The sequence below is a fragment of the Candoia aspera genome, chromosome 5, assembly GCF_035149785.1.
Source record: "Candoia aspera isolate rCanAsp1 chromosome 5, rCanAsp1.hap2, whole genome shotgun sequence".
NCBI classification, from domain to species: Eukaryota; Metazoa; Chordata; class Lepidosauria; order Squamata; family Boidae; genus Candoia; species Candoia aspera.
Window position 1 is genome coordinate 76,022,268 of NC_086157.1, and position 144,179 is coordinate 76,166,446.

Sequence of the window (144,179 nt, forward strand, 5' to 3'; positions counted from 1 at the left end):
TTATCAGATGCTTATCTATTTTTTTTATAAATCCAGACTGAGATGAATTATCAGTGGTAATTTGATGTGTGGACAGTCTACATATATTGTAAAGCAATACAGTAAAGTATGATAAATTCATAGTTTTTAGCATGGCACAACAGTACCCGTTGAAATGTCAGATAAATATATTTCCAAGGAAGTACCTCAGTCTCCCAGTCTCTTAGATAAAGAGCCAGAAGACAGTGGTGATTCCAAATAAATACTTAATTTCTATCGACATCCTACTGCCTCATTGTGATAAGTTGGAGTTGGGCAGTGCCACTGGAAAAAAAGCAAATTTAATTTTAATTTGTATATTAATTGAGATTAAATAAACATGCCTCCTGGTCCCAGCACTGTGTGAATCTGTAAATTTAGAATTTATAGAGCAGGTTGAAAAATATATTTAAAAATAATTACACATAATTATTTTATTTGTAGTTCAGGTTATGTGAGAAAATTAGAAGCACTAATGAGAGAAAAAACAGAATGCTTAAATGCTTACACAGATTTGTAGAAGAAAAAATTCTGGCAGATTTTAGTTGTTTTGCAAGATTAAACTACCCACACATGCTGAGTTTCCTCTCTCAACACTGCTAAAGAGAAAGGAGCTCTGTTTTGTTTTTCTCATCTGGACACTTCAGCAGGATATAATTAGACCAGCCAGATCTAGAATGCAAAACCTAAGTAACTCCTAGATGGCAGCAAAGAGATGGAGAGAAATCTCATTCTTTTCTGCCATCTTATGGCCATCTCAGTTTTTGTTGCCCATATCTGATAGCCCTAGAAATAAGAAATAGAACAGTAATTGAGCAGCCATACAAAACTGTGGCACATCGTTAAATAATCTGTCAAAAGTATTATGTGGCTTAATATTGCTTATTTGAGCTCTAGTTAAAAAAAAAAAAGAGCAAAGCACAAACAAACAATACACACAACTACAGTAGTGCTAAATAACCAGCATTACTCTAGCACCCTCTAGGGGTATAAGAATTTATTCTTAACACCAGACTGTTCGTTCAAAACAAATCATGAAACCTTTCAATACAACAACTGGTTAAATTTGAGAATTTTAAAATGAGAGGAATCATATAAAAATATTGGGAAATGCTGCTTGCACCTGAGAAGCAGCATGAAACGCTGGGGGCTGTACACATTTAGAGGCACCTCTGTCTTTTCCAAAAAGAAATGTTCAGCTCTTTTGCATAGGTTATACATAGTTTTGGTTATAATGTAAACCTTATTAGAGATGAGTCTGCTAATGGGGCAAAGTATAGACTGGTAGCTGCACTACTAATATCTGCAATTTTCCCCAAGTGGACGCTCTGCAGACTGTAACCCCAGAGTTCTCAGATGAAAGCTAGGCAGTCTGGAAATTTTGAGATTGTCATCTCAGAACATTTGGAGGATACCAAATGCAGAAAAGAGAAAAAAGAGGTAGGCCTTATATATTCTAAGAGCATCTTAACTTCGTTTGTAAGGGGTTATCCTACCATACTGTTTTAAGAGTATATGGTGCTGCTTTTCACACCAAATCTGTATGTTCTGTATGTTCTCTTCTGCCATGTGGAAAGACTCAACACCCATATGATTATGGAAAGAACATAAATATACTTGGCTGAATTTAACTCCGTTTTTATTATAAACCGCCCAGAGCCTCTCCTTTGCCGGGGAGATGGTGGTGAAAAAAAAAAGACAGACAAATAAATAAATAATCTTCTGCTTTGTCATGAACTTGCTCGGTGCCTTTGGGCAAACAACTCGCTCTCAGACTTAATCCCTACAACTGCACTAGGAGAATAATAATGCTGAGTGTAATTAAACAATGCGCTTGAAAACCCTATATAAACACTGAACACTAGTATCGCAGCTTTGGCTGCAGCAGTTGCAGCAGAATATTACATGTTCAAGAATCACTGACTTACAGTAAACTGCTACTTGGCTTGCTATAAATCACTGTGGGATGTACACCCTTTATTTTCTAGATGGTGACACTTCTATATTTGCATACATTTGCCTGTTTTCGCAGGCAAAACAGCTGTTGATATGCTTGAGAAAGTGTATCAACAGCTGGCTTCTCTGGGCAATGACTCAAGATCTTCAAGTTCTTGAACAAGAAGCTCAGGGTTATCCCTTCCTCTATTTTCTGGAAATGTCTTCTCAGTCTTAAGAGGAACCAGGAAAAGGTGATAGGAAGGTTTAGTGCTGTAAGTGCAGACTTTGGGTGGAGACACCAAGACTCTACCTAGCAGGAAGACATGTAGAAAGAATTGGATTGCATTTATAATTACCTTTTAAAATTAATTATATTACATACATATATTACTTTTAAAAGAGGGGAAACACCAAAAGACGATTGGTCCAACTTTTCACAAGTGAAATCAACTATGCCATTGGTGTGAAAAGCATGACCAAAAACATAGTACCACCAAATATTACTTCCATGTGGTTTTGCCATTATTCTGCATGGATGTTCTCAATTGCCATGTTACTTGGTGATTCACTTCATGGCACTAACCAGATCTTGGAACTCCATAGAATTTGATGAATTCCAAAATATTGTTGATTTTTTTAAAAAATTAAAACTGTAGTAATGAATTCCTAGTCTTACTGTGGAATAGTGGGATGAGATAGCTATAATAGCTTCTGGATACCCACAGGCTGGATAGCAAGTGGCTCATAACTGGCATAGAATTTGATATGAGGCTGGGCTGACCATACATTAGAGCACATAATCATGCCACAGTGTGGTTGTGAAGACAGGAAAGGAGGCATGCTGTGTTGATTTCATAATATCCTTGAGTATCCATCCAATGGAACTCTCCCCTGCCTTTTATTTTTACAGGATTATCTAGTACCTTGTAAAAACATTATCTTCCAGCATTCAGAAGCCCGTTAGGAAGCAACAGGATAAAAGGCACTTCAGGGATAAAATTGCTTGTCTCTCTCTTAACCCGTTGCTACAGACCCTAACAAGATTGGCCAGTTTTGTAGGATCAAGTTTCAGCTTCAGTGACATAAGAATGGGAAAAGAAGCTTGTGGCAATTTGTTCCACTAATTCTTCTCTTCACCTTTTCCCGTAATGATTTGCTTTGGCCACCACTAATAGGCTCATTAAGGCCAAGGCACAGTGAATGCATCACTATATGAATAGATGGTGGTTGTTTCCCTGAAGAAAGAAGTGATGTCATCACTCTTCAAAAAACTTAAAGGACTCAGAGAATTATAACAACTAATAACTTGCTTATTTGCCAAGATGATCAAGACACTGGCATCAGTCCAGCCATAAGCTTTCTCACAAGATACTAATTATATTGATCCATTTCAATCTGGATTACCACCCAGATTGGTCACTCTTGCCAGGTTATCTGTACTGGGAAACTGACAGAGAATGAATCACTTTCTTAGGTTTTCTTGATCTCACTACTGTCTCTTTAATATTCCTCTTTCTAAAGATTCTGTATTCTGGAAAACTGTTCTGATAACGATTGTAACCTTATTAGCATTGTTATAAAGATAAGTGTCACGCAAATATTTAAAATAAACAAATGCATGAATTTGTATGATAGACAGACCTTATCAACAAATTATGCATTCTTTTTCATGAGATAACAGAAAACACATATGGAACTAGCTAAAATTATTGAGAAGCAGAGCTGTGCACTGCATTGGATTCAATCTCCAAAACATTGAATCCAAAGGTTTTCAGACTGCATTGGTGTGCTAATGTAGCAACATCTTAGACCAGCTGCATCTTTTCCTGTGACTGTGCAGCTCATGACTTGAGATCCTAGAAGTGATGTGGGTGCTTTAAAATATTGTAGAGAGATGATGATCTCACCTGCTGACAATATCTACTCTCAGAAGTTTCAGCCCTATTAGGTCCCTCAGTTGACAATCATAATTGCCCCTTCCCCAGTTTTATGTTCTTCTGCTGACTTTCCTTTCTTTGAACCTTAATAGTCCACCCTTCAGGCAACTCCTAGCCCATTCAAGTTTATTCCAGAAAAACGTAATTTATTTGAAGGGACAAGATAGGTATGATTCATTTAGTCTCATTTTTAATAATCTTCTTTGACCTAGCCTTGAAATGGTAGGAAAAGGGTCATAGACAGTAACAACAACAACAACAGCAAAGTGCTGCTGATTATTCATGGAACCAAGCAGTTAAGCTGCTCTCTCTCTTTTTTTTTTACCCAGACTAAATTTGGCACTGTTTGGTAAAGAACTTTCTTTGTAGCTATGTAATTTATTCCAGGCCTTCAAGGCCTGTTTTAAGAGCTGAACTGTCAAGTGTACACAGTCAGAGCTAAATTGAAGAAATCTGTTTTTCATCTTGTGTTAAAGTCCAAACCTATAAAACAATCCAGGACAGATCAGTTATTGAACAAACACTGAATAATTGTTTGAATCCAGCTGCAGAATACTCTATATTGACCTCCTCTCTATGAGATCCATGGAAGCAACTCAACAGGATTAAAGATATGAGAAAGAACACATTGCTTACCTGCCACTGAAGTTCTATGAATTTTCACACATGTCACAGTACCATTTGAAAGCTTCAGAACGGTTTGATGGGTGTCAACAACCAGGCATGGCTCCAGCCAAAACCCTTAACTTTCTAAGCTTGACAGAGCAGATCTAAAGGAACAAGAAGATGTGACAATAGATTATAGAATAGAAAAAAAAAAAGACTGTGGCCTTTATATGAGCATTGGAAAGCTAGGAATAATCAACTGTCCCATCAATAAATAGTCCCAGTACTGCAAAAATGAGGTAAAACCAAAAGCATACCAGATACTCAAAAGAATTTATCAATGTTTTTAATTATGCTGATCGCTGTGGAAAAAAGTTAGGAAGTATAATGTCTTAGTTCAAATGGAAAGCTGAGACTGACTTTGGGAGATGAGTGGAGGAACCACAGGGCAATTTGGCATCAAGGTTAACATACTGAATCTGAGCCAAGATTCAGTATGGTAATGTTGTGAAATAGTTGTTTGTTGTGGAAGCCAACTTAATTTGAAAATGAACAAGATAAACTCCAAATGGTTTGTGTGGAGTAACATCTAACTCAGAAATGCTACTTGGAGTTTTGGGTTGGTATCTACAATTCTGTGGGGTGTATATAGCTAGTGCTGATGTTTAGTGAGAGCCCTGGACATCAGAATGGCAACTTTTTTAAAGAAAAAAGATTGCTGGTCTTTAGTTGAGACATGCCCAGGGCAATGGATTATTTATCTATTTAATCATCAATGTATAGGCCAACTGAATCACAATCAGTACATGTTGCTGCATCAGAAAAAAATATCAAGAAGATAGATGACAGAAAGATGGATGGATGGATGGATGGATGGATGGATGGATGATAGATAGATGCAGTTTATTTTTGCATGACTACATGGTTTTCCTCCTTCAGCAAAGGATCGTTACCTTGTTGTGGCGCTGGAGCTTGAGCAACTCAATGATGCCATGAGCTAAACCGTGAAGGGCCACCCAAGACAGGAAGGTCATGAGAGGTCAGACTAAATGCGATCCCTGAGGAAGGTAATGGCAACCCACCCCAGTATTCTTGCCATGAAAACTAAATGGATCAGTACAACCAGAGATATGTCGGTATACCATTGGAGGATGAGACCCCCAGGTCGGAAGATGGTCAAAATGCTACTGGGGAGGAACAGAGGATGAGCTCAACTAGCCCCAGACGTGATGACGCAGCTAGCTCAAAGCCGAAAGGGCGGCTAGCAGCTGGCGGTGCTGGTGGTGAACGGCGAATCCGATGTTCTAAGGATCAACACACCATTGGAACCTGGAATGTAAGATCTATGAGCCAGGGCAAATTGGATGTGGTTATTGGTGAGATGTCAAGATTAAAGATAGACATTTTGGGCATCAGTGAACTGAAATGGACTGGAATGGGCCACTTCACATCAAATGACCACCAGATCTACTACTGTGGACAAGAGGACCACAGAAGAAATGGAGTAGCCTTCATAATTAATAGTAAAGTGGCTAAAGCAGTGCTTGGATACAACCCAAAAAATGATAGAATGATCTCAATTCGAATTCAGGGCAAGCCATCTAACATCACAGCGATCCAAATATACGCCCCAACCACAGATGCTGAAGAAGCAGACGTAGAGCAGTTCTATGAGGATCTGCAGCACCTACTGGACAACATGCCTAAAAGAGATGTTATTTTCATCACAGGAGACTGGAATGCTAAGGTGGGCAGTCAAATGACACCTGGAAATACAGGTAAGCCTGGCCTGGGAGAACAAAACGAAGCAGGACATAATCTGATAGAATTTTGCCAAGACAACTCACTCTGCATAACAAACACTCTCTTCCAACAACCTAAGAGATGGCTTTATACATGGACTTCCCCAGATGGACAACAGAGAAATCAGATTGACTACATCCTTTGCAGCCAAAGGTGGCGGACATCTATACAGTCGGTAAAAACAAGACCTGGAGCTGACTGTAGTTCAGATCGCGAACTTCTTATTGCACAATTTAGGATCAGACTAAAGAGATTAGGGAAGACCCACAGATCAACTAGATATGAGCTCACTAATATCCTTAAGGAATATGCAGTGGAGGTGAAGAATCGATTTAAGGGACTGGAATTAGTGGATAGGGTCCCGGAAGAACTCTGGACAGAAGTTCGCAACATTGTCCAGGAGGTGGCAACAAAATACATCCCAAAGAAAGAGAAAACCAAGAAGGCAAAATGGCTGTCTGCTGAGACACTAGAAGTAGCCCAAGAAAGAAGGAAAGCAAAAGGCAACAGTGATAGGGGGAGATATGCCCAATTAAATGCAAAATTCCAGAGGTTAGCCAGAAGAGATAAGGAATTATTTTTAAACAAGCAATGCACGGAAGTGGAAGAAGACAAGAGAATAGGAAGGGCAAGAGACCTCTTCCAGAAAATTAGAAACATTGGTGGTAAATTCCAGGCAAAAATGGGCATGATTAAAAACAAAGATGGCAAGGACCTAACAGAAGAAGAAGAGATCAAGAAAAGGTGGCAAGAATATACGGAAGACCTGTATAGGAAGGATAACAACATCGGGGATAGCTTTGATGGTGTGGTCAGTGAGCTAGAGCCAGACATCCTGGAGAGTGAGGTTGAATGGGCCTTAAGAAGCATTGCTAATAATAAGGCAGCAGGAGACGACGGCATCCCAGCTGAACTGTTCAAAATCTTTCAAGATGATGCTGTCAAGGTAATGCATGCTATATGCCAGCAAATTTGGAAAACACAAGAATGGCCATCAGATTGGAAAAAATCAACTTATATCCCCATACCAAAAAAGGGAAACACTAAAGAATGCTCAAACTATCGAACAGTGGCACTCATTTCACATTCCAGTAAGGTAATGCTCGAGATCCTTTAAGGTAGACTTCAGCAATTCATGGAAAATATGCGAGAATTGCCAGATGTACAAGCTGGGTTTAGAAAAGGCAGAGGAACTAGGGACCAAATTGCCAATATCTGCTGGATAATGGAAAAAGCCAGGGAGTTTCAGAAAAACATCTATTTCTGTTTTATTGACTATTCTAAAGCCTTTGACTGTGTGAACCATAACAAATTGTGGCAAGTTCTTAGTGGTATGGGGATACCAAGTCATCTTGTATGCGTCCTGAAGAATCTGTATAACGACCAAGTAGCAACAGTAAGAACAGACCACGGAACAACAGACTGGTTTAAGATTGGGAAAGGAGTACGGCAGGGCTGTATACTCTCACCCTACCTATTCAACTTGTACACAGAACACATCATGCGACATGCTGGGCTTGAGGAATCCAGGGCTGGAGTTTAAATCGCTGGAGGAAACATTAACAATCTCAGATATGCAGATGATACCACTTTGATGGCTGAAAGTGAAGAGGAACTGAGGAGCCTTATGATGAAGGTGAAAGAAGAAAGTGCAAAAGCTGGCTTGCAGCTAAACCTCAAAAAAACCAAGATTATGGTAACCAGCTTGATTGATAACTGGCAAATAGAGGGAGAAAACGTAGAGGCAGTGAAAGACTTTGTATTCCTAGGTGCAACGATTACTGCAGATGCTGACTTCAGTCAGGAAATCAGAAGACGCTTAATCCTTGGGAGAAGAGCAATGACAAATCCCGATAAAACAGTGAAGAGTAGAGACATCACACTGACAACAAAGGTCCGCATAGTTAAAGCAATGGTGTTCCCCATAGTAACATATGACTGCGAGAGCTGGACCATAAGGAAGGCTGAGAGAAGGAAGATCGATGCTTTTGAACTGTGGTGTTGGAGGAAAATTCTGAGAGTGCCTTGGACTGCAAGAAGATCAAACCAGTCCATCCTCCAGGAAATAAAGCCAGACTGCTCACTTGAGGGAATGATATTAAAGGCAAAACTGAAATACTTTGGCCACATAATGAGAAGACAGGACACCCTGGAGAAGATGCTGATGCTAGGGAGAGTGGAGGGCAAAAGGAAGAGGGGCCAACCAAGGGCAAGATGGATGGATGATATTCTAGAGGTGATGGACTCATCCCTGGGGGAGCTGGGGGTGTTGACGACCGACAGGAAGCTCTGGCGTGGGCTGGTCCATGAGGTCATGAAGAGTTGGAAGTGACTAAACAAATAAACAACAAAGACATGGTTTTCCTAGGGCTGCACTGGTTGCTGGCAGCTAATCTAAGGCCATCACTGGCAGCTATTATGTTAACCAAAATTAAATAAAGACAAAACACATAGAAGGGATCGCAAACATAAAAACCACTTTTTGAGATGTTTTGAAAAAGAGAAAAAGCTTTTGCCTTCATTGGGTTCTTCTTGGTTAGCATTTTGCTTGATGGATGTAGTGGAATATTCTACAAATATTCCACTACAGTATTGCTGTACATTACACTACAGTGAAATATAGTATTGCTACTGTTATGAAGATTTAAATTCATCCCTATGAACATGGAACATTATTAGTATTATAAAGCCAACACATTTCATTTCACATCAACCCATTAATATATAAATATTAATATATTACCAATTCTACCCTAACCTAAAGCAAAACTTTTTCTTTGAAGCAGGAATGTGCAACTTTCAACAGTTCATGGGCTGAATCAAGGCCAGTGTGGCATTTTGTAGACCACACTTCAGAAGAGGGGTGCATTAACTGCAAGGCTTGAGCAACCACTTTGGCCCTACCCACTCTGGAAACCTCCACAAGAGATTCAGAGGGATCATTTCTGCACTTCTTTTTATCTTGCTTTAGAGGTGTCTAGGACCAAATGACTGATTTTAAACTAGGAGTATTGAGTGAAAGGACTACTCATTAAGTTTTCTCAGTTTTATCTGCTGTTGTGCATTAGTATGATATTAGTTAAATATTGTCAGTACTGGGATTTAAAACAGCATTAGCATTAAGAAACAACTTTTAAAAATCCAGTTTCCTTGTGGCCTGGATGCTGAAAAAAGTCACAGGTAATTGCTCACCATTTGTCAACCTTTTGATATCATTATGCCTATTTTTCCCCTTTCATTTGATACAAAGGGAAGAAGAATAAACATCCTGTAAATACTATGTAAGAATAATTCTAGTTTTGCTACAGGAAATATTAAATGTTATGGAAAGAAGATGGCTTTTAGTATTAAGTTGGTCTAACTTCGTGAATTTATGCAAGTACTGTATTTAAAACCTAAATAAACAGAAGCTTGGATTTTTATACGAGATTTCTAGAAGCAGATTCAAGGGGAGGACTAATTATTGTTATAGGGGACAAAAGTAATATGTACATTTATCAGTTATTAAACTGTTATTAAGAACCGCAACCTCTGCCTCTTACAAATTGATTGGGTGTATTTTGAAAAGTTGTAAGTTTCCCCAAATAACTCCCCATAAACATACATGTGTGCAGATGTTTGTCCATGCATGCATGTGCATGCACATGCACACACACACAGGATTTTTAGGAATCCAAGGGTATTTTCCATACCTTTGAAGCCAAGGAAGAAATGTTCCCTTTCGTTTATTCTGCTTGGACAAGAGAACGATGTTTCATTAATCCGAGAGATTTCAGTTTCAAACCTTGACTCTTTTTCTCTCATTCATGAGTTTGTAACAGAATGGCTAGTTGAAAGTTTCAGGTGTTACAGACTCATGCAGCCAATCTACATGCAAAGTCTATTTCTGTAGGGACAGTCAGAAGTTGTGTTTAGATTGCAAAATTAGTGTGTGAGATTTCATGAACATAAATTACTTTTGGCATCCTAACAATTAAAGTGAATGAAGAGTAGTCTATACATAAGATTTACCTTCCAAAGTCTGACAGCAACATCTGGAGAGATGTTGGTCTCAGGCTAGGTTTTTGTATGCAACTTATTCATGCAACATACAGTACAACCTGGTTACACATTAACCCATTCTCTGCACCACAATTTGCACAATATATTGAACTTAAACAGGTAGCGGGGGGGGGGGTGACTTAACAAATGTTAGCCCCCTGCCCCCACAAATTAACCAAAGTGAACATTATTAAGCATAAAATATTAGCTGCTAGATTAGTTACTGAACTGATTGTGTTGTGTGAATGCAGCAATAATTCATGTGATTATGCCTAAATATTCAGTATTTGTTCTAATGTAACCTTCCCCAACTTCATGCCTTTCAGATATAGTGAGTAGAAATTCCAGTCCATTTAGTACAACACATCCAGGAGAACCTTCTCCAAGCTTAGGCTGGTGTGCCAGTTGGACTACCTGGGTTGTGATACTTTCGTGATAGTAAGTCACATCCTCTTTATCATGGGTCTTTACTGTAATGTGACCTCTATAGGACTGCTTTTGAAGATCCACAAACTGCAGATGGTACAGAATGCAGCAGTCATGATGTTGATGGGTAAAAGCTATTACTGTCACATAATTTCAATTCTCTGGTTGCTATACTGGCTACCCATTACTTTCTATGGCCAGTTCAAAGTTCTGGTTATTCCCTATAAACCACTACATGCCCAATTCATGTATTAAGGGTTAGAATTAGTGATTGCTCAGGATTCTAACCCCTTGAGAGAGTAACAGAGCATGCTGCTCTGTAGTGGCTCTTCTGTTTTGTAACATTTTATCCATGGAGATGAGCCACATGCCGATTGTTGAAATAGTCCTGTTTTGGTGGGCGTTTGACAACTATTATTGCTGTTGGGAACCTTGGTTGTTGGGTAACCACATAGATACCTCTGGAAGTAAACAAGAAAAATATGGTAATGTGCTGCAGTTTTATGGCAAAGCATTTAATTTCAAAAGCTGAACAGAGATGGGTCAGCTACTACTGATTCTTACTATAGTGATCTGATTTACACCCAGATAGGTGTTGTTTAGTGTGATACACTTATTTAATATTTATTTGATACACAGCTAGTTTACATAGCTGAAAAGTGTTGTGTACAAGGTTAAGTAGGTAGGAATCTACAGTGTGTGGTAGGATGTCTACAATGGCTTATTTACATATATGTAAACTGTTACTTTTAAAGTTACAATAATCATGTTAGGAATTTGCATATACAAAAAAGTCCTGATCTTTTAAAAATACTCTTTCTGTCAATATTACGATACTGTTTTGAGCAATTTGTTTTACTTTTTAATATTACATTATTATTTGATTAAATTTATATTTTGCCATTTCTCTTGCATTAAGTTTGTGTTCATAGAAATTTCTCCCCATTTTATTCCAGAACATCACCAGCGGCCAGAGTTATTCAGTAAACTTGAATGTGTATCTCCTCACATCAGGTCTAATATCTGAACCACTACACCACAGAGCTCTCATTTGCGCTGTTAATAAAGAAACTTTATTTTTTGCTACTGCTCTGTATTTTTAAATGTAGTTTAGTTAGACAAGACTTTCAGAGGACTGTTTTCATTAGAATAGCTTTGTTGAAAACTCTGGATGTTTTTCTTCTGAAAAATGATACCATTGATTGCATTAACTCATGGCTGCAGTCTCTGAAAGAAGACTGAATTTGGGAGGGGGAGGATGAACAGGGGAAAAGACAGATTTCAGTTGCAAAATCAGACATTTAATAGTATAGAGTTTAAACCTCTTCTGTGATAATGCTTCGTACAACGTTCAAACAATGTCCGAAGCAGGGTTTTCAATATATATCATAGCTTCTTCATAGTACAGCTAAATTTCACCGAAGATTATTTCAGACCCTCCCAAAGTTGAGAATGACTTAAGAGTCAAAAGTTTAGTGGAACAGAATTTCCTTTGTTCCTCTTCTGCTCCAACCCTGCATGGCATCTGACTATACTCAGCCATATTTTCAATAGCGTCAATGTCTCATACTGAAAGGGGATTCTGAAAAGCTCAGAACTCTGAAGAAATCCTATACTGCAAATATCTAAAAAATTATTAGCAGCATGTGATCAGGCATAAATATTGGGCTCCAAATAACCTTAAACTGCACATTCAGCTGCAATAAGCATTTGTATTGTAAGGTCTAGGGAACACCTTAATAACATATGGTGGAGGAACAGAACAGACTCCCACCCAATTCTCTATCAAACACAACAGTTTTACAGGTTTAGCTTCCTTATCCATGAGAGAAGCCAAAGTCTACAACTGGGCTTCAGGGTCATTCCATCTAAGGAACTCATAATTTGCCATTTCCCTACAAAGAGAATATATTACAATTCATATGGCTGCCCAAACTTAGAAAACAGGCTTCTATATCAGCTTATCGGTGCCAGGATCTATTTATAACACTTAATGGCATAATAATTTTCTCTGCACAGACATTATCAGTAAGGAAGGGAGGGAGGGAGGCAGTTAGTTCTAGACTACACACATAGGGATTATTCCTTCTTTCTAAGGAAATACCATTGCAGTGTTATCAACAGAATTAATAAAGGATGAGGACTGTCAATACATTTTCAGCACAATACTAAGTACTGCACAGGAGGGAACACACCTCACTGGCAAGAACACTTCTTTTCAATCCATCATTTTGAAATTCTTTTTCATTTGAACAATTCTTTTTCTTCTCTAAATATCATACAAATGTTGGGATATAAATGCAACATACAATAGAATCCATCCATTGGAAAACATATCTAAATGCTGTATCTAAAGCAAAAATAATCTGTTATTCAACACAATAACTTCAGAAGATAGATTTATAAAAAGAGTATTTATTTTTCATATAAAAACACACATTACACAGCATCATTATAACTGTCCAATTCTTATCCTCCAAAGCTGTTCTGAAAACATTTTAAAAATCATCCAGAACTGTGCTTGAACCTTCCCTCTTAAGATGAACAAAAGATATTCCATTTCCTTTATGCAAGATACTTCTGAAAACAAGTCCATTTCACATTCCAAGTGTCCTTAGTTTCCAACTGTGAATTGAAACACCAAAAATGACAAACCAGATCAACAGAAGCCCTTAGGATGCTTGAACTCTTGAACCCACGACTTGCAGCTTTGACAAATATATTGAACATCTAATTGAGTCCCAAACAATTCTTTATCCATCAAGAAACAGAGTGAGTGATCATAACATAGGAGCAAAAAAATTATTTTGGAGATAAAAATATACTTCAGGAATAATATAAAACTGGCACAGTTGGAAAAAGACTGTACTACTTCAAGGTGTAGTTAAAAACAGGGCATGAAGCATCACCTCAAGTCCAAAGGGAGCAACTATGTCCTATTGGCCAATTTATGTTTGGAAGGAATTGCCTTCTCTTTCTGGTCCAGAAGAATGGGCAAAACTAGAGAGACAGGGAATCTGCAATGAATGACAAGAAATCCCTGAACCAAAACAACCCTGAGTTTTTTTCCACAGATAGACAATGTTAATGTGCAACAAGTGCTTGAATAAATTCAAGCACTTTCCTGGGCTCAACTATTCCATAATTATTGCATTTAAATGTGTTTTTGTTTCTTCCTCAAAATGTGAGAACAAAAAGACACAGGAAATAAAAACATGCATGAAAGTATCATTTGTGCTTTACATAATAGTTTCCTTACCACAATTTTTATTCTAGAAATAAGATGTATCAATGTGGAGGTGGAAAACAATCTCAAAAATTGATTCATAATATGAAATGTTAAAGACACAGAGGTTTGTCGACTGGTGTGGTTTGTCAATTTAATTAATATCTAGGGTCATGTCCTAAATGTCAAGTGTGAAACAGTTTGTTATGAAGAAGCCTCTCCAAAAGGAAGATTGGTCAGCCAGCCAAATAATTTGCTAAGCCTCCTAAATAGCTTCAAACTCCAACCACATTGACTCTATATACTCTCCAAGTCACAGACTTGCAGAGAGATTCTGAAACTCTCAAGGTGTAAATCCTTCCAGGAGCATCCATTTGGATATCCCAAAATTACAGGTGCAATCTTATGCTTACTTGATTAGGACTGGGCAGTGCAAATCAGGACCATAACACAACAAAGGGGAAACCAAATCAGTCTCCAGCTGATATTGTGTAGCTAAAATGAAACAGTTCTCTAATAATACTGCTTGAAGCTCCCACGAGAGATGTTCCCAATGAGACTTATTCTGAAGTTTAAAACTGGAAGTGGATTTTCAAAAAATTATAAATACACACCGAAGTCAATGCAAGCTGAATGGGTATTTATGCACAATGAGTGATCTGTACACATTCTTCCATGTTCTTAGATGAATATACAGAAAGGTCAGCAGTAATCATTGTTCAAACTATATGCATGTCTTCAACATGTGTACAATGTCCATTCAACTCACATTACACCAGTATATTTGAAAGATCAGCTAACACTTGCTATTCAACTTGAAGCATTTTTTTAAAAAAATGGTTCATATGTCTTTACTTCAGTATAATCACTTAGCTTGATTCAAATCATATTATGTTTAAAGCATAATGTTTTCATTATACTTTTCTTCCAACTTCTTATTGCTTAAAAATACTAGCTGTGCTTGAAGATGGACTGCCCTAAATCACAGGACAACTTCATGAAACTAGGATAACAGTGTGTGGAAGACAAAACCTAGGTCTCTCTGTATTACAGCACCAAAGAAAAGCTCTGCAGGAAAAAAAAGTATCACCATCCAAGTGAGTACACAAAGGATACACTGAAGGGCACAGCGTATGTCCCTTGGCACTGTGTCATGCACAAAGAAACATCTGGGAAATAGGCATTTTCCCTTACACCTATCCTATCCTTTTCATCCATCCTTTCCACCCATACCCCGATTCAAGTTGCAATGTCAGAGTCTGGCTGAAGTGTGCAAGCAGGGAATCTGATCGTTTGTTTGCTGACCAAAAAGGATCCATGGCAGGGTGCACTTGACTTTTCTACAGTTCATTCCACATGACTGTTTGGATCAGGTTTTTTGCCTCAAATTAGCCATGCTTGGATAAAGAGATTTCTAGATATTTGGGCCACTGAATTAGAGAGCAATGTCATATTCATAAGAACATTTAGCAGTCTCCATCCAGTTTCTGAGGTGTAAGTATTCATTACGTAAAACCCACCAGCACAGTGAGAAGCAGCAGGAAATCTGACAATACTCTCTCTAGAAACTTAAGATGCAGGGCACCAAGTCTGAAGCATATCTACCTAAAAGAGAACTATTGTGCTATAAACCAGAACGGGGTGGACACTGTAAGAGCAGGCTTGTACAACAGTACATTTTCTAAGAAATCACTTTGTAAGGCTGCTAAAGCAGCGACATTTTTAAAAAAATAAAAAAACTGAATTCCAATCTCACCTGTAAGACACAAGAGGGATTTTCCGTTAGATATATCTAAAGCACAGAAACCTTTCCTTCCTTCTCTAGAGATGTTTGCTAGAGGTCACTTAGTTATAAGGCAGACTTTTTAATCTTATGCAAACGATTTCAATTCCACCCTCCTATTAAACAAGCAAAGGTTTTTGCTTTAAATCACAACTCTTGGTAGTGAATCTTGTTTAAATATCTGCTGGAAAAGAATCTGTGCAACAGGGTTTTTTTTGAAATAGCTATCCCCATAAAAAGTGCCATTGGAAAAAGAGCTAAATGCTGACAAACACATCATGTGTTCTCAGTGTGAAACATTGGTAGAAAAGGCAGCTCCAGATCCAGAACAAGATCAGATGGTTGTCAGGGCATTTTGGTTCACCACACTCAAGTCTGGGCCTTCCAAAATCCCTCCCTCCCCAAAATAAGGCCATCCATCTCTCCTGTTCGTTCAGTCCATTTCCATAGACATAAGGCGGCGGCGCTCTCGCCTCGTTTCTTGAACTTCCTTCTTGCAACACCAACGGGAACTGCAATATCCAATTAGACAGGATAAAAGTCCAATAACTGTAGATAGGCCAATGCCAATCAATAGTGGAAGCTTGAAAGCATTCAGCACTGAGAGTGAGAGAAGGATAAAAAAGTAATGTTATAGACAAATCACATGGACCAACATTTTTTTTTTTTGGTATGAAAATAGAAGAAAGATATTTCTAATCTAATAAGAATGGGATTTCTTTGTGTTATTTGTTGAAAGGATCTCTCTTTAGTCCTTCTTTTCTTCTTATTTGAATTTGACCTGGACTAAGGCTGCGAGGAACATTCATAAGGGTATTAATAGAGTTTAGCTTTTAGCTAAAAGAGTTTAGCTTTTAGCTAAAAATGCTGACAGTTATCCTTACTTAAAGCCTGTAACAAAACTTTAAAGCAAGATTCAAAGAAACTTTCTTCCAACTGAGCCCTTGGACAGTTCCATCTGCCATGAAAAAAAAGCATCAACAGGTCATTTAAAGTTAACAGGCTATAATGTCTCTAACGAAAATTTATTTGGAAAATGGAATATGCACTGCTCTAGATATTTCATATCCAATATGATTGAAACGTTGTTTACTGCAGACTAATTATGAAATTGAATTGTCATTCCTAGTCATGCAAGAGATTTACAATGACAGTATTTGTAAGATAGGCCATCTACCACTAAGAATGAAAACTGTATATGACCGTTCAACCAGCTCTGTCTAAAACTGTGGAAATCTCTATTCCATTTGTTTCCTTTTCCTGTAAAGGAAGCTTCTGTTTTTCTATGTAATTTGGGGAAGTTTTTGAATTAATTTTGTAGTATTTTTGAGGTTATTTTATTATTACAAGATACTGTGGAGGATACTGAAATTGCTGTTATTGTTTTACTTTTCTTACACATCTGTCCAACATTCTTTATCACACCTCCCACTCATATTTACTGATCTGAAAAGTCTTATGGTAGAAATTGTATATTGCCTTGGAATTTTACTGAGTTATGGGAAATCAGGGAGGATGGATACTTATTAGTAGAGAGAAGTTTGTACAAGGAGAGGCACATAGAGCTTGTCTACCTTGCAACTGAAGGTTGAGGGTAGGGAATTCTTAGTAAAAAGGTAAGATTTCTGCCTCTCATCTAATCACACTCAACCCTTTTTCTTAGAAAAAACGGCAAGCATTTTTTTCCTTATCAGACTGCAAAATATAGTAAACATAGAGGAAAGATTTCACATATCATCTTTTCTACTAGACCATATTTGTTGCTGCTACATGAAAGAGAAAATCCTGGCAGAAAGTTAATACATTTTCAATGAGTACCCTTACCATCCATCTTCACAGTTACAAGAATTGGTTTAGATTTGATTTCCTTCTCCTGTTGCCAAACACCTGCAGCTGACCGCACCCAAGGAGTTACCAAGCAGAAGTGGTTGCCAAAATCATGATCTTCACAGCCATGAACTCTAAGCCGGAACTCCAGAGGGGAAATTTTTTCTAAGCTGAGATCACTGCTCCCATTTCTTCTTGCCTGTGTCACTATCCCTTTCCGATCTAATGAAGCTAGGAAAACAGGTTCTTTGTCCATTGCAAAAGAGCGCATGGCAAACCAGGAGACATCAAATGACATGTCATCTGGAAGTGGAAATACAAAAACAAACCCCAAAATAAGAGCAGGTATAGTAACCACAGTTCTTAATTGAATTCTTAAATAATTTTAGGAAGGCACAGAAATTCCTTTTTGTCCTTCAAAGAGCTAACTCTACTGAATTGCACAAACTTAGTTGCATTCAGTGTATGATCGATAATTTGTAGGGTCTTTTAAGCAATAACTTCAATTCTAAACTTCCTATATGTAGAATACAGGATTAAGAGGATTTGTATAAAGAACTCTTCCTGGATCAATGTTTTCAGGCAAAGCGTCATGGAGAATAGCAGCTGAGCCATTATTTCATAAATAACTCCACTGCACTTATTGCTCCACCAAGCAAAGGTCAACTTGAAGTCACCACCCCTACAATTACTTTGTTCCTGCCCCTTCACTTGAAAGGTTAGGCCTTTCCCTCAATATTCCAGTAGACTGTGTAGACTGTATTATGTTTTTCCTTACTGTCATTACCCTTTTTTTCTTGTAGGATAAAAATATTAGGAGATCACAGAGCAATCTGTGAGTAGTTAAAGATAGCATTTCCACACCATGAGCAAGAATTTAACTCAAGCTGGTTCATCAGAAGCTACACACTGAATTATGGGTATGTTGTTGTTGTTGTTCAGTCATTAAGTTGTGTCTGACTCTTTGTGACCCCATGGACCGTAGCATGCCAGGGTACTTTTGTAAGACCTTAACATTTGTATAGCACTTCCAAATATTCAGAATGTTTCATATGCACTATCTAGCTAGAATCCTTACAGCCAATCTGTAACATAAATAAGTTTCATTATCCACCTGACTGCAGATGTGTCAGGAATGGGACTAACGGAGTTGGCTTATCAAAGGCTACCAAATAAATTGATGATATTTGAATTGGGAATGTCAAAGACCAACACTTCAATATATTCAGGGTAAAATATATTACTTCTTTCAATATAAGAAGTCAGGTTCCACATCCAATTTATGTTGTTGTTTATCCTCCAAATCCATTGGTTTAAGTTACCTGTAAGAACATCTTCTTTCACATGTACCTGTCCAAACTTCTTCAAGCTTTGCCAAGAATGATGTGAATGTGGCTTTGGAAAAATCTTTACAGAGATACACCTGGAATCTTCTTTGTAATTTGTTCAGCATCAAGTAAAAATCTTTTGTTAGGGGAGTGGTTTTAAATTACTATGTTTGAAATCTCAATTAGAGTTTTTTTAATGTATCTTTACAACTTCTGTTTTTATATTTCTTCTGCTCCTGACTTTATGTTTGTTTTTATTTTTAAAATGTGTTGTGCATACTTTTTTATAAGAACCCATGCAAAACATATGTAACTCAGAGGCATACAAATGTCATAAATACATCGTATTAGTTATATAGCATTTTCTCCATACATTAATGCTTTAGTTACTTGTTTGCTCATCAAACACAGACAGCAGCCTTCCCCTTAAATGAAGGTTGATTCAGAGTTAGCATGTCCCATTATGCACTAATAGCTTGCTGTACCATTGACCCAATTCAGATAACCTTTTACTTTCATATGTACATAAGGTATGTGTCACCATATATGCCAATTTTACTAGAGAATAAGCTCCCAAGACCCTAGACTGACTTCTACCTCAAACATAGGATGACAACTAGTCAGAACCCATCAGTTTCTTGTATTTTCAATATGAGCTATTTTAATAAATCCTTGAGCAGATCTATAGTTTTAACCTCATTAGGCTGGTAGCTGTTGTTGGAAGTTTAATTGTTGCACTCAATGTAGAATCTCTTGGTGCATCCCAGTGTAAGGTGGAAATCAAATGTGAGGGCTACTCTGAATAGATTTGCTACACTACAGCATTTGTAACACTAACCTAGAGCTTAGAGGTCATTATTACAATCTGTGAATACAAATATGTGGTCCTTGACAGCAGAATGGCTTCAACTGCATTTGCTCCATTGTGTGTATGACAGCCTTATGAGGAATATACTGAACTTGCATGTTATTCAAATACTTTAAAGGATACTCAACTGATGAAAGGTGCTTAATTCTTATTTTATTTTTGTTAAATTCCCTACTTTTCCATCCTTCAAGTGGCTAACTAGAAATTATATAGTATACTATTAAAATCAAATTTAAAATGTAATATAACAATTAGGACTATGCAATATTTTGGTTTTGACAGGGAAAGGGTCTTTTGCAATGTGCAGCACTGTAAATGCAGTATCTGCCTACAGCTCATTAAAGCAGCCAAGGCTGTTTCCAGCATTGTATGTTTTAATGAGTCACAAGCAAAGGCTGCGCTCCCACCGCTGTGTGTTCCAAAGCAGCACTTCCAACTGAATTTGGAGGACTGCACAGGCTAATAGAAATCAAATAAGAGCAGTTACAACAAGATATTAATTCAATTTGTACAGTATTAAATAAAGTGAAGGGGAGTAGGTTTACTGAAAATATGAAACTTCCTCTATCCTAACAAAATGCTTTCAGAAGTGCTCTTACTCTAGAAGACTGTACTGAAAGATCCCCAAATTAGAAATCCCTCCATTCACTTGGGGAGCCAGGAATTATTTAGTTATCTATTTAATTATCAAGTTGCAACTACAGCATATTTGTTTACAAAGAATGACAAAGACCACAGACCAAGCTTTTTATGAACTGCATAAAGATTATAGAGACAGACAGATATCATAGAAGAAACTTGGACCTAAGATATTCATAGAATTCACACTGCTCTATTTCAACCCCCCACCCCACCACAATACTCCCACAAACAAACAAACAAACAAACAAACACATATTTTATGTTTAGCACAAATTGCCTTTGATGGTCTTTGATGCTTTGAAACACTGTAATGGTCCCAAGTCATATATCAACCATAGTTCTTGTAATTATGCTGATAAAAAAAAACTTACTATAAAGATTCCCAATGCTTCTTTTCCAATCAGACTATAGGCCCAGTTATTTGAGTGCCACTTGTCTCCAGTTTTTTCTGGAGCAATCAGGCAGAGTAGGTATGTTCCAGGTCCCTTTGCTTAAGCAGTGTCATCTTGTGGGGCCCAGGAAGCATGCCTTCTTTGTCAGATTGCCTGCTGTCTAGAATAATATCCCCCCAGAGATCTGGATGGTTCCCACCCAGACATTATTCAGGGAGCTATTAAACATCTAGTTATTCTTTGCTTCAGCTCGTGTAGGATGGACTTTCTTTGGTTTTATGTTGTTTATGGGGCTGTTCATGATTCTTTTTTGGTTTTTGCTTTACTTTTTTATTTTGAATTCTAAGCTGTCCAGAGTGATTGGGTTTCAAGTAGCCTATATTATATGAATGAATAAATATTGTAGTACATGAAAGCTGAGTTAATGAATGAGTTACTTCATTATTGTACAATGCAGTCTTATGCATAACTGCTTGTGAATAAGGTTTTTGACTAGGATTTAATTCTAAGTAAACATGAATATCATTGTGTTGCAAGAATTTATGCTGGCATAGTATCTTCAAAGTGTGATGTGAGAGTATAATCAGGCTAAGATTTAAATGTATCTGTAACTGTATGTTTTTGGCAAACCACTAAGATATTTATTTATACCACTTTAATCATAACTAAGTGGTAGATAGTCAACAAGATACATAATTAATACAGTAACAATAAAACGATTGATTGTAATAATCTCAGCCAACAACAGACATCATTCATAGTGTTGCATCTCACTCAGATGAACACATCTGTTTACATAAGGCCTTCTGGAATAATTCATTTTCTACATTTTCTAAAAGACTGTGAGGGAAGGAGCCATCTCTGGGAATGAGCTATTCCATAGGAAAAGAGACTCTCCAAATAACAAGTGCCCTTCTCCTGCTGGATAGTCCAATAAGGGGAGACCCTTAGTAGGCATTCTCTTTACTGTGCACTGGACAGCAAATTGTACCCAGAACAGGTGGCCTCTAGATACCCAAACCACAAGCCATATTGGGCTTTCTGGGTGATAACCAACATTTGAATTTAACTCAGAAAAGAACTGATGGCCAGTTCTGCTCCTGTAATAGTGATATAATATAGCAATAGTGGGCCTGTCCTGTTACTATTTTGAAGCTGAAGTTTCCGGTGCTTTTCCAGACAGCTCCATTTAAAGCAAATGATACCGCAGTCCAGTTTAGGGGTGACAAGGCATGAGTGACTGTATTCAGCACCTCCTTTTCCTGTACTGGTCCACCAGCTGAAGCTGGGTAAAGGCTTTCCTGGCCAAGGCATCCACCTGGTCTTTCAGACTCAGCCTGATCATTTAAGGGGAATGCAACCCCTCCAGAGCCCAAGTTGTAAAGTCCAAGAATTAGTGAAAAATAGAAGTACAAGGAGCTTTCACAAATAATGGGCAAGCGGAAGAAAATATCTTCCAGCACGAATGCAGCAGGTACTTTAAAAGTAGCCCTCAGAATACCTGTCTTTATCAGAATTATCTCAATAGGCATCTGAATTTACCATTTTCAGTTGTAGAATAAAACAGAGCTTATCAGAGAAGACTCTAAGCCACACTCTCCACTAATCTCATCTTTGATTTAACAATAATGTGTTAACCCAAGCACCCCCACCACCACCACCTTTAAGAAGAGAGAATTAGATATGGCAGCTTTTTTTTAGGTTAAATATCCTTCAAATATTATTATATAAACATATAGTTTTTATGACATTTTCATACATTTTATAGGCATCTGGAAATGTAGACAAAATAAAAACAGGTGCAGCAATGAAAACACAAATCAAAACAAGATGTAATGAGTATTCAAGAAAGAACCTGCTGGATTTGATATAATTCTTATACTAATGGACTTTGAAAGAGATGGCTAGAGCAGTTTCTATTTTAAGAGTTATGGTGTGTAATATTCTGGAACAACTCTTGCTAATATGTTGCTAAAGAGGAAGGAAAGGTGCCATATGCAACCATTTAAATCTCAAAATCATATGTATAGGACAAACTATGGTCCAACAAAACTCTTTATGTAAGGGACACTAGAGTGATCAATTGAAAACATGTATTTATTTGACATGCAAATTTAAGCCTACTAGTCAATCAGCCTTCATAATTCTGAGGTCCATTTCCAGCTCACCTGTTTAGCACCTTGCACATTCTAGGTGTCACTGCTGAATCATAATATGGAGATCATTTACATTTTAACAATGTTTAAGGATGTATCAACATTTTTATATAAGCCTTTGACAGAAAGCAAATGGGAAAACAAAAGAGTTGATTCTCTTGTACAAATTGCTCCTCCAGTGGATTAAATTCTTTAATCTAAACACGAATTAAACTTCTGCAATTGATGAAAACAGCTATTTGAAGGCCAAGTATAAAATGTTGGTATAAAAATGTTTTATAATGAGTATAGGCCCAGAACACATAACTCTAGTCTCCAAATAGTATTTTAAAAATTCAGATGAAAAATCAGTCATACTTTTTCAGGAGATCAATTCTCAGAATAAAAGGACAGATTAATAGTGGATATTTATGGACTACAAAGTCTAAAGCTGCAGTCAAACCCTGCTATCTGTGAACTCATTTGTTGGGGTCACACATCTACATATCCCAGAACAGATTCCCAACCTGGTTCTCTTTAGGTATGATGGAAATACAACACACAGGAATTGTAATCCCAGCACAGGAACTGTCCCAACACATCAAAGGGAAATTCAGTTTAAGGACAGTGGCTCAGACCAAAGTGTGGATTCAAATTTAGTTAACTACCATTTTTGTGCCTTTTGTCAACTCTGCATGTGTATGGGTGGCTGTACGCACGCGTGCGCACACACACACACGAATATATTGTTTTGAAAGAAAATTCTGTATATTATGCTGTTCTGCTGCCTTTATTTTTATTTAAAAAGATAAAATCCAAGAATGGAAAAATTCTACTAAGCCATTAATACTCTCAAATGAATCAAGAAAATTAGACATTAATGAATACCATGTTTAACATTATTATTAATATGTGGATTTTATGTAGATTATTAAAAATACAGATACAATGGTGCTTAAAAGTTTGTGAACCCTACTGAATTTTTAACATTTCTGCATAAATATGACCTAAAATGTGATCTGTTCTCTGCACAAGTCCTGAAACTAGATAAATAAAACCCAAAACACATACTTGTCAAAAACATTATACTTGTTCATGTATTTATTCAAAAGGGTTCACAAACTTTTAGCACCACTGTAGATATGGGAAGACGGAGTGGATATATGGGAAAACATGTGAACGTGATATGAACTACTGACCTTGGCTGATCTCACAGAAGCTAAGCAGGGGCAGACTTGTCTAGTACTTGGATGGGAGATCACCAGGAAATCCTAGGGCTGTGGGCTTGACTGAGAAGTTGGAAGAACAAACTAGAAGGTGGCAATAGCAAACCCCTTCTGTACTGTTGCCAAGAAATCAACATGGATATGTCCATGTAGTCACTAGAAGTCAAGCTTGATTCAAGAGAGACTTTAAATAGGTAAAGGCAATAACACTCAGTGTAGAGCTTTAAATTTTAAATTGTAGATTTTTTGTACTTTGTTAATTACACTAATATTACTTTTATTGAACATTAACAGTGCAATTAATTTTGCCTGCAAACAGACACTGAACTAGGCTTATCACTTGTATGTACTGACCTCAACATTTAAGGAATGGCTCACATACAAAAGAGCATTTCAATTCTCTTAGTGCAGCAAGATTTTTGAAAATTATCTGTTAAGCAGTTTGAATACATCAGCCCAAATATAAAGGAAGAATAATGGATTGTCCAAGATGTGTCCTCAACATATTGCCACTTCTTGTGAGATGGGCAGCGATATAAATTTGATAGATTGATAGATTGATAGATTGATAGATAGACAGATAGATAGAATATTGCAAAAAAAAAAATTGTAGAGCTAGCAATACAGCTTATATTAAAATAGTTAACCCCGTATGTGTGTGCTGAACACCTATTAGAACTAGACAGTTTATTCAAAGAAGCATCCCCAAAGTATACTGAATTTTGCATGATCACAAGTAACCCTTAAGGTTTAAACCCTTTAGACCCTTATAATATAAAAATGTAATTTTTTTATATTAGACGAGTTTTCCTGAATACTTGGCCACTTCCAGATGCACTGTTCAACTAGATTAAATATTCAAAACTCACTGAACAGTTACACTGAGAAGTCCCATAGTAAGAGAAAAAAATATTACTTCAATTGGTACTTTCACAGAAAAGTAAAATCCAGATTTCTGATTTAGCTGTAAAACTGGTACTCCACCCACCACTACCAGAGTTTGCACAGACAGCTTCTGATTACAGTCTGGTGTGAACCACGAGACATTTGGCTATGGGGATATAAGCTAGAAAATATTTCACAAAATTTCCCTGATAATCAACCACTGAAAAATGCAAAACAGATTCAAATCATACCTGGATCAAGTACTGTTGTTTCAATGGTGATGATGCAAAGCAAATTTACCAGGTCACCTTGATAAATGGTTGGACTATCTGAATGCACTGAAACATTAAAAACAGGTCCTAGGAAGAAAAAAAAAAACAACCCAAGTAATTACCACATTTTGCTATAGAATTTTTAATGTGCTGTATATCAATGCAAACTTGTACAAATTCTTTCAAATCAAATATGCACATAAAAGTTATGTCTGATCAAAATTTCACAGTTCTTCATGCTTAATAAAAAAGTATATTTTATGCTGGTGATAAACAAGCGCTGCCTAGAAGATTTCTGAGGCTTCAAACAGAAATAGCTGCAGGTTTTCCAGACATTAACAAATGAAGGTATCTATTTCTGTTACAGAGACTTCAGGCTGGCTGCAGTGGGCCATGGAAACAAAGGAGGGAAAAAAAGCGTGCAGAAAAAGATGCTCCAGAGAACATACCTTCAAGAAAGGAGAAAGATGTAGCAAAGAGCCATTAGCCCAGGAACAAGAGGCAGTGGGTCTGGAGAGGGAGGCAGGACCAACTAATGAATTAGGCATAATAGGCATAGTGCCTTGGCCTACAAAAACGTTTTGTTTTGTTTTTTTAATCAGAAAGAATAAAAATGAAGACGTTACTTATTTTCATGCCTTTTAATAAAAAAAAATGGAAGAAATGCACAAAATTTGAAAATCAAATCAATGAACTTCTCTGCAAAGAGATAAATAACATATTGAAAATCATACAGAATGTAATTTTTAACTACTCTTTTTATGGCTGAAGGGGCCTATGAAGGCAAAAGTGCTCAGGGCTCACAAAAGTTATACTGCAACTCCTGGGAGGAGGGGAAAGGAGGGAGAGAGGTGGAAATATTTGGGGGAACATGTAACTTTCAAACTGCTGCTTGTGATGAAGTAAATGTCATGGATGGAGATATATAGTATCAGTATATAAGTGACTGAGTTAAGGATGCAAGTTTCTGAAGGACTGAGCCAAATCTGGGACTGGATAGGAAACTAATACTAGGATTTAACAGTACATATCAGGAAGTCAAAGAGAATAAATAACATTGACTCCAGAGTTCTGGACATGTTGTAAGGCCAATTGTAAGACAGTGAAAAATCAGTGAGGAGAATGTAACGGTAATTAAAGGTTTCTAATCAGTATTTTTGCTGAGGAGAAAGAAGAGACATCTATAATTGAAGTTCTGTATACAGAAATGTGAAAATCATCTTGTGATAAACCAAAATTGGAAGGGGAGAAGAATAAGGCAAAGGAAAACTAAGAATATCATGCCTGTGCAATAGGGCAGAAGGTATTTTCAACTGCTAAAAAGTGCACAGGGAAAATAAAACTTGATAGGGAAAGTAAGATGTGTGGCCTTAGTAAGGTAACTGATATGGCCTTTGGCAAGCAATGAAACATCATAAAGTTAAGATTTTTTGCAAATTCTCAGATAAGTGTGCCAAACACTGATCACCTTGATTCAGTCATTTTTCATTATAGAAATTACTATGAATAGAATGTATAGAAATCATTACTATGTTTGCCATAAAAGGATGATATCACTCAGACTTAGTTCATCTTCTTCAAGAAACCTCTGTTCCATTAATTAACATTTTAAGAGGAATGCATAGAGGACAGGATTAAAAATTATGTATAATTTCCCACATGGAGCAGGAAACAAATATGGGACATGGTTTGAAAACTAGAGAATTTGAATGAAAAAGTGTTTGAAAATATGAAGAAGTCTAATCCACTTGAAACTACATCAGTCTTACAATTCATAGCCTCCTAAGTGGCTATTGGTTGAAGAAGGAAAAAATGAACACAAGAACTTTGCTTTTTATTTTCAAACAATACCCTTAATTTTGGTGATCTCTTTATGCTAACCTTTCCCTACCTGGCTTTGTCCAGATATGACTGGCTACAACTCAGTACTCTCTGGAGAATTACAGAAATTGCAGTCTAAAATATTGGGAGGGCAACTGCTGCTCTAAGCTTATTCATGCTAGACTGGTTGGGTTTCTGTTATAGCCGAGTCAAGTCAGTATTCTCAGAGGACTCATTCAGGAACACAGCAAGTTTCTATTAAGAACGTTATTGGTTTGCAAACTACATTACTTTTTTTTGGTCAATGCTGAATCAGCTGCAGGAATCAAATCTATGTATTGCAAAGTGAAGTGTAGTTGTGTTTTTTTTAGAAAAAGAAAATTTAATGAACGTTTTCCTGTCACCTGCAAAGACATTGTAGAGTCCTGTGACTAAATTTTATTATAATGGAAACAATTACTGCCATGCCAAATAATTCCTATTAACGTTTAATTTCTTTTCTGTCAATTGCATATTTAATAAGGTAGAGCATGAGACTTTCTAAGCAACTAGGGTGAGAGAGATAAGGAGGATATAAAACAAAAGATCCAGGATGTTTTTTGTTCTTTGCTTTTAGAAAATGAAGTCACAGAATGAACCAAGGATGCTGCAACTATGGATGATCAAAATTATTTCATTCATTCACATATCAACATAAGAGATAGACATTTTTCTCCTTTAGTGCAGATAAAGCAACTCCTACACAAGCAGTGTCACAATAAATATTTATATATATTAAAACTGTTCTTTCCAGTTCACTCAAAAATAGTTCTATTTAAATTAATCCTGTATCAAATTCAGAGGGAATTACTGCATTTTCCAATGCCTTACTAACCTATAAATGGAGATGAAGAAAACCAAATGTAAGGCCCTGATAAGAGTATTTTCCCAGAGGTTACTGGCAATATTTAAAGCAAGACTGAAGGAATATGTCTCTCCTATTCAGTATCACTTGTACTTAGAATCTCTTACACATAAACCTCTTAGTTCTGCAAATGTACAAACAGGAGAAAGTGGAAAGTGTAATGAATGAGAACTATTACAAAACTATTTTTAAAAGGGAAGAGAATAACCACAACACTCTCAATGTAATGGGCATTTGCTGCTAATATCTGGTTTTTAACTACAGACCAGCTGTTACTTTCCAAAGTGACAGGCATATTTGTCAATTTAATTTTTAATTTTTATTTATTTTATTATTAAATTTATACACCACCCATCTCACTATAAAAGTGACTCTGGGCAGCTTGCAAATAAAAATTATAAAACAATTATAAAAATAGAAAGTACAAAAAATAGAAGATAAAAGATCGATTAGATAAATTTTAGAGAGATCTTTTGGACAGATCACCTTGGGGCTGGTGGCCATGTTTCCTTAAGGAAAAATAATGGACCACAAGTCAGTGATGGCTGGTTCAAATCCCAAAGTGGGTAGTTTCTTTCCCTTCACTATCAAACCCTTCCCACAGCAATTTTTCTAACATCTTAAAAAGGTATATTCTCCATCAGTATTCTTCCTTTCCTGCCTTGCTCTATATAATCTCTTTCTTCCTCTCATCTTTGAGGTGATTAACTTGTTGAGCAATGGGAGTGAGAAGATGAAGTTGTCTTGTCCTAGCCTAACAGGGAAGGACAAGTGGAGGGAAAGCTGTGAAGTTCAGTAGTGGGAAGTGAGCTTTAATGGTCAGGTGGTTTAGGCTTCACAGGAAACCTCTATTCCAGGTCGGCTTAGACATCCCTAACCTTTCAAAGCAGAAGTACAATTATTAACCTTTGGTAAATTATCAGTTTCCGAAGAACATTTTATCTTTCAGTCAAATCCTTACCTTGGCCCAGTAGGGATGGGAAACTTTTATTTCCCCACTTTCTCCACATTATTCTCTTTTTCTGCCTTTCCCAAGAAGCTAGCAGCAGGGAAGACATAAGCATCTTACCTGAGCTCTGATAACTATTTTTAAAGAAGTCTGGGGACCAAATGAAGTTAAGACCACAAGTTGGCCACCCTGAAACTGGCTCAGTTTATTAGGATAGTAGATAATATAAAACAATAAAGGGGTTCAAAGAACTGGAAAGTTTGAAATTTTGGCAGTTTGGTTTGCCACCTTATTATAGTATATGTTTTAAATATATTTTGTTTTAGTTTATAAAAAAAACTTTCTGGCTTATAAAGGAGGGCAAAACTCTTTTAAGAGGAACAATTTTTTTTTAATGGAAAACCTAAAAGCATGTAACAGCTTACTCATTTGGCTCAGGAAATACACTTTACCCTAAGAAAAAAGAGTTTCACTGAAGGTAAAGCACTGTAACTACTATCACTCTTTGGTGCTAGATTGGATTAGATAGCCTAAAAGACTTCCCCCAGCTCTAATTTTAATAAATCTGTTCTAAACTTTGTCAATAACGATTTTATCTTTTTTAAAACATAAAAATGAAAGTTCAAGGAATGTGTGGTAATGTTTCACTCTACAAATCTCCCTACAAATCAAAAATCAAAAATAAATTACGTCCATATTCAAAAACTTGTCACAGTGAATGATGTACAATGCATTATTGCTTATAGCCAAAGTCTAACATAGTCCTCAGTCTGAGTTCAGGGACAGTGAACTCTCAAATAACTCCTCTTGTAAGACTTACTGAAAAGAAGGAAATGCTGCAAGGGAAACATCTTGTCACATAGAGTAAATCAAATGAAAGAAGGACATACAGATATGACCCATCCAACTATTTCCTCAGAGGAAGAAAATAATGAAAGCCCAGGGTAAATAAAAATAGGTTATATTTTTAATGTCTTGCCTTAAAGACATTGCAAATATATTATTAAAGAATAATGTGATTAATCTGAATATAAGCAGGTAGCCCTACAATGAACCACTAAACTGAATCAGTGTCCTCTATTAGACATTCTGAACCACTGTAGAGCTTATTCTGTATATAAAAATGAATGTAATCACTTATCAATTGTGAATAGTTACTCTCTATCAAACATAAAGGCAGTTCATTTTCACAAAAATAAACTGCTGTATATATGTCTAGTAACAAGTCATAATGAAAGTAACAGAAAAGCAATCCTAGAAAAAAAGGAGACAAAATTACAGTCGTTGGGAGTTGGACATGATATATTTTTAAAAAGTTATTATTTTTATTAAAGCTCTTTGCTGTACAAGTTCTGATATCACTCCAAAACTACAAGTGTTTGTTAAGAATCACCATATACTGAAACATTTTAAAGATTTTTTTTTCACTAAAGAAATGAGACAGAGCTAGAGAAAGAAAGAAGTTTGTGTGTTGGGGGGGGCTATACAAACGATGTGCAGTGTCACAGAGGGAGGCCTAGTTAGAAGAAATAAACAGTATAAATGAAACGTCTGCAAGAGAAGCCAATAGACAAAACAAGCCATTCCTTTAGCTATGCTAAATTACTGAAGTACTTTTCTATACAAAGGATAGAAAGTAGAGATAGTTTTCTAATATTTTGCCTCAAGATAAGTAGGAAAACAGCAGAAGAATAGAGCCTTGTGAACATATTACCAAGGGCACCATGTTCAGGCAAGGCTTGCCTATGTAGTTCAGCAACTTCTACTTTGCCAGATGGTGGAGGACCAAAACATGTAACTTCTCTCTCAGCAACTACTACTTACTACTTGTTGCTCTGCAACTACTACTTACTACTTGTTGCTCTGAACCATGGAGCTGCATATAACCATAATAAGATTTTCTTATAAAAATAAACTCACTTTATACAACTGGCTTACCTAGTGACCATCACCTCATCTTATGGGTAAAAGCATGTTTACTACATAGCATATGTTGAAATACTTTCCTTGTTACTGCAGGGGTGCGCAACTTGGGGGAAAGGCACATTTGGAATATTAAAAGTAAGTTCCAGGAGCTTTGGCCAAATGTGTAATGTGGCGCCTGCATGTTCATAAAAGAGTTGCCATGGAGACATAACCAATTACAAATTGATGATTTGTACCAGCCCTCCCTAGCCATCTGTGGACCTTTCTCCTATTCTGCAAAGTTAAAATGTGAGAAACCTGCCCTTACCATGGCTTTGGTGATTTGCCATTACCATGGCTGACCATGTATACCCACATCTGTGCAGACTCTGAAGGGACCACTGGAAGAAAGGAGGGTAGCCCAAATTGTAGTCTGCTTTCCTAATAAAATGCTGGGAACAGAAGTAGTTAAAACTTCTCATAGGACATAGTTCTTATAGGAGAAGGAAGGGCAGATATGGAATGGGCAAAAAAAGAAAAAGTAAAGTCTTAAACACTGTTAAGATTGGAAAGGATTCTGGGAAGAAATAGCTAAGTAATGGAAAATCTGGCTGGCAGTTAAAACTGCTACAGCAGATGATATGGATTAGATAGTTTCAGTGGGGGTTGAAGGCGGACTGTTGGTTTCTGTTCAGAGTAAGGTTAGCTTATAAACTATGCTAAGCCATAAGCTACGGTTTATAAACTGCTGTGCTTAGATATACGCAGCAAGGCAACCTGAAACTACATCATGCTTAATACAATGTCTGAACACAAAAAGTTTCATGTATCATCTTACCTTTTATTTAGAGTACTAAAAAGCCAAATCTTTTAATAAAAATTATCAAGTTCAACAAAAAATGTCAGTTTGAAATCAAATTTGTTCTCTTTACTCATCTTCATTTACACCTTCATGGTGGCATAATTGGCTAAGCAGCTTGCTTTTAGAGAACCCAGAAAGTTCACTAGGACAGGCTATACAACCATTTCCGTATTTATAATCTTTCTGTCCAAAGATTTCCCCGTATAGTGGTTTCCAGAAGCCACCTTCAATGCTGAAGCCAGAAGGTTCTTGCTGGTATTTGCCTGACCATCAACTGTCTATATTCTTGCCCTTTATGGATTTTGAAGATAAGCCAGAGTAACAGGATGAGTCAAGAGAATGGTGATTGCCCCATTAATGTAGAGAGTAATACGAACAGACTTCAAATGTCAGTAATTTGAATCTTCTTGAAGAGGATCTCTGTGAACCAAGAGATATACTACAACTTTCCATTCTCCATATCTATCATGTTGCCAAGTTCCACAGAGTTCAATATTGTTTGTAAAACTGTTCGCAACCTGTATGAAGATGCAAGGAGATGTCATCCAGAGGCTTGGAATGAGATATCATCAATATGCAGATGACACACAATTTTACTGTTTCTTTTCATCTAAACCAAGAAAGAGTAGAATTGTTGAATTGATGCCTGTCTCCACCTTTGAAGCTGTAAGGGTGGCAGGGCCTATCTAAGCAACTGCACCATGATGCCTGATATCCCCAAAGTTGTGAAGAAGACTCGAGATTGCCAGCTCTGTAGAGAATCTTTAAAAAAATTGTAATAGTGAAAGCAAACTGGCCACTTTTCAGTCCATTCATTTTTCCTTTTGTGGGCCATGAATGTTGGATGGTATGAAGTGATGGATGATTTTGCATTAGAGTTTTCTGTGTTCTTTTACTCAGAAGAGTAATAACTCAGCTGAGATTTTGCCTCATAACTGGCTCTAGCACATTCCTGTGATTGAGAAGCCAGTCTTTCTGATGCTGGAAAAAGTAATTTCATATACATGTAGGCCTTAGTACTATTTTTTTTTTTTAGTTTTTCACTGTAATTTTTGTTGTGGATGCCAAGGCAGTTAATCAGTTAGGGTGTAGTCCTTTTCTCTCCATTTGTCCTCCTTTCCAACTGTCTGTCTCTAACCTTTGCCCTGGTAATCCTAGACCAGATATTTGCAATAATGCAGGAGATAGTCTAAAATAATTTTGGAAAGGGAACTTTTTATTGCCAGCAAGATCTGACCTGGAGGACATATACCTGGAATATAAGATTGATATAACAGATTCAATACATTTAGATCACACAAAAGATAACCCTGAAGAGCTGCCAGAGCTGTTTCTCTTGGGTTTGATGGACCAATAGTTTGAGAAGCAACATGGAACTCTGTTCTTATATATGGTAACAGCAGCAAGACTCTTATATGCTCAAAGATGGAAGGATGCACAAATTCCCTCAATGGAGGACTGGATGATTAAGTTAATGGAACTGGTGCAATGGCTAAACTGACAGCATTGATAAAAGAAAATACTGTAACTTGATTTGTTTCTATTTTGAAGCCGCTTTTGGACTATTTGCTTGTAATGCAAAAAAATGAAGTTTTGGGAAATGTTGGGTTTTGATGATTAAATAGTTTGATTTTAGAGAAATAATGTTACTAAATGTTTAATTAATAGCAAGAGATTAAATTAAATATTTTATCTACTTTTATATATGCGTTGGTCAGAAGCCAGCTGTCTTATATGTTTTTCTGTCTATTCTTGCACTGTTTTAGTTTCTCTTCTTTTTTAGACTTGTATTCTATCTGTCCTATATTCTGTATTTTGTGTTTTAATTATATCTTGAAAATTAATAAAGCTTTATGGGAAAAAAAGATAACCTGAAGAACTGTAGGAAGAGATAAATGCAAATGACACCGTTAAAACTGAAGTAGTTAAAACAACCCCCAACATTTCTAACTGATCCAAATGGCTTTCAGAACAAGCAAAAGCCATGATAGCCAAGCAAAAGCGAAGCACGTAAAGCCTTAAGCAGCAACAAGGATGCATAATCGAACACAGACTTTAAATGTCAAGGAAGAAAGGACAAGATATTGCAGCCAAGACATCAATGAATTCAGGAAAACAAGAAGAAATTGAAAATGAGAGATATTTTTAAAAGATCAGAGAAATCGCAGGAAACTTCACAGCAAAGGTAGAACTATTCAAAAGTAATCATGAAACAGATCTAGTAGAGACAAATGAAGTTAAAGGAAGATGGAAAGACTGTACTTGAAATCTTTTACAATTGGGATTACAGAATGATAGAAACATCTGTAGATAGAGAATATATTCAGGAACCAACTTCATTAGAAATTGAGATTTAACAGGCAATAGACCAACTGTTAATTATAAAAGCAACAGATGTAAATGAAAAATTGAACAATTTAAAGCTGCAAGAGAAGAGCCAGTTAAAGTGCCAATAGTTCCATGTCAACAAATATGGAACAAGATTGTATATCTTAGAGACTGGAAAATATTTCTTTCTTTCTTTCTATCTATCTATCTCATATTTCAAGGAAGGCAGATGCAACACAGCATGCAACTTAATGAACTATTACACTAATATCTCATGCAAATAAGCTTCTGCTTAAAATATGACAAAGAGGAGGAGAATCATACATGGGGAAGAAATGACAGATGAATTGACATGTTTCAGAAAGGGCAAGATTAGACAGTTCTCATACAATGTTAGTTTTAAGAACATTTATTTTTGCTTTATTGACTAAGGTAAAGCAAAGATTGTCTGGAACATAATGGAACATACTACATCTAATGGGTGTGCCAGAACATCTGATTATTCTTATGAGTGATCTTTACAATGATCAAGAAACTATTGTAAGAACTGAATTGGGAGAAACAGAATTTCAGAATAAAGAAGAGAATGAGACAAATATGCAGGTTATCTCCATATTGTTTAACTTGAACATTAAACATGTTGCAAGAATCTCAGGGTTGGAATAGATTGGAGATCTAACCTTAGTATTAACAATCTGAAAATTACAGATGACACAATTTTGTAAGAATTGTAAAAAAAAAAATGTAAAAAATGGAGAGTAAAAAAATCATGAAGGTTCAGATCTAACCTGATTATATCTGACTAATTTTCACTGAAGTAGTACTACAAGCAATTTACAAAGAAAAGGAAAAAAGAAACCACATGCTGTTCATCTTGACAGCACATTTGTAAGGATGAAGAACTTTTCTTGAAACATAAAATCATTCAGGAAAACTGATGTTTTGAAACAACTTTGGAAGGAAACCAAATTAGTTATTTTTCCAGTGCCAAGTCCTTTCAACTTCAAATAAATATCAGTATAAAACACAAAGGTAAAGGTAAAGGTTTCCCTTGACATTAAGTCCAGTCGTGTCCGACTCTGGAGGGTGGTGCTCATCTCCATTTCAAAGCCGAAGAGCCGGCGTTTGTCCGTAGACACTTCCGTGGTCATGTGGCCGGCATGACCGAACGGAACGCCATTACCTGCCTGCCGAAGCAGTACCTATTAATCTACTCACATTTGCATGTTTTCGAACTGCTAGGTTGGCAGGAGCTGGGACTAGCAACGGGACCTCACCCCATCACGCGGATTCGAACCGCCGACCTTCTGATCGGCAAGCTCAGCAGCTCAGCGGTTTAACCCGCAGCGTCACCGCGTCCCTATAAAACACAAAACTTACTCAAAAACTATGAAAAGGTTTTATTTGAAATATTGGACTTCTTTTAACAATTCTTACACTTACTGTCATGAGTACTGATGGCGAGCAGAAGGGGCCTCTATCCAGGGGGGAAAACGCATGCGTAGTACTGAGGAATTAAGCAGCCATTCAAAGAGACACAGATCAGACCCGCCTTAACTTTTGGAGTTTCTCTGTCTGGGTTTTTCCCACGCTTCTTCAGTTTGTTAGGATTCTGTTTAATGTAGCAGTAATAAACACTAGAGACCTACTCCTCGTCTCAGCGTGATTTCTGACTGTTAGGACACTTACTCATTTCTAAATTGCAGGCTATTGCCTGACATGGGATCACTTCAGAATTAAACTTCAAGCTGAATTAATTAATTAATTATTCCAGTAAAAGTATTGCTTTAAATGACACTAAAACAAAATATAAATATATAGGGGGGGAAAAAAGAAAACAAAAGAGAAAACCAACTCAGTGCTGTGAAACAATATTCTAAGCCAAGAATGGGAAATGTGCTAGAGCTACTTCACAGTTTATTACAGGCACAGCAAACAGCATTTACTGACAGAAGACGAAAAGTTAAAGAAGCATCCATGGACCATAAGGATCTCCAGTTGGTTGTCAGTTCTTGATTTATGTATTTTCTTCATGCTTTCTATGTTTATTGCTACTAGAGTCTAAATACCATGGTGTTGCGTGTTACATTAGATAGCTTTTACTTGCCTCCAGGCCTACAGTGACCCACACATCTGCGAGAAGGTAAAACAGCAGGCAGGAAAGCTGCTTCATTAAACAAAAGGAGGATGTCATAGGCTGGAAGTAACAAAGTAAGGAGAAAATGGAGATATTTTTGTAGACCTATTTTCACAGCTGAAAGTTTATGGCTTTGAACGTCTAACGCTTGCTAAAATTCTGCTGCAGTTAAGATACTGCTTGCCATTTTGCTACTGCATGGGACACTGACATCTTTCTTCCCTTAAATATCTCACAGTACACCTTGTCCCAGTACAAATAATATTTTGAAGTCATGATCAATGCCTATTTTCCCATACACAGCATGGATAAACTCAGTTTGCATACAATTGCTCTTTCTTTCCATTGGTAAAATGCAATTTTTAAAGGTATCACCATTATCAGCTCTTCATACAAGAGTGAATTGTAGTTTGGAATGGGAAGTGATACAGGGGAGAGTGATAAGTAATGCTCAGAATCTCTAAATTGTGCCACTACTCACCAGAAAATCTATAGGTCTTTTCCAGATTCAAATGAATCTCTTGGAGTTTAGTAGAAAAGGAAGTTAACACCTGCAGTTAAATCAAAGCTATGCATAGTCACTTCATTCTGAATGACCTTATCAGCAGTTGCATAGGAGTACTTGCTGATAGCTACAGTTGAAATGAACATTGTAGATACTATTGAAAGAACATGGCATGTTGCTCCCTCAGGCAATTCTGATAGGACAGCAATTAAGAGTTTCACATCAAATAGGCTAAATTCATATGCCTGATATTTCTCCATATAGTTCCAGAATCTTTCAATAATATTCAAGTAACATTTGACAAAGTTCTGGGGCAGAACTATAGTATTGTCAAAGTTCTGAGTTAGAGCTCTCCTAAAACTCTCCATGCTATCATTAGGGGTATAAAAACAAAAACTGGGGACATTCTGGTGCTAACCTTATAAACACAGATACAGGCATGTTTTCCAAACTGTTCACATACTGGGCTTTGTACTGACCTGAGGTCTGGAAGTCTATCTGGATAGGATTGGAGAAACCATCAACTGCCTTTTGCCATCTGCCTCCACCCCCTGGTGACCATGCAGTCACCTCACAGCGATATAGTCCGGCATCAGAAATCTGAGTCTGGTACATCCTGTAGCGGAACTCATTTTCCTGGACCTTTTCCAAGACTACACCATCCACCCGGTCCTGGTCTGTCCAGTCTTCCCGCCTAACCACTGAGTCTTGATTGAGAGAAATGATACGAGTAGTCCCATTTGGTCTTGTCCGATCACTCAGAGGCTTCACTGCTGTAATGAGGACTGAGTAACGAGGAGTCTTTATATTCTGGGATGACACCTTGCATGTCATTTCAAATGTGTGCCCTGCCATGAAGAATGGTTTCAGCTTCACAGCCTCTACGGTCAGTGTATAATCTGAGAAGAGCAAAGAATCACAGACATTAGCAGCAAGGAAATGGTGAGCAAACATTATGCAGCAAGCAAGGCATTATAGTGTTAATATCCTACAGACTATTTCAAGATTTTAAAAAATGAAGGGCTGTATCAGTTAGTTACTTCAGCAAAGGATCGTTACCTTGTCGTGGTGCTGGAGCTTGAGCACCTCAATGATGCCATGAGCTAAACCGTGAGGGGCCACCCACGGTCATCAAATGACCACCAGATCTACTACTGTGGACAAGAGGACCACAGAAGAAATGGAGTAGCCTTCATAATTAATAGTAAAGTGGCTAAAGCAGTGCTTGGATACAATCCAAAAAGCTATAGAATGATCTCAATTCGAATTCAGGGCAAGCCATCTAACAACACAGTAATCCAAATATATGCCCCAAACACAGATGCTGAAGAAGCTGAAGTAGAGCAGTTCTATGAGGATCTGCAGCACCTACTGGACAACACGCCTAAAAGAGATGTTATTTTCATCACAGGAGACTGGAATGCTAAGGTGGGCAGTCAAATGACACCTGGAATTACAGGTAAGTATGGCTTGGGAGAACAAAACGAAGCAGGACATAGGCTGATAGAGTTTTGCCAAGACAATTCACTCTGCATAACAAACACTCTCTTCCAACAACCTAAGAGACGGCTTTATACATGGACTTCACCAGATGGACAACACCGAAATCAGATTGACTACATCCTTTGCAGACAAAGGTGGCGGACATCTATACAGTCGGTAAAAACAAGACCTGGAGCTGACTGTAGTTCAGATCACGAACTTTTTCTTGCACAATTTAGGATCAGACTAAAGAGATTAGGGAAGACCCACAGATCAGCGAGATATGAGCTCACTAATATTCCTAAGGAATATGCAGTGGAGGTGAAGAATAGATTTAAGGGACTGGACTTAGTAGATAGGGTCCCGGAAGAACTCTGGACAGAAGCTCGCAGCATTGTTCAGGAGGCGGCAACAAAATACATCCCAAAGAAAGAGAAAACCAAGAAGGCAAAGTGGCTGTCTGCTGAGACACTAGAAGTAGCCCAAGAAAGAAGGAAAGCAAAAGGCAACAGTGATAGGGGGAGATATGCCCAATTAAATGCAAAATTCCAGAGGTTAGCCAGAAGAGATAAGGAATTATTTTTAAACAAGCAATGCGCGGAAGTGGAAGAAGACAATAGAATAGGAAGGACAAGAGACCTCTTCCAGAAAATTAGAAACATTGGAGGTAAATTCCAGGCAAAAATGGGTATGATCAAAAACAAAGATGGCAAGGACCTAACAGAAGAAGAAGAGATCAAGAAAAGGTGGCAAGAATATACAGAAGACCTGTATAGGAAGGATAACAATATCAGCGATAGCTTTGACGGTGTGGTCAGTGAGCTAGAGCCAGACATCCTGAAGAGTGAGGTTGAATGGGCCTTAAGAAGCATTGCTAATAACAAGGCAGCAGGAGACGACGGCATCCCAGCTGAACTGTTCAAAATCTTGCAAGATGATGCTGTCAAGGTAATGCATGCTATATGCCAGCAAATTTGGAAAACACAAGAATGGCCATCAGACTGGAAAAAATCAACTTATATCCCCATACCAAAAAAGGCAAACACTAAAGAATGTTCAAACTATCGAACAGTGGCACTTATTTCACATGCCAGTAAGGTAATGCTCAAGATCCTGCAAGGTAGACTTCAGCAGTTCATGGAGCGAGAATTGCCAGATGTACAAGCTGGGTTTAGAAAAGGCAGAGGAACTAGAGACCAAATTGCCAATATCCGCTGGATAATGGAAAAAGCCAGGGAGTTTCAGAAAAACATCTATTTCTGTTTTATTGACTATTCTAAAGCCTTTGACTGTGTGGACCATAACAAATTGTGGCAAGTTCTTAGTGGTATGGGGATACCAAGTCATCTTGTATGCCTCCTGAAGAATCTGTATAACGACCAAGTAGCAACAGTAAGGACAGACCACGGAACATCGGACTGGTTTAAGATTGGGAAAGGAGTACGGCAGGGCTGTATATTCTCACCCTACCTATTCAACTTGTATGCAGAACACATCATGCGACATGCTGGGCTTGAGGAATCCAAGGCTGGAGTTAAAATTGCTGGAAGAAACATTAACAATCTCAGATATGCAGATGATACCACTTTGATGGCTGAAAGTGAAGAGGAACTGAGGAGCCTAATGATGAAGGTGAAAGAAGAAAGTGCAAAAGCTGGCTTGCAGCTAAACCTCAAAAAAACCAAGATTATGGCAACCAGCTTGATTGATAACTGGCAAATAGAGGGAGAAAATGTAGAAGCAGTGAAAGACTTTGTATTCCTAGGTGCAAAGATTACTGCAGATGCTGACTGCAGTCAGGAAATCAGAAGACGCTTAATCCTTGGGAGAAGAGCAATGACAAATCTCGATAAAATAGTTAAGAGCAGAGACATCACACTGACAACAAAGGTCCGCATAGTTAAAGCAATGGTGTTCCCTGTAGTAACATATGGCTGTGAGAGCTGGACCATAAAGAAGGCTGAAAGAAGGAAGATCGATGCTTTTGAACTGTGGTGTTGGAGGAAAATTCTGAGAGTGCCTTGGACTGCCAGAAGATCAAACCAGTCCATCCTCCAGGAAATCAAGCCAGACTGCTCACTTGAGGGAATGATATTAAAGGCAAAACTGAAATACTTTGGCCACATAATGAGAAGACAGGACAGCCTGGAGAAGGTGCTGATGGTAGGGAGAGTGGAAGGCAAAAGGAAGAGGGGCCGACCAAGGGCAAGATGGATGGATGATATTCTAGAGGTGACAGACTCGTCCCTGGGGGAGCTGGGGGTGTTGACGACCGACAGGAGGCTCTGGCGTGGGCTGGTCCATGAAGTCACAAAGAGTCGAAAGCGACTAAACGAATAAACAACAAAATCAGTTAGTTAGATGCAGACATACAAAGCATCACAGGACAGAGCGCACCTCTGCAGTTTCCCCTGTACTCAGTGGTGCTTATTACTGAGTAAGAATATACAAAGCTTTAGCACAAATTAACAGCATGTTTTGAGAATGCATGAAAACAAAAAACAGTAGGAAATGGAAAGCATGCAGAATAATTACATACTGACAATTTCAACACATTCTTGAGTGAAGTCCTAACTGAGTTTTAATAACTCAGTTATATAAATTGGAGCTTTGGTTGAAAAAACTGGACAAATTAGCACATGAATAGAGTCATAAAAATTAACTTTTCTGAGCTAATAATACTTCCTATTATAAATGCTTTAGGGAATAATTTGCCAAATCTGAGAGTAATTCATGACACGGTGGTTATTCATTTGTAAAACACATCTCAAAATAACAGAACACTGGAAGTTTAGAATTTCACACTCTTGCAATTTTTTTAAGTCTTTTATCTGAATGGCTTTTACATTACTAATAGTTATTCTATGCTACATCTACTGTACAACAGGATAGATTTTATTACATCTAGTCCTACTTTTCAGCAGTTACCAACCTGAAATCAATTTACTGACCAGTATAATGTCACCTCTTTATATAATTGCTTCGGCTTGAAAGGCAATTTGATTTATAAGACAGACTGGAAATGTCCCATGTGAACAGACAAAAATGGTACTAGTCATAGTGCATAATAGTTAATTTGTCACTATGTGGAGGATAAAATGATCGAGAAGATGCATTCAGCAATGTTGCCAATTGAACTCTACTTGACAAACTGAAGAACATTCTGGTAAAATGAAATAGTCATTACATTGTTGGTTGCATGGAAAGAGGCAAACGTCAAGAGCAGGTGGGGATACTTATCCTCTGCACTAACATTCCCTTGGCATCATCATATAACCCACATTGCAGACCGCTCAAACAAAAACAACAACAAAAACAATAGCAACAATAATATACTTTTAAGAAGCTGAAAGCATTTAATTGGATTGTTGTGGGACGTCTATTTAACAAATGAATAAGTATGTTACTAGTTAGTCTGAATAAGCCTTGGAGATGGCTATGTCGAAACTGAACTCATCTCCACTAGACCTAGCAGATATTGGAAGACATTAAAAACAGGACTGGTCATCTAACAAATGAGCACCTTTACATGGTTCAAAGTTGAGTAGCCATTTCAAGCTCACACAAGTATTAATCATGATTAAGTTCTATACTCAGTGTAAACAGACATGATTCTAGCTAGCAATAATAAAATGTAAAAAAAAAAAGCTCAGGACAATTTACTGCAGAGCATCAGTGCACACAAATTATCCTATAAATCATAATATTGTGGCCATATAAACACAATAGAATAAATAAAACCATTTGAACCAGTAATTCCAATTCTATGTGCTTCTGGTCCTTGACATATGATGTCACTGGTCATATGATGTGCAATGACAATACACAGTCAAGTTTCATCCTGAAGACTTTCAATTTCTCACATTTGAACAAGAGGAATATTTTTTCACAAAGGAAAAGTTAATCACAAGCAGAGTTAAGCCACATTCTGGTGGTTTATCTAGAAGTAACAGTAAAAGGAAGCTTAGTTTTTTCCCATAAACAGTGTATTTTTAAAATTGCAGGATCACCGTAGAATCACTAAAAATATAGCAATGTAGGCAGCTGATTTATTTATTTATTTGGCAATAATATTCCTTTAAGATTGATCATCTTAAATTCAGGGTTGCTTCCTGTTGAGAAATACTGTATAGCTACTTTCCCCATCACAGCATCTGACAAATTTCTTAATAGGTACGCACCACTGGGAAAATTTTTATAGTGTAAGAAGGAATTTATATTATAATAGACTTCTTTTAGAATATAAATGTATAAAAACTTTTTTTTATCAAATCAGTTGCATAGTTCTCATCCACAAATCAAGAAATCGATATAAATCCTCTCATGTATCATGATGCAGTAATCAGACTGAACTAAATATCTGCATTTGTAAGTAAATGGATTCAAGTGGATTTGCTTGTCTGAACTTACAAAAGGTTTTATCCAAATTTAATTACCTATTAACTAATAAAAAAACACTTTGCCAATACTGAGCATGCATAATACCAGAAAATAAGTTGCATATGTGAGTAGTTCAAATAATTATAGGACAGCATTTTTTATGCTTTCCTGAAGAAGTCAAATCAAGTACCTCCATCACTGGGGGACAGATATTTAGGTTGACTCAATAGCTATCTTAGTTTCTTCCAATTTCTGCAAGAGGCCATCAATCCAAAAATTCATAGCCTGTTGCTGCTACCTGTACAGAAATTGGAATTAAAGAAGTATATGTGCATTTCCAGTACTTGCCCACTGTTGCGTCTTTTTTCCCTTAATCCGTTCTCAGTTTCTACAATCGCACATCTTAGCTTTTCAGCACAAAAAGAAGGCAGGTCACGTACTGTGGAGGCAGAATTCTTATTACAGAAGTGAACTAGCTTGGCATTTAGAACTGTTTATACAACAATGCATTATCTTCTAATAAAAAAAAATACCCTGAATATCAAACACAAGGTGAACCTTTTACAAGGCAACAGGGAAATAAGTTATTCCAAGCTCACAACACACTTCACAAAATTAAAAACTACATACTACTCATACCCTCCCCCAAGAGATACACAAGATAGTTGCTATGATTACATTTTGCTGTGTTTGCCTTCAAGCAGCACTTTTCACAACAAGTAAACACTAGAAGATGAGAACGCTAAGGACGGCAACTGCATCAACACCAAACAAAGGAGGGAATGGTATAGTGCTATACAAAGGCAATAGTAAAAGAGAACCAATCAGTATACTAACAGAAGTAGGCTAAGCCCTCAATTCCAACTGTTAAACATGCTTTCAAGATTACAAAATTAATTTCTTAATGAAGCAAAAAAATATTTCTTATACGGACAGTTTCTTTACTATCCTTAATTCTTATAAAGTGTGCAACCCTAAGTTAATTAGTATGCCCTAGGTCATTAATGCCCCAAAAAGGATGTGGTTAACACTTAAGCATACTTTTAAAGCATCTTCTTTGCCTATTGAAAGGCAGTATTAAGCCAAATTGGGAAAGATGATACATCCATTGTCCAATGACTAAAGAAACAGCAGTGTACTTGAAAAGAACTCACAGGTACATACTTTACAAAGGACAAATTAAATGTGATGTGGAAGATCTATAAACACAAGCCCTTTCCCCCCTGCATACACATTTCAGAGAGTTCAGACATATATAGTCAGGAATAGCTACATTAATTTGTCAGTTCATTATAAATTTTGGGTATATTATTTCATAAACTCATTCCAACCTGACTGCATTTTTCTAGTTTTGTCCACGAAACACACAACTCCATATGATTATTTTAACCTACAAGAAGCATCCTGTATATATTTGATGAAATTTCTAAGCTCAGAACTACCGTATTTACTTGAAAGGAAGACAGTCTCCTACTCCCAAAGACACAGTAAGTATACATACACACACAGGCATGTGCAACCATATGCAGAGAGAAAAAACCTGTGCAATGCCCAGCTTCCCTATTTGCAAGCTCCAACTGAATGCAATCCTTTTCACCTCAGCAACAAGTATGACCCATCTGTACATCCATATATCCACCTATTAAATGTATCTTCCAGAAGCAATACTCCAAAGGAAGGAGCCATGATAAAATTAATACTTATAATTAATTGCCAATAAAGTAAGATACATTATTTATAAAATTAATCTCTATCTGCCGATATCAATCATTCTCCTTCAGACACGGAAAGCACATGTACCACTACTCCCCAGTTCCAGCAGAAACAACAATTAGAAGGGGGAGGAGGAGGAGAATGAGAGGAAAAAAGGAAGGAAGAACAGACATGATGGAAATGAGTGAAGGGAAGCAAATAGAAAGGGGGGAACACAACTGAATGCAGATGAATCAAGGAAGGAGATAACTGAATATGAAAGAAAAGAACAAAGAGTGAAATCTTATTTAGGTATTACAAAAATAATTAAAATTCATCAAGCCAGCAGCTCTTCAGAAGTGAAGACTTCCAATCTACACTGGATGTTTGCAGCTTATTGCAGCTCTTACCTATTTGCTTGTATTTGACAGCATATCCTCAGAGGACCCTCTAAATTCATGAGAAAGCTCTTGGAAGGGTATTTGACAGCATGGACTATATGTGTGTGATTATGTCATCAATGCAAGTGCCATGATTTAAAGCATTTGCATCATATGTCATTTGCATGTTGCATGTGTCATAATTTGGGTTTGCTATGGCTGCTACTAATTCACAGGTAATTGTTTGGGGAAAGAACCCTCATACTGCTATTGGGTAAACACGATCTATAGCAAATTTGCGGAAATGTGAAAACGTCCTATTCTACACAAATATGCTGCCCAGGGCCACTTGTTTTGTGAGATGGGCGGCTATATAAATTTGACAAATAAATAAATAAAATTGGGTCATGTTTCTTAAAATGTTGTCTGCACAAAATTCTTGTGGATCTTCTGTATCATACCTAGGTTGTCTGAAAGAATAAAGTACACTTCAAAGCCGACTCTCATTTCCAGAAATCTGATGAGAAAAGATCAGGGATTATATCTGGCAATTCAGGGGAGAAAAGTTGAGTTCTTACATATGTTTACTACCTCTTTACTATTTGTTGTTTGTTGTTGTTAGTTGATCAAGTCGTTTATGACTCATGGCGACCCTATGTATAACAGAACGGAATGCTTTGGTCTTGCGCCACATGCCTGACTGTTCCAAAGTTTGCATCCACTGTTGCTGTAATTGTATCAATCCAGTGCACTGAAGGTCTTCCTACTATTTACTATTTATTTTTTACTGTTTACAGAACTGATGTAGCCTGTGTACAATTGAAGCAAAGATGTTCGTATTCTTACAATTTCAATTCCTCTTACTTTCTCCACATCATCACCAACATTTCTAATGTTTTATATATACTAACTTCATGTAAATCCTTTCTATGAGAAAAAGATGCTGTATGTAAGGATATCTGAGGGGGAAAAATACTCTTTGTCTCCCAAAACAGCAAAGTCTCATGTATGTATGGTGGACTGACATCCACAAAAGGTTAGGCAATACTACATGTGTTAGTATTTAAAGCCATACAACTGTTGGTTTTTGTTGAAAAAGATTAACACAGCTCTCTTTCTGGAAACTGTTTCACTTCATTTTCATTTCATGTGATATTATCAGTAAGGATCAGTTTGGTCCATACATCAAAGGATTACCACCTTTTGCAATAAATTAAAAGTAACTACAAGGTTTTTCTGCTTTACTTAATTTCAATCACCCTTCATCTGTCAAATGAAGCAATGAGTACTGGAGTAGAAAAGATAAACAAGACAGTTTTGTGGAAATTGTAAGCTTGCTAACAAGTGAGAAAAATCAACTGATTCTCCCTCATAACAACTAAGACTGAAAAACTGAATTCCCCACATAGCTAAATCTAGTTTGCATGTGCTAATGATGCAAGTTTTTTTTTCTAAAAACTGATATAAGCATTTTACCCAAGATCTTAAACATGTCTTAAGCTAATCAACACTCTTACCACAAATTCCTGTCTAGAAGGACTTGTACTTGCTTTACTCTTACACACCATCTGAGAAGAGATTACACCAGTGGAAGCATAAGAAGAAGAAAGAAGAGGGAGGGAAGCAAACTATCATTTTCTATTCTACCCTGTTTTACTAAGCCAGAAGCTTCAAAAAGATATCTAATTAACATATAATTGTATTTTTAGAATATTTTTCTAGGAATATTTTATGGCCACTGGAATTATAATAAGTTATATAGAATATCTGAAGTAAAATATTTTTCAAGATACCTGCATGTGGATAGTTCTTTTGTTCTTTATTTATAGAAGGAACTGTCACTGGCTTTTATAAATAGCAGTAAAAATATTGCTCACCAATTACTATCTTAATATATTTACTGTATTAAATAAAACAACTACATTTGTTATTGCAAGAGAAACTGTTCCAGGGGTTTTACTATAGAACCTTATTCATGAATAATTAAAATATTCAGCAGCAATCTAGATTCAAAGGCGAAGAGTTAATTAAAAGGAGGGAGATACCAACAAGTAGTACATTAGTACTTCTTCATTCTTAGTATCATATTTTCTCCATTGAATCTGGACCATTACACTGCCTTATAAAATATGATAAAATCTGAAGCATTGGCAGTGTAATATTTTCTACATTAATAAAAATGTAGACTATATCAGTCATATGACTATGTTGAGCATGTACAGATGCTTCAAAATATACTCTTAGATGTTCCTCTTTTTAAAATTTAGGATAAATAAGGGAATCACAGAGTTCAAAGCAATCTTGGAGATCAATCTATTCATCTGCTAAGTGCAATGCAATCCTCACAAATGGTCTCCCAGGCTCTATTAACTCCAGGGAAGGAAAGCCCATTGCTTGTTAAGGCAATCTGTGTCATTGTGAAACAGCTTTCTGTTTTTGACAGAAATCTCCTTCCTTTGAATTTAAGTCATTGATTGACTTCTGGTGGGGACATGGCAGTCTGAACAGCTGTGTCCACGGGCTCCGCAGGCAGAACTGACAACACAGCAGTTTTTTGGGCTCAGGCAGGTCTTTCCTGATGCCCTGGAGTGTTTTCCTGGATAAAGAAAATGCTCAGAATTATCCCATCTGCCCTCCAGAATGGTTGACTTGCAGCCAGAGAATCACAAACAGTGTTTGCACTAAACTGGTAAGAGCCCCAGGAGGCTGGGACACCACCATTTCCAAGCTGCGCTATAGCCTTAAAGAGACACTAAGACTGGCCATCCCATTTCTAAATCACCCAATTTATATTTTTTTAAAATTTATGTACCCCAAGAGAGGCTTTCTACAGCACGGAGAAGAGAGCTCTCTTGGTGCTTATCATTATTTTTGGGATTAATTTTTTTAAAAATCTTTTTAAGTTTCCACTTGTTTCCTGTCTAAATATTAAGGAGGACTGGAAGTAAATATTTGTCTCTCTGTTATTATTTGTGTACTGAATTAAAAGTTTTTAATATTTTCCTACATGTTGAATCTGCTGTTTTGAACCCTCAGCTTTCTGTTGCTATTTTCTCTAGTAAACTTCCTGTTACCAGACTCTCACTTTTATAAATATGTTCTGAAAACTTTCCATTATCTTCTACTTTCACTGGTTAAGTACCTGGGGACGCTATAATTTACTGCGTGAGACATGGAAGATTTCAAGCAGGCTTTCTCAGAGTTCCATCGAGACCTCAAACAGATCCATTTATTATGCAAGATATTTGGGACATTGTAGAAAATATTAGTTCTAAAATGTGTCATCTGGTTGGGATGTTGTGGAAGATATTGAAGAATTTAACAACCATAGAAATGTCTCTACTGACAGCGAGATTGAGGCTTTTGCGGGATTGCCAGATGACTGGTGTCATGAGTAAGGATGGCGAGCAGGGGGCTCCCATCCAGACTGTCAAGCGCTTGCGTAGCACTGATGAATTGTTCAGCCATTCAAAGAGACACAGATCGGGACCGCCTTAACCCTTGGGGGTTATATGTCTGGGTTTTCCCCACGCTTCTTCAGTTTGTTAGGACTGATGTCCTAACAACCAGGAAACACACTGAGACAAGGAACTGGTCTCTAATATTTATTGCTAGTACTTAACAGGAATCCTAACAAACTGAAGAAGAGTGGGGAAAACCCAGACATATAACCCCCAAGGGTTAAGGCGGTCCCGATCTGTTTGAATGGCTGAACAATTCATCAGTGCTACGCATGCGCTTGACAGTCTGGATGGGAGCCCCCTGTTCGCCATCCTTACTCATGACAACTGGGCAGTCAACTCAAATAAATTAAAGGGACAGACTGAATTGCAAACCATAAATGGAATAGTCTTTCTGATGGAATATTATGGGAAGGAAGGGGTTGTTATCTATGGGTGTTTTTTTGCTGAGAAGTCAGAGTTCTTAAGGGGGGCAGTTGGGCTCTTTGATCTCTGTGAAAAATGCCTTGTGTTTATTGTGGAGATATGTGGATGCTTTGGTCTATTTTGAAGTGGGGTAATTCAATAGCAACTGACAACAACAACAACAACAACAACGGTTTGAGAATGTTTATCTGGCTTGTTTTTAAGGCATGTTTGATGTCATTTTCTGAAAGTATTTGGATTAAGATTAATAAGATAAATAAATGCTTGGTTTTAGGTTTAATATGATTAAGATTGTTATATTTCTAGTAGTATTAATAATAAGGGCAGAAAATTTATATGCTTTTTAGTATGATTCCTATTCTAGTGGACAGAAATGTATAGTGGTAGGAAGGAAATAATTAAATAAGTGTTTTGGGGGGGGAGTTGTTTCGGAGGTTTATATATTTTCTTTTTCTTTTAATATAAGGGGAGGGAGCAATTGCATTTAGTGATTTTTATAATGTGCTAATGGAATGATTTATAGAAATAATGTGATTTTGGTTTAAGATAGAGTAAGGGATTAATTATGGAAAAATGTTGTATATTCTTGCTTTTAAAGTCAGAAGTCACCTCTTTACGTAATCTTTAAAAAAAAATTCTTGTGTTTCTACACCCCTTTAGTTTTTCTTTTTTCTTTTTGTAGATTTTTGTTTTGTATTTTTATCTTTGCTCTAAACTTAATAAAATTCTTATTAAAAAATAATTTAAGTCATTGATTCTAGTCCTACTCTATGGAGAAGCAGTCTTCTGTATTACGATCTCTTGCCTTCTTTTAACTGTCTAAGAAATAAAACTTCAAGCCAGGAAAATACACTATGCACCCGAAACAGCTAAAACCTGACCAAAGGATGGATTTCTAAATTAGCCAGAGCACATGACTGAGCCTCCAGTGTTAGCACAGGTACTGGCATCAATTTCTAAAAAACATGAAGAACTAAATCGTAATGGGCTACAGAGTACTAGAAAAAGGGACAACCTGATGACTGACTGAATCAAAGTTTATTACAAAGGACCCAAGGACAAACACAGTAACAAAAAAACAGCATACACTTTGACGTTACAAGTCCCATGGCATAGTTCAACAAATAGTCTAATCATGGCAGGCAAAAATTTGGCTACCACCAGTCACACCTGGCCTAGAGTCAGCTAAAATAGAATTTACATATGCATGGTTTAAATTGCCTAGTTGAAAAATCAATAAAGGGGAGATAAAGCTGTCACAAGGGCAGATACTTTGTACAAGATATATACCCTGCAAACTTCCCAGCAGGGTCTGTGATGGAAAGGCATTTAATCGTGCCTTTGCAAAAGTAATCTGGTATATACTATGACTTAAACTAATTAAAAGAGAGGCCATAAGATAATAGATGCCTAAATGAACTGAAGAACAGGGTTGAGTTAGCTTTACTAAAGTTGCAAGACCCTTCATATGTGTTGGATTGCAGCTCCAATCACTCCAGCTGGATGATGCAAATACCACATTGGCTGGAATAATAGGAATTTTAATCTAACACATTGGTGAGAATCAAGCTAGGAAAAGGTGACAACTAGTTTTATTTTTCCTTGATTTTATGGAGTCAGTTACCCTTGAACAAAGTCTCAGGGAAGACTTTTACATATTATCTGAATAGTTTTACCAATCACTAAATTTTTTAGGACTCAATATACTGTTCTCCATGCTGTTCTGAAGCCTTTCTCATTGTTTGTTGTTACTGCTGTTTTTTGTTATACTGGTGGTTCCTTCCCCTTCTAAAAACCAAGAAATAAATTGTTCTGAAAACGCATGTCTTTGTAGCCTCAAACTTTCCCAGAACATTGTTACTACAAGCACATTTCTTGTCTCAGTATTTTGACTAATCATTTAAGTAGGAATATTCCTTCACATGCTTTCCATATGAAATGTCCTTGTCTATTTTTATAATAAAAACAAATAGACTTAACAAAACTGGAGGCAATTCAAGCTATTAAACTCTTTAGCAGCTCTAAGCTGTTTACACAGTTTTTACTTGCTCAGTGTTGATTTTATATATCCAATTATACATTAGCAAGGCAAAAAGCTGAAAAATATCCCATAAACTAACATTAAGATCTGTTAGTAGTTAAATGAAAAGTATTTTATTGTACTTAGCCCTAATGGCATAGATTTACAATTATGTATAATAATGAGAAACCTATTAAGAATAGTTCCTAAAAATCATTACCATTATAATTAAATTCTACAATGAAACAATGTTGTGGAAGTTACTTGTAAAAGGTTGTTGCAAATGTATTTGCTTTCATTTGAAAATAAAATATATCTAGACAGAATCTAGTTTTCCAGGCTCTTTTTTTTCTTTAAGTTTCACTGAGCACTGAAAAGAGGAAAGAACTAAATTATGGTATCATTGTTGGGTGTGTGGACGACAGGTAGTTAGTTTGCAGAAGCTGCATTAGTTGTTAATAGGTTTTTGGGCCCAATTCAAAGTGCAGATGATTGGAGGAGATGGTCCTCAAGGGCCCAAAGTGATTTTCCCTGTCCTACCCATTGTAAGACAAGATACTTTGCCTACCCTGCAAAAGATTGGAAAAGTTGGATCTGGGCAACTTTCTGAGCAATAACTTATCTTTGGAACAGCCGTCCTCCTTAGGTCAGGTCAGTCCCCACACTTTCAGTTTTTAGGAAACAGCTGAAGGTGGCTTTCTTTTGGAGTGTTTGGATAAGAAGATCAATCAGAAAGCAATAAATATTTATATTAATTTTTATTTATGATAATGTATTTTTATGGATGTTCTTAGGGTTTTTTTTATGTAAGCCACCCAGAATTGCTTGAGGCGGCAGCATATCCTTATTGATAAATATGTTTTAATTCCTTCTAGCTTTTAATGATATTTTATTTTAAGATAATGTTTATTAGAGGTTTTTAACTATTTAGTTTAATACTGTCATTCTTTTTAATATGCAATTTGCTATTTAAATTGTTCATAAACAAGTATTTCAACAAACATCATGCTAATTTACTGCTACCTAACAGTGAAAGATGGAGATGTGAACTAAGATCAGCATTATCTTTACAACTAGCACTTCAACTGTGGTATTTGTGATACATGCTACCAAACTGAAGTACACATTAAATGGCTTAATTATACTCAAGAGATTAAGAAATGAAGATTTCTTTTTGCATAATGCTTACATTTCTGAATGTTCAAATAGTCTGAAAATTAACTGGTATATGGTTTCAAGTCTTTTAACATTAAGTAAGCTATTACGTATAGAACTGATAGCATTCTTGGCTACTGCATTTCAGTCAAAGACTATTGACTTGAGTTGGAATAACTACAAATATCTTGGAAAAAGTTACTTATTCCATATGAATTTCTTCAGAGTGCATTTCTAAGGTTAGCTCTGTCGTATAATATCTATATTCCCATATACATCAGTTTCATGGCTGTAAATGAGGATAACTATGTGTTTTCTGTAGAATGTTTCTTAAAAATTCTATTTCAGAAATACAAAAGCAAGAAAATCATTTAATTTTAAACACCAGCACTAGGATGTACACTATCACTATTCATTTCTCATTTTCCTTGCCTTAACATACCTTTCAAAACCAATACTTCTTGGAATATTTACGCTGTATATTTCTTTGAAAACAGTTTCACAGATGTTCCTAATATGCTGCTGATTTCTTGTCCCAGAACAGAAAGATAAAAACATGTTTTGCAGAATTCATGAAGCAACAGAAGTATCTGTTCTTGAACTTCCTGTGCAATGAAGTACAACCCTCTGCCAACAATATGGAAAAAAGCAATATGGCCCTAAAAGGAGAGATTTAAAGAACAATACCACGTGCCAGCAAGATACTGTGTTCACCAGTGAGGTGTAGTGGTTAAGGGTTGGACTAGGATTGGGAAGCCCCAGGTTCTAGTTCAACCTCAGCCATAGAAGCTCACAGTCATTCTCTCTCAATCAAACTTACTTCACAGGGATGATGTGGGAAAAAACAGGAGGAGAAAGCAAAATGGATATTGCCCTAAGATTCTGTTACAAAAGGGACAATATAACTCTAATAAGTAATAAATAAATACTTTTGAGAATCCTTGAGAAGAGATCACAGCCATTCTAACATATCTGGACAATCTCAGACTGTGGAAGAACTAACTGTAAAAGTCTGTATGTTTCAAGTTTATTTGGATTTTATGAGTCACATTTGTGAACCAAATTAACACGGTCTTTTAAAGAGAACTTGTGTTTTGCAAACTATGCCTGATAATTACAATCCATATGATTATGGGCCTTTCAGATTGGAATACTGCATTCAGATTAAAATTATTACAGGTACTTCTAATAGTAACATGATATTTTGAGTGATTTTAACTCAATTTTAATTGTACACTGCTAAGAATCCTTGGAAAATATGACAGTATTAAAGTAAATAAAAATAAATGAACAAATAAATCTTGATTGCTATCCAATTTTTAATTAACATAAAGTTCATGGAATTGAATTTTTATTGTACTACTGTGTAATTTCCAGTTTAGAAATGGTAAATTTCTTTCTACGTTAATTTTTTCTAAGAAGGAAAATAAGCTTTTTCTTTCTCTCCCAAATAGGCTGAAATAACTGCTTATAAAATCAATCCTTTTGAACCCAGCCTCCAATTTCTATTCTTTTTTCTCTTGAGCCTCTAAATACTTGCCTAAGTTTGTGAAAAGACATATGATTAAGAGATAGCAAAAGTTTATCAGTAGAAATTATGACACTTATTTCTGGAAGGCAAGCTTGTTCTTAAGATATATTCTCTGATTTACCATTTAACTCTCAGGTTTATATGTGATCAGTCTCCTGACAAGAACTAAGTATCTTATCCACAGTACTTTTAACTTGTCAGTTGAGCATATTACTTTGCATCTCATGGAATTTCTCATCCTCCAGATGCAGCGAGATTATCCTTCAAAGTTCCAAGCTTCAGCCCACAGAATGCACAGTAGCCAAACAGAGAGAAGATATTTAAAGGGTAGCTGTTTTACTAGCCTAGTGCAATGATGTTAAAAAGCCTTCTGTTGAGCATTCCCTCTTAAGAAGATTGTTATAAATATGCAATATACATGAGCTAATAGTAATGTTACTCCTCGGTTGCTCATTTACTGCTTGTCTGTCAATGGGCTGTTTCTTTAAATATTCACATAGTCCCCTGATTTGAAACTGTATTTTGCAGCTTACTATTTGGTTTGAATGAAAGAATTGGTGCTGCTGAGAAATAGAAGGCTCTTGAAGGACACAACCTGAGATTTGGTTGGCACAGATATTTGTGGTATGACAATGTCAAGATTAATGTGGATTTTAAAAATCATTATGTTAGATGTGCCATATTGAGAATATAGAATAGATACAAACCCAGGTTGTGCCTGAAAACACCTTTGTGGCTCCCAGCAAGAGAGCATTTTATAGACAAGAAATAATACACAAAATTTTGTCAAGGGGTATGTAAAATAAAATCAAGAGGAGAACTTGTGGCAGAGGCATATAGTTGTCAATGGTTTTCTTATTTACAATTATTAGAAAGATTTAAAGTGGATAAAAGGCCTTATGGTTTTGGACATTGTTAGACTGAGTTCGAAATAGAATTCTGTACAAATGATGAACATGCAATTGCTAAAATGTATAAACTTTTATTGAAATTTGAAACAAAATAAGAACAAGTGAAAGAATGTATCATAAAGTGGCCTAAAAATTTTGGTTATAGTATTCAGATGGAATGGGAAAAAATGTGGTTGAAAGGACTAAAATTTACACTATGTTATAATCTTAAAGAAAACTTTTATAAAATGATGTACCATTAGTATATGTCACAAGAGAAATTGTCTAGAATGTATAAAGGCACTTCAAATTTATGCTGGAAATATGAACAAGAAGGGACATTTTATCATGTTTGATGGACGTGTAAAAAAACTAGAAAATTTTAGATTCAAATACACACACTGATTCAGAGGATTTTACAAATTAATATAAAATTGAGACCAGAGGTTTTTCTTTTGGTGAACAAACAGTTGGAAAAATGTCATGGAACTTTGTATGTGATAACTGCAGCAATATTATTGTATGCACAAAGATGGAAAGATTCAGCATTACCCACAATGGGGAAATGGTTGGTGAAGATTATGGAACTTGATGAGATGGCTAAATTGACTTCTTTGAGCAGAGAAAAGACAATTATCTATGTTTATTGTTGACTGAAAATCCCTTATGGAATTTTTGCATAAAACAGAAAAAAATGAACTCACAATTTTTGGTTTTGATTATTAGACAGGATAGATTATAAAAAGAAGAAGGTTATGTTGTAACCTTAGAGTAAGAAGTAAATTTATAATTGTATTTATAACTGCTGTAAAGAAGATGAAAGCCAATTTTTACTTTTTCTATTTTCTATTTTTCTTTTACTTTTTTTCCTTTCTTGCACTTTGTTTTCTCAGTTTTCTTCCTTTTTATTTTCTTTTTCTTACTTTATATTAGTTTGCATTAATTTTTATATTTTTATAAATATTAATAAAATTATATTAAAATATTCACATATTTCTGCACCTTTGTATCCAGTAAATCAATATATATAACGCAATTTCTTTATACACTTATAAAAGCACTGCTGTACAGCAAAGCTTATCAACGTACTATTTATTATTCAGCAAAGGATCGTTACCTTGTCGTGGTGCTAGAGCTTGAGCACCTCAATGATGCCATGAGCTAAACCGTGAAGGGCCACCCAAGACGGGAAGGTCATGACAGAGAGGTCAGACTAAATGCGATCCCTGAGGAAGGTAATGGCAACCCACCCAAGTATTCTTGCTGTGAAAACTAAATGGATCAGTACAACCAGAGATATGTCGGTATACCATCGGAAGATGGGACCCCCAGGTCGGAAGATGGTCAAAATGCTACTGGGGAGGAACAGAGGATAAGCTCAACTAGCCCCAGACGTGATGACGCAGCTAGCTCAAAGCCGAAAGGACGGCTAGCGGCCGACGGTGCTGGTGGTGAATGGCGAATCCGATGTTCTAAGGATCAACACACCATTGGAACCTGGAATGTAAGATCTATGAGCCAGGGCAAATTGGATGTGGTTATTGGTGAGATGTCAAGATTAAAGATAGACATTCTGGGCGTCAGTGAACTGAAATGGACTGGAATGGGCCACTTCACATCAAATGACCACCAGATCTACTACTGTGGACAAGAGAACCACAGACGAAATGGAGTAGCCTTCATAATTAATAGTAAAGTGGCTAAAGCAGTGCTTGGATACAACCCCAAAAACGACAGAATGATCTCAATTCGAATTCAGGGCAAGCCATCTAACATCACAGTGATCCAAATATACGCCCCAACCACAAATTCTGAAGAAGCTGAAGTAGAGCAGTTCTATGAGGATCTGCAGCACCTACTGGACAACACGCCTAAAAGAGATGTTATTTTCATCACAGGAGACTGGAATGCTAAGGTGGGCAGTCAAATGACACCTCGAATTACAGGTAAGTATGGCCTGGGAGAACAAAATGAAGCAGGACATAGGCTGATAGAATTTTGCCAAGACAACTCACTCTGCATAACAAACACTCTCTTCCAACAACCTAAGAGACGGCTTTATACATGGACTTCACCAGATGGACAACACCGAAATCAGATTGATTACATCCTTTGCAGCCAAAGGTGGCGGACATCTGTACAGTCGGTAAAAACAAGGCCTGGAGCTGACTGTAGTTCAGATCACGAACTTCTTCTTGCACAATTTAGGATCAGACTAGAGAGATTAGGGAAGACCCACAGATCAGCTAGATATGACCTCACTAATATTCCTAAGGCATATGCAGTGGAGGTGAAGAATAGATTTAAGGGACTGGACTTAGTAGATAGGGTCCCGGAAGAACTATGGACAGAAGTTGGCAGCATTGTTCAGGAGGCGGCAACAAAATACATCCCAAAGAAAGAGAAAACCAAGAAGGCAAAATGGCTGTCTGCTGAGACACTAGAAGTAGCCCAAGAAAGAAGGAAAGCAAAAGGCAACAGTGATAGGGGGAGATATGCCCAATTAAATGCAAAATTCCAGAGGTTAGCCAGAAGAGATAAGGAATTATTTTTAAACAAGCAATGCGCGGAAGTGGAAGAAGACAATAGAATAGGAAGGACAAGAGACCTCTTCCAGAAAATTAGAAACATTGGAGGTAAATTCCAGGCAAAAATGAGTATGATCAAAAACAAAGATGGCAAGGACCTAACAGAAGAAGAAGAGATCAAGAAAAGGTGGCAAGAATATACAGAAGACCTGTATAGGAAGGATAACAATATCGGGGATAGCTTTGACGGTGTGGTCAGTGAGCTAGAGCCAGACATCCTGAAGAGTGAGGTTGAGTGGGCCTTAAGAAGCATTGCTAATAACAAGGCAGCAGGAGACGACGGCATCCCAGCTGAACTGTTCAAAATCTTGCAAGATGATGCTGTCAAGGTAATGCATGCTATATGCCAGCAAATTTGGAAAACACAAGAATGGCCATCAGATTGGAAAAAATCAACTTATATCCCCATACCAAAAAAGGGAAACACTAAAGAATGTTCAAACTATCGAACAGTGGCACTTATTTCACATGCCAGTAAGGTAATGCTCAAGATCCTGCAAGGTAGACTTCAGCAGTTCATGGAGCGAGAATTGCCAGATGTACAAGCTGGGTTTAGAAAAGGCAGAGGAACTAGAGACCAAATTGCCAATATCCGCTGGATAATGGAAAAAGCCAGGGAGTTTCAGAAAAACATCTATTTCTGTTTTATTGACTATTCTAAAGCCTTTGACTGTGTGGACCATAACAAATTGTGGCAAGTTCTTAGTGGTATGGGGATACCAAGTCATCTTGTATGCCTCCTGAAGAATCTGTATAACGATGAAGTAGCAACAGTAAGGACAGACCACGGAACAACGGACTGGTTTAAGATTGGGAAAGGAGTACGGCAGGGCTGTATACTCTCACCCTACCTATTCAACTTGTATGCAGAACACATCATGCGACAAGCTGGGCTTGAGGAATCCAAGGCTGGAGTTAAAATTGCTGGAAGAAACATTAACAATCTCAGATATGCAGATGATACCACTTTGATGGCTGAAAGTGAAGAGGAACTGAGGAGCCTAATGATGAAGTTGAAAGAAGAAAGTGCAAAAGCTGGCTTGCAACTAAACCTCAAAAAAACCAAGATTATGGCAACCAGCTTGATTGATAACTGGCAAATAGAGGGAGAAAATGTAGAAGCAGTGAAAGACTTTGTATTCCTAGGTGCAAAGATTACTGCAGATGCTGACTGCAGTCAGGAAATCAGAAGACGCTTAATCCTTGGGAGAAGAGCAATGACAAATCTCGATCAAATAGTTAAGAGCAGAGACATCACACTGACAACAAAGGCCCGCATAGTTAAAGCAATGGTGTTCCCTGTAGTAACATATGGCTGTGAGAGCTGGACCATAAGGAAGGCTGGGAGAAGGAAGATCGATGCTTTTGAACTGTGGCGTTGGAGGAAAATTCTGAGAGTGCCTTGGACTGCAAGAAGATCAAACCAGTCCATCCTCCAGGAAATAAAGCCAGACTGCTCACTTGAGGGAATGATATTAAAGGCAAAACTGAAATACTTTGGCCACATAATGAGAAGACAGGACACCCTGGAGAAGATGCTGATGGTAGGGAGAGTGGAAGGCAAAAGGAAGAGGGGCCGACCAAGGGCAAGATGGATGGATGATATTCTAGAGGTGACGGACTCGCCCCTGGGGGAGCTGGGGGTGTTGACGACCGACAGGATGCTCTGGCGTGGGCTGGTCCATGAAGTCACGAAGAGTCGGAAGCGACTAAACGAATAAACAAAATAGCATTTTGCCTTCATATTGTCTCCACAACTGGAAATTTTGGTCATCTAATTTTTAACTGTGCAAATGCATGCTTGTTCACAAGGAAATTCACATTGCCCAACACAACTTTCTTTACAGGCCAGTAAACAGACAACTATGTCTTGAACATTATATCACAGCATTCAAACATTAGTCTTCCTTTTCCCCATGACAGCATTGCCCATTAGTCTCTCTTTTCAACTGCATAAAAGCTTCTATTCCTTAGCTGATTTAGCTAACAGAAAAATAAGAAGAGCTGATAGCTGTGAAATAAAAACGGTAAATACCTAAAATCAAGATAAACAAAACTCAACCATTTAATTTCCAAAAGGAATCTAATATCATAATATGGGATAACTAAAAAAATACTGCCTGCTAGCCCCTACTGTCATGAGTAAGGATGGCGAGCAGGGGGCTCCCATCCAGACTGTCAAGCGCATGCGTAGCACTGATGAATTGTTCAGCCATTCAAAGAGACACAGATCGGGACCACCTTAACCCTTGGGGGTTATATGTCTGGGTTTTTCCCACGCTTCTTCAGTTTGTTAGGATTCCTGTTAAGTACTAGCAATAAATATTAGAGACCAGTTCATTGTCTCAGTGTGTTTCCTGGTTGTTAGAACACCTATCTACTTCATCTCATATACCTAAAGGACCATTAAAAGATGGTGGTAGCATGCGCACACTGGCTGAATTGAGAGAGACTGTCTTGTAAGTATGTCAGTGCTAAGCTAAATAGGGCTTTATAAATTAAAACCAGTACTTTGACTGCAACTGGAAACTCACTGCTAACCAATGCAGCAACCACAGAACAGATGTTATATAGTTACAGAAACTCTGGTTCACTGATATATGGGTAACCACATTTTGAAACGTTGAAGTTTCTAAATGGCCTGCACAGGCAACCCCATGTCTAACTCACTGCAATTTTCTGAACAGGTAGTGATAAGTGCATGAGTTGCTGTGGTAAGTTACTGTGGTAAGTTGCTTTGCATACAGAATGCTTATGTTGGAATGTAATATTTAGTGCTCACTTCCATCCATGTAGGGAGGATATCAGAAGCATTTGCTTTAATTTTCAATTTCATTTATCCAAACCAGGACAGGCTGTAGGTTCCTCATATGGAAAACCATTATTATCTAGCTTAAAGCTGCAAAAAGCTGCAAAAAGCAATTCAGGCTTATTAGGATTAAATACATTTTGAAATATTCTATTTTTTAAAAAAGCTACCTTATTTTTATTAAGCAACTTGAGCTCCTATGAGAAAAATATATTTTTTATCAAGGGAGCTCAAGTTGGCTAATAAAAATGACACTTTTAAGTAAGAATTCAGCATTTCCTAAAAAAAGGAAGACAACTACCAGATCACACTGCAAAGAAGCTTATATCTGTGCGGTTGTTCATATCATCTTGACATCTTGACTCATTCATTATTCTGAAAACACAGCAGAGCTTAAAGCTTGCAAGACTGATAAGAATTTGAATAATGCTTTGAAGTGCTTTAAAGGAGGTCAGAGCCAAAATTCTCAACTGATTAGATTACAGAGCTGCTCACAGGACATGCAAATAAGTGCAAATACTTTCAATGTCAAGTTATCCTAACACATTCGGGTATTCATAAATTTGGCCAATCTATATTTGGCCAAAAAGTGGTCCAATCCTAAAGCTTTCTCACCTGCAAGGCAGATCAATTCTTCAAAAAACTTTGGAGGATGATGATGACGATCATCCATCAAGTTGGTGTCAACATAGATTTTCTCCAGGATAATCTGTCCCAAATTGGTTCTTCAGGTCTTCCAATAGTGCACCCATCAATGCTATAATTGAGTCCATCTATCTTGCTACTAGTTATCCTCTTTTTCCTTTAATCATTACCAATTATTTATTTAAATTTATTTAATCAGTTTCAACTTATTTATTTATTATTCCAATTTCTATCACCACCCATCTCCCCCTAAAACTTAACCAAATATCTGCAAAGCTTCAAGTTTTCTTTCATTTCACAAGATCAAGCCACTGGGGATGAAAACTGTTCTCCTTCCTGACTAGGCAGTACCAGTCAGTGATGGAGAGGTTGAGCCTTGGGCACTCTGTTGTACAGTGTCAGAGGACTCAGCTCTCTCTCTTCCTTACTGTTCAATATCTACATGAAACCAACTGAATTCAGAGAGAGAATAATCTTACAAGGGGATTATCAGTGTGTGATAGTACCCAGTTTACATTGCTACCATGGGCTGAGCAGGACATGTGATCAAAGTTCTGTTAGGGTTTGGATAGGGAAAGACAAGCGTAGGCTTTGTCCCAGCAAGATTAAACCATCTGATGATTCAAAAGCCTCTGAATTTCAGAGTAAGCCCATCTTGACTCTAAATAGGATTTTGTTCTCAATAAACAGCAGGCACGCAATATGGAGGTTCTAATGGACTCACAATTCCTGCAGGAAGAACAGGTAGAAGTTATGGCCAAAACCCTTTGCATAGTTTAGCCTGTGTACCAGTGGCAAACTTTCCTAGAATTAGAAAATTTTCTGATATCCAGTAATGCTCTTTTCACCAGTCATCTAGTAACATGCTCCACATCAAGCTGCAGAATGCTGGTAACTGCATGGGTTCTAGTAATATTTTGGGTGCAAGTCAAACTCCCAGTTATTACATGTAAAGCCGACCTTAGACTTTCTTATTTCTTTCCTGTTCCCAATGTTTTTTGTAACATTTTGCCTAATAAAGAGTTCTGAGTAACTCAAAAGCTTGCAGATTGTGACTTTGGACATCATTTTACATCATTCTGAGTACGATCAGGCAGATATCCCCATACAATGTCTCAGAAATTCAACCACCATTGCTAATTTTAAAAGCCTGCACTGAAGCATAAAATCAGATAAGTGTAAAAATTAGTTCATTCTAGATGCAAAACTTCAGATTAAATGGGAATAGTTTAGTCAAGATTTGTATTTTAACTAGCTGCCTTTAAGTCTTTTTAAACATTAAGACCTGCTCTCTCAAGTTTCTTCAGGGTCCTCAGTGTATTCCCTGAAAGCACAGATAATGTAACTGGTTCGGATTAGATTGCCTGTACTCATTTTACCACATGACATGTTGAAGGACTGCTACTGAAACATGCAAGTTTATAAAAGCCAATGTTAAGATTTCTCCTCAAGGAGAAGAGATACTTAAAACCAATAAATACTATTGCATAACTTTAAGTAAAATATTCATGGAAGATTTAAAAGTTAATGTTCATTATCCCTGTGTGGGCACTCTGTCCCTTTCTCATATTGTAGAACTGTGGGGTCCAAAACTACCTTTCTAGTGATACCACTCAGGTGCCTAACTCTTTTCCTCAAATATTTAGCTCCATGGATATAATGATGTGTTACATGTCCTTAGAGATGAAAAACTCACTGTGTCAGGTCTCTCCTTTGTGCTTCTTCATGCCACAAACTTTGAGGTTTTGTATTACCAGCTAGAAGTGTACAATGATTTATCCAGTGAAGTATTCTAGCAAACACCCCAAATTTAACAATTTAATTGTTATATGGTAATGATCCAGCATGCAACTCTCTAGGCTTTTGAAGGAAAGCTGGTGCACATGGATTTCAACAGAAGATAAGAGAAGATGACAGTGCAGGTCAGACAGATATTTAGACAGTGAATCAAACTTGGGGTCTGTGGCACAAAATATTGGAAGAATTACAACAGGATGGCAAACTTGAGAATAGATTGTTAAATTCACTCAAATCCTGGAATATTCAGGAAGCTTCAGAGAATTCCAATTTAATCATTTTAGCTTCTTTCATCAATCGAAAAAGCAACGCATATGTGACTGTGTTAAACAGTACTTTCATTAATTAGAAACATAATGTGACACAGTAAAAGAGCAGTACTAGCAATGTGTTTTATATTGCTTTGGTTAGTCTGGGGTATTTCTTAGCACCAGGGAAATTTTCGAAGAGGGAAGACTAGGTGGGCATTCCTAATCTCCAGAACCCAGGTAAAGAAGTACTTTATTTGGACAAAGCTTCAAATGAAACACATCTTTGAAAATGCTTTACAAAACAATGGTCTATTTCCCATTTTCAAGACAAAAAGGAAGCAATGATACAGCTTGGCTTCAGCCTATGTCAGAACTTCTTCCTGCTTTCACCACCTGAGCTTGAATCATACAAGATGCACCAGACAAGTCTTCCAACATGGGTTGTGGGGAATCTTCCTCTAGACTGCTTGCCCACTCAAGAGAGGCCTGTAGTGTAGAGAAATTAGTTTGTGATGCTGAGTTTTCCCAAGCATTTCCCAACTGATGAGAAATTGACATAGGCCAGTGGCAGGAAAGGTTATATCCTTTCATGCGGCTTGCTTTCTCCCCACTGCTGTCAGTGAATGAGAGAGACAAAACTTTTCATGCCACTGGTCTCTTGCCATCAGGTTGATGCCAATAACTTAAAGACAATCATCTTCAATGAAAAGCGGGGTTCCTCCATACTGCACTTTTTTTCCTGTTGAAGAACTTCTAAGGCACAGCCCAGGAGATAAAAAAAGGATTTATATATGCAAGTGTCTGAAAATATTTTGTTTTACCCTGGATTACTTGCTATGTGCACTTGGATACACAAACACACTGCTTGTACTCAGCAGCTTATGTACTTGACTTGAATTACTTTTCTATGTAACAGGAAATATACCACTCAGCTCCTGCTTCAGGATAATATACGTCCAAAAATAATTTATAATCTGAATCTTCTATTTTTGTGTAAGAGGTAGTTGCTAAAAACTGAAAACATGGTTATGACTGGGGGTTTTCTTTTGCTTCCCAAACTCCAAATATCAATTGCTCTGACCTCTTATTAAACACTTAGTTATCATTCTTGCTCAACTGTTCAAGACAAAATGCTCTCAAAATATGTTACAAGATCAATAGTAATGCAGCCCTTGCCTAAGGCTTACTCTTAAAATGTGATACACAAGCAAGAGAGATATGATAGGAGAAAGAAAAAAGACATGTTTTATTGAGAGACTGTATTTCAAAATTGTGACAACCTATCCTTCTGAAAGCTGAGAGGTAAATTCCTTACTCAAAGAGTGAGGTGACAAACTGGGAGATGTGGATGGTTGTCTGTGCCACACAAACACACCAGAATCCAGTGTGACAGCACCAATTCATATGAACCATTGTTAGTAAGGCATTAAATAGAGATTTGCCACTAGTCCCTGATCTATCTCTGCCCATCCTTGGTCTAAAACAAAGATAGATGGAAAGTATATCAGGATACACTTGCAGAATTAGTGATTGTTTTCAAAAGACTGGGGTTTGTCAGCAAAACTGTTTAATAAATACCCCTGAAGGCAGAAATCTTAGATAACAAGCAGTAGCTTTCTGCATACGGAGACTAGAAATTCCTGGGCTTAGAACTTTTTGTTTCTATTTGTATCTTTTTTTTAAAGACTCTGATTAGTGGATTCTAGTAAAATATCAAAGCACAGGAGACTGTTAAAAAGCTGAAATCTGCCATATTGTTCTAGAATGCTACGTTCTCCTCAACATGCATTATTTGTTAAGAGAAAAAAACCTCCCTACCACAAACATTTATTTTTGTATCTTCCAGTGCTAAAAATAAAGTAACAGTATGATAAGGCTAACTATGAAAGGCTACCTGTTCCTCATAAGAGCTCCATGAATAAAGCTCCTCCAGCTCTCATAATATGACCAATGATGTGGGAAAGAGAAAGTAACAATAAATAACTGAATGAGGACTGGGAAGCATGCAAAGGAGGCTCAATGAAAGGATAACAAGAAAGGAGCCAGGGAGTTCCTGTACTTTTTTTTGTTATTAGGTTATTATTTTTATTTCACCTCAGAAGAACATTAACTGGGACATGTGGCAGCTTTGTAAGTTACATCCACCTCCTCAAAATTAAGGAGGATACAGTAAAACATTTACCTGATACAGAAGTAATGGGCTGATGAAAGAGAACTTGCCTCCTTTCTCTGTTTAGTTTCTGAGCTGGGTGAACTATGTACAGGAAGAAGCTGTTCTTTCTGCCTGGCTAACACAGAAGGCAGCCGATTGGCCATGGAAGGATGAAGGTGTCTTAGCTTCTTCCATGGCAAATGCACAAACAGGTGGATTAAAGAGCAGGGTTAAATATAAAGCTAAAATGTTATAGCCTCATCAAACATTTATTTCAGTTCTCCAAAATATGACTGTAGCTGGCACATAACACATAGCACCTTCTGTAAATTTCCAAACAGTACTTACTTGCACTGTTAAAATGGGGCCAGGTTTAGAAGCAAAAAATAGACTTTCCAATTTTTTGTTGACATATTATACACTTCACAACTCCTGTTATCAAGTAATGAGAAATTAGCATGATAAGTTCACAGCACAAACTCAGGTTATCCATGGAGTAACTTAACTTCTGAGATAAGGCCCTTTGCACACCACCACCGTTTTCACTCCCCAAATCTCCAGAAGTAGTTTCAAACTGATGCACAGAGTTACAGAGATTCAGAATACTGCTACTGCTGCTGCTATCAAAACCCTGTGAATAAGGAGCAAAGAATCTCAATCACTGCCCTAATTCCTGGTTTTAAAAAGTTCCTCACCCTCACTCCACAGAAGAGGAAACATACGTTGCTAGAATTACATATGGTCTTACTTCATGTTGTGTATGTTTGTCTAGTTGAATAGCAAAACTCTGAGCTGTTGAACTATAAAATGATCAAGCCATTATTCCCTGTTAAGGAAAAACTGGGTTGAAGAAAACCAGATGCCTTTAAATGAGATGAGGCGAGTATTCTCTCAAGTAAGAAAATTCAGTGTCCCAAGTTCCAAGTTGACAAAATGCTTCAAAACTTTACAAAAGACAACGCTAGTTTCTCTGAAGTTTCAACTACACCACAGCTGAGGCAAAAATAAATCCGCTCAGCATTTTAACACTGACGACACTGGGCTTCTGGGGGAGAAATGGTGGACTGAAGACATCTCCATGAAAGCAGAGCCAACAACTACGTCAAAGACCAAGGAATTGGTGAGTAGACCAGTCCCTTGGAACCTCCTCCAGATGAGGAGAGGATGGGAGATTGCTCACATGTGCTCCGTAAAATAGCCATCTTGCTCGCAATTGTGGCCAGTGCCTTTTAAAGGACACTAAGTTCACTATAACCTCACTTTCAATTCACTTTCGGAAATTGCTTATTAACTACTTTTAAGCTATTAGCGACCTCGGAACGACAAGTTTGAAAACTTGTGAGTTTGCCTTCAATCCTGAATGAAAGAAAATGTTAATCATAAGCATAAGAATTTAAAGAATTTGAAATAAATAGCAAAAAGCTAAATAATATTTTGACTTTAGAAAGTTATAAACAGGCTAAGGGTCCAGATAGATTTGGAATACAGAAACTTTTACAATAAGATTTTGGAACTAATTATAAAGAACAAACTGCTTCTCATGGGAAATAGATCTGGTTTTTGCAAGACATAACAAAGATAAGTAACTTTATGATTTTAAAAACTGGATACTAGAGAGACTAAAGATTCTAGGCAGAGGAAAAAAACACAAGCCTACCTTTTATGTTAATTAACTGGGACCTACAAAATTATACAAAATATTAAATTGAAAATATTAAAGGAGACTTTTGAAGAACAGAGCCAGAAATTAGTAGCCACAATAGCAACAGTGTCAGTCATGATGTCTGCCTCTATGGATAGATTATGTCCAAAAGATGTACTTGAAGAAATGACAGATGTAGAACAAATTTAAGCTTACGAGATGGAGATGGTACTGAAAGTGGATTACCAAATTATAGGCCAAAAGAATGACTTGGAAAAGGGTGTCTCACTGGATATACAAAAAAACCCAGTTGATCTTTTAAAAATTAAAAGGAAATACAAATGATAAACCAAGAAAGTGACCTGAATAATTTTTTCTTATTGGATTTACAAAAGAGGCTTGTTAAAGACCTGAAGAACTCTGTGTGATGGTACAAAGAAGAAATGAAATCAAATCCTATGACAATATTTGAATGCACTAAAGATTAAGGCTGTTAGAAGTAAAAGAAAGGAATATAAAGTTGGTTTATTTGATCAAGGTTAAAATATGTTGTTACTTCTGGCAACCTTTATGGACTTTCTGCTGAACCAGGACTAAAAAGATCATATTTTATGGATTTGTTTATGGATAAGAGATGAGATACAGGATGAAGAGATAAATGTTTGTAACATTAGAGAGGGTGAAGAGTTACTAAATTTGTTTATACTTGTTGTGATGAAGGTTGAAAGTCACTTCTTTATATATTTTCTCTATTATATTCTTACTTTTATTTTTTATTTTTTTATTTTCTTCTTTTACTCCTAAGTTACTTCTTTACATATATCTTTTCTCTTTTATTCTTACTTTTTTCTTTCTTACTTTTCTTTTTTCCTTGTACTTTTTATTTTTCTCATTATTTAAATTTAGTTTGCATTAGATTTTACTATTATAATCAAAATGCTTAATAAAAATTATAGATATAGAGATATAGAAACAAACACTGCTGACCCTGTGGGATCAGAGAGCTCTAGAGTACTTTCAAACCAGTTCATGTGAAAGTATCTATCATGAATAGAGAAATCTCATCATCTTTTCAGTTGTAGACTATCCAAATGCATTAAAATGTATATGTACAGTAAGTTGCCTTATATTGGATTATTCTATTGCTTAATTTAGCATCAACTGTCCAAAGTCTTATCCTTTGTGTTTGAGCTATTCACATAGAGGATTACATAATGGAATCAAGAGACTATTGAACAAAAACATATTTTTTTCAGATATTTTATCAGATTTTTTAATATTCTGAAAGAAAAAAATATGGCTTCTAAGTTGTGTATTCAACATGATACTTTTTAGACAACCAAGGCTACCTGGAATACATTAGCACTTTTTCTCCTGCCAGTTAACATATTATCTGATCAGCTAAAGTGTTAAAGCAGGTGAATCACATAACAGAGGCTAGGTCATAATTTTGGTGCTAGGCAAAGGAATTTTATTTCTCAAGTCTTTTCAAGTTTCTGTAACAAAATTAAATTTGCTTTAGCTCTTGAGTCTTCACTTTCAGATTTTTCACACTTTAAATTAACAAATTTAATGTTTTAAAAGTTGAAGGACAAGTAGCTGTGTTAGTCTTTTGAAGCAAAAACAACTGAGTCTTGTGACACTTTAAAGAATTACAATTGAATACGTTATAAATTTTGTGAATTGTTATCAACAAGAGTTTAATATGTGCTATTTTGTTAGTGTTTTAAAAGCTAGACGACTTCATCCTATGCATCCTTTCTGCTGAATAAGCCATGCCTTTTGATCTCTAAAAAGAACATAGCATACACTTTTATTGTCTTCTCCAATTTCTTGTAACACCAAGGACAGAAGAATTACTTCAAGGACACTGTGTCCTCCAGACTACACATTCTTCTTAGATATACTTCAGACTGCTTCTTGATCACTGCTGTAAGATGGTTAAAGAAACAAGGCTTGTAATAGATATATCTCCTCTATGAGCCTAATAAACTTACTTTAGCCTTACTGTTAGCTATTTATTGAATGTCACGAGTGCACTGCCATGGGGCAAAACATGGCAGCGCCCACATGACAAAAAGAAGTCTTAGTTATAGGGAAAAGGAGTAGTAGTTAGTAGGACAATAGAAAGCGATAGCCTGGAAATACCTTGGAGGGACTGAGCCGGCACTCAACCATCAACACCATTGTCCCGACAACGAGCAGGGCAGAGACAGGTAGGGCGAGGTCAAGACATGCGCAGTCACAGACCCAACGGCCCGGACATGACCAATTAAGGAGTTCTGGGAAGGAGGGCGGAGCAACGGTGGGGGGGGAGGAACACTGGCGGGGACAAGGTAATATATTTGAACCTGTTACAATGCCGCACTACTCTCGGCTTTTTACCTGAACTGTACCTGTTCTGAATAAACCCAGAAACTGTTTTCGTAACTCAGCGTCTGCGAGTTATTCACGACAAGGCGATCCTTACATTGAATGGCATACTGGTAGTCATTTCTAAATTTGGCTATTCTACCTTCTTCAGCTGGCTATGGAATATGCATATGCAACTCTCAAAAATCTTTATTAATTTTTTTCATTTGGGAATACTTATAAAGCCATTGAATCATCACCAAGTTGTAGAAATCCTACCTTGTGTAGACCATAAAATGCTTACAGGCATGGAAGCCACATCCTTGATCTTTATCCAGCTGTTGTTGCGCTGTCTGTCCCATGAAGAAATTACACAATAATAATCTCCTCTATCTGTTTCAGAAGTCCATTGGATTCGTAAGCGGAAGGTGTCTACCCTTGGCTTAGATAAAATAATTTCTCCATTTTGAGCACGTTGTTTGCTTCTCTCCCCAAGTACTAGTGTCCAGTCTGCATCCATAGTGGCCAGAAGTTCATATTCTACCACTTCATCACTGCGTGTGGGCCTCCTATAGTACCAGGACACAGTGAAACGAACATTTGTCTCGGTATTCTGTACCTCCATGATCCTACATTCAAGCTCTGTGGGATCCTCTGAAAACAGGGGTGTTTTAGAAGCGTTCAAAAACACATAGTAATTCGGTTCTGTGTAGGTTTTGGAAAAACAGAAAGCCAAAGTAACAATTAAAAGTATGAAATAGAACCAATCCAGAATATAGATCATATTTTCACATACAGAATGATTTTTAAGCTTCTTTAGTATTTCATCAGTCACAGCATAGGTTGTAAGTTGTGTATTCAACATGATACTTTTTAGATAACCAAAACTACCTGGAACACATTAGCATTTTTTTTCCTGCCAGTTAAGATCAGCTGAAGTATTAAAGAAGGTGAATCACATAACAGAGGCTAGGTCACCATTTTGGTGCTAGGCTTGTGGATTGTGCCATCAGCTAGTGATGTCAAATTCTTCATGACATTATTTGCAAGGGACAAACAAAAGGCAGCTTCTATAGTACAATTGTATTAAACTGGTTATTTTGTAAAATAATTACACACAAACAAATAAAGCATCCTTTCATGTTGGTTAAGAGAAGAAAAATAAAAATCTGTTTGGAGGCAATTCCTTTATTAAGCCAACTATCTATTTCAAAACAGTATACATTTTTAATTTCCCATTAACTAAGGAGTTGGTGATGAAGTTCAAGAACTTTAAAGCTTGAACTCTATTTTGTAAACCCGCAGTTGACTTAATAAAGATATTGACTTAATATGTGCAAAGACTTCCATAAATTCAAAACATTCTGAACTTCGCATTTCAAATTGAGAAACCTGTTTGCCTCTGCACTGTGTGATACATGCAAGGTAAGAAATCAACATTTTGGATTATTATGCCCAGAGTGCACCAGATTTTTTTGCAGTTTTAATTTTGCTGTTGACTTTCAATGCCATATTAACAGAAGAATATACCAGCCAAAAAAGTAAATGTTAGACAGTAGCAGTAAGACACCTTGACTTACTCATGATGCTAATTAGCTCTGAAATAATGTGAAGATGCACTAAATGAATCTAACAGCTTTTAAAGTTGAGGTATGTCTGATAATATCACGATCATATGTTTAAAGGAATTTTGATTCCCTCCTACTCTTAGCAACTATATTCAGATATTAAAGTAGATAAATATTGTATGTATGAGGCTCTAGTATAAATCACTAGAGTTGTTGCAGACAATGTTGGAGTTTACTGAACCAGATAGTTTCCAACATGGAAACATGAGTAACTGCTTTCTGCTCAGATAAGAATGAGAATAAAGTTGTAGGGAAGTGAAGTTTTAGCCAACCGCATCAATATTTGGAAGGTCTATAGAGGTGGATTGCTAGGCAAAGTTTCGACTTTGAGAGCAATGCTCCAGCTATGCTCTTGACACTGACTCGCTGACTGAGGATTTAGAAGGAAGGAATAAAAGCTTGCTGGATAAGCCTCATTCCTGCACTCTGTCAACTGTCAAAGAACAGCCTTGCTGACAGCTCAGTGACTTAATACCCTGCCAAGCTCTCAAACTTCAATCAAGGAAGAGCAGGAGGCTACTGATGAAATTTGGATACAATTTATGTATCTCAGATGATGAGAATTCCTCTCCCTCTTTACTCACCCTGAGGCAATACAAGGTCATTAAAAAAATACTTTTATCCTCTACCTTCACCTAAACCTAAGTAATAATTGTGATATAAAGAAGCAGAAGTTCCCACTGGCTGTAGACAATATTTCAAAAGCAGAATAGAAGTTCTCCTGTTTAAGTCAGCTTGAGAGTAGGGAGACTACCAGATATTATCGGAAAGAGAATTATACTGGAAAATAGTTGTTCCTCTTTAAATCCCTTTGTATGCAGCCAAGTGGGTTAGCCAGCAGAGAGAGCATGAAAAATTCTTTCCACTGTGCCAACACAGAAACCAGCAGACCTCCAGAGAAAGTTTTCCTTCTTTTCTGTGCACTGCTGAAATGCAGATTTCCTGCCTGAAGACTAGAACTCCCTACTTCTCCAACTGTCAGTAAGACAGTAATCTCCCTCTGTTTAAGAGTTTAAGAATTTACAACCTTCATGGGACAACCTTTAAGTACTATTGTATTTAGTGGTGAAGTATGCCTTCTATATGAGAAAAGAGGCATGAGCTATTCTCTTACCTCCATGTACATTAAAAAAAAGGGGGAAATCAGGTCATTTTCCTTTCTGGGTCTCCCTTTCAAATCTTACTTACAATTTCAGTTTCAAGATCATCTGACTACAGAGTTATTCTGGGAGGCTTACACTTAAAACATTAAAAAGAAAACAACATATATCAAAGAAAAAGAATACATCTGACTGAAAGACACAACTAAAACCCAAGTTTTAAAATGTTAGAAGTTGCTTAACTCCTTTTTGTTTCACTAGTCTTAAACCTATTAGATAATAGAAGGATTTGCACATAATACGTTACTGTGGCTAGTTTGTTTTGGCATTTGTTAGATTTACATCTTGCCTTTCTTCCTTCCAGGGGCTAAAGATAACATATATAATACAGTACTCCATATATATAACATTTCATCAACCAATTTTTCCCACGACATTCTCTGAGGTAGGTTGAACTAAAAGAAGGTTATTAGTCAAAAGCTGCCAGTGAGCTTCTATAGCTGAGAGTGGACTTGAATCTGTGTCTTTCTACTCCTAGTCCAACAGCTGAATCAGTGCATCAGACTGGTGCAGTATTATATGCAAAGCTATTCCTAGAAAGAAGACATAGCATACAAACCCTGGATAAATTGATCACACACCACGCTATTAGAATCAACTACCTGCAAAACATGGTCTAACCTGTGGTTACTTTGTTTGTAGAGCGGTTTCTAATGCTGTTGACTCAAAGACAAACAGCATTTCATAAGTAACAGTAAGAGTTAATCAGTTATAAAAGGTAGAGATATAATTTAATCTAAGAATGTAATTTAGATGTATTTATGAGCTGCTTTCTATATCATAGCAATACTTAAGTGACCACTGCTGATTATGAACTGCTAGAAAAGTTCAGTAGTTTAAAACATAATTACAGTTATTTATTTTCAGATCTTCCACCACAATTGGACATCTCTAGCCAGTTCACAAACCCAAATTGTAGAACAATAAAAATGCAAAAAAAAATAATAACTCATCATCATAACGCTCATAAAAGAAATTAATACGAAATTAAAATAGATATAACCAATCAGATGCAAGCAAAGCACAGGCGTTTATCTTCAAATGTTTCTCAGAACATCCATGTTTTGATATGTACAACTTTCTTCCAATCTCAACCTTACGAAAAAAAATTGTCACCACTGAATGGCCTATCTCCTTTTTTGGACTATGAAATGAAGACAGAAAAAGAAATTAATCAATTCTTATAACTTAATGGTTGGACAGCCAATGCCTCCAGATGTTTAATTCCCATTAAAATCAAATAATAAGTCTGTCATCATTGTCCATAGACATTACAGTCCAATATTCAGAGGGCATCCAGTTGAATTCCATGCCTATAGGCCGGATAGGAAACAAAAAGACAAAATCCAGGAAGAATGAAAAGTACTTCCAAGCTGTTGCCAAGAAAACTGGATAGAAGTACCCACATTGTTACCAGTAGCTAAGCTTAACTCAAAAGCTTGTTTTCCTTCATATCCAATTACTCACCCAATGTCACCACTTCCACGGTGACTGGTACTGATGTCTTCTCTGCTATTTTGTGCCATCTGCCATTGTGTTGTGGCACCCAAAGAGCTGCTTGACAGTAGTAGTAGCCGGAGTTTTCAGTGCCTACATCACGCACCAATAGGTGGTAATTACTTTGATCTACATGGCTAGGGCTGATGAAGGTGGAATCACTAATTACCAAATCACGGTCAGCACTCAGCAAAACCTGAGCCTCTGCCATGGTGTCATGTGGATATTCACTGAAGTACCATGTGAGTTCTGTTTGGAAAATACCACTTCTATCTGTTGTAAAGTTGCAGGTAAGTTCAAAGGAATCTCGTTCCATCACAGATATATTGCTTCTGGTGATGAACACATCTAAAGCTGCAGAATTGGAGTAGGGGATGGAAGAGACAAGACCAAGGGTTATGTTAACTTCCAAGTGTTACTCAACTTCTAGTCCAGCAATTGTATTCCTGTCAGCTTGTACAAGCACATATAATTAGTGGCATACACATTAGTATTCATAGGCAGACAGGGTGTATTGCTGAGTAACACAGTTAAAACACTAACCTATCAAGTTCAACTGGTTCCTACTTGAATGACAAGTGTATGTAAATTTATAGTACAATTTCAATTTTTTTTTGCAGTTAATGCCAGCAACCTTTCACTTATATTTTGGTATTCCAGACAGAAATATTTTTCAACTGGAACACAAAAGTAGTCTACCTAAAAGACATTTTAAATGTTAGCTGCCCTTCAAATGTCTCTTCAACAGATGCTGCTTCATTAAATTACATTCTGTAAATTTAGTGACTTTCTCAAAGTATCTCACAACTCTCCTATGATGTTTGGTATATATCCATAGTGCAATCCAATGCTACTATGCTTTTTAAAAGCTTGAAGACCAAGAAAAATCTCTTTTAGAATTTGTCCAAAACTGGACATATCAGCAGAACCCAAAGATGACTGCAAATAACTTGCCAAAAGGGTTGGATGACACTGGAGTACAACAATAATCCATAAGGAAGAAATAGCAGAAAGAAACCTTTCCTCTTGCTTCATAACAAAAGTAACTTGTCTAGATATACAAACGACAATTTTGAATGGGCCTGAAACAGCCTGATGGAACAAAAATTGATCTATTTGCCACAACCACAACAAATGCTTGTGGAAAAAAATGGATGAAACACTGAAGAAAAGAGCCACCTTGCAAACCATTAACCACAAGGGTGGCTTTGTGGTTTTATGACAATCTATGACACATGAAATATTGTGTAGATAGAAATAATGCAACCAATTCAACTAAATACCAACATATTTTAGAACCTGAGATTCCTCAATCAGTGAAAAAATTGAAACCAAAAAGAGGTTGGCTATTTCAACAAAACAACAATCTGAAATATATCTCCAAATCAACCACAAAAGTACTTACAGGGAATAAAAGATAGTCCCCAGATGTGAATTTTACTGAAAATTTGAGAGGTTCAAACATAGTGTTCGTGCAAAGAGACTGAAGAATATTTCTGAGCTAAAAGAATGAGAAATAATGCCAAAGGCAAGAATAGAAAAAAATCTTAGCTGGCATGCATTCCAAGTTGCATAAAAATAGTGTGTTTAACTTTGTACCATGTATAGGCTGTATCAGCTTCTGTTCATTTAGTGATTCATGAAATATTTAATTTCATCAGGATGCCTAAATGTCTGCATGCTACTGAATAAGCTCAAAGGAGGACAATGTAAATTTTGCAAACTTATCATCATTAAACCAAACCTGTACTTGAAATCATAAATGTTCTGTGATGTTTAAAAGATTACAATCATTTTCTGTGCATATTTCTGAATATGTCATAATCTGACTTGCCAAGAAACCAATTTGCTTATTCTTCACCTCTCAAAATGATAGCTGTCTATTGTTCCATGAGTTGCTATTTGAATCATGGAAGGCTGTATTGGGCCTTTATTACTGAATATATACACTAACCTCCTGACCAAGAACAATGCTTAAATTCTTTATTAAGATGAAATACAGTACAAAATAAAAAAGTTAAAAACAGAAAAATGTAATTAAGATACCACAAAATATCACCAAAGTAGACTTCACACAAAATATTTAAAAGTCCAACACAGCAGCCAATCCAGTTAATCATAGAATGTCTGCCTAGATACAAATACTTTTGCCTACCAGTGAAGAACAACATAAAAGCAGCTAGCCTGAACTCTTTTAGTATGGAGTCCCAAAGTCTAGTAATTTTCATAATAGTGATTATTCTTCTGCAGCTCTTAAAATATGAAAAAGTTAATTTCAACTGAACTTTTAGGTAAATTATTTTTTGGAGGAAAATAGAATTAAATTAAAACTAAGGACAGTTTGAATTTGTGCCACACCAATTCACTGAATTACAGAATCATAGGGTTGGAAGGGATCTTGGAGGTCTTCTAGTCCAGCCCCCACCCAAGGCAGGAATCCTCAACACATCCCAAGCAAAAAGTTGTCCAACCTTTATTCGAAAACCTCCAGTGATGGAGCACCCATGCTGTTCCACTGTTTAATAGCAATTACAAATTCTTCCTTATATCCTTGGAAAGTCTTTCTATATACTTTTCCTTATATACTCTTCTATAGGATAAGTAAAAAACCTACTTTAGCAGCAAATAAGACTTACAATAAAAACATGATCATAAAATAAAATGAATCAAAGTACATTCCAATATGTTATGGTTTTTTTCCTATTGTGTGGCCTTCATATTTAATGTTCAGTTTGGGCTGAGATTTCATGGCACATGGAACACCAATAAGACAGTGAGCACTGTTAGTACATTATACCATCCTGAGCTACACAGGGAGCAGTCATCATGACTTTTTAATCAGTGCCAATTTTTCATCCTGTGGCTATACATTCTACACCATATCTATTGTATTACTATAGCAAAATGAATATTGGATACTCACATGTTGGCTTCACTACCAAATTTACTACATCTGCAGTCTTCTCTTGGATCTTTTGCCATGAACCATCTGCACCTTTAACCCACTCAGTCACACGACATCTGTAGGCACCTTCATCTGTTGGAAGAGCTTGGGACACAGACAGGCTATAAACGTCATCAGCCATAGCATCTAAGCGCACATCCCCACTGATATAGCGGTCACTGTACTCTGAGCCAGTCCGGAACTTGCCCTCGTGTGTTAGTGAAAGGATTTCTTGCCAGGCATGGTCACTCTTGAATTCCCAAGATACTTGCAGATGGGTGTGTTCAGAAGAATTGGTAAAAGCTGAGCAACGTAATTGAAATGCATCACCTTCTGTTAAGTTCCAAGTTGATAAGGAGTAGAGATTTGATCCACGAACAGTTAAGCCATCTGCAATCACTATTTAGAAAAAAAAAATAAAGCACACAGATTATAATAAATGGTTTTCCATAAAAAATTATTCTGAAACTGTCAAGCTGTAGATAGCTTGTCATGAAAGCAATGACTAATTACACTAATGAATATGCTGAAACCAAACAAGTAAGTAATGCCACAAAACAGAAACAAGACCATGTTTTAAATACCACACCCTTTTCCCCCATTCAATCTTTTGAGCACTACAAATGCCACAACTTCCATCTCCAAGTACCGATTTCAAGTATGTGGACATTTATTTATTCCTTTGATTTATATAGTCGCCCATCTCAGTTTTACATAACTCTAATCAGAGTCATTGGATATTCTACACTGCACTGACAGTGTAGCATATTGGTTAGTTTGGTCTAGTGGTTAAGGCACCAGGCTAGAATCCAGGAGACTGAGTTCTAGTCCCGCCTTAGGAGTGAAAGCCAGCTGGGTGACTTTGGGCAGCCAGTCTCTCTCAGCCCAACTGACCTCACAGGGTTGTTATTTATAAAAATAATAAAAGCGGGATAAAAAGTTTTTTTTAAAAAATGCTATATTAAGACCAACACTAATCAGCTGAGTTTAGTAGGTGAATTTAAGCCAGTCACACAAAGAACAATCACAGAGTTCTTGTTGTAGGAATAAAATGAACAGAATGTATGTACAGAAATGTATGCTGCACATACATTGCTCTGGACTCTTGAAAAGAGATACAAACACTGCCTTGGATTCCTGAGAAAAGACAGTTGCCATATTTATACGTTTTAAATGTTTAAATGTTCTGGCCATTTAATGTTATTAGGTTCATGTGGGTCCTACTAATGGATAAAAAGAATATGAGTGTACAAGTAACACCAAACTTCTCTACATGTTTCATTTATTTCATGAACAAAGTTATACTACATGTGCTGCCTCAGTGAGAAAATTGCTCCATTCCCACAATTCTGTAACCAGCTGCACGACCTTTATCTGTAATAACTCCATTCAAACACTTCCTGTAACTGGTGAACTGTCTCTCACATTGTTGTGTATGAATTGTGGCCTATTCCTCCATGATGAACTGCTTCAACTTCTGTAACTTTTGAAGATTTCTTAGTATGTGCCAGTGTGAAAAAATAATTGTTCTCTAGTTCAATCAATTCCTTTCAAGAGATAATTAGAGCCATAATTAGGATTGTGTGAATGCTTCACTAAACATTTGGGCCAGCCCTATCCTATATAAATTTCACAGATTTTGGCTCACCTCATCATAGTGAGTTTACCACCATTCAGATCTAGATGCATAGCATGTCTAGGTAAAAAGACATTTCTGAAGACCTCTATAAAAATGTCATTGATACCTATCACTTTAAAAACCATTCCTAAACCTCTGGGATTATATTGATCCATAGCAGGGACAGTCTTGTAATGGAGACCATTTGGGACAATAGTGAAACTTCCCAAGAGTGCCTATCAAAATTATCCAAAAGCACAATATGAAATTATCCAGGAAGTCACAGCATCTGGAGATATGCAGACCTCTGTTGCCTTTGCTAAAGTCAGTGTTCATGACTTCAGAAAAACATACAGTAAAAATGAGATTCATGGGAGAGTGCAAAGCAGAAGACATGTGACACTAATAACACTGATGTTCATCTTAAGCATGCATGCCAAAAAGCACCTTCTAAATGTTTTATGGACAGATGAACTAAACATAGAACTTTTCAGCTATGAGAATATTGTTATGTCTAGTGGAAATCAATACTGCATTCCACAAGAATAAAATCATGCCAACTGTCAAACACTGAAGTGGTAGTGTTATGGTTTGGGGAAGCTTTGCTGCCTTGGGACCTGGGTGTCTCCCCATCACTGAAAGGATAAAGAAATTCTGTTTTGTATTGAGAATTCTACAGGTGAATAACAGGACGTTTGCCTGACAGCTGAAACACAAATGGCTATGTAGCAACTATCCCAAATATAAAACAAGTCTACAAGAAAATAGATGACAAATTCACTGTTTCAGGGGAACCACAGTCCAGACATAAACCTCACATAAATGAGGACTTGAAATGAACAGTTCATGACACAAATTGAGGTTGAAGAGGTTTGCCATGAAAGAATGACTCAAAATATCTATTACATGATGGGAGAGGCTGATAACCAGTCACAGGAAGCATTTGGTTACAACCATTTATTGAATCTAAGGAAGCAATTACTTTTCCACACTGGCACATCACATAATGGATTACTTTGTATATGAGATAATTCAAACAAGCATCATATTTGGTGTTATTTGTATACTCCTCCATTTATGCATATAGTTGTATTCAAATCTTTAGACAACCTTTGGCAAATTGTATACTTCAGTGAATCCCTAAGTAAACAAAAGCTGACACAACTTCTGTACAGAACAAAGCAAAACATGACATCTTTTGTGAATCTGATTGCACACTTCCTATTTATTCAGAGGAGATGGGCGGTGACAAATTTGATTGATAGGTAGATAGGTAGGTAGGTAGGTAGATAGATAAATATGCAGTACTAAGCATGCATTCAAATTTGCAGAAAGATGTCCTGTTTAATTTTGTGCCATGTAGCGGTCATTAGCTTCTGTTGACTTTGGTATTCCTTGAAACATATAATTTGACCAGGGGTGCCTAAACTTTTGCCTGGAACTGACTCATGAAAACCCACGTTAGCATTCAGTGCCAAAATTCAAAAGAAATACTTTTTCCACAGAACTGTATGTTCAATTATTCCAATTGCTCAAAGTTATTGATAAAATGTTTAAATCCAATAGGAAAATATTTCAAAAACATTGGTTTAAGTCCAAATCCCTTCATGGGCCACTTCCTGCCTCCCACTTCAATTCAGGGGAAAATGCACTGGTACAACTGCAGTCAGACTTCAGACCTGGTCACGTGCCTTGATTCAGAATAAAATGTCTACTTATGGTTTTCAGTCATCATCCAAAATGATATGTACGCTTATAAAACATATACCATATATAAGTTTAAAATCTCTTCATGTCATAGACCATTTATATTTTCTACCCAAGACATTCTGCATATTTTTAAAATTACGCTAAACCTACTACCAATTGTAAATACCCCTCACCCTGTAGAAGTACCTTTAACTTCAACTACATCATTGTAATTTCCCTGGAAGACAGCATCTGTACTTGGTGTAGTGCATCGGTACATCCCTTGATCAGTAGGACGAATATTTCCAATCACAAATTCCACAGCATTGTTGCTATTTCGCCTTAACTTGATCTCTTCTTTACTAACCCGATCTTGATATTCCTGAGACATAAACGAAGGGTCCCAGGTACTCAATATATGTACAAACTCAGAGTCCTGACCAAGATTTGTAGAGAACTCCCACTCGAAGTTCTGCTCACTAGGTCCATCATATTGGCTAACATTACATGGAATTACCACTTCGGTTCCCTCAACTCGTATTAGTGGTCCTTCAGGCACCTTCACAATACGACCATGGCAGGAAACTGAAAAAAAAAAAAACAATTGTGAAAAATTTAAATTATCTAAGATGCAGGAAAGTAAAGTAAGTACTACTGCATGAAATCTAACAGAGGACATAATAGATAACATGTTTGTTGGAAAACTAAGAGACAGAGTGTCAGGATGTATGCATGTGTGCACCCCCCCCAATACAACAACCAGGAAAGCTTTAATAAGTATATATATTTTATATGTATAATTGTGTAAATACACATGAAGGACAAAAAAGGACAAAAAATTAAGTGGAAAAGGTTGTCCTGAAAGTTAGAGCCCTTCACTGTAGTAATTTAAGTTAATTTTTAAGGATTTTAAGGGTTTCAGATCTATAAATGGACAGTTACACTAGGGATCTAGAGCTGCAGTATTAATAAAATTTAAAGAATGAATGAATGAATGAATGAATGAATGAATGAAGCAAGCAAGCAAGCAAGCAAGCAAGCAAGCAAGCAAGCAAGCAAGCAAGCAAGCAAGCAAACAAGCAAAACAGAAAGCCATACAGATTACAAAACTTCTTAGCTTTAATCTGGTTTCAGTGTTTAAGACACGTACAACTCATTCCAGGTACTTCCATCCTGAACTGGTAGAAATTTGGTCTTTTGAAATGAATTTAAAATTACATAGACATTTGGGGCAACAATATAGAACACTGTGTGTAAGATCTCTTTTGCTCCAATGCTCAAGGGGTCTCCTTTCACATACATTCTTCCTCTGCCAAAAACTGTCAAACAATGGAAGACTTATTATGCCAGGGAAATACAGGGAATGTACATAACTTTCATTACCAGTTTGCTTGTTCTGAAGACTAGGTATCTTCAGCAGCTACCGATTGACTTTGGCAGGCTCTCTTATTTTCTAAGAATGCTAAGCAAGCAATGCCTTTATTTACAGCTCAAGATTTTTCATAAAAGGAAAGAAGTATTTCAGCTGCAGAACTCTGTTCAATTTCAACTTCTAAACAAAATAATTTAAGTGATCCCGCTGCATCATAAATCCATTTCTAATATATGTTTAGCTTAGCTTTCCATAATGCTGCACCAGTAGGAACCCCAAATGCTGAAAGAATCTAAAGAAACCCTAATCCTTTTTTTAAAATACAGATTTCAGCATTAAAGTAATACCAATAGCATGCAGTATTCACTGCCACCTCTCCTTAAACCATTATTCAAACAGGCTGAAGCAGATATACACTCTTGCATTGGTCCAAGAAAACCATATAATGAAAATATGGCAGGCCAATATGACACCACATTTCTTCAGCCTCATGAAATGAAAAGACAGCCTTGCTGACTGAAAAGGAAAAAAAAACTATATTGAAGCAATACCTTTATTCAGCCAACTGTTTACAAAATTGTATCAAGCATTCACATTTCCAAGAATTCAGAATCAGATGCTTTATGTAATGGTTGCCTAATCCCAAATACTAAGTCTCACAAGCAGATGATAACTTAAAGATAACTGATTTATTAAAGGAATAGTATGCAAATACAGAGAAAGCTGAGAATGAGCAAAAGCGCGCCAAATACAAACCTAAAAGCCTTGCCTTCAATCCAGTCCCGCCCCAAGCACCCGTCAGCAACCACCCCCTCCCAGGTGCTAGCAACCGTTACACGCGCCTGGGAAAGTAACCTTGAATAGGATTGCAAATCCAAACATACATTCCAAAGTTCCAAAACAAATCAGAGCGCACAAATGGAAAATACCAGCAGCCGGGTATACACGGAAAAACGGTTTGACATGTGAAACGTTACGATGTTAACAGAACATTGAAACGGGGAACATGACATATCGCCCCCCCCCCCAGAACAATGCTAAGGAGCCGGCTTGTCCGGGTAGGCAGAGTGAAAATGAGCGACAAGGTGGGGTGAGCGAACATCGTGAGCGGAAACCCATTCAGGATGAGGGAAATGTTTCCATTGGACGAGGTACTGCAAAGTGGAGCGCCGGCGGCGTGAGTCAAGGATGTCAGTAACCTCGAAGTGCTGTTGGTCATCGATCATGATTGGAGGTGGTGGGGCCGGTTGGGGATGCCAGCGGTCCGACTGCAGGTAGGGTTTGAGCAAGCTGCAATGGAAAACAGGATATAAACGTTTGAGGTTATGGGGCAAATCAAGTTTGAAAGTAACAGGGTTAATTTGTGCAACAATGGGGAAAGGACCAACAAACTTAGGACCAAGTTTTTTCGAGGGTTGTGGCGATTTGATGAATTTTGTGGATAAGTAGACTTTATCCCCCACAGCAAAAGTAGGTTCGGGGGAGCGTTTGGCATCAGCATGTCTTTTATAGGTGGTTTGTGCATGGCCGAGAGCTTGTTGAATATTGTGCCATGAGTCTTTGAGAGTTTCAGCCCAGTCATTGAGAGAGGCTGGTAGTGGCTGCGGGTGCGGGAGTTCGGGTATCGGGACGAACTCACGCCCGAAGACAGCTTTAAAGGGAACTTGACCAGTGCTTTGATGAACGGCGTTGTTATAGGCAACTTCAGCAAATGGGAGTAGGTCCACCCAGTTGTCCTGTTGATAATTGACAAAGGCTCTTAAGTATTGTTCAAGTGTAGAATTAACTGCCTCAGTAGATCCATCCGTCTCCGGATGCCATGCGGTGGAGAGGGCTTGTTTGGTGCCAAGCAGTTTTAAAAATGCCCGCCAAAACTGTGACGTAAATTGTGTGCCTCTGTCACTCACCAAACGGGCGGGGATTCCGTGAAGGCGGTACACGTGAACGAGGAATAGGCGTGCCAGCTGTTGCGCAGTGGGGATAGAGGCGCATGGGATGAAATGAGCTTGTTTTGAAAAAAAAACCTTTTACCACCCAAATGACTGTTTTTCGTTGACTGGGTGGGAGGTCGACAATAAAGTCCGTGGATATGTCCTGCCATGGGAAGGACGGGGTTGCCACAGGTTGCAGGAGACCTTGAGGCTTGCCAGTCTTGCGCTTTGTAGTTGCGCACACAGGGCATGCAGTGACATATGCCTTAAGGTCCTTTAGTAAAGTTGGCCACCAGAATTGACGCCTAACTAGGTGAAGGGTTTTAAGATACCCAAAATGCCCAGCCAACTTGTCGTCGTGGCAGCGCTGGAGAATCGTCTTTCGTAATGCCTCAGGGACATAGAGACGATCGTTTCGCCAGGCAAAATTGTCAGTGAAAGTTACAGTGTGTAGGTTTGCTTGCAACCAAGTATCAGTTTTGAGGTGGAAGAGCAACTGTTGTTTCAAGTCTGATGGAATTGGCAAGCGTGGTGGATGGGGGGGAGGCGGAGCGGCTTGGGGATGAATTTGTTGCGCTCGCGCCTGGTTGCGTGTCACAGCTGCCAAACTTAATTGCTTTTCCATCCATACAGTACCCTGCACCGTTGGCCCTGGGCCAGCGTCTTGGGGTCTGCGTGATAAAGCATCAGCTAAAAAGTTTTTCTTGCCTGGTATAAATTTGAGGGTGAAATCAAAGCGACTGAAAAATTCAGCCCAGCGAAGTTGTTTGGGGCTGAGTTTTCAACTGGTGCTTAATGCCTCCAAGTTTTTATGGTCAGTCCACACCTCAAAGGGGTTTGAAGCCCCTTCCAATAAGTGGCGCCAAGTTTCCAAAGCGGTTTTTACAGCAAAAGCCTCTTTTTCCCAAACATGCCACCGTCTCTCTGTTTCTGTGAACTTGCGAGAGAGGTAAGCACAGGGTTTTAAAGTGCCAGACTGGTCTGACTGGAGCAGCAGTGCCCCGACGGAGAAATCAGAGGCATCCACCTGCACCACGAAAGGCTTAGCGGGGTCAGGATGCTGCAAAATGGGTTTGGCGGTGAAGATTTGTTTGAGCGCATCGAATGCCTGTTGGCAAGTTGGGGTCCATTTAAGGAGCGCTCCTGGGTTCTTTGACCGTTGCGTATCCCCCTGAGCTTTAGTTTTTAACAGTTCAGTAAAGGGGAGGGCGATTTCTGCAAAATTTTGGGCAAATGCCCTGTAGAAATTGGTGAATCCAAGGAAACTTTGTAATTGCCTCCTGGTACGGGGAGGCTCCCATGCCACAATAGCTTCAACTTTGGTAGGGTCCATCTCAATACCCTTTGCGGAAATTCTATATCCCAGATAATCGATTTGTGATTGATGGAAGGCACACTTGGACAGTTTAGCATACAACTCAGCTTTTCTCAATTTAGTAAGCACTTGACGCACCAAGTGAATATGTTCTGACATGGTTTCAGTATAAATCAATACATCATCCAAATACACCAGTACCCCTTTAAACAGGTGGTCTTGCAAGACCTCATTGATAAGTTGCATAAAAACCCCAGGTGCCCCCGATAGACCAAAGGGCAAGACTTTGTATTGGAAAGCCCCAAGAGGACAGTTAAACGCTGTTTTCCACTCATCCCCTTCTCTTATGCGAATGCGAAAATAGGCTTCTCTTAAATCCAATTTTGAGAAGATTTTGCCTCTGGCCAGATGTGGTAACATATCTTTGATAAGGGGCAAAGGATATTTATTTAATATTGAGACTGCATTGAGCCCGCGGAAATCGGTACAGAGTCTCAAAGAGCCATCCTTTTTTGATCTAAAGAGTACAGGTGCCCCCACCGGGGAATTTGCAGGCTCAATGAAACCCCTAGCCAGATTATTGTCAATGAATTCCCTCAGCATCGCTAGCTCTTCAGGAGACATGGGATAGATTTTTGGGTGAGGTAATTTTACATTGGGGAGATATTCAATGGCACAGTCTGTTTTTCGGTGAGGTGGCAAGCTATCTGCTTCCTTTTCCCCAAACACATCAGCCAGATCCTGGTATTGGTTAGGCAGTCCTTCTAGAGGCTGAAGTGTTTGTACAGTAGCGTTAGCCACCCGTCCTCCCTCCATGTCCTCTAACAAGTCCTTTTCTGGTACTTTATAAAATCCATCAGCAAACGTTACAGTTCTATGCAGCCAGTTGATAAAAGGGTTTTGTTGAACGAACCAAGGCATTCCTAAAATAACTAAAGGCCCCCCCACTGGAGCTATGACAAAAGGCAATTTCTCCCAATGGGTGCCCATCTGCAAAGCAACCAGTCCTGTGGAGTGGGTAACTGCTTTCCCCCCAGCCATAGTTCCATCCAATTGCGTGAAGATCATGGGCCGTGGCAAAGGGAACGTGGGCAGTTCTAGGGCAGCTACAACATCAGGATGCATCAGCGAACGGGAACAACGCGAGTCTAGCATGGCCCAGAGTTCAACAGTTTTGGTTCTAGAGCCCAATTTTACTTTGACAGTCATTGTAGGGAAGTTCCCACTCACCGAATTGTGGTTGCGCCCGGTTTCTTCCACCTGTCCAACGGCGCCCTTCAGGGCAGGTGGAAGGCTTTTCCCACCGGCTGATCGAACTGTAATTCCTCTTCCTCTTCTCCGAATGGAAGGTCTGGAGGGTCGAGTTCAGTGCAGGCAGCCTTCATCTTGCACGGCAGGGATGGCGATTTTCCTGACACTTTCCCTGGCCGTTCCTCTGGTCGGCGTCTTGGGCACGAAGTGGCACGATGCCCGTCCTTTCCGCATCTCAAGCACTGACCTTTCGCAAATCGTCGTTCTCTTTCTTCCTCCCAACTTTTTGGTTTAGGGCGGCTCGGAAATCCAGCGGCATAAGCCCCCTTAGCGACTCGGGTTTGTCTCAGTTCCTTGCTATGGGCATACATTTGTAGAGCGTTTTCCGCGCTGCCCGCCAACTGAATCCAGCCGTATAACGTTTTAGGATCGTCCCTACACAAAGCCCAACGGAGGGTTTCCGTCTCCAGCCCTTGCTTGAACATTTCCACTAAAGTCGACTGGGACCAATCCTCCACTTTTCCTGCCAGGGCTTTAAATTCTAAAGCGTAATCTGCGACAGAGAGGGTTCCTTGAAAAAGTTTTCTCAGGGCGCTTTTCGCTCTCTCTTGAGCCAATGGGTCTTCAAAGTGCTGTTTTAGTGACCACAGAAACTCATCAAAGTCCTCTAACTCCGTGCCCTCTGCTTGGCATAGCTGTACGTACCAATCAGCTGCCCTCCCCTTCAGCTTGTTGGCAATAAAATTAATTTTGCCCTGTTCCGAACGAAAACTTCGGCCCCAATCTTCCATATAATGTCTAGCATTCGTAATGAAAAAAGAGAGCATGGTAGGGTCCCCATCAAACTTCACCCCAAACGGTGGGAAGGTTCTTACCGGCTCCACCGGCTGTGGTGGCTCTGCAAACGTCAGCGCACGTCGAGCCCCCAGCAGTGGCCGATCTCTGGTTGCCCTCGACTCCTTCCCTACCAATTGTCGGGAAGCCCGAGTCTTACTTCTTCCTCTGAGTGACAGGGACCTCTCTCTTGGGTAAGCCAGCTGGGAGGGGTCTTCTTCCCAATCTTCCTGTAGTGACCCCGGGCCACTGGGGATATCCTTTAAGAAGGTCACCATCATATCCATTTTGTCCTCTATTGCTTTCATGCGGGCAGGAGTGACAGGCTCTTCTAAGGGTCTATTGGTCACCAACACCCTCAGTGATAAGGGGATTTCATGTTCCCAGGATGGCTGTGGAGATCCCCTCCCCGGTGCTGCTTCCACTTCGGGTTGGGGTTCACCCCTTGTGGCACCCTGCACCGCCAACAATAGCTCATCCAATTGAACCTCCCGCCTCTCTCGACGTGCTGCCCGTTGCACTCTCGAAGTTGGAGCTACCAGAGTCTTCGTCGAGTACGGCTCTTCTTCGCTCCCTTCACTCTCGCGAAGCTGAGGTTCGATCATCGCTAGCACTCCTCTTTACCCAAACTTTGGATGGGGCTAGCGGAAGATGATATAAATGATTCTCAGCTTTATGTAATGGTTGCCTAATCCCAAATACTAAGTCTCACAAGCTCGAGCTTAAAGATAACTGATTTATTAAAGGAATAGTATGCAAATACAGAGAAAGCTGAGAATGAGCAAAAGCGCGCCAAATACAAACCTAAAAGCCTTGCCTTCAATCCAGTCCCGCCCCAAGCACCCGTCAGCAACCACCCCCTCCCAGGTGCTAGCAACCGTTACACGCGCCTGGGAAAGTAACCTTGAATAGGATTGCAAATCCAAACATACATTCCAAAGTTCCAAAACAAATCAGAGCGCACAAATGGAAAATACCAGCAGCCGGGTATACACGGAAAAACGGTTTGACATGTGAAACGTTACGATGTTAACAGAACATTGAAACGGGGAACATGACACTTTATTTATCTGAAAGGAAGATTAGTTCCCCACCCCCAACAACTCTGCCTTTCTGAATGTTAACCATTTTGCATTATAAAGAGAACTAATTTGGTTTAGTGGTTTAAAAAAAGTGACTCTGACCCAATCATTCTCTCTCAACCCTAACCCTAACCCACTCTGCCTTGGGTTGTACAAAATAGCCAGGACATGCATCTAGTAAATGAAGTGAATAAATAATTCTTGGAAACTTAAAAGCTAACAACTGTTTTTTAGATTTCAGCTAACTTAGAAAAGATACTGCCTCAATCTGTGGTAGTTAGAATAGATAAATCATAACCTAATAGGAATAAAATCCAGTAAGAAGTTGTACAGATGACAAAAGCTGGGGATATTGACCAGGGCAAGGATATGGGGGTGTGGGGGGACACACCCAGAGAATCTTGTAGCATTTTAGAGTCTAACCAGTTTATTCATTCACATATACACCTGTGTGGATCAAATTAATCCACTCATTTAGATATATGGAATAAGTGGGTTAAATATGCCTAACTAACATGATTTCTAGATAGGGCCCCAGATTTCACAACGTTTTGTTTTTATCATATATTTCACTGCATTGTGAAGTTATAAATTGTTTCAGTCGAAAGGTTCTATGCATATACAACAGCAGCAACACATCTAATACAATAACATAAATACAATAATATGCAATAAAACTTAGCACATCACAAAACAATTTATCACAGTATAATCATGCTGTGAGTTCTCATCTGACAAATTAACCCCTTTTTTAAAAAAGTACTAAACTCATATACAAACTCTAAAAAAAAAGAATAAATAGTGTAACATGCATGTTCCTAGAAAAGGGGAAAAATTATAAACATACTAACATCGTGATACTATTACAGGATGCCTCTCATTCAAATCTATCCCAATAAATTGATCCATAAATCACCATGGGTCAACGCGGAATGGATATTTTCTTCTCCACAATTAAGGTGACTCAGATACCTTAACCATATTAAAAATATATGTTGATATTTCTTTTCACCCTCTCATGGGTTAAACATGTCATTCCTTATATCACTGAAAGACTGAAATCCAACTGCATTCTTGCCTGGCTGGCCATGACAGGTAGCTTATCAGGAAACAAATCAATAATTCTTCATCTCATGACTCAAAACGCAAGTCCTCAGATATTGATAATACAGCCGATAGATAGGGTTGGGTTACTTAAAAAAAAAAAAACCTACTGCCCACCCAAAAAATTACAATCCATTTTTTTAAATGTTTGAGCATTGGTGTTATTCGTTTAGTTGCTTCCGACTCTTCGTGACTTCAAGGACCAGCCCACGCCAGAGCTTCCTGTCGGTCATCAACACCCCCAGCTCCCCCAGGGACGAGTCTGTCACCTCTAGAATATCATCCATCCATCTTGCCCTTGGTCAGCCCCTCTTCCTTTTGCCCTCCACTCTCCCTAGCATCAGCATCTTCTCCAGGGTGTCCTGTCTTCTTGTTATGTGGCCAAAGTACTTCAGTTTTGCCTTTAATATCATTCCCTCAAGTGAGCAGTCTGGCTTTATTTCCTGGAGGATAGACTGGTTTGATCTTCTTGCAGTCCAAGGCACTCTCAGAATTTTCCTCCAACACCACAGTTCCAAAGCATCTACCTTCCTTCTCTCAGCCTTCCTTATGGTCCCGCTCTCGCAGCCATATGTTACTACGGGGAACACCATTGCTTTAACTATGCAGACCTTTGTTGTCAGTGTGATGTCTCTGCTCTTAACTATTTTATCGAGATCTGTCATTGCTCTTCTCCCAAGGATTAAGCGTCTTCTGATTTCCTGACTGCAGTCAGCATCTGCAGTAATCATCGCACCTAGAAATACAAAGGCTTTCACTGCCTCTACGTTTTCTCCCCCTATTTGCCAGTTATCAAGCAAGCTGGTTGCCATGATCTTGGTTTTTTTGAGATTTAGCTGCAAGCCAGCTTTTGCACTTTCTTCTTTCACCTTCATCATAAGGCTCCTCAGTTCCTCTTCACTTTCAGCCATCAAAGTGGTATCATCTGCATATCTGAGATTGTTAATGTTTCTTCCAGCAACTTTAAATCCAGCCTTGGATTCCTCAAGCCCAGCACGTCGCATGATGTGTTCTGCGTACAAGTTGAATAGGTAGGGTGAGAGTATACAGCCCTGCCGTACTCTTTTCCCAATCTTAAACCAGTCCGTTGTTCCGTGGTCTGTCCTTACTGTTGCTACTTGGTCGTTATACAGATTCTTCAGGAGGCAGACAAGATGACCTGGTATCCCCATACCGCTAAGAACTTGCCACAATTTGTTATGGTCCACACAGTCAAAGCTTTAGAATAGTCAATAAAACAGAAATAGATGTTTTTCTGAAACTCCCTGGTTTTTTCCATTATCCAGCGGATATTGGCAATTTGGTCTCTAGTTCCTCTGCCTTTTCTAAACCCAGCTTGTACATCTGGCAATTCTCGCTCCATAAACTGCTGAAGTCTACCTTGCAGGATCTTGAGCATTACCTTACTGGCATGTGAAATGAGTGCCACTGTTCGATAGTTTGAACGTTCTTTAGTGTTTCCCTTTTTTGGTATGGGGATATAAGTTGATTTTTTCCAATCTGATGGCCATTCTTGTGTTTTCCAAATTTGCTGGCATATAGCATGCATTACCTTGACAGCTTCATCTTGCAAGATTTTGAACAGTTCAGCTGGGATGCCATCGTCTCCTGCTGCCTTGTTATTAGCAGTGCTTCTTAAGGCCCACTCAACTTCACTCTTCAGGATGTCTGGCTCTAGCTCACTGACCACACCGTCAAAGCTATCCCCGATATTGTTATCCTTCCAGGTCTTCTGTATATTCTTGCCACCTTTTCTTGATCTCTTCTTCTTCTGTTGGGTCCTTGCCATCTTTGTTTTTGATCATACCCATTTTGGCCTGGAATTTACCTCCAATGTTTCTAATTTTCTGGAAGAGGTCTCTTGTCCTTTGTATTCTATTGTCTTCTTCCACTTCCACGCATTGCTTGTTTAAAAATAATTCCTTATCTCTTCTGGCTAACCTCTGGAATTTTGCATTTAATTGGGCATATCTCCCCCTATCACTGTTGCCTTTTGCTTTCCTTCTTTCTTGGGCTACTTCTAGTGTCTCAGCAGACAGCCATTTTGCCTTCTTGGTTTTCTTTTTCTTTGGGATGTATTTTGTTGCCGCCTCTTGAACAATGTTGCGAACTTCTGTCCAGAGTTCTTCCGGGACCCTATCTACTAAGTCCAGTCCCTTAAATCGATTCTTCACCTCCACTGCATATTCCTTAGGAATATTAGTGAGCTCATATCTAGCTGATCTGTGGGTCTTCCCTAATCTCTTTAGTCTGATCCTAAATTGTGCAAGAAGAAGTTCGTGATCTGAACTACAGTCAGCTCCAGGTCTTGTTTTTACCGACTGTACAGATGTCCGCCACCTTTGGCTGCAAAGGATGTAGTCAATCTTATTTTGCTGTTGTCCATCTGGGGAGGTCCATGTATAAAGCCATCTCTTAGGTTGTTGGAAGAGAGTGTTTGTTATACAGAGTGAGTTGTCTTGGCAAAATTCTATCAGCCTATGTCCTGCTTCGTTTTGTTCTCCCAGGCCATGCTTACCTGTACTTCCAGGTGTCATTTGACTGCCCACCTTAGCATTCCAGTCTCCTGTGATGAAAACAATGTCTCTTTTAGGTGTGTTGTCCAGTAGGTGCTGCAGATCCTCATAGAACTGCTCTACTTCAGCTTCTTCAGCATCTGTGTTTGGGGCATATATTTGGATTACTGTGTTGTTAGATGGCTTGCCCTGAATTCGAATTGAGATCATTCTATCGCTTTTTGGATTGTATACAAGCACTGCTTTAGCCACTTTACTATTAATTATGAAGGCTACTCCATTTCTTCTGTGGTCCTCTTGTCCACAGTAATAGATCTGGTGGTCATTTGATGTGAAGTGCCCCATTCCAGTCCATTTCAGTTCACTGACGCCCAGAATGTCTATCTTTAATCTTGACATCTCACCAATAACCACATCCAATTTGCCCTGGCTCATAGATCTTACATTCCAGGTTCCGATGGTGTGTTGATCCTTAGAACATCGGATTTGCCGTTCACCACCAGCACCGTCGGCCGCTAGCCATCCTTTCGGCTTTGAGCTAGCTGCGTCATCACGTCTGGGGCTAGTTGAAATCCTCTGTTCCTCCCCAGTAGTATTTTGACCATCTTCTGACCTGGGGGTCTCATCTTCCGATGGTATACCGACATATCTCTGGTTGTACTGATCCATTTAGTTTTCATGGCAAGAATACTGGAGTGGGTTGCCATTACCTTCCCCAGGGATCGCATTTAGCCTGACCTCTCTGTCATGACCTTCCCGTCTTGGGTGGCCCTTCACGGTTTAGCTCATGGCATCATTGAGGTGCTCAAGCTCCAGCACCACGACAAGGTAGCAATCCTTTGCTGAAGGTTTGAGCATTATCAGCACATATATTAGTATATACTGATCTGACCGAAACATTTCTTCCATTATAACTTATTATTCCTTTTATAGATGTACTGCATTCTCATGGACATATCACTTATGAATTACTTTGAAATTAACTTTCCTAATACTGACAGAAGTAGATTTAATGAGTTTAGCTGACCATATCTAATTTCATACACTATCATCATCAGATCTCCTAATATTCCCCTAACTTCTTTAAATTTAATACAAGTCCAGTTTCTGATCAACATATACCTTTACATACAGTATCTTTGAAAGTAAAACTTTTGCATTCTCTTCAAATTATAAAAATAATTCTCTTCAAACTTTGTTTCAAAATATAATAAAATACAAACCATTACATACAATAACTACAACAACAAACAAAACAAAGACATTTAAGGAAAGAAAAAACTCAATTATAAATACAAACATAAGATAAAAATAAGGTAAAGAAAATAAAAGGTGGTTTCCATTATAGATATACTTATATTTGAAATACAATAATCTCTTTCCACTAGTTTATCCAGCATTACTATTATTTCTATTCATAAATAATGTTTTAAATAAAACCCATAATCATAACTTCATTTTTTTCTGTTACGAGCAGGTAATCTAGAAAAGGTTGCCATATGTCCATAAATCTAGAACCAGTTTTATCTCTTACTAAGTCTGTTAATGTTGCCATTTGTGCTATATCAAATGGGGTTGGCTAGTGCCTTGAAGTATCTCTCCACGCAAAGACTGAACGAGATCATATCCATCTAGACTTTATTCTTATTTACATTTATTAGTGATATTTAATTTTATAATCCATTTTTATATATTTATTGTTTCAATGAGCATCTTGTTGTAAACCGCCCAGAGTCCCTCTGGTGGGAGGAGATGGGCGGTGACAAATTTGATAAATAAATAAAATTTAATTGTCCATTCTTCTATTGTTGGTACTTGTCATGAGTACTGATGGCGAGCAGGAGGGGGCCTCTATCCAGGGGGGGGAAGGCATGCGTAGTACTGAGGAATTAAGCAGCCATTCAAAGAGACACAGATCAGACCCGCCTTAACTTTTGGGGTTTATCTGTCTGGGTTTTTCCCACACTTCTTCAGTTTGTTAGGATTCTGTTTAATGTAGCAGTAATAAACACTAGAGACCTACTCCTCGTCTCAGCGTGATTTCTGACTGTTAGGACAGTACTTGTGGTTCCTTCCACTGCTGGGCTTAAAGTATTCTTGCTGCAGTAATCATGTGTAGAAACAAGTTACCATGTTTTTTCTCCAGTTCCTCCTCCATTAAACCTAATAGAAATAATTCTGTTTTTTTTGTTATATTTACTTTAAGGATTTTCTGAATAACGATATATATCTGGTCCCAAAATTTCCTTGCTTTTTCACATGTCCACCAAAGGTGGCAGAAGGTTCCTTCTCCCTGTGAGCATTTCCAACATACATTTGTTACATTTTAAAACATTTTCGATAATTTATCAGGCGTTAAGTACCAACGGTACATCATTTTATAAAACTTTTCCTTTAAATTATAACTCAACATAAATTTTAAACCTTTTGTCCACATCCTTTCCCATTGTTCCATCATAATATTGTAACCAAAATTTATAGCCCGCTTAACAATACACTCCTTAAGTTGTTCATCTTCCAAATTCATTTGCAATAGCATTTTATACATTTTAGTAATAATATGTTCATCATTCATACAAAGTTGATTTTCAAAGAGAGTTGTTTCAGTTACAAATCTATAACTCTTATTGTCCAACTTAAAATGTTCAAATAATTGTATATAGGTAAACCAATGACATGAGTGGCCTTCTATCTCTAGAAGATAGAATAACTATTTACCTGTCATTTGACCCTGGACTTAGAAACTAAATGTTTTATTTGATGGTTCTAAAACCATTTTTAATTACATCTCTCCAGTTTTTCAATTATTTCCTTGTCCTTTACTCCTTTACTATGTAGATCCCTTAATCTATAAATACCTGCTCAATCTGTCTTTAAACTGAATACTTAGGTTTTTAACAAAAATATAAAGGTTGGTAAATAAACAGTATCAGCGGAACAAACAGAGCGTATTTCTGTGTCAGTGCTTTCTGCTACCTCAGACACTTCACAGAACAGGCATATAAAGTTGACATACTGAATCAAATTTCTAGTCAAGTCTAGCCAGATCTTCTCTAATATCAATTGTACAAGACATTTGGCCTACAACTTACATCAGTCCAGTCCACATGGCCATTGACCAGGCACTGTGGTAGCTGTGGTCCAAAGAGAGCAGAAGGGATAACTAGTCAAGCACATTATTACTGGATGACATCAGTTCTCAGTCAGGAACTCTGAGTCAGGGAACTTTGGCATCTCTTTATGGCTCTCTTATGTGGTGAACCACTGAACTGGATGTTGCAACATCTTAATACCTTAAGACTCCAATTTAACTCTCCCTACACAGACAAGTCATTAGATCATATTGTCAGGAAGGATTTTAAATGCACTTCAAGTTGAAGTTGTGCCTTCCTAAAGAAGAAAGGTTCTCCTGAATGTGTCTTGCTCTCCTGTCCAAAATCCTGGTTTATTCCTATGATTTATCATTTTCTTCTCAGCCCCTGACATACAAGATTTATCCTTTTCTTCCCAGCCCTGATAACAAATATCCTTTTAATCATTTGTCTCTAAGACATTCAAATATACACAGCATATGCTTCATTGCTGAGCTAAGGTACTGTACCTGTTGCAATAGTACTTGACAATGACACTTAATTCTTTCCATGCTGTAACTCATAAATTGCATCATCCATGGATCTCAATTACAGCCTGTTTCACTGACTTGATAATATTTCTGACAACAATGCAAGTCATGTATGATCCCATTCTGCTTGCCATCAGCAATATATGCCAATATTGAAAAAACAAAAGTTATCATGAGAGCTTTCTGTGACTAATAAAATAAATTGCTGTGCCATCTTCACAACTGTATTTTTGTAATATTCTTTCCTAAAGGGACCTCCAGCCAATCACAAAAGTACATTTCAGGTGAACAATTATTTCTACTGTGTATCTGCGCAAAGCAGCAGAGTTAATGCTGTGGGAGCCTGATATAACTTCACAGTTCATGCTATAGCATTGCTCACCTTGATTAAATAATTTAAGTAAACTCCTTTAGATATAAATGGTTAAAATTAAATAAAAATAAAAAGCAGCATGACAGATGCCCTAAACCTGATGGAAAAGAATAATACTCATAAAAGTAAAACAAGTACACATTTGGAAGGTTTTCCTCAGTACTGCACTAACACATGAGTGTTCCAATGTAAGTCATACAATTAAGCATAACTTACAGAACATGAAAAAAGGCTCAGAGAATGTCTTCCTACCACATGTTGTTTATTCGTTCAGTTGTTTCCGACTCTTCGTGACTTCATGGACCAGCCCACGCCAGAGCTTCCTGTCGGTCCTCAACACCCCCAGCTCCCCCAGGGACGAATCCATCACCTCTAGAATATCATCTATCCATCTTGCCCTTGGTCAGCCCCTCTTCCTTTTGCCTTCCATTCTCCCTAGCATCAGCATCTTCTCCAGGGTGTCCTGTCTTCTCATTATGTGGCCAAAGTATTTCAGTTTTGCCTTTAATATCATTCCCTCAAGTGAGCAGGCTGGCTTTATTTCCTGGAGGATGGACTGGTTTGATCTTCTTGCAGTCCAAGGCACTCTCAGAATTTTCCTCCAACACCACAGTTCAAAAGCATCGATCTTCCTTCTCTCAGCCTTCCTTATGGTCCAGCTTTTGCAGCCATATGTTACTACTGGGAATACCATTGCTTTAACTATGTGGACCTTTGTTGTCAGCGTGACGTCTCTGCTCTTAACTATTTTATTGAGATTTGTCATTGCTCTTCTCCCAAGGATTAAACGTCTTCAGATTTCCTGACTGCAGTCCACATCTGCAGTAATCTTTGCACCTAGAAATACAAAGTCTTTCACTGCCTCTACGTTTTCTCCCTCTATTTTCCAGTTATCAATCAAGCTGGTTGCCATAATCTTGGTTTTCTTCCTACCACATGCCAATTACCAGTAAAGAGTTTAAACATTGACAATTTCCATCAAATCAACAATAAGTCCAGTGATGTGCAATGTAGATTTAGGGAAGGAGGAGGATATTCTCACACAAATATATTAGAAAAATAAAATGTGTGTTCCTAAATAAAATAGTTAATGCAGCATAACCAGAATATTAGGGATTGACAATCAACCTAGTTAAAACACTGTATATCTATTAGTTTAAACAGATATATAACCTTATATGCTTCCAACAGGACTCTTTCACATTAAACAGGAAGGTATTATTTTTTAAGATACAAAATATTAATTGGTCCTGCCGAAGAATATAGCATTCAAAAATTACGCTTAGAATCTGACTGAAATAATATATAATTTTCATTTTAAAAAGACTGCAAAGGAATGATTTCTGGCAAGGTTTAAATATTAATACAAATATTACCATATTCTGTTCAGCCAATCACCTTTGAAAAAGGTATTTACATATGTCATCCAAACTCTATGAATCATGTAACACAGAACTGGGGTCAAGTTGTTCTAACTTTAAGAAAAAAAATAGGGATTTGAATAAATTGAATTTGGTATGAGATAATAAGCTGATGTCCATGAAATGATCAAAACCTTCAGCATTCTGTATTACTTAACTCAATTTGTCCACAGTACTAGGACCATTATACAGAATATTTATTAACTGGAAGGGAATTAATCTCTAAGCCTGTTAATAACTTAAATTACATGTTTTATCTCTAGCCATCATTCCATTAGTAAAACTGGAGCACAATCTAAAAAACTATTTGGAAGTTTGTTGAAAGATCCTGAACTAGGATTCTCTTAACAAACCAATGAAAAATACAGATGCTTTCCAAAAAAAAGGGCTCAACTAAAGTGATAGCAATTGTTCATTCAATGATTTAAAAATATTTAATACAATTTAACCAATTTCATATTACTCTCTAAGGAATATTTTAGAACACATTATATGAACTAATATTGTGTATGTAATTTTTACCATGGAGGTTTCCCAAATAAGCAGCAACATTATGGTTTCGTTGTACCAGCTATAATTTTTACTGGTCTGAACCAGAAACAAACTGAAGTACTTGCAGTCAAAGTTTGAACTCAAGACAACAATTCCTCCTGGTCTCAAACAAAGCTTAAAACTCTGCAGCAGACAGACCACACTAGGGATTTTCAAAGTTAACATTATTGCAGCCCCCAAAATTATTCAAGAATTTGTACAACCCCTTTCATGAATTAAGGCTTTTATTGGGATTTGTCTGGGAAATAAATATACCACTCCCTAAAAGATATGCAACTTTCATCATAGTTTCTTGACTTAAGTCTTACTTTATTTATCACTTGTATTGTCTTTAGTTTTTTCTAACCACTCAACAAAACTATTTCACTAAATTTGTGAATTTCACTAAAATGTACATTCCTTCATATGCTCCAAGGACTACAGTTATTCTACAGCCAGTGGATGGTTCTAATGGAAGGGTAGAAACACAGGTTTAGTCATCTCTCAAAAGTTGCTCCAGGCTTTGGTCCCCACTTTGTCTAAGCAAGCCATCTGTGAGTTTACCCAGGCAAAGCATTCTCGGCTTGCCTGAGCAAGTCCAAGCAATTTTTTTAAAAAAAATTGTGACCCACTTCTAACTTGCTTGTTATCTTCTATTTCAGGGTGTAGATTATCCACAGATTCAAAATCCCTGAGTTAAACAACTGAAGTTCCATCTTAAGTTTCATAAAATGCAAGCTATTTTTATTTAAAAAACAAAACACTGTACTTAATATTCTAGAATCCCCTGCAAGACTCTTTGCTTTATTTTGCTAATAAAGATAAATAAACATGCCTTTTCTCAGTTTGTATCTCTGTGATTCCACTATTATGCTCAGCTGCCTTGAGCTTGTATTTAAATTTTAATTAAAATATTTACTTCTAAAAGGTTAATTATTTTAAGTGAATTATATTTTACTTACATATTTTTATTTATAAATAATAGTTATGTATAATAGTTCTCAACAGAGAGTTGCAGCCTGGGTTCCATAGACTGTGTCTGACTTCTAAACTAGTTCAATTATACAAGCTGCTAAATAATGATGGGAGCATTTTCCACCTATTTTAAATAGTAAATCATAAAATGAAAGTATGGAAGGATTTGAAGGGACTTTGAAGATCATCTAATCCAACTCCTTCACAGTGCACCTATTTACTATACTGTAAACTCCCCATCCCAGGTGGTCATCCAGACTCAGCTTAAACATCCTCCAGCAAAGGTGAGTCCATCATCTCACAAGGCAGTCTCTTCTATTGTTGATCTTACTATTAGAATTATTTTTCCTGATATCTAACCAACATCTGTTTCTTTGTAACTTAAGCTCATTGTTTCATGTCCTGTCTTGTAGAACTCTGAAAATTCTGCCCTGACCTCCACATCACAGCCATTCAGATGCTTCAAGACAGCTATCATATCTAAAAACAGTATTTTCTTCTCCAGGCTAAATATTCCAACCATCCTTCGGGCTCCTTACTATCTTTGCTGCTCCTTGCTGGACACTGAAGTTTATTATGTTACTCTTAAAATGTGGTGCCTGGAACTGGACACAATATTCTAGGATGAGATCAGACCTTACAGAACAGAGATGAAAAATAACTTATCTTGATGTTAGTACCATAGATAAAGTGTAGTGATGCACCCTATGTTTTCTTCCAATGAAACTTCAGAGTAGAAGGTGCCAGTTAAGTTGGAGACAACTATGGGGGCAGGGGACAGGGATAGAGTCATAAGATATACTGTGAAGTTTGTACTTTATGTTTTACTGTTTTACCATTTAATGTAAGCAGCCCAGTATCTGTAGCATAAGCAGCATACATACACATGTATTAAATAAAGAAATAAATGTTGCATTACATGTTGACTTATGTTTAGCTTGTGATACATTAAAAGGCTCAGATACCTTTTTGTATGGATGGCTGCTTGGTATATTTTCCCCAATCTAATACTCATGCCTTTGGGGGTTTTTTCTCCTAAATGTAGGACTTTGAATTTGTTCTTGTTGAAATACATCTTGTGGGTTTCACCCAATATTTCAGCTTTTCAAGATCCTCATGAATCTTGATATTGTCCCCTAATTGCTACATTGTGATGATCCCAGTAGCAAGATCCTAACTTAAAAATTCTCTAGACAGTCCATCAGAAAGCTTAAAGAATTCTTTATCAAAGATCAGATTAACACAGGATAGTAATCAAAGCTCCACGTGAGATTTTGGTGCCAAGACATTCAAAGTGATTCTTTCCCTCCTCTGATCTCATCCCTCCTCCCTGTCTCGCAAACAAACTGTTTCTCACTTCTGAGTTCCCCCCTCCCATCTTGGCAGTTCGTTAAGAGAGATTGACAACCCAGGTCCCTTATCAGCAGCAAAGCGTCCTTGGCTGAAACGCCTGAGGCAAAGGAATGGGAAGCTAACACAGGTTGGTTTTTTTGGGAATGAGGTCAATGCATGAAGCCAGCTAATGTGCGTAGAAACCTCTAATGGCAGGTGAACCAAGAGAAGGGAGCCTGACATACACTTCCTTCCACCTTGATATGGAATTACTAATATACACTTGTTGGCTACAATTGTTCAACCAGCTTTCATTCATCTAATCCAGTCCATATTTTGTCATCTTCTGTAGTAATCTCATGGACAACTTTGTTGAATGCCTTTTTTAAGGCAAGGTATATTATGTCCACCACACTCCCATGGTCAACTACAATGGTCACTTTATCAAAAATGGATATCAGGGTAGTTTGGCATGATATATTCTCTATGAACTATGCTGGCTCTTGCCAAGCAATGCCTGACTGCTCAATAATTTGTTCCATGTATCTTAGAGATAGAAAGGAGATTGGATTACATGGGGGGGGGGTGCAATTCACTTCTTGGTAACACAGCTAAAACAACAACAACAAAAGAAGCATAGTTCTTTAGTAATGTATTAAAGTTTGTACTGCCAGGAATATCCAAGAACTCACAGCTCAGATGTGCACCTTAAAATCTTGACTTTCATAATATTTTCTACCCATTCTTCCCCAGAATGGAAATAATAAAATCTCTATGCATTTTAAAAAGTTTTTCTTGAGTTCTTGAAAGCAGTAATTATTCCTACAAAATCATTCATGAAAAGAATCTATACAACATGCTTAATCTCCTTCTGTGTTTTTACACAGACAAGTAAATTGTGTGTTTTGAGTGGAATTTCAGAGGGTCAAATTCTGCTAGTTATTTCAGTATAAGTACTAAAATAGATCCTCACCTTACACTAGGACCACAGATGCTTTCTATTTCTCTTTTAAATTTTTACATCCTTTCCTTTGGCGGACAACTGTAGCATGCATTGGAATACTTATTACTTAAATATGGCAGGGTTTTTCAGCATTTTAATTGCTTTGTCTGTCAATACTTCCAAGGAAATATGATATGCCTCTGTAGAAGAGCCCAAATTATAATCTTTATGGATAAACTATAATGACCTTAAAAGTAGTGAAGTCTTAGCTTCTATCATGCTGCAAACTCATTCACTTTTCTAGTAGATTCAGATACGTTTTTATGGCTGATGAGAATAATCATTCCAAAATAATTATAAAGGGAAAAATCTTCCATTAATGTATTCTCCAGCAACAGAGAGGTTGTTTCAAAGGATAAAGCAAAGCACTTATGAAAGAGAATTAGCCTGAGAATAATTACTTAAAACCTATTTTTCTATCAGCCTGAAATAACACCAATTGCATCTTAAACAAAATCTCAGAAACGTGATCATAGACTAATAGTACCAGATTGAAGCTGTACTTGGATTAGAGCAATTAAGTAAAAACAAGTAAGGAGATTCCCATTCTCATCTGTTCTCATCTTTCCTATCAGAACCATTCTGATTACTCCAATACATGACTAAGTTAGTGTTTGATCTTATTCTCTTAACTACCATAGCTGAAAAAAGAGATAATTATCAGGCTGTTCACAGGGCTTATTGATATATGATGTATTGATGATGGCAAAATGTTTTGGCAAGCATCACTGACAATGTAATAAGGGACTGAAATAAACACAGTATTGCCATTAAAAAAAATCAACAAAAAACCCTAACCCCTCTTTTTTAGAAGTTCAATTTCTTCAGACTCTTACTCTCTTTGTCTACCATGTACTATGCACGCGCATGCTACCTGCTCCGGCCATAGTATTTCAATCATATTTGTGTAAATGCAATGACGGGATTGCAGCTGTATGTGCTACAAGGTTGTTGCATTGTCTGGATATTACTCTCCAAGACATCTGCGCATAAGAAGATAATAAACTGCTGCTGTTTCATTCCACTGAAGCCCCACCACCCTCCCAGAATAATCTTCTGTTGGTTTTAAATAGAGTGACTTACACTTGTGCAATTTGTTATCAGAATATAAGGATACTTTTCAGGTCCTTCAACATTTAAGTAGCACTCTTAAACATACTAAGCACTGGATACTGATAACCAATGTGCTACTTTTGGCAAGAAAGATTATAAAAGATTATGATTAACAGAGAAGCCCACACTAGAACATGTGTGTTTCAAGTTAATAGCTTTACACAATTTTGCAAACCAGAGCAGCAGCCAAATACATACGGTCATTATAAACCTACATCTTCAGAATTATTTTAAAAAGGGAAAACATGCTAATATTTGCACAGGTTCTAGTCACTGGCCAAACAAAACAAAACAACCCACAACTTAACTTCTAAATGGAATACTGCTGTTTTAGCATGGAGATACAGTTGGGCCTTGTAATCTACACTGTCATTAGCCATGGTTTCACATACCTGAGACTGATAGAGGCATCATCAATATACTGTATGTATAAAGATTTTTGTATTTCCATAATTTTGACCTTGTTTTTTATTATATTATGCATGAACAAAGTGGCAGATGGGATTTTGGCTATGTGTCAAGTACACAATTTAAGGGTTACAGTTAATTTGTTTGCTCAGTGTACCTGTGTTTGCTCTTCTTTCTCCTTCAGCCATTTTGGTCAGCCTAGGTATGAGGCTCTACAAGGCCTCCTTGCAAGAATCTGACTTCTTCAAAGCAACTTGCCTGACAGTAATGGAGGGATTTACCCTCTTCACAGCATTCAACTCAGGCTAGCTTCTCCAGTCTGTGTGGGTTTTTCACAATCTGTTTTGGGGCCACTGAAAAAGCTATGCAGAGCAGGGAAGCCAGTGGAATAATGTAGTAAGAGCAAGGTGACAGCCTGCATCAGCAGCTGAGCAAGTCTCTCCAAAGTAGGTGGCCAGTTGCTGAGAAAGCACACGAAGCCACGCAACCAGACTGTCCCACTAAGATTCCCACAACTGAACAAGGAGGAGGACCATGACTATGTACATGGCGCAGATGACAACTATGGGAGGAAGAGCAATGAAGTGTTTATAGATGGAAGACAATGACCAAAGTCTCAGGAAGCTACACTCCCACCATTCCTATAGATTCAAGATCTAATTTTTAGTGGTTTAATTATCTGTAGGTTTATACTGCAAGAGATCATTAGGATCATCTGTATATAACTATTCACAAACATTTCAGAGAAACATGAATATTCTGATATTTAAAATTTCCAACCAGAAAAGAATCATATAGGACATATGACTTATACCAAGAATCTTTTCACCTGTTCTCACTGTTCTGATGTTCAATGGTGTAGTTTTAAATTCTACAGCAGCCTATAAAACAGCAGCTGCTGCGTCTTCCTCTTATTCTTCTATGAAACTTTATTATAACCATATAGTCATTCTCCAAGGTGATAGTAAATAATAAAGAGTATAGATACAGAAAAGTAAAATACATCCATTTCCTTCCCCCAGTGTGTTAGATTATAATTTCTGGCTTCATATCAATTTCCTTCAAAGGGAATTCCAGGCAAATAACAAATCAGTCCAAAGATACAACATTTATCCAGCAACGGATACACTATTAAAAGGTTAGCCAATTACAATGCCTGCCCAAACAAAAATAAAAAGACTTCATTTTTTTTCTATGGGTTTCAATTTGATGGAGTTACACAACTGCAGGCCAATACTTTTTTTTTTTTTTTTTAAAGACCAAATGGCATTTTTCAATATTATAGAAGCAGTCCTAATTAACTCTCAGTATATTCTATTCAGGGATTATTTTAAAATAGGTAGCATGTTTTGGGTGAGACTGAATTAAACTGTCCATATTTAAAGTCACATACAACTTATGTCATGTTCCCCATTTCAATGTTCTGTTAACATCGTAACATTTCACATGTCAAACCGTTTTCCGTGTATGCCCGTCTTGCTCATGGCTGGGTTTTTCCATTCTTCCGCTCTGTTTTGTTTTGGAACTTTGGAATGTATGTTTGGGTTTGTGCTTCTGTTCAAGGTTACTTTCCCAGGCGTGTGTAACGGTTCCTAGCACCTGGGAGGGGGTGTGTGCTGACGGGTGCTTGGGGCGGGACTGGATTGAAGGCAAGGCTTTTAAGTTTGTATTTGGCGCGCTTTTGCTCATTCTCAGCTTTCTCTGTATTTGCATACTATTCCTTTAATAAATCAGTTATCTTTAAGCCCGAGCTTGTGAGACTGAGTATTTGGGATTAGGCAACCATTACAACTTAGCCCTCTTCTTGATACATGCACATACAGTGACCATCGGCGAGAAGCAATTTTTATTGTGTACAGCTATATAAAAGAATGCTTGTGTGTATGAGCAAGAGCCCTATATAGCTCAAGGTTCATGTTCATATACTGTAAGATGGAAGGCCCATCCATAGAGATATTCAGGCTTTACAAATGCACAGACATAGACATGTGCATAGCATCAGGACTAAGGCTACTTAATCTGTAGCAACATTCAGAAAAAGTCTAAGTCAGTGTTTCTCAACCTTGGCCACTTTAAGATGTGTGGATTTCAACTCCCAGAATTCTCCAGAACTGGTCTAAGTTCTCATAGAAGAAGTCATAAAACATACAGTCATTGCCTAGTACGTATCTAAGTTTTACATTTGGATTCTTGAGAAAATAATATAAAATTGGAATAAAATGTAAGCATTAGCAAATTAGCTTGAAAAAAGAATTACAATCCTGATGAGCATAACAAGTAGCCAGCCATTCTTCTTCTAATCTTTTAGGCTAACCTCAAAGATTGCCAAGGCCAACCTAAGAACTGCACTGAAGCAGTGCACAACTCAGTACACACTTCCAATATACTGACAAAATGAACGACAGGAAAATACAAAATATGCAGCCCTAACTTGTTGAGACAGGATCAAACTCAAATTTGTTTTTCCATATCTAAACTTCAGTTGCCTTACATTAAAAATTCACATAAAATTACTATTTTTCAATTTTCAATTTATACTTCCTGAAAACTAAAAAATAACTTGCATCATAACACATAATTAAGCAAAGCATAATTCTAAAATGCCTTATGAACTGCGACTACTTCCTCCTTGTTTAGTCTCGAGTGCCCAATTTCTGAAACTTGTATAGTGTTATTTCTCAGATAACAGATGGCTAGCACTTTGACAGTTGCTCTACTTTATGTCTCATCTCAAGGTGAGCCCACCATATCACTTTCCACAGCAGAGCTCAGATGGAGAGTTTAATTTTAAACAAAAGTATAGTTCATTTATCTGAAATGAGAAACACAAACAGAACTCAGAAGAGCAAAAATCCAGACACTAAATCCTAATATGTCAGAAATATACACATATGCACACGTAAATATATATATATAAATAATTATAATTCCTACCCAACTCTATTTAGCTTTTCAGTTTAAGCAGATACAATTATCTTGGGACAAAAGGGAACGTTGTTCATCTTAACAGCAGATTGGCCAGATCCAGCACTCAAAGCTTCTCCATCGTTTCAATTTAGCATCCAATTCTCAAAGATTCAGAGAATATTCAATGTTAAATTCCATATAAATATTTATGGAAAATGTCTAGAACCAAAGAAATAAAAAGCAACAAACAAGAACACAATGAAGTTTAAGATCTGCAAGGGTTTTGACTTCTAACGCTTAACAATAGCAAATCAAACTGTAAGAAAAAAGCTATCTTTGATCTTGTATTAATTTGTTATCTTTTGATTTCAATGACAGATATTTAATTGGTCACTTTTGTCAAAGACATTATTTAACTCTGCTTGCCAGTTTTAGTTAAAATTCCTGATAACTTATGTGAATAGATTTCTTAGCAGATTCATAGCATCCAACACCACCAATTCCAAGAGGTCATCACAAAACAAATCCTAGGAATGTGTTCCAAAAAGGTTAGCTGAAAGCAGAAAATGCCAGTCAACACACATTTCTGCTTTCAAAGAATTTGCATACAGTAATGCACAATTCATCTTTTGTTTCCTTATACATAGAAGACCCTGGGATATATAAACATAATGCAAACTAGAAATGTGCTGAGTCATGTAAGGATAAAGACTCAGTGATATAAATGACAATTAGCAATGCCTGAAGAGGCTGCTCCAACTGGCAGTATTGTATTAGTTCTGTCCATGTATCGCTGTCAATCAACAGTCTTCAGATTCTTACACTGCAGATAGCCACCTGATATCAAAGAGCTTTACTTCTGAGGCTACATTCAACCTTCTGTAGTCTACTCACAGATAAAAGGTAAGCAACCTACAATCTCTCAGCAGTCCAAATTCACACTTCCATTGAACTGGTAGAACCACAGTACTTCAATACTGGATGAGATCTTCAAGAAGAAGAAGAAATGAAGATTCTAATTCTGGCTTTAGGATATGCATCAATCAAGGGTAGCAAAAGAATTTCAACAGTTCTGTAGGGTAGGCATGACCCACCCCTGAGTGACCTGACTGGCTCCATATCCCTGGTCCAGGCTTGCCAGCATCTTTCCCAAGACCCCAGAAACAAAGAAAAATATACCTAGAATCAGGCTTACAAAGAATATGTTTCTGGTATAATCATAAATATACTTGATCACCATTTGTTAGTTGAGCACACCTTAAGGGCAACAATTGGAGAAGAATGCGCTAACACATCACATCCAGGGGGAACACTATCACAATGAAGTCACATTTTCACACCAAAATGTTGGGAGTTTTTTATTCGTTTCTGTATTTCTTGATTTTATTACATCTTAAGTGTTCCTTGATTTATCAGTGCCAAGATCAGATACAGCAAGGCCACCAAAATTAGTATTGATCTCATTATTTATTTGTTAGAGTAATTTATTTTAGGGTAACATATTATTGGAAGACTGTCCTTCTAAAATCTACCCAACTTTTTTTTTTTTTTTTTTTACAAAACATTCACTCCAGTTGACTATATAAAAATTGGCATTGCTGTAAATGGACTATAGAACCTGGTTTTCAACAAGCAAGTTGGCATTCTATTTGATTGCATATCCTTTGGAATCACTTCATAAAAATGAAGACTATTTTGTTTTACATAAGCAAATGCAACTGTTCTTAGTAAACACTTACATGAGCAATACTAGTCTGACAATGCATTCATATAGCTAGTCAAGGTATTCAGAAAACAATAGTTTCTGCATCTGATCCATCAGTTATTGCACTTATGCTTACATATTGTCACGATTGTCAGGATTGGGCCTGCTCACATGAAAAGAACCTGGTTTTAATTGAGCCAACTCTCAGGAGCATGATTCTCAAAGCACTTAACAAGCCTTTATACAGATGTAGGGAAAATCACTAGGGCAGGATCTAACGATTTCAGAAGAGGAAGTTATTCTAAGCAATACAGAAAGAACATTTAGAAGAAGGAATAAAAGGAAAAGAAATCCTTCTTGATGGCATAGAATTACCATTTCCTATTATGAGATTTCTATATTTATTCCTATCAGAAATCTCATTATTTTTGACAGGTACTCAAAGGAACGTTAATTCTGGCTATTTCTTCCGGCAATTGTTTAATACAGATTTCTTCATTACCCCTTTATCTCAGAAATATCAAGAAGTTGAGGATAGTTTCTTTCCCCAAATCTGGTTATCCCTCTTGCTTTCCCAAACCAAGAACATCCTTGTCACAGTAAAAGATAATTTTCAAATCAAGGCTAGCAACTTGTGGCATTTCAGATACTGCTGAACAACATTACTAGCACCTCTCACACTGACCATATTTCTCAAGCAATAATAGGAATTATAGTTATTCTACCTATATAAGCAGACTTGCCTTTTAAAAAAAATTGTTTTCCAACATTCTCACAGCATGTATGACTTCCTTACACCATTTTATTTCTGAGAGACAAACGTTTATACCACTGATTTCAACTCCGCTCTTCAACCTATCACTATCGTTCCCATACAAATCTCTAGAACACCTCCCTCACTTCAGATTAATGTCAAATTATTTCAGCAATCAATTTTCCATTCTATTTACTCTGCTGGAGGCTCTTTGTTTAGCCCTCTTTGCCCACTTAAAAACAATGGCTTATTAACATCAAAATTATTTTGCATTTTCTCTGCTTCTTTACCCTTAAATAGCCATTGCTGTGACTACATTTTCTCTAACTTACCCTTTTTTCTTTATACATATCATACCTTTCATAATTTTTTTTGCAGCAATCGTTTTTACATGCATTGTTTTCAGCAGCCACATTCTCTTTCCCCCTCACTTCACCATTCCGCCAAGCATTTCTCTTTTGTGTTTCCCATCAATGAAACCATACACACTTCTGTGGCATTGGAATATTCTGTGGATGACTCCCAGCACTTTGCCCCCAGCACATTCTCAGCCCATCCCTATACTCAGGTCAGAGCAAGCACACGTACCACTCAGTTCGGCTAACAAAACATACGGCTCGATGTTTGTTTTTTTATTAAGCATCACCAAACATTGAGAAACAGTTAACTGGCAAAAAACGAGGCGAAAGGCAGACAAGAAAAGGGAGAACGGCAGGTAAGAATTTACATTATCTATATCTCTATATCAGAAGTAACGGAGTCCAGAGTCACTGGAAACAACACTCTGGGCAGTTCATCATAGATTGTACCAATTGGAGCGACCTATAGTTATTCCAGCTTGCAGCCTTTTACGTATAAAACAGGAGCAGGAGCATGGAAAATAGCCCACCAGATGATCCCTCCTCTATTCTGCACCCTGAAGGAAACATTTGGAAACAGAATAATACGTAGCCAGCATTCCCCATCTTATCAGCTCCGTCCACTAAACTCTGTGCCGCAACTGGTTCTACCACATGTATCTAGAGCCTAAGGAAGCAGCCTGTGGGCAGCAGCTTAGTGCACTTGCCACTGTATCATTTGAGGGCACTACATCAGTTTTACTTGCCCTTTTTTTTTTGCCAGTCCTTCACACAGTGCAGCTCAACATCAGTTTCATGTTGTGTATGGACTACAATTCTTATATATCCCAAGTTGTCTTCTAATAACGTGGTTGGGACTGCTTCTTTTATTCTGAATTCTAGTTGTTACTTGTGAGCCATGCAAGTTCCCTGTATGCTTGTTCTGCAGCACAGTATTCAGCCTCCATAGATAACAGAGTTACAAGGCTTTGCTTCTCGCTGCACAAGGTGATAGGTAAAAGAATAAAAGAATATGTACACAGCGGTTGATTTCCTATCAGATTTATCTCCAGCTGAATCTGAAACGCTATACCCAATAGGTTTTGGATCATTAGTTATAGGCAATTTTAAACTAAGGTCCATAGTTGCTTCTAAGTATTTGACGACTCCTTTTACTGCTATCAATTCTTCTTCTGTTGGCTCACTGGCCTTTCTACTGAGCAATCCAACAGCACTGGCTATGTTAGGTTAGTCACAGATGCAGTGTATGCTAGTTTTCCCACAGCTGCCCCATACTGTTCATTACTGGCCAATTCATTTTGGTTTCCTCCTTTGTTCAGGTATCCAACTTCCATGGATATACTTGACTCCTTTGCCTCAGAAACTTGGTTTGGTCTATTATCTTTCATTTTTGATTCAGCAAGCCTGCTCTACTTTTGTCCATTTTTATTTCAGTTCCAAGATAGTGGCTAATATTTCTAAGGTATTTTTGACCACATAGATTACTCCATGACGATCTATCCCTAACCTGGTCTTCCACTACACATAGTCTTCATTTAACCAAGGTAATTGGGCCCAGAATTTCCATTACTAAGCAATACAGTCGTAAAGTGAGATGGCATCACTTAACAACAGCAATCCTAGCAATTCCCCTTGCTGCCGTTAAGTGAATTTTACCAGTCGTTAGCCTGAGGGCCCCCACCCCAATCCAAGCCATTCCGGGCTTGCCTCCCAGCCTGAACCTCAGCTAAATAAGTGACTGCCTTTAACTCTCCCACTTGCCTATCTTCCCCATCTCTGCTCTTTTGGGAGCCCTGCACCCTGCCTTGTGGGGTGGCAAGCAGACCCAGAACCACACGGCTCTGAGGCTGCAAGAAGCCCCTGAACCACAGCACAGGACAAAACTGCAACTCCCCCAGCCCAGCTGCGTGAAGCCACCCCAGCCAGCTTCAGCCTCCACAAACCAGCCACACGAAGTCATTGCAGTTTTGTCCTGTGCTCCGGCTCAGGGGCTTCTTGCAGCCTCAGAGCCGTGTGGTTCTGGATCTGCTTGCCACCCCACAAGGCAGGGTGCAGGGCTTTCAAAAGGACAGAGATTGGGGGGGGAGATAAATGGGCGGGGTTGAAGCATCCCTGCAGTTGTAAGTGCAGGCGGGCTGCCAAGTGCCCAAATTTTGATCACATGACTTCAGAAGCCCTGCAACGATTGTAATATTGGGCACTGGTCCTAAGTCCATTTTTTCAGTGCCATCGTAATTTTGAATAGTCACTGGACAAATGGTTGTTAAGTGAAGACTGCCTGTACTTTCTCTCTTTTACTACTTTCTACCACTCACTTCTACTACTTTGTTTAAACTGTTCATTATCTCCAAGCTGCCTCTTTTGTCCTTTGCACATACAATTAGATCATCAACCCAACAAAGAACGTACAAACATCCTCTATTTTTAACTCTTGTAAATAAGTGCGGATTTGCATTTCCTCTTCAAGCCCATGTTTTGCAACATTTAATTTAGTTTATTGGACCATGCTTTGGCTGCTTGTTTTAGCCCATATATGGATTTTTGCAATTTACATACCAGGTTTTTTTCCCCTGGTTCTTTAAAATCTAGTAGTTGGTGCATGTAAATCTTCTCTTTCAGATTAATCTGAAGAAGGCTATTTTAATATCTAAGTAAACCACATGCAATTTTCTAAATGCTGCTACACTTAGAATTCTGATACTTGTTTATAGTGCAAAAACTTCATCATAAACCTAATCATGCTTTTGCATATAGCCCTTTTCTATATGGTATTGCATATTTCCTTGAGCATCATGCTTTGTTTTGAAAACTTAGTTACAGCTTTCTTGATCTTTGGTAGTTCTGTTAGAATTCATGATCTATTTTTGTGCAAGGATTCCATTTTTATGCCTGAGCTGCTGACAATCCTGGACAGGTAGTCCTCATTTAAGTACCACAATTGGGACCAGCAACTCAACGCTAAGTAATGCAATCATTAAGCAAGACACCACATGACTGTGACAGACTTACAAGTTCACATTTCTACCACAGTCATTAAAGGAGTCACCATGGATCGTTAAGTGAGATATCTCATGACCGTGACTTGCAATTTTACTGCCAGCTTCTCCATTGATTCTGCTTGCCAGAAGCTGGCTGTAAAGCGCACAAATGGTGATCACATGACTGTGGGACGCTGTGACGGTAATAAATTCCTGCTGGTTGCAAAGCACACGAATCTCAATCATGCAACCACAGGGATGCCACAATGGTCATAAGCACTAGGCCCGTTCATAAGGTTACTTTTTTCAGTGCTGTCGTAACTTTGGTCGCTAAAGAGGGCAGTCATTAAGCAAGGACTAGTTGTATTCTTTCGTTGAATTGGGATCAGGAACTCCCTTTATCTAGCTGTGCATCACATTTTCTCAGATGAGGTTCGTTTATTAGATATTTGAGATCTTTGAGATCTTCTTGATTCCAATTCTGGGCTGAGTCTAACTATGTGTCAGCAGTGCTTTCTGAATCTGATATTTCAAATTTCTTAGACTGAGTTTCAGTAACCCCTTCTGACTATGCAATCTCATTTTATTTATTTATATTTCAAATTTAGTCACCACCCATTTCACTCAGAGAACGACTCTGGACAGTTTACTTATCATTATTTGCTTCCTCCCTTTGTGAAAAAGTTTCCTGGTAAAACTTGGCTGGTCTGCACTAGTATGTAAATATTGCAGCTTATCTGGGCTTATCCTTTATTATTAAAATGAGCAACAGTGCATGTGTTTACTTTTCCAGTTTTTATGTCCAAAACTCATAGCCTTTTGTTCCTATTTGATAGCCCAGCCTTATTCATAACTGAGTTCTGTAATTTAATTTTCTTCTTTTTTCTTTAGGGACATAAGAATAAGCTTTGCATCCAAATACCTTTAGCTGTTATAGATTGTAAAACTGTTCACCAATAAAAGCTCCAGATAAGTAGCTGTGTTAAGTGCTTCTCCCCCAAAACCATTTTGTATCAACCAGAAGATATCTTATCATGCTTAGCAGGTTTTGATTCTTTTTTCCTGCAACCTTGTTTTGTTTGGGACTATAACTTAATGTTTTCACATGTCTTATGCCTTTTTTGTTCAAATATTTTCAATATGGTCATTATTTAGAACTTAATCCAGAGACCCCAAAATTTCTCAGTTTAGCGTTTTAGTAATTTTTTCATGATGCCCTTAGGCCAAAAGACTGCTCAAAACCCAGCTTCACAAACTGATGTCGCAAAAATTTAAAATATCCCACAGTACCCTTATGAGTTCACACAGCCACAGGACAGTTTGGGAACTGCGAATTCACAGAGCCACAGTACGTGGTGTGGGAACTGCAGGCTTAATCTCTTTATTTTTATTCTGAACTGGTTTTCTATATAAGTACAGTACAATTTGAACTTCTCAAATACTTCACTATTATTGGTTAAGAGATAGGTGCAATTGTACTTTGAGTACAGACCATAAATGTTACAAAGCAGTATTTCCCACCCTTTGTTCTGACTGACATTGGACCACAAACTTCTGGGGAAAAAAAGTAAGTTTCAGCGAATGGTTCGCTAAGTTGTTGAATTCAAACCTAGGGAAACCTTTCCTTTCTCCTTTTGTTTGCAAATAACAATCACCTTGATTTCCTTTATGTATTTATTTGAATTTATCAGCCACCGTTAGGTGTAGCAGTTAAGGTACCAAACTAGAAACCAGAAGACCCTCAATTCTAGTTCTGCCTTAGGCACAAAGCCAGCTAGATGAAGTTGGGCTACTGTAATCACTTTCTCTCAGCCCGAGGAAGCAGGCAATGGCAAACAACTTCCAAAATCTTGCCAAGAAAACTGCAGAAAACTGTCCAGGGAGTCACCAGGAGACAATACTGACTCGAACAGCCCCTCTCCCCAAAAAACTCTCCAATGAACTCTTGCTAGGACAAACATTCAATTCAATTGCTATTCCCGCATTCCTTATTTTCTTAATAACAGACCAAACCTTCTATCCATTTTACAGTATTATTATGCATGCACTGTGCTATTCTGTTTGCTTTAGACTGCGTATGTTCCAGCAAATTAGCTTCAATGTGCTTTCCTTTCAACATTATTTGGTGGTCTCTTGTAATGGTGTAACTTCTATTTTTAAGCACATTTCTAAAACCACATTGAACAAGATAACATAGACTTATGTAATTAGGATCCAGTTCAGGTACATTAAATTATTGTATTCCTGCTTTCATTATTAGACTTTTCAATTTAATACTGTCTTTTCCACATAGAACTATCTACATTCCATTTGCTAAATCAAGTTTTCCTTAGATTCATCAAGTCCCGTAAACATATCTTTCTAACAGATACATTGATTTGATACACCACTATCCAGCAAAAAACAAAATTATTTTCAAAATCCTGGCCATTTTCAAATAATCATTTTTTTGCTAACATAACTACTAATACTTTGTCTGCGCCTAGTTGATTCTGCAATCCCTGTGCAGGCTTGATTTTTCTTTTAGGACAGTTGATCTCATTACCTCTCCTGTGTATGGGTCTTAGCTCTGTAAAGTCAGCATTCTTTTTTTTAATATATCCACTTTTATTACAGCAATGACAGATTACATTTCTCCCTTTTATCTTGTTTAGAGAATTCTACAATTACAATCTTGCTGGTATGCTTCCAATTTGGCAATTATATTTTCAGGGGAAATTTTATAATGAAATTTGATTACTATATATTTACAGTTTTCTGGTGGTCATTGCCTTAATAACAGTTCCTTGATTAAATGATCAAAAAGGTTCACACTATTTTGAATAAGGAAATACCCTGAAACATGTTCCATTTCACTTCCATTCCCTGACAATCTGTGTATTTATTACATTAAAATACCACTACTCATTCCTGAGTGTGCATATGTCTCTTAGCTTGTCCCAGATTGCCTTTCTGAAACACAATTTTGAATTAACTTAGTCAAGTTCAACCTCAGAATTATTTCAGTTATAAGTAATCTATCATTTTTTATCCAGCTTCTTCGGGACATGGCATCTCCAAGACTTCTGAGGTACAGCTTTTCAAACAGTGCCTCAAGAGACTGTATTCTTTCCCATCTTCAAGCATGAAATTTCCCAGAGTTGTTGAGAGTTAGGTGGCATATAAGTATAATAAAGTATACAATAAAGTATTATTATTCTTGCAAAGTAACTTTGTGACCAATGCCCACATTTACAACCTTTGCAGCATCTGTCTTTCAGTCACATGTTCGTTTTAGTCAGTCAGTACACATTGTTCTATACCTGACCCTTTTTTTTTCTCCCCACCCTGCAGAGCAGAGAAAGTGCCTAAACAAGCTATATTTTCCTGAGCTGCTATTCTCTGCAGCACAGGGCTGGCAAGTTAAGCTCAGCTCTGTGACCTTAAGATCACAACTGCTGCCTGAAATTGACAAGACTTTAATCAGTTTCAGACCTTTGGCTTTGGTTTGCCTCCTAAGTGGCTTGGGGCACTGAGCCTGGAACATGGTAGACAAACAGCCAGTGCTAGGCCATTCCTTTCTGTGTATTCCCCATTTATGTGCCTGCTTACTCTCTTGAAATCCCTCCCTTTCCAATGTAAATACAAACATTAATTCCCTTCTTGATAATTATCCCAGCACTGGAGTGAGCATTCCAAAGGGCAAGCAGTGGGGAAAAAGGGCTATAAGATTTGCCCTTTTACCTGGCTTCCTCATGAGTCAAGTTCTGGAAACCTCCCCCACCATTTGCACTCAGCCAGCTATTTGGATTCATATCATTCTGATGCTGTGAAGCAAAGGAAAACTAAAGTAAAATTGTAAGTACAGTTGTGGTCATGTGATTTCCAATTAGCAACTATGTCACTTAACAACCAAGTTGCCAGTCCCAGTTGTGGTCGGCAAACAAGGACTACCTGTACTTCCATTATACCCATTAGTGAAGTATAAGATGCATCTACACTTGTCTAGATGAAACCAATTCATACTTTTTGACATACATTTTAGTCCTTTCATGAATTAAGCCTACCCCTTAAGTTCCTGCATGTTGCATGTATTCATCAATCCCATTCCATAAGATCAGAGAACTCTTCCTCAGATGTATTATATCCTTTTACTTTCTCTCAGTTTCACACACACACCCTTTAACAAGCCAACATACAGTTGTCAATATCCCACCAACTATAAGGTATGTACAATCAGGATTAAAAAAAGAAAGCAGTCCAGCTTATAAAAAAATTATATGGAGAACTACATACTACATGCCACACTTTATTAAGATAGTTGTATGATCTACAACATGAATTCACTGCTAACGAAAAATAATTTTTAAAAAAATGCCCAAACCAGGTACACTGCCCAAATAATTTCACAACATGAACCTACAACAAATGTAAAACGGTAATTGAAATAACAAAGTTCTGGGTATAAAATCAGTCTAGTTCAAATTCACATACCATGAAAACAATAAAGTACAGTGTTTCTCTCCTGAGGCATTAACATGATTTCATGTAGCATGCCAAATATTAACAGAGATATGTGATCTTTATTAAAGCACCAGCATTTTAATCATGCAAAAAAAAGTTAAGTATCTCTTCGAAGATTCTCAGGTGCTTTCATTGTAAGCCTTATCAACTGATGGAGCTACAAAACAAAAGCAGCTTTAAAAAATGCTACAGAAAAGCATCCTGGTCCTCAGGCTAAACCACTCTCTCACTTTACTTCCTGGCATCAGCCTTCTTACACAGCTGCTTCGTGAGCATAAGGCAGAAGTGGGAATCTGACTTCCAAATGCTTAAACCATCTCTCTGTCCCACAAAGCCCCATTTCATAAAGTGGAAACTGCTGGTCCTCAGAAAAATATGCACAGGCAAGACACACACATTATACAAAAACCACAACTGTCTTTCAAAATCCTCACAAATACCATGCTCTTTAAGACAAACACAAACAACATCCCCACCTTCTCACCTCAAACAATCTTCCTCAGATATACACTTAAGAAACACTAAGCATACCACAGCTTTGTAGACAAACCTGAATTATTATTATTATTATTATTATGGATACAATCTAGTATTGGAACGAGAGAGAAAAGGAAACCAAATCAGAAATTGGCAAAACAAGTGTGGTTGCCCTGTCAAGTACATCCTTTCATGAGCCTTAAATTTCCCACATTTAGTTTCAATGAATGACCCAGAATTCTATTACAAAAAAGAAACAAAAACTTCTGTCATGTTTTTCACATATATGCACATTTTTATATGGCTCTATTATGTCTCCCAATACATAACTTCACTCTCATTTTAAAAGCCCAAAATGCTGTAATCATTCTTTACAGCAGAATTTTTTTCAGCTGAGAACCATTTTGGTTACTCTCAACTTTTTTGTATTCTGCTGAACCCTAAAAATATCTGTTTGCAAAGCAGATTTTTTTTTTTATTTAACACAATTCATGTAAATTTCCAGCAGAATAGAACAAAACCCAGACATATTCTCTTCCTAACCATTTGGACAAGCAGGGTTTCCCCATATTTTTTGAACATCTATTTTTATTATTGATCTGCTAAATAGGATATCTAATGAACAAACCCCTTTATGCTCTCTTGTTTTGTTGCCTTGCCATAATTGCATTATAAAGGACATTGCTTCATGAGGTTCATGATTACAAGCAGACAAGCAACTAATTACTGGAAGCCTTTAACGGCAGGATTTGAATTAAACCTTGATTCAAATTACTAACTGTTGTAGCATCAAAGAAATCAAACAGCTGGAAATGCAAGCAATGGCAAAGAACAATGGACATGAAATGAAGTCTATGAAAGATCCCTAATGCTAGCCAAAAACTGAAGATTAGGCAGAAAAAAAGAAAGGCCTCTGAAGCATGGACGACGCATATTGAATACCTGGAGATTTTACAAGTTGATTGTGAGTTTTCTTACAGAGGTATAACATGAGTCCCCTGCTTCCCTCAAGCCTTTCTCACAGAAAGAAAGCAGCAGGTTTTTAAATTAAATTGATCTACTTATCTTAATTAGGACTGCAGAGTTGACATTTGCTCAGGCTACAGACTGATCACATACAACTTGCAAGAACTTTCTATGTTGTTATTAAATGATAAAGGATAGTGAAGCATTTACCTACCAAGTTTAACACCATATGTGCAGTCACATTAAGGCAAGTAGCTCTATTTGTTTCACTGTAAAAGTATTTTAATATGTACATTTTTCTGAAACCAGCAACAGTATCACATTTCCTGGTATATTTAGTAAATATATAACTGCTACATTTCTAATTACATAACACATGTCACAGTGCACCATGCTTCTCTCTATGGCATGAATTAGTCAAATATTTCACTTAATATCAATTTTCTTTGCTTGTTTTTATAGGTACAAATTCTATCTAATTACATGAAATACTTGTGTCCCTTTAAGGACACAATTCTCAACACATAGGGGGAACCAAATCTCAAACTCTTTATTGACTTGCTTTTTCTGTGGATTATATTTTGGCATTGTTCAAAGATGGAAAGATGAGAGAAAGATAAAAAACTATGATCTTTTTGAATATTTGGGTCTTTTTTTTTTATGCTGATAATTCTGAGCGAAGAGCCAATCTAGTGTAGTGGTTAAAGGCACAAGGCTAAACACTGGGAGACCATGAGTTTCGGTCCTGTCTTAGGCATGAAGACAGCTGGGTGAACTTGGGCCAGTTACTCTCTCTCACCCCTAAAAAGGCAGCAATGGCAAGCTACTTCAGAAAATGTTGCCAATAAAATTGCAGGGACTAGTTCAGGCAGCTCCTAGGAGTCAACACTGACTTGAAGGCACCAAAAAACAGAGTATTTTTAAGAAAGCATCCTCCCCCAGGCATCTGCAGCAAACCAACATTGTATCAAACTAGGGGCAGGCAAGATGACATCATTATGCAAAGCCTACCAGTATATACTTACATTCCAGTATCTGTTGCAAGCATCAAAATCATATTGTTGCATCTTGACATAAGTTTGTCACTTGCTCCCCTTCCTTCTTTCTCCACCTCACCTCCCATAAACACCTATGCAACTTCTAAGTAATACCATCACAGCTATGTTGAAACTTGTTTTTTCAGACTCCACTTATGATGGTGGCAAAGGACCATTTGCTTTATAGAAAGTTTAAGAATAAATATTGTGGTACTATAATTTTTGAATCAAGATAGAATTTCTTCATGCCTGGTTACCTAGTCCCTCCCCATTCCCAATACTGGAAACAAGCCAAAGAACAAATAAATTGGGTGACATTTCCAGCAAATTAATACAGGAAGGTAAGTATAGCATGAGCCCTTTTGGCTTCAAAAAATGGGATCTTACCTCTTCAATTCAGGGCTAACATAGAAATCACAGGGCAATTTCATTCTTACATGTAGTTCATGGAAGACAGTTTACTGAAGGACAAGAACTCCTGATTTTGTGCTTAATGATCATTAGCAATGGACTTCACTAAATGAAGCTCTATGAAAATATTTAAATTACTCACCTCTAAGATAATGGAATTGCAGGAACATGAAATATGGCCATTCCTGAAATCCAGTATCTTGTAAATGAAAATGCATATTAGGTAAGAACTGATGAAAATTGAAGTCTAGTGATACCTCAGTTTAATGAACCATATGGAGGGAAGGAATGCCATTAAACCGCCCAGAGTCCCCCATTGGGGGAGATGGGCAGTGATATAAATTTAATAAATAAATAAATTAAATTAAATCCCAAGGTCCATGAAATCCAAGTTCGGGTAAATTATATAAAATGTATTCTATGTTGTAATAACTTACATATAAATTAATACAAATCATCTAGACTGATTCACCAAGCAATGAACTTTTCTGTTCTTTAGGAGTAAAGTCCAAAGTCAGATTATATTTGTTGCATTTGAAGTCTTCTGAATGGATCCTGGAGGTTTATTGTACTCCAAAGATAATGTTACGATAATATTTAATAAAATCTATCCTTCCATTATATCCCAAGGCATAAATTCCAATTATGTCTAACCCAATAAAATTATTCTGAACTCTGTAATTTTTAAAATGGAAATACTCTTGTAATATTCAAGTGTAACTGACATATTACTGGTTAATTACAGAAATTCTGAAATATTTTTCCATATGTTACAAATCATCAATAGTCTACTTCAAAATTCCTTTGTACATATTACATGTCTGGGTTTGTTCATTCTCTTATACATAGTTCTAATTTTAAACTGCTCTAAAGGCCAAAACACAAACACACCTTTTCTTGTCTAGCACCGGAATCCACACCAAGACAGCTCTTCCAGAGCCTACAACTTTAGACGTGCCATTCATTAATTAGAACATGACAGAGAGAACACAAATTAACAAACCTAAAATTAGTGTTAGAGCACCTCTGATGCTAGAATTCTAGGAAGGTGTGCATAATGCAAATAAGTTCACTGCTCCCTAAGTGAACTCTGACATCATCATAAAATGAACTATGAAGTGATTACTGGGGAAGACACTACCAAAACACAGCAAGAACAAGAAAGATGATATTCCCTCTCCCTCCCACCAAAATCTTTCAACTACATGCACTAACCTCTTAAAAAGCCACTGCAAAAAACAGTTTTTACTAACTCTGAAATGTGTGAACTCAAGGTAAACCTTTTTAATTCATTGCTAATGAGGAGAGTGGAGAGAAAACCACGGGTCCTGAACTATGGAAAGAATTTTATAGATTATCTATCTCTATTACAGTTGGGAAATAAAGATTAAGGAAACAAAGGTATAGCTTCCAACATACATAAATCAGAGATCTAGACCTGATTTTTAAATTCAGAGTAAGAGAAAGACAGTAATGGCACTTGGCACAATATTTTTTCCATGAGGATAGCACTACGTTCTCCAATTAGAAAAACCATATGCCCAAAATGCACGAGGCTTTAGGTGTGTAGGGGAGTTCCCTTTAAAAAAACTGTGCGATAAGAAAGGGGAAAAAAACGAGTTTCTGAGCGTGAAGAGAGTGCTTTGCCCACTCCGAAGTCATGACTTATCTGGTCACAGAAAGGATTAAGAAAGAGACTCCTAGGAAAGACAATATGGCTCGCGAGGAAGCCCAACACCCACTCCCCCCCTTTTTTTTTGGCACCGCACACGTCTCGCTACAATACCTGTGTCGGTTTACGCAGAGAAATTAGTTAGGGGTCGAGGCCAGCACCCTCTTGCTCGCAGCACCATTGTCTCCCACCCACCAATCTCTACCCCCCCACACACCTTGCATACAGGCATAATCCCTTGCCGCCGCCACTTCGGCTCCCTTCCCCCTCCCCAAGACTCACCCGCCAACAGTAAGAGGAGCAGGCGAAGAGGCACCTTCTCCGCACGGCGCCCCATGCTGCCGCGTCCAGATTGGGAGCGAAGAGGGAGGAAGCGCGCCGAAAGCCAGTCGGAACCCCCAAATCGGCCGGTTAATGAGCTTCACCGCCTCAGTCAAGTGGAGCCTCCGCTAGGAGGGGCCAATCCAACCCGAGCACCAGCCAACAGCCGTCGCTCGCTCCCCGCTGGCGCTGGATTGTCCTGGGAACAGGCAGGCGCAAGGAAGGGAGAGCGGGAGCCGCCCGCTTTTTCTCCCCCGCCGCTGCCGCCTAAGTCCGGCCGCGCAGCCAACCACAGACCCAAACTTTCCCTGCCCCCGCCCCGCTCCCCCTCCCACAGGTGCCGAAGGGAGGCCAGCCCGGCCCCCACCCCTTAAAGGGGAGGAGGAGGAAGAAAGTGAAGCGCTGACACTCCTCCAGGCACGGGCTGCCGGTTCTCCAACCGTATGTTCGAGGGAGTCCTCGCGTCGCCTCTCCCGGGCGGAGGACAAGCCATCGATTAGGGATCGGGTTACAAGGGAACCTCCGTACCTAGCCAGTCACGCCCTCTGCCCGGGGCTGGCGCACGAGCCACTGCCACTGAGCAGACCTCGCCCCCGCCTTCCCTCTTTTCGGCGCGGAGACCGACCCTAAACGGAAGCCAAGTGCCTCCAACTCCACAGCGGGAAACTGATCCTGGGGCAAGGCAAGAATGGAGCGCCCCGTTCTCGCCTGCTCCTGTCCCCGCCCAGTGCCACGAGTGAATGAGAAAGGAGGGGAGGGAGAAGGTCTGCCCGCATGTCGGGCGACTTTCAAGCAAAAGAAAGCGGGACGTGAATGGCAGAACCCGAGGGCTTACAGCCCGGTCTCGCATGTGTTTCTACCCCGCGCTTTCGAAAACGAGGGTGGAGGAAAGGAGAGTAGGAAGCTCCTTCCACGACAGACTCGTTCGACACAAAAGGTTGTAGGGTTTGCAAAGCAGGCCGGGACTTGGTTACTCCGGAGGTAAATCCCTTTGCTTCTACGATGTTTAGTCCCAGGTAAGCGTGGGAAGGCATGCAGCCCACCTAATTTAGTCCAAACAGTTGCGGTGTTTTCAGGTCTACCCAACTTCTAAAGCCACCCTTTGGTCCTGTCCTTGTTTGCTTATGGGTAAGTATGGACCACTTGAACTCAAGTAGCTTTCAGTTAATGGTGGTTGCAAACAGGCTGAGATGTACACAGTGGGGTGAGGATCCCACTAAGACATAGCTTAATTCGTTGGTTTCAATTTAGAGCAGTGTTTCTCAGCCTTGGCCTCTGGAAGATGTGTGGACTTCAACTCTCATTGCTGGTGGGGAATTCTGGGAGTTGAAGTCCACACATCTTCCAGTGGCCAAGGTTGAGAAACACTGATTTTGAGAGATGCATGTGTGAGCCCAACCTTTGAAGATTTTAAACTCTAGTTTTTGAGGTATGAACTTAGCCCTCCTTCAGAGGAAGGATTTTTGAGAGGAAAGATGACTCTGGAGAAAGATGAAACTAACTCAAATGGAAAAAGGTTATTTAGGAACTGAGGGTTGACACTATCGTGCCCCAATCACAGTGATGAGAATCATGATCAGCACCTCTGATGCTTCCTATTTAATAACTTTCAGCTCAGTCCAATAATGCAGGTACTGAGACAAAACAATGTGAAAGTGTTAACGCTGTTTATTCACCTATTTTCTTTTCACATGTGGTATGAGTATTTAAGCTTGCATGCCACTTACATGCTGATTCTAAGCAGCTTACACTCCTAGTATATATTGAAAAGAGTTAAAACAACAAACAGAATAACAACATTCTCTACTACCATATTGTGCCAAGGAATAACCGCCAGAAGTCGATACAACCAGTAACCTCACTACAGGAGGAATTTCAACCATATCAGCCCTAAAGGCGTTCTGGATTAGCCAGGTCTTTAGAGCTTTCCTGAACCTCAACAGTGTTGGTTCCAATCTGATTTGGGAAGAATGCTGCTCCAGAGAAGGGGCACAGCAATGGAGAAGGCCCACCCGCCTGGGCCCTGTGGCAACACTCCTTCAGAGTAAGGACCCAAAGGGAGCCCTTTTCCATATCTTATTGAATGGGCAGAGTGGTACCCAGGTGCTGAGCCACTTAAGGCTGTAAAGGTGTCAGCCAGCGCCTTGAACTGCCTACAGAAGCTATTGGGAACCCGTTCAGCTCTTGCAATAGCAGTTTCACACAAGTGAAATGAGACCCAGCCATAACGGCTGCATTCTGGACCAGCTGTAGCCTTTAGGTGGTCTTCAAGAGCAGTCCCTGTAGAGCAGGTCATGTAACTCCAGGATTACATACCAGTTACAACATGCTTGGCCATATGGGCTTCTGTAGCACAGAAATCTTGGGGTTTGTTGCAGCTATGAGCCAGGACTTTCTTCAGTGCACATGCTCTACACTTGTTTTTGTTGTTGTTTATTCGTTTAGTCACTTCCGACTCTTCATGACTTCATGGGCCAGCCCATGCCAGAGCTTCCTGTCGGTCGTCAACACCCCCAGCTTTCTTCCACTGATTTCTTCACTCACAGCCTAACACAGCAATGCTTCATTCCTATTATACATTCCATGGCTCACTTTCACTAGCTTTCACTCAGTTTCAAAAACTTTTAACTTCTTGCTCCTACTTAAGTGCTGCTGCTTCAATGCCATTTTGAAAAACAAACTTTTTAAAAGTTAAGATTTTTTAAACAGTGCTTAAGTGCTTCACTGAATTATTGTTTTTAATGAATTCTAATCTGTTTTGGGATTGTTTTAAATGATTAAGAAGTAGGATGTATATGTCATAAATAAATACATGTAGATGAGATAAGAAATACAAAATTTCTACAGTAATTAATTATTTCCTGCTGATAACCAAAGACAAAATAATGATTTCTTCTATTCCCCTGACTCCTGCAACAACAGCAACAACATACGTAATACTTCTCTTAAACAACTGGTATGTCATCCACAAAAGCTTAAATGGTAATAAATTTGTTAACTTTTAAGACAGTGTTTCTCGATCGTGGCAACTTTCAAATCTGTGGACTTCAACTCCCAAAATTCCCCAGCCAGCATGGGATTTTGGGAGTTGAAGTCCACAGATCTGAAAGTTGCCACGGTCGAGAAACACTGCTTTAAGATTTCCCTTTTGTATGTGTTTCTCCCACAAAGCTGCTGGGGTGTATCACTGAATGGTTTTGCAACTAACTGAGTGGTTTTGCAACTTGATCCGCGTGACCAGTACAAGTATGGGCCACTGACTATTTCTTGAGGCAGGAATGCTTGACATTATCCTCTACTTTCCCACAGCCCTCTGGGAAAATAACCTCCACCTGCCTTTTCCTGCTACACATCAAAAGTAATGTTTTCTGACTCAAGATAAAGCAGTGCTACCCAGTGTACAGAATGCTTCATTTCACTGTATGCAAACACCTCCTCTACAATGGGTTGCTGTGCACTTTGGCAGGATTGTCTCTGCCTCACCCTTTGGTCACGAATTGCTGTTGTCCATGGCCCTTTTTTTTTGCCTTTTTTACAAGTTATTCTGTGGAATAATGAAAGGTGGGCTTTTTTATTTACAAGTTAACTAATGTTATTAGTTGTAACAGTGAAATTATGGATCTGCCCTTTATTTTGGGGGGGAGGGGCAAATTCATTGATGAAACAATGAAAAGGCCTACCAGTGTATTTGTTTGTTTTAACAAAATCAGAGATGAAACAGTAGAAGAGTGAAATAATGGATTTTGTTTTGTTTATAAGCCACTTACAAAGAAAATTGTTTTGTTTTGCCACTTTCACCTTCTAGTCCAAGTTTTCTTTCTCTTTAACTACTGTAGTCCAGGAGTAAAGGGAAATCCACCAATCAGGGGCAACGAAAACATGACTGAGACAGAATATCTGGCTATACTGTGGCCAGTGTGGAGGAAAAGATGGAAATACATGACTGGTTTTTTTTAACCTGACTTAATTTCCAGCTGGGCTAGGCACAGGAGTCCAGCAGCTTAAGGCTACAATGCAGAAAAGCCCTAAGGGACAGTGCAGAGTGTGTCTCCTGTGTCTCTTACGAGGTTGTCAATGAAACACATTAAGACAGGAACTTTAACTTACAATTTCCATGTCTTGGATTACAATAACCTAACTGATTAAAGCAGTATAAAAGTATTCATAAATAAATAAGACTATATTTGTACAAGCCAAAAATTTTCCAATAATGTTTTCTAAGGCACAATTGTTCAGCCTCCTCCACAAGATTTTACAGATAATGAAACCTGAAACATGTTCACAGTTACAATTCCAAGACAAAGCTTTCCTGATTTCAAGTCCATTTGTTTTGGTGAATCCCCAACTATTACATCTTCCAAGTGGCACCCAGCAGGTTGTCTTACAGCCTGAGGTTCCAAAAAGAAAAAAGAAAAGAAAGAAGGAAAGAAAATGGTGGGCATTGATCTTGTCTGCCTCCTTTATCATCCCCATTGCAAACACAAGATGCAGTTGCAAAAATGCATTCCCCTCTTTTATTTTTCTGGGATGGAAGAAATCTATTCTGGAAGTTTCTTTACTGAAAGGCAAGGATCACTCAGGGAGACATGCCCCACCAAAGAGCAGGGTAAAAAGTCCATGGGGTAGGTTTCAATTACATCTTCCACTTGTGATCGGCTTGTGTTTTCCTAGAGTTTCCTTCAGCTTATAGCTTTTCACAAATAAAACAGGAGGTTAACCAAGGAAATAGACACTCACAGTCATTTGGTCAGGAATACAGTAGAATCTCGGTTAACCGGCACCCATGGGGATTGGTAGCTGCCAGATAAATGTAGTTTCCGGTTGCTTGAGGGTTACTATTAAAAATAGGCATGCCAAGTTTGGACTTGCCTTTCTGTTAGAGAGAGATCGGCCAATCTCTTTCTGGCAGAGGGGTGGGTTTGGGCTTGGCGTGCTGCACCTCGCCACTCCATTCCCTTTCTAGTGGAGGGGTGGGTTTGGGATTACCTTTAAAAAGGTGGGTTTGGTCTTGCCTTTCTGCTGGGGGGGTCAGGTTGGCGCGGCACAGAGCACCGGTTTTGGACTTGCCTATCTGCTGGGGGGCAGGGGGAGGTCGCGCAGCACGACATGGCACAGCATGCCAGGTTTGGGCTTTCGTTTCTGCTGGAGGGGGATCGGAGCGGTGCAGCGTGCCAAGTTTAAACTTATCTTTCCACTAACAATTGATTCTATTTAAATTTTTATTTAATGTATTATTTCTTCATTGTTTTGCCGGTTGCTTGAGAGTGCCAGTTGCTTGAGTTGCGGTTAACCGAGATTCTACTGTGTTAGCAGCTCTCCATCTGGAAGTACCTCAAATATTTCGGTCATTAGAATACACCAATATGCACATAATTAATACAGTGAAGGATAAATAAGTAAACAAACCTTTTATTGTGGGTTTTTCTAAAGAAAGGGGCTGAATAACCTTGTCTCTTACAAGAGTGCTGCTCCATTTCCAAACTAATGTTTTTAATTATTAAAAGCTATCTTTCACTGTAAATGTCTATACATGCCCTAGCTGTTCTAATCCCAATGGGAAGGATTCAGATACAGAACTCCATAACAGATTTAAGAACCAGATTGATTTAGTGACCCTATTTGTTTTTCCACCAAAGAGAAGCAATTTGTTGTTCTTGTGCACATCTATATTCAAATTGCCATTGTCATTTTACTGCCAATCCTCTACTTCCTTTATCCTGCCTGCCTTAAAATCTACCTTTCTGTTGACTGTTACACATGGGGAGGAGAAAGAGTGGCTCATTCTTTATCGATGCCTAATGGCTTAGACAATTATTTTTCAAGTAGGAGGATTGAGATATGCAGAAATGGAAAGCCAGAAAAAGAGGAGGGTAAAAAAATAAAACATTGTAACGGAAAGAAAATACCTGTATGTGCCCTCCCACCCTTGCTATAACTATCAATAGTTTATATAATCGCTAGAACCTATTTAGGCATTTTGCCAAATAGGGGGCACTAAGGCAAATAGACGCAGTGGCACTGCGCGTTAAACCGCTGAGTTGCTGAGCTTGCTGATCAGAAGGTCGGCGATTCGAATCTGCGTGACAGGATGAGCTCCCGTTGCTAGTCCCATGACCACGGAAGTGTCTATGGACAAACGCCGGCTCTTCGGCTTTGAAACGGAGATGAGCACTGCTCCCTAGAGTCGGACACAACTGGACTTAATGTCAAGGGAAACCTTTACCTTGTCCCTAAAAGGGACAAGTTCACGCACTTCAGTTATGCTTTCAACCTGCCAGCCTCTTCAAATATATTAGCAGGCACTAATTTTTATTATGTATTAAATAAATAGAAGCCTCCACAGAAATGAATCCTACTCCATCAAAATAACTGATTCTACAAATGGTTCCTCTTGTACTCAAGAGATTAAAGATAGAAGCTGATGGCATACCTCTCCACTGGAAGGAGAAAGGTTGGGGCAAACAGTGCATACAAGCATATTGATGATAAGGGACAGCTTGCACGTGGGCTAACATGATTATTCTTATTCCTGTAGTGAACTTTGCTGAGATGCAGGATTTGAAAAAAATGGTTAGGTGATACGTTTAACCTCTCATGACGCTCTCTATGTGTCTTTTAAGAGGATCATTTACAGAAGTGCTGCTGTTGCCTTCCTACATCAGTTTAGTAGGTCAAGACTAGTGATGAGACCCCTACCTGAGAATTATTTTCTCAGAGAGATGCAATATGGCTGATACCAGCTGCGGTGTTTTTCAGATGTTTTTTTAAATTTTTTTCTGACTTTTAATGGAAATTGCTGCTCTTTTCAAATTTTATTAGATTCCACTTAATTTAGAAGTGTTAATATTTAATATGATCTTATTTTTGTAGCATTTAGATTACAAATATTATTTTTCTAAATTTTTTAAAAATATCAGCAGTGAAATAGCAATCAAGTTAATCTAAATTTTCTCAGAGCAAGTCTTTGACTTCTTTTTCAGCAGTTCCTGAAATATTCAGTACAGTTGAAAATACGCCTCTACACCAGCCTTTCTCAACCTTTTGACCCTGGAGGAGCCCTTGAAATATTTTTCAGGCCTCGGGGAACCCCTGCACATTCAGGCTCATGTATAGGCCAGAAGTCACAAAATTATGTTTGTTTCATGTGTAGGCCTGTATATATGCATTAACAGTGTTCTTAAACTAAAAATAAAGAATTAAACTTACCTCTTTAATATGAAGTTGCCTGAATTTGAAATATTTTTTAAAATAAATCATGATCTCCCAGGGAACCCCTAGTGACCTTTTGGGGAATGCTAGGGTTCCACAGAACCCTGATTGAGAAACCCTGCTCTACACTACTTTAAATCCAATAGACAAGAGTAATCATACCTCTAAACAATTTACACATTTGTCAAAGATAAAAGTTGTCAGATTACATTGTGTTATGGTTACTTATATTCTTTTTATATTCTCTAATGAAATATATTTCTGTAATAACTTCCTCACAGAACACTTCATCTGACTAGTTGTTGAGTTCTTCCTCTTATTTGTGTTGGGATGTGGGCCAGATGCTTCAAATGTTATTGGATCCTAGGTAAGTTATTTGCTTTATGGATCAGGATATAGGTGGTGTTGATTTTATTACAGGGTGGAGTTGCTTTTCATTTGGATTTCATTTTTAATCCTTAAATTCTATGAAGCTATATTGATTTAGCACTGCCTAGGGTCATGGGGAAAATAGTTCTCATTGCTATCTAATTACCGTTTTTTTTTTTTTCTTGATTTCTCTTTCTTTGAACACCTGTAGAGGTAAGCTCATAACCCAACAGTAAAATAGGGATACTTAATGCATTAGGTGTCTGGATTTCAGTGGAATATGTGTATTAGTATCTATTAGGCTATGGCTATAGTGGCAAAACCTGCCTGCTGATAATGACTATGAGTTGAACAAGCTTTTGGTAGGGAGAATATACAAATGGAGTTACATACAGTCTGGTAGGGAGGCATGATACAGTGGGGGGAAAAGGCTTCTCTCTATTTGTGTGCTAACCATTGATGGGCCAGTTCTAAGTTGCATGTTGTATGTTAACTTTCTCCAGAACAGTGTCCTTAGGATAAATTGGATATATGCCACACTTAGGGCCCTAAAAACATTTTACTCTGACAGAATCCTAAAAGACCCTATCTTCCCAAATAGCATTCAAAGGCCAAATGCATCTCTTGGCCTGAAAAAGATTACAGAGGGGCAGTGGTCCAAAAAGTCAAGATGGCGGGCACAACCACATGGCTGAAAACCCATACCTTTAAAATTTGCATTACATGTGTTGCATTCATATAACAGAAACGGCACTTTGATTGTGTGGTTACACCACCACCTTGATTTCTTGACCCTTGCTGAGGATATCCCTGCCCCTATATTCTACCTTTCTGGTACTAAATGATGTTCAAGGCAGATAGTAGTAAAATAAAAAAAATCAAAATATAATTAAAACAATTAATATTAAAGCACTACTAAATGACAAATAGTCAGCTTTCCCCTCATTTATGCAACCAGATTAAAAACAAATCAGGGTTAACAGATGAGAATCTACCCTGGTCTTCCTTGGCAGAGAATTCCAGACTAAGAGTCTTTCTAGAAGTTACCAATGTAATTACATCTGTGCGACTTCTACTGAAAGCAAAAGCTATCAATTCAGGTGGAGCTAAACTGAATCAAAATCATAATCTTAAATAGGAACAAAGCTTTTACTGGCACCAGGGAATAATCACATCTAGTTTGGCCTTGATTTTTTTTAAAAAGTCTAATTCTTCAATAGTAGAACAGCTTATTGCAATGTCTTAGGCAAATATAAGCATGAAAAATGATATACATCCAGCCTGTTATAACACTGCATGAACATTTTCTCAAATTCTTGTGCAATTGTTTGTTCAACGGTGCTAGTTATTATTTTCCTTCTAGTCACTTCCTGATTCCTTCTTAAAACAAGGTATCCATACTGTTCCAGTCCTGAAGTGCACATCTATTTTGTTTCATGAAAAGAAACAGCTGAAAGTAGAAAAAAACAATTCTTACATAGCTGTTCCTACTGATTTCAGAAGGGGTTAAGGATGCATTAATCTGTCAGTTTTATTTTTTTTCTTCCTTTCTAATTTTTCCAACTTTCATTTTTTATTTCTTCATTAGTTTCCAATGTGTTTTTAAATCTACACAAACATTTGTACAAGTTTTGGGGCACAATTGTCTTAATGTATACTTTCCTGAATACAAGTTTTTTTCAAGGAATTTTCTCCTGTATAATGCGTTTTTGTGAGGTTACTACAAGAATATGCACATTTTTATGTATACTTTTAGACTTTGGAACCACAGCACAAAATTTGTTAAAGAACCAATGTCTAAGAATAGGTTCATTTTGGTTTCCTTATTAGTTTGAGAAATGTAAATCAAGTTAAGTTTTCATTAAAATGAAAATATAACAAATTTTCTCTGTTCCTCCATGGAACAGAGAACATTCCTTATTTGTGCACTGCCACATCTTGGAAAAATTGACTGTATTGTGATTTTTCACAGCAGTCTGAAAAGGAACTCCCAGATAGTACTGGTGATGTATAGTGCTCATAGCTTTGTAGTTGGTTTATAAAAGAGTTAATGATATGTGCTGAGCAGTGAAAAATCAAGCTTATCCTTCCTCCTTTATTTAAAGGAAGATGCTCAAATCAGCAGCTGCTTCACAGATCATGCAGATAACTAGTGAAGAGGCTGGTGTTCTTTGTAACGATCGCTCTTCTTTATATGCTTAGATCCTTCATTTACATATTGTTTATTCTTACTTTATCTTTGATGGACTGATACACTAGTTGATTTAGGCATCTTTTCTCACAATTTCCATTTTGTAGTAATTTAAGCTTTTATCCAAGATGTCAGATTAAAGCCAAAAGGGCTTCTTCTGAGACCTTAAAGTAATCGAATACATTATCCTATTTTTTTTTAAAAAAGATATATTTATTTATGAGGCACAGAGAGCATCTGCAATCAGTGCTTTACTTCAATGGGAAGAATCCAGTCTGACTTTCCTGTACAACAGCTGGAATTATTTTGTTATTTTGTTATTTATTTATTTTTGCTCTCCAGATTTGTTTTGTTATGTTTCTTCTAATATACCTCTGTAATAGCTGGCTGAAAGAAATATCTCACTTTCTACACTGGGATAATTAGTTGTGTCATGTATATTTCAGAACAATGTCTCAATAAATAAATAAATTTAAATGAGAGTATATGCATTTGAGGTTTATGGTATGACTGTAGACCACTAGATATTTATTACACAGGGGACAGTGAAATATGTCACGTAAAGGTTTACTTTGGGGCTTCTTCTATATTGCCCTGAAAAAATGGAATTTTAACCATGAAATGGAAAGAACCCAAGAAAAGGTGCACTAATCTGAACATGGACTCAATGTTCACACACAACGGTTCAACATACAGTCCTTTGATATAGCTTGACCTTACATATTTGTATTCAAAAACCTCACTGGCCCAGGAACTTCTCCAAAATTAAAATTATTAAAATTAAAATTATTTGAAATAAGTGCCTCAGATCTTGTGTGAGCATAGCAACTCTCTGCTTTCTGTATTTTCCTTCCTGGGTTTTATTTTGATATGAAAAAAGTATGGATGAAATATCTGTAAAATCCTATGCATGACACAGTATTGTTTGTACAACAAGAACTTCATCTGGGAGCCCCTTTTCTGTCAGCTGCCCAGAGGTCAGGGCTAAATGTAATGGTCTTGAGTTACAAGACAGTCAATTTCAGTTGAGCACTAGACAAACTTACGGATGGTAAAAGTACTTTTACAATAGACCCAGTTACAGTACCATACAGAGTTCTTCAGTGAAAGCTGAAGGGTCATCTGTTAGAATGTTCTAGTTCTAGGTTTTCTGTATGGATCAGGAATTTGAATCAGATTAATTATGAAGGCCCTCCTCTTCCCAACTCTTTAATTTTGTACTTACAACTCTTCTTATTTTCATTTCCCTTTACCTTTGTGGGTGGTTCTGGTTCTGTGTCACTTATAGCTTCAAATATCCAGTCAATAAGAGTCTTTTGAAAGGAATATGAAATTATTTCTATATTCTAGTTTCCCTTTACATTTTATGTTCTGGAAATAATTTGATTGTTTCTTTAGATCTTTCTCTCTGTAGCTTTGACCTAAGCAGTCATACAGAAAAAAAGCATGGCAGATAGCACACCAGAAACTTAAATGTTAGATATCAAAGCGTGTCTTTTACACAAGAAATATTCAAATATACTTCGCTGAGATATTCAGGAGAAAGCTGTCTTGGCACTGATTTAAAAGAGTGAGATTTTCCAGGATTTGCTTTGTCTAGAATTGGCTGAGTATGAAAACATTGCATCTTGTAGATGTGCTTAGCTGATCAATGGATTCAAGTGATTATATCCATCCAGTGTATTATTGAGGAACTATAAAGATAGCTTACATTATGAAATAAAAATGCATATATGTGATAATATGTCAGCTGAATTTGGCCACTTACACAGAAGCTCAAATGGCAAGAAACAAAAAAATTGTACAGTAAAACGTAGCATGCTAAGAAAGGCCAACCTATGCTAAAACACTATGTTTACAGTGGCAGGGTACTATACATATAAATGCATATGAAAAGAGGCAAAACGTTCAGAGAAACAGAAAAGTCACTAAAAAAAATGCTAAACAAGTATTAAGGTTAAGAACTCTATTCTGGGTAAATTTATGATATTTTGGAAGTAAAACATATGTGCTCATTCTGTAGGTCACCCGCTGGACTATATTGGTTTAAAATACAAGGGGATTTGTATGGTGCTCAGAGTCAGTTCTGATTGGAGTAGCCTGTACACCCTGTAAATACTGTATGTACATACATACATACTTTCAATCCTGTAGGAAAAAAATGATTCTACAATGCTTGTAAGAAACAGAGTATTTCCCCTTTTTATTGTTTCCAGTCCACCAGAATGTTGGAAAGAATGAAGTAAAGGGGTCCATGAATTGTATATGTATTGTCTATCAGCATGAAAACTCTCTGAAAACCAAACAGAATTGGATCAAATTTGATGCAGGGAGAAAAACCAGCAAAAAAAAAAGTGAAAATCAAAAATGGATCATTTCAATCCAGGGGCTGTGAAGAAAACAACTCCAGAAATAATCACCCATTTTCATACTTATTGGAGGCAGTTGGACAGTATCTTGGGAAATTGCTTACTACTCCATTCCTAAGGCCACATCTTTGTCTCTCTTAATCAAATGATCCAGAGTGGGTCATAGGCACTCCACTCCATGCTTTCTAACATTACCATGCTGAAGGACAGATGGACAGAGTTTCAACTTGATTACATAATTTCTTCCCAACTTTCTGTTGGGTCAGAAAGAATAAAAAGGGAAAATATTCAGTATTATACATGCATTTTCTTTATTTCTTCCTTTTTTAAGTGTTCTATACTTATAGGGAAAGATGGACATATATAAGATACAAATCTCCCCTTTCTCAAATCCTCCATGCATATCATGCATATCTGAGTCCATTTTTTTCTTGCTTTCCTGAAAGCATGGGAGACTTCAGAACCAGCATATTGTTACTGTGAGCTCTATGTGTGCTTTTAGCTTTTAAAAGGACTAAAATGGAAAGAAACCTAGGCATATGATAAGTAAACTACAACATATTGTACCAATTCCTTAATTTTGGTATGGTACAACAGTGAGCACTAAATCATCTCTTAAGTTGATATCACACTGAGAGGCCTGAATAGATGGAATACTGCTGTTGTTTTCCAAAAGAAAAAAGCCCTTTCCATGTTACCAATTTATACAATGGTACAACACATATAAACTAAACTCTAGTAAAGTTTATTAGTTATATAAATTTACAGGGTTTGTTAAATTGGGTAATTCCCAACTTTGGGCATATAAAACTTTCTTCTCTATATTTCCTAGGGCTGGATTGAAGGAGGAAGTGTCTTCCTTGGTGAAGACAACCATGATAGGAGGATTTATGGCATTTATTGTGGAATATTTGTACTTTATACCTCTTATAAACTTTTATTAGTTTGATATATTATATTAAGTGACATACATTCATTTGACTAAGATAAATCAATAAAACTCTCCAGCTAGACAGATGGGGGTAAGAAGAGGTTTAGCCTGTCTAGTAGCAGCTTATCATTCTGGAAACTCATAAGGAGCTATTTATTAATTTCACTGGGCTTCTAGTCATTATGGACTATGAATAGCACATATATACAATAAATTTAATAAATAAGTAAATAAACAAACCAGACACACATAAATTAAGTTAAAACAAAACCAACAATTATACACACTGAAACATTTGAATAGTTTTTTAAGCCCATCTTTTGGGAGATTTGTTTTTTCATACCTAACAAACCACCCCCAAAAGAAAAATTCTGTATTTTTGGCTCAATTCAGTCTCCATATCCTGGGGGGCTGGGTTGAGGTCAGCTCAGGAATTTATGGCCTCTGTGGCTACCATGGGCTTATCCCCAAAAAAACCTCTGGATGACTCACTTAGGAAGCTACTTGTTGGACCTCCTTTTTTGCCTTTGAGTAGTTGAGTAGTAAACTGGATATGGACAATATCTCTGTGACACTTTGCCATGGCCTAATCACTTCCTGGATTAGCTGAGGTTGATTTCCTCCCAGGACCTCCATGTGAATGAACAGGTCCAGCAAGATAGTTCACTTAGGCATATCATAAATCTAGATGGATTTCAGCAGGCACTTGGGGAGTTTCCCAGGAATCTTACTGTCAGTAATCTTGAGTGTCTTGTTGGCTGCTGATGCTGACACAGGTGCTTGAAAAGATTGTTCTACAGGGGCTATTCTTTGTTGGTCAATCTTGGACAGATCCTTGATTCAATATTTTGCAAATGTCTATTCTCATGTCCAGGCTCAGAGTATTCCCTTTTAGCTGAAAGATAGATGGATTTCATCCCAAGGGAGACCTTTGCACAGGTTGCTGTGCCAGTTGTGGCCTTACCAGGAGCAGAAGAATCTTGCAAGAGTATTTCATTCCTTCATCAGTACTAATTTGTACTACTGCAGTAAGCAATATATATGGGGCTGCTCAGAAGTGTTGATTAATGGACTATGCAGCAACCTATTAACCTAGATATCTATGAGTACATTACACCAGTGCTTTATGCCCTTTACTGGCTTTCTATTGGCATTCTGGGTGCAATTCAAAGTGCTGGTTTTCACCTGTAAAGATCCTTAAAGCTTGGTACCTAGGTACCTTCAGGACCACATTTTCCATTTGGAATCAACCTGTCCAATTGTTGTATCCTGAGAGAAAGTACTGTTGGTTACTAGCTTTCATAAAGTGAGAGGGTTGAGTCCCATAAGTGGGGGTTTTTTTTAGCAGAAGGACCAAACTGGTCAAACAACCTCCCTTTAGAGATTTGATTCACACCTACATTGTTGTTTTTCCAGAAACTTAAAAATAGAACTCTCACAAAGAGCATATTGTGAATGATATATGCTATTTGTTTTAACGATTATCTGTCACAAATTTATGTTGATAATATGTTGCAGGAATGCTTATTTATTTTGCTAGTTTTATCCATTTTTACTGTGGATTTTAAAATTTATATTATTGTAATTTGTATTTCATGCTTTGTTATTAACTGCTGAGAATCAGACTGATTGTGGTGCTCTAGAAATGCAAGGTAGATATGTGTACACACACACACACACACACACACACACACTATTATCTGCTTAATTAAAAAGATTTATACTGATTAGAATGGATGTTACTTTCCAAATAAATAGTTCTGTCTTTGGTGGAAGAATATTGAAATTGTGCTACTTTAGCTGCCTATTTTTCTTTCCTCTTGAATTTTCTGAGAAACTATACAGGAGCTTATATCAACTGCTGAAACACCACTTTCCAAATTAGCAAAACTAATGGATACTTTTAAAAGTATCTATATAAAGCATGTTTTCCACCACACAGAGGAAGAGTTTGAGATAGAACTGATTTTGAATTTTGTAGCAAGAGAGAAGTTCAAACAGAATGTTTCTTCCTCTTGACCCCTTGATCATTTTGAATCAATCCCAGTCTCCTAGACGGTTGAGGTTTCAAAAGGGCTTTGTTTTGTTGAAGACAAAAGAACTTCCCAAAACTTGGCCAAGGAAGTAAAATTGTTAATCTTATCACCAAGTGAACTACATGTTCATCATCTGTTGCAAACTGGATGGACAGACTATATGACACTAATGTTTGAGAGCATCCAATTTGCTCAGTCAAAAAGACATTGCCCAGAGATTTGGTCTTCATTGACAGACTATCATGTCAATGTTGAGAGCAGTTATTTAAGTTGAGAGGCAAGCAATCCTAAGTGAGGGGGAAGTGGAATAAAGCTACAGACCACTTCTTTGTTTTCAAGAGTCTCATTTTTAAAAAAACATTCTTCCCCACGCTGATTCTGGAAGAAATATGTTAAAGTTAAGGAGTTCAATCCAGGAACCTATCAAGGGAAAAGAAGTGGCTCTGAATCGTCAATTTCTGGATCTCTCAGTTGCAGAAGCACCACAGGCTACAGATACAGGGCCATGGAAATTTCTGCAGGCATTATGACAGTCTTGGGGAGGGACATATATCCTTTAACGAGCCTCTTTCCACTATCAAAGATAATTTCTGCCCCATCTTAACATCCAGCAAATTTCTCTCTTAATATGAAAAGCATATTTTACCTCCTTGCCAGCTATGATCAAAATGTAGGTACATACATTGTACCTGAACCCAATGAACATGTCAGTGTAATATACTTATATTTCACACATTTGCGTGAGCTTGCTGCATAATATATAACAACAGTGTAAATACTTCCCTTCTGAACCATGTTCTTCATTGTGGCAGATACCTGAAATACCAATACTATTTTGAAACAAATGTGTCAGGAATCATTCCTCCTAGCACAGCAGGGGATTCAAGCAGAGAATGTCAAGCTGATATTATGACTGGTTCGCACATCTCCCTGAACGATAATGTCCTTGGTTTGGATTAAATTTAACATGTTCTGTATATCTAGCCATTACAGTATGTAATCATAATAATCTGTTTATGGTTTAGCACAGTGAGTAAATCCCACATCGCAGCTGATTAAAATATTGTTGCAATATATGAACTCAGCCATTGTCTCTTCATGGAGAACTAGTTCCAAAGTGTCTCATTTTAGAGTTTTGTATTTAGTATATAGGAATTGATGATTTCACCTTTTTTTTTTGACCCCCTGCTTTTAAACTTTATTTGATTATCTAAATATCAAAAAATGGGTCATGAATTATGGAGATCTACATGCATGTTGCCAAAGAGTGTACAACAAGAAGCTATTTAGATTATCTTGCTGTTTCTTTTGCTTGGGCCATAACCACTAGGCATCTCTAAATCATCCCAGAAGGTAGCAATAGTCCCCACTCTGGTATTCCATTGTACCAGTATTACAGTGAAACTTTCCAAGATAATTTATTGCCTTGAGAAATCTTTTTTAAAAAGTTTTGTGTGATAATAATACATAGCCCAATTATGTGTCTCGTTCTGCCAACTATGTCTTTGGCTTGGTAAAGCATTAATTCTTGACAATTATCATTTAAACAAGTGAATTTTCAAAGGCCTTCAGAGGGAGGAGCTGGAAATCCTTGTGCATTTGATCATCAGTCTCAGATTCAAAAGTTAAAGTGAACATTTTTCAGTCCTGGCTATATAGAATTTATGGTGAATGCAAATATATTTGCTTTGGCACGTGCATGAACATTCACGTATGTCAAGAGTTTGAGAATAATTAGTATTCCATATGTTGCTAAACTACAACTCCCATAATCTCTCATTTTTAGGAAATAGTTCAGCTACACTGCACCATCTAGAGGGCCACAGGTTCCTACCCTTGACATGTGCAAATATATCTAGGAACCACGCATGAAAATGCAAGCTTAATTTTTTTTTTAAAAATCATTATATAAAAAGAATACTATCTGTCTTTAAAATGATGTGGAAGGGATGCACAGTATATATGCTGTACATAAAACATTTATTTTTAGAAAGGTGAACATTATTTGTAGGACACTAAATAATATATCTAATGATCTGAGAGAATTAAAAGATGCAAATCTGAAAACCATTATTTGGATTATTTAAACAATTTAATAATCTGAATTATAGATATATAATTAGACATAAACATATATAGGAGATTCTATGTATATTACACTGATTCTGCTAGTTAGTTTCGAAGTGTAATTTTCTTTGAAAGAAAATTTTCCTCAAAAGGGTTTTATTCAGAACATATACATAATTTAAATGCATTTTATTATAACAGATGTGTTGTTTTTTTGCATATTTTTGTAGCTGTTTTGACAACTTTCCAGTTTTGGGCTTAACAATTGATAGCATAATTTACGCAAATGTATTAATTTTTCAGAGCTATAATCCAGGCAGCAATGCGTTCTATGCCACTGAAAGCCTTTTTCCACTACTTTTGTGTGTGTATTTGTTTGTTTGTTTAATTTATATACTTACCCATCTCATATATGTGACTCTGGGGGTTTACAATAAAATAAAGACAAATAAAATACATAATATAAGATAAAAACACATAGCAGCTGAGCTTCATAAAATAACCATCAAGAAAGTCAAAAGATGTGCTCTATCATACTTCTGGGGCCCTGGGTCTGGGCAAAAAACCAACTTTTTGGGCCTTGTGAAAGGCCAACAGGGTCGGGGCTAGTCTAATCTCAAATGGGATGATATTCCATGGCAGAAAAGGCCCTCCTTCTCAGCCCTGCCAGCCAACACGCCTTAGCTGAGGGCACCCAGAGCAGGGCCTCCTGCTGGGTTTTGAGGAACTGATAGAAACAGCTGGGAAGAGACAGACCATATGTAGCCCATTCACAAGCCATGAAGGACTTTAAAGGTAACTACCAGCACCTTGAATTCTACCTGGAAACACAATAAAAGCCAATGCAGCTTGTGGAACAGTGGTGTCACATGTGCCAAAAAAACAATGCCATTAACTGCGCACACTGCTGCCTTCTACACAAGCTCTTTGAATCTGAGTGGACCATGTCTGCATATGTGACTACATTTTTCTTACAATAATCATCTCCAATATGGAAGGCATTGAAGGAGAGGCTATATAAATTGAATAAATAAATAGTGGTAAAATTGTTGAGCTTTGTGGAGTCCTTGGTGCTCTCTGAGCCTTGTAGTTTTCTTGCAGACATTTCATTGCCAGACTAGGCAACATCTTCAGTGCGAATGAAATGTCTGCAAGAAAACTACAAGGCTCAGAGAGCACCAAGGACTCCACAGTTCAACTCTGAGCTACAAATATTCTCTTCAATTGGTATTGTTGAGCTTATTATTGTTCTTATAGAATTTCATGCTTTTATCAAACTTTGTCTAATAATATGTCCTTTTAATTGTTTACTCTCTTTGTGTCTCTGTACCATAAATATCTATGAAGTCCATTAGCTAGGCCAGCTCCTTTCAGTATTAACATTCTACTATTTAGAAATTGTATCCACTCTGTTATCCATGAGAAGTTACTTGCTTTATGATACAATTTAAAATTTGGGAGGGCAAGACCACCTTGGTCTTTTGAATCTTGTAAATGTTTAAATTTAAATCTGAATATTTTCCCACTCCATATAAATTTGCTTTCTTGTAAAATTATTTCTGAGATTGTAATTGGTGCCATTTGGAACAAATAATTAATCTTGGATAATACATTCATTTTAATAATAGCTATTGACCCTAACCAAAATGGCTTTAGATTCCTCCACCTTTCAAGATCTCTCTTGATTTCTTGCCATAGTTTAACATAGTTATTTTTATATATTTATTGATTGTTACCTATCAAATGCAGGCCTTTCCCACTATTAAATTGAAGTGCTATCTACTCATCCCTGAATCAGTAGAAAAACATGCCAGCATGAAATTGGAAGTCTCCGTTGCTGATCCATATCCTGCCTGTATTTGTACCTAGTCACTTCTAGTTTCCTGACTTGTCTCCAAGATAATGGATTATAATGCCTAACAGATTTTGCATGCCTGGGGGCTGCCTTTGGACAATGCTGGAATAATGGGGGAAAGGCTACTTTAACAATGATGCAGCTACAGATAATTTCGACTCTTACTCATGGGCAAGGGAACCCCCTTCTCACCCCCCAAAACGATGTTGCCAAGGCATGTTTGTTCTGTGGTTAGATACAATGGGGGAAAGATCTCAGACTATGTGCAGTGTTTTTGTCCCTGTGAGTTGCAACTACACCCCAGGGGTAGGGGAGAACCTACTAAGTCTTCAGCTGAAATAATATTTTAATAAATTCAAAATTATTTAACGTTATGTTTTTACTTTTCTGGATTTAAAACATGAATTTGGCAAATATTTTAATATATTTTGTTCAATAAAGTTTATTAGGGTAATTATTGTTAATTTCAATATTTTTCTACCTTTTATAAAATTATAGCTTCTAACAATTTCAGTGAAATATGGGCTTGATATTTTTCATCCCAAATATCACCTTAGCAATGTCGTAAGGAAATTGGGAATTATAAAAGTAGAGTTTGTAACATTGTCAATCTCAGATTTTCAAATAAAAGAAAGAATCTTTGTCACTGTTGTGACCATCACAATTTAACAATTTGTTTTTTAAATTAGTACCTTTTTATTACAAAGGAGGCACTGAATGTATGGTATCTGGTATAAGAAGATCTCTATCTTTGGGCATTAATCTAAATGTGTCATAATGGGATTCTTTTTGATAAATAATATTCCCAGGAATATTGTGTGGGTGAAAACAGATTAGCTTAATCTGTGAAGGCAGAAGTAATAAAGCTCATGAGCAGGAGATGAAAGAACAACAGCAAAAGAAATGGTTCCAGTGTGGAAGGTCAGTTGGTCTCTTTTCCAAACTTAAGATATACGAAGTAGTTTGATTTCTTAAATGGAACTTTCCAACTCTATGGTTCCATTACATTTATTATTTATTTAAATTTATTATAGCCGCCAAGCTCCAATGGAGTCTCGGCAGTGTACAAAACCAACCAAACAAACAAACCCTAAAAATAGATAAAACCTAAAACCACACAGACAGCCCAGAGAAAAACGATCTAAAAATGACACAAATCAAACAAAACAACCCCCCCACAAAAGTACATTAACTGCAGAGCTGGCAGCAAAACCAGGTTTTCAGAGCTTTCAATAACCCTAAGAGAAAGGTTGCTGTCCTTATCTCTGGCGGATGCTGTTCCAGGGGATGGGGAATGGACATAGAAAGCATGTTTCCTTGATCCCACAAAGAACCTTTAATAGAGGGGACCTGGAGCACACCCAATCTGCCAGAACATACTGGGTGGGCAGAAACCATTGGAGATAAGTGGTCCCTTAGATATCCATATGCCATATTGGAAAGAAATTGAACATAAATAAATAAATAAATTCTTGACAGAGCATATTTATTTTGTACATTTCCATCTGATGAGGTGAAAGGTCCCCTGTGCAAGCACCAAGTCATGTCTGACCCTTTGGAGGGATGCTGCTTTCACAATGTTTTCTTGGCAGACTATAGTGGGGTAGTTTGCCATTGCCTTCCCCGGTACATTTCCATCTACCTTCCTTCAAATATAAACATGCATTTTTCTGATTTTATGTTATCTTCACAACAACCCTGTAAATTAGGTCAGTTTGAGGGCCTTTCCACACTGCTGAGTTAATGTTAAACACTCAATGTTGAATAAGCAAAAACCATACCAGCCCTTAAATTTACTACTGTTATTGCTGGTCCATATCCTTGATCTGTTCTGTATTACAACTGAATGGTGTTGTCCAGATTGTGAGTCTGCAACATACAATTGGTAGAGTTTTCTGACTCTGCACCGCTCTTCAGCACATCACCAGGCATTGAGAGGAAGATCAACTAGTCAAAGCAACTATAGTGGGAATGAGGTGGGTCTGACACTAGGACTCTGCTGGGCATCTGTAGGTTGCTCTGCCTTTGTTCCTAGCCCCAAGCAAGAAAAGTGTTTAAAGGAATAAGAATCATGAATGGGGCTAATTTGGGGATATTTTACTTACAGTGTAGCATCCTTCTTTTCTTTATTGTTGTGTCTAGAAAATAAGAAGGGATATTGAACTGGGCCTTTTTCACTTTCAGCCACTTGACTCAATTTTCCATCCTATACCAGCAGGAATATTTACTGGATCAGCTAAAGTTCTGATAGGCAGCATTTCTAATTTTTTTTCCCTTTTAGTATATTATGAACTTGATGTTCAAAGGCTATTACACAAACAAAAGTCAATAAATGCTTCACCCATCCAAGTTATGAAATAGTAATGCCACTAAACCCACCTTAGAAAAACACAATGTGAGTGCTGGCAGGATATTAATAATCTATTTGACTTCATGTTTGTAAGTGGAAATAGGTAGGGCCACAGTCAAGATGACAATAACTTCTCCCTCCCCCACTCCAAACCAAATGAAATTCATTATTCCAGTAATTTAGCAAAAAAAATATATATCCTACCACCTCAGCCTTGTGCTGTGCAGTCTAAAACAGCTTTACTAAGATGTGTGAGAGGTTATACTTCTGCAATCAGTTATGGTTCTAGTTTCCTCTGACACACAGTTCTAAATAAACAGACATTAATTCATGAAAGCACTGCCACAGTAAATCTCTATTAAATGTTTACTTAGATGCACCTAATTCTTTTTGTGTTTACTACAATGCAGCAACCTTGTTTGGCATCTAAACAGCAACTACTTCTGCATGTGTTGAACTGGACAACAGAATAACAGGAAAAAAAATTTCTCCAAGATAACAAACAATATCAGTCCGAATCCTGGTTTGATTTATTTGCTGTTTTTTGAAGGGGATGTTTTGGGTTCCTTTTCCTTTTTCTTGGTACTTTGCCCAATGGTGGAGTTTTGTTCAATAGATGTCAAGTAGAAGGGACTAAATAAATTAAAGTCTATAATGCTGCAGTTAGTATTGATATCATTATTGCTTTTCTAATAGGATGGGATCTTCTGAGATAAGTCATTTGATGGTGTGTTATTTGAATTTGCTGCCAAGAATAGTGGGGAAAATAAGACATAACTTTTGAAACGACATTAATAAAATAAAATTAAGACAATATATTTACTAAGACTTACAAAAAAAAAGTCACAGCATACTCAAGCCTTCAGGCTCTGGAGATTTTATGAATACTTCCTTAGGCAGGACATTAAAATAGACAGGAGAAGCTGATAGAATGTAGGCTCAGTGTAAAATAATGAGTATCTAACACAGGGTTTCTCAACCAGGGTTCCGTGGAGAACCCTGGTTGAGGGTCCTGCGACAGGTCACTAGGGGTTCTCTGGGAGATCACGATTTATTTAAAAATATATTTCAAATTCAGGCAACTTCACATTAAAGAGGTAAGTTTCATTCTTTATTTTTAGTTTAAGAACACTGTTAATGAATATATACAGGACTACACGTGAAATGAATATAATAATTTTGTAACTTCTGGCCTATATTTGAGCCTGAATGTGCAGGGGTCCCCAAGGCCTGAAAAATAGGGTCCTCCAGGGGCAAAAGGTTGAGAAAGGGTGGTCTAACATGATGGTGAGCCAGTAAGGAATCCACTGTCATTAGATTTAAATTTGGTTGATACCAATGTATTGAACATGAAAAAAACTGAGCATTTGCAGGAACCATGCACTTTGCAAGTGAAACCAATATATTTGATGTTGAAATTTAAATATATTTTTCTAAACAATTTTAATATACTACTCATTAATTCTGATTTCAGGTAGTTTTTAAGAAGATATGCTTATTAAGCTTTTCTTTCTCAGACTGAAAAGAAAGTAGTGTTGGAGGATGTTCAAATTAACATTCTGCTTCTGGGCCTCTCAGTCTCTTAAAGAGGGCAGAGTAAGACTTGGCAAAAATACTGAGGGGTCTTTTCTACTTAAAAATAAGGAAAAAGAAATACAAATTAACAAAGGAAATGTTTTATAGTATATGGTCCATTGCAACCATATGCCTGAATAAACAGTACTTATTTTATAGAACCATTTTGTAAGTCAGAATATATACATTCATGTCTCTAAAAGGTATATTGAATGAAAGGGAGCTTTCTTTGTATCCACTGAGTCTTCTTTTTACAAACATAATGGCCACACTATCTTTTAAACATTATCCATAACTACTTCCCTGCATATCAATACCTTTGGAATGGCATTTTCCCATAGTCCCTCCTTGGTCTGATGATTGCATTGTCAGTCATCGAATCATGGAATTGGAAGGCCTCCTTTAGGCTACTGAGTAGAAGCCTATGCTCCATGGAAATTCTAGATTAAAGCATACCTGAGGGACAGTTATCTAGCCTCTTGAACACATTAGAGGAGGAGGAGGAGGAAGAGGAGGAGGGGAAGGGGGAGGGGTCATCTAGTTTGTGGATAATTGGTTCCAGTGTTAAACTGCTGTTACTCTTAGGAAATGTTTCCTAACATTCAATTGGTATCTCACCTTTCCTTCAGGAGCTCAAAATATACATAACAAACCCTTCTCATTCAGTTGTTGACCATTCTGATGTGTTCTTCTGTCTAAAGCTTTCTGTATACTTCAGTCTGACATGCTAGCTACACTTGGAATGGTACCCACAGTCTTTGGGTTAGGGTTCAGATGAAGCTTCAGATGACTTTTTCAGAGGATATATTAATTATATTCAAATTATATTATGAAAATCATAATCTGGACTAATATGAATAGTTTATTACACTTCCTCTTTGCTTCTTATGTGCTCTTGGTCTATTTCCTCATCATTTTCCATGCTATTCAAGCTCTTAGAGCTGATCTTAAAACTCTTAATTGAAATGGATTTGCCTCAAAACTAAGAAATCATTGTACCAAAAAAGAAAGAGGGAGTGTGTGAGCTTGTGGCAATCAGTTTTTTTAAATGAATAATCAGTGCATCAAAAGTCTTTGTATGCAATGCATCACAGAAGCTCAGCTGTTCTATAATCTTATATAAATTCAATAAACCAACAAATAAATAGTTAGCTTTTTCACTTTATCTAGTAATCACCTAGACTTGAAATTGATTGAAATAAGCAGACCAACACATAAACAGATTATCAATCTTCAATGTACAGTGGTTAATACACTGACCTTGCTGAGCATGGGCATTCTACGGTGGAAGATGCAAGTGTATTGTATTTGCTTCTTACAAATGTACCCAAAGGCATTGTGTGAGCTAAATTCTCCATGCATAACCCATATGAATGGAAGTATAAAACATTCCATTCATTCTATCATTAAAATAAGGACTGAGGAAATTACATGAATCAAGTGTACATATGGGCAGTCCAAGTTCTAATGCTAAGAATTAATCCTGAAGGGGAAACTAAAAAGATCTCTGCAGACCTAACCGTGCATAGAATTGAACCAACATATCCTCATCCAACTAAGGTGGCCAACTAAGTAACATTTTCCTGTCTTTGCTACAATCTACCTTTTGATTTTAATATTGTGAAAGAGAGATATTCTCCACAGAGGAGAAACTTTGTTTTGTAGCATAACAGAAATACTCAACATCCAGCAAAATACAGGAAATCTGAGGAAGAAGCAGCTGTGGAAAAGTTTACTGTTAAATGGTAGCAAATGCAACATTAGGGGCAAATGATGTGCCAGTATATTCATTTTCTCTGGCATCTAGACCAACTTAATAATGCTTAGCTGCAGTTGGCAGACATTGTAGAATAGTACAAACACTTACTAAATCCCACAACTCTTTTTTTTTCTTTGTTTGTTTGTGGGCAACAGGTTTACCACTTAAGATTCTTTCTGGCCCTGCCTCATAGATATTTTCACACATGGACTCACAGAAATCTCTGTCTTGACATTGGAAAT

The 144,179-nt window shown here is 37.7% G+C and overlaps 1 protein-coding gene across 5 annotated transcripts; it reads right to left on the reverse strand.

Moving 5' to 3' along the window:
• Nucleotides 1-14,620: 14,620 nt before the first annotated feature.
• PTGFRN (prostaglandin F2 receptor inhibitor) lies at nt 14,621-119,505 on the reverse strand. Of its 5 annotated transcripts, XM_063305512.1 has the most exons (9): nt 119,188-119,504; nt 79,161-79,538; nt 75,626-76,045; nt 72,673-73,056; nt 68,697-69,122; nt 37,244-37,663; nt 25,333-25,440; nt 17,603-17,908; nt 14,621-16,378 (listed from the first exon to the last, which is right to left on the reverse strand). In XM_063305512.1, exons 1-9 carry the CDS (start codon nt 119,240-119,242, stop codon nt 16,212-16,214), a joined length of 2,664 nt encoding a protein of 887 aa, XP_063161582.1. In that variant the 5' UTR covers nt 119,243-119,504; the 3' UTR covers nt 14,621-16,211. The 5 variants fall into 5 exon arrangements, with proteins under 5 accessions (XP_063161582.1, XP_063161584.1, XP_063161583.1 ...); XM_063305514.1 differs by lacking the exon at nt 37,244-37,663 and having other exon boundaries at nt 119,188-119,505; XM_063305513.1 differs by lacking the exon at nt 17,603-17,908 and having other exon boundaries at nt 119,188-119,505.
• Nucleotides 119,506-144,179: the final 24,674 nt, after the last annotated feature.

Coding starts and splice junctions, on each gene's coding strand:
- PTGFRN (XM_063305512.1), bottom strand. CDS start 119,242: ATGGGGCGCCGTGCGGAGAAGGTGCCTCTTCGCCTGCTCCTCTTACTG. Junction 69,123..72,672: donor CGTGGAAGTGGTGACATTGG/GTGAGTAATTGG, acceptor AAACCTACACAG/AACCGAATTACTATGTGTTT. Junction 16,379..17,602: donor TGTAACTGTGAAGATGGATG/GTAAGGGTACTC, acceptor TCTCACTCTCAG/TGCTGAATGCTTTCAAGCTT.